The 104,773-nt window shown below is 44.4% G+C and overlaps 19 non-coding genes and 4 pseudogenes across 19 annotated transcripts; all 23 read left to right on the top strand.

Annotated features, from left to right (window-relative positions):
• Positions 1 to 3,010: 3,010 nt before the first annotated feature.
• On the top strand, positions 3,011 to 3,228 carry LOC138286055 (small nucleolar RNA U3). The gene has a single exon (XR_011201751.1). It is a non-coding gene; the product is annotated as a small nucleolar RNA U3 (small nucleolar RNA).
• A 4,121-nt stretch (positions 3,229 to 7,349) lies between these two features.
• LOC138286123 (small nucleolar RNA U3) lies at positions 7,350 to 7,567 on the top strand. The gene has a single exon (XR_011201817.1). It is a non-coding gene; the product is annotated as a small nucleolar RNA U3 (small nucleolar RNA).
• Positions 7,568 to 11,686: 4,119 nt separating this feature from the next.
• On the top strand, positions 11,687 to 11,904 carry LOC138286115 (small nucleolar RNA U3). The gene has a single exon (XR_011201809.1). It is a non-coding gene; the product is annotated as a small nucleolar RNA U3 (small nucleolar RNA).
• Positions 11,905 to 16,025: 4,121 nt separating this feature from the next.
• On the top strand, positions 16,026 to 16,243 carry LOC138286114 (small nucleolar RNA U3). The gene has a single exon (XR_011201808.1). It is a non-coding gene; the product is annotated as a small nucleolar RNA U3 (small nucleolar RNA).
• A 4,121-nt stretch (positions 16,244 to 20,364) lies between these two features.
• On the top strand, positions 20,365 to 20,582 carry LOC138286122 (small nucleolar RNA U3). The gene has a single exon (XR_011201816.1). It is a non-coding gene; the product is annotated as a small nucleolar RNA U3 (small nucleolar RNA).
• A 4,119-nt stretch (positions 20,583 to 24,701) lies between these two features.
• On the top strand, positions 24,702 to 24,919 carry LOC138286113 (small nucleolar RNA U3). The gene has a single exon (XR_011201807.1). It is a non-coding gene; the product is annotated as a small nucleolar RNA U3 (small nucleolar RNA).
• A 4,121-nt stretch (positions 24,920 to 29,040) lies between these two features.
• On the top strand, positions 29,041 to 29,258 carry LOC138286121 (small nucleolar RNA U3). Its single transcript, XR_011201815.1, has one exon. It is a non-coding gene; the product is annotated as a small nucleolar RNA U3 (small nucleolar RNA).
• Positions 29,259 to 33,377: 4,119 nt separating this feature from the next.
• LOC138286112 (small nucleolar RNA U3) lies at positions 33,378 to 33,595 on the top strand. Its single transcript, XR_011201806.1, has one exon. It is a non-coding gene; the product is annotated as a small nucleolar RNA U3 (small nucleolar RNA).
• A 4,121-nt stretch (positions 33,596 to 37,716) lies between these two features.
• On the top strand, positions 37,717 to 37,934 carry LOC138285991 (small nucleolar RNA U3). Its single transcript, XR_011201691.1, has one exon. It is a non-coding gene; the product is annotated as a small nucleolar RNA U3 (small nucleolar RNA).
• Positions 37,935 to 42,960: 5,026 nt separating this feature from the next.
• Positions 42,961 to 43,154, top strand: LOC138286193 (small nucleolar RNA U3; annotated as a pseudogene).
• Positions 43,155 to 48,191: 5,037 nt separating this feature from the next.
• On the top strand, positions 48,192 to 48,409 carry LOC138286120 (small nucleolar RNA U3). Its single transcript, XR_011201814.1, has one exon. It is a non-coding gene; the product is annotated as a small nucleolar RNA U3 (small nucleolar RNA).
• A 4,121-nt stretch (positions 48,410 to 52,530) lies between these two features.
• Positions 52,531 to 52,748, top strand: LOC138286119 (small nucleolar RNA U3). Its single transcript, XR_011201813.1, has one exon. It is a non-coding gene; the product is annotated as a small nucleolar RNA U3 (small nucleolar RNA).
• Positions 52,749 to 56,868: 4,120 nt separating this feature from the next.
• Positions 56,869 to 57,086, top strand: LOC138286111 (small nucleolar RNA U3). The gene has a single exon (XR_011201805.1). It is a non-coding gene; the product is annotated as a small nucleolar RNA U3 (small nucleolar RNA).
• A 4,121-nt stretch (positions 57,087 to 61,207) lies between these two features.
• LOC138286054 (small nucleolar RNA U3) lies at positions 61,208 to 61,425 on the top strand. Its single transcript, XR_011201750.1, has one exon. It is a non-coding gene; the product is annotated as a small nucleolar RNA U3 (small nucleolar RNA).
• Positions 61,426 to 65,546: 4,121 nt separating this feature from the next.
• Positions 65,547 to 65,764, top strand: LOC138286131 (small nucleolar RNA U3). The gene has a single exon (XR_011201825.1). It is a non-coding gene; the product is annotated as a small nucleolar RNA U3 (small nucleolar RNA).
• A 4,119-nt stretch (positions 65,765 to 69,883) lies between these two features.
• LOC138286178 (small nucleolar RNA U3) lies at positions 69,884 to 70,101 on the top strand. Its single transcript, XR_011201868.1, has one exon. It is a non-coding gene; the product is annotated as a small nucleolar RNA U3 (small nucleolar RNA).
• A 4,121-nt stretch (positions 70,102 to 74,222) lies between these two features.
• LOC138285990 (small nucleolar RNA U3) lies at positions 74,223 to 74,440 on the top strand. Its single transcript, XR_011201690.1, has one exon. It is a non-coding gene; the product is annotated as a small nucleolar RNA U3 (small nucleolar RNA).
• Positions 74,441 to 79,447: 5,007 nt separating this feature from the next.
• On the top strand, positions 79,448 to 79,641 carry LOC138286192 (small nucleolar RNA U3; annotated as a pseudogene).
• Positions 79,642 to 84,678: 5,037 nt separating this feature from the next.
• LOC138286118 (small nucleolar RNA U3) lies at positions 84,679 to 84,896 on the top strand. Its single transcript, XR_011201812.1, has one exon. It is a non-coding gene; the product is annotated as a small nucleolar RNA U3 (small nucleolar RNA).
• Positions 84,897 to 89,016: 4,120 nt separating this feature from the next.
• Positions 89,017 to 89,221, top strand: LOC138286184 (small nucleolar RNA U3; annotated as a pseudogene).
• A 4,121-nt stretch (positions 89,222 to 93,342) lies between these two features.
• LOC138285989 (small nucleolar RNA U3) lies at positions 93,343 to 93,560 on the top strand. Its single transcript, XR_011201689.1, has one exon. It is a non-coding gene; the product is annotated as a small nucleolar RNA U3 (small nucleolar RNA).
• A 5,026-nt stretch (positions 93,561 to 98,586) lies between these two features.
• On the top strand, positions 98,587 to 98,780 carry LOC138286191 (small nucleolar RNA U3; annotated as a pseudogene).
• Positions 98,781 to 103,817: 5,037 nt separating this feature from the next.
• LOC138286169 (small nucleolar RNA U3) lies at positions 103,818 to 104,035 on the top strand. The gene has a single exon (XR_011201860.1). It is a non-coding gene; the product is annotated as a small nucleolar RNA U3 (small nucleolar RNA).
• Positions 104,036 to 104,773: the final 738 nt, after the last annotated feature.

Here is a 104,773-nt window from a genome sequence, read left to right as displayed (position 1 = left end):
TCATTGAACGAAATGTTGAGCTGTCAGCATAGGCGTCGTTCCTCTGCTGTCACATTAGTTAAATGCCCTGTCCCCTCGCTTTTGTCAATAACTCTCAACAGAAGACGTTTAATGATCCCTTTGGGCCCCTAATAATGTTCTCGTATGCTATATTAGAACACTGCAAGATTGATAGCCTCATGAAGAAAATCGGAATGCCAGCAGCTTTTAAACAGTAGAATAATCCCTGTACCTTGAAAATGGTAAAGCTGCAATGTGTGGAACCCCGGAGGCCGCCATTTTGGAGTTCAAACATGCCCCAATGCCGGGGAAACGAGGTGGGTGGGTTGGCGGCAGAGCGTGAATTGGAGAAGGTTCCGCTCTGGCGGCAGGCCAGTTGAGTGCTTCAAAACTTTGCCTAATCTTGGCTTTATAGGAGCCAGGAGCGTAGCCCGACTGCCTTCCCAGCAATGTCCTTTTTTAAAATAATGAAATAAATAGATAAGTAAATATAAAAACAAAAAACAAAGTAAGACTAAATTGTGGTACCCTCTAGCCTGCTGGAAGAGGGGATGTGGACTGTTTTTCGCCTTCAACTTGAGCCTGTCGTGCTGAAGCAATACTTTAGTTAGCGGCATAGACCACAGCAGCAGTTTTTAAAGTCTGTATCACTTACCATCTGAGAGCTAAGCCAGATGGCAGCAAAAATGCTGTTGTGACATCTTCCTGTGCCACTGGAACAGAGTGGCATAGCGTTATAAAAAGTTTCTGAAGAAAGAAACTGGAACTAGTGGGGCATATTTAAGAGAGGCTTGCACTGCAGTTGCGTGACTTCTAGTGACGCAACAGCGGTCAGACCTTTTAACCATATCTAGGAGATCACGCAAAGCCACTTGGCGTGGCTTTGAATAGTCCCGTAGATAGCGATTAAGGCAAGGCATTGTAAAGCGGTGCGCTGGCTTACTCTGCATTAGGGAGGCGATCCAAGGGCTTTGCAGTGTGTGTTCCAACGCAACACCCATATTGTTAGACGCATCCCCAAATTTACAGAGCCATGTAAATCTGGGAATGCACCAACACCTTACCCCTCCCCAGGGGAGGGTCAGTGAGGAGAAATATCTTTATTTCTCTTTGTTGTTTCCCCTTTCTATGTGTGCTGCGTTTTGCAGCACGCATAGGAAAAGGGAAAAGCCTCCCAAGATTGTTTTTGTGTAGGAAGGTGCCTCTTCCTTCACAAAAACAATTTTGCCTACAACGCAGACAACCTTGCACCATGGTGCAAGGTTGCCGGCGCTGGCTCTAGGCAGTCAAAATGGCTCCAGCGCAGTGGAAAAGGACAGTATTGCATACATATAACACATTATTGCCCGTTTTCTTTGACACAGGGCACAGCAATGTGACTTGCTGTGCTGCCCTGCGCCAAATATCGTAAATCTGCCCCAGTGTTTGTAAGTGTCAGAGAGTTGTTGCAGAAAAGCCCTGATCTGGAAAGGAAGGGCAGAGTTGTATTTATGAAACAACTGTCTTTTGTTGATGGCTGTTCCTTTCTTCATTTGAGGAAGGGCTGGATGACGGATACATTCACTGAAATGTTCGGTTCCTATTCTGAAGAATACTAGGATCAAAATTGTCCCGACAAGGATTCACTCCCCGGTGAACGGAATCTTCTGTACAAGAAAAATAAACCGTGTTTTGGATACTTCTATAATACAGAGATGCCTAAAAGTCATGGGGCCTGGAAAAGCTGCATATGTTCAAAGCGGCTGGTAGGACAAGGTGTTGCTGATGTGAAGGCTTTCTTTGATGTCAGGTATTCAGAGCTCATCTGAAAGTGGTAGGTTCCGTTGTAACCCGTGGTTCCTGCGGAATGCCATCGCCTTGTAAGGGTCTTACACGTGAACTGGGGGAGAGTTACTTTGTTTGGGGAGACTGATTGAAGACATTGCCATACATTTGATCTGTGGTGCAACTTTTCAAAATGTAAAGGTAGGTTGCTTGCTACACCTTTTGTTTCCATACTTGCAAACCTACCAGGTCGTTTCTCATTCACTAGCAATCAGTATCACGCTTTCGGCACATTGAAAGGTCATAATCTGAACCAAATATTCTGATTGAAAACTGTCTTCCTGCAAAATCCTGTGGAACCTGCCGTTTTGTTTCAAGTTTTCCCCATTTTCCCTTGTGTAAGGCATTGCAGTAGTCCAAATGAGTGCTAATTAATGCTCTGCCTCTTAACATGTAAATCGATTTGCGTCAGGAAGTTGAACATCTCACCAAGATATCTGAGGATGAAACTACCAGAGAAATCCATGTCTTGGCTTGAGCTTCAAAATGAAGGCTGTGAACAAGAATAATTCCCAGTGTTTTCACCACCTACACTTTCAGCACAGTATGATGTGAACTCAGAGGGCAAGTGTGTGCTGCTTTACTTGAACAGAGTAAGCGCTCTGGTGATTCTGTCCGATCTCCAGTAAAATTCACCCACTTCGTGCAGTCTGATAATGCGTAGCCATCTTGAAATGGTAATAATTGTCATTTAGTGCAGTGCCGAAAGCTCTGGAAGTAACGGTAGACTGTCTTTTTTGTGAGTTTACCAACTGTTTCTCTTACTTTTTAAACAAGTTAAAATGTGTTTGTTGCGGTAAACGAGAGCAGGAAAGGAAAGTATGGCTGCCGTTTCTTTACCTGTTTGAACTTTAACTTTCATACTGTAGTCCTCTGTCTGTTTCAGGAGCAGCCAACAGGTAACCTGTGTGTGTGTGTGTGTCTGTGTGTGAGACAGGGCCGGGAAAAGGCAGGCTGAATTTGATTGGTGGCTGATTTCTGATATGCAAATTTTTAAAGCATTGTGTCACCCGAGTTCTAGGGAGAACTCTTTCTTGCACAGAAATGCACGCGCATCTGCTGAATGCTATTTTGTGGTCTTATCTATATATTTATATGTTTTTTGACTTGATGCTCAACAGGTGCTTACTGTAGGTAAGAAGGGTTTCCACTTTTTCTGCCTGTGTGAGCTGGAAGTGGTTCAGGCAAGACTATACTTTCAGGGATCATTTCTATAGTTTTTAACTGAGGAAATGTGTTCGAAAGTGTCTGGTCTTCGCTAACCACGAGGAAGAGTTGTAGTGTTTTCTTCTGAGCGCGAAGCCAGTGGACAGTGTTGCATTTGTGCAGCTGCTGTCTGCTATTGATGAACGTTCCTCTCTTCTTTTACGAAGAACTGGAGGAAGGAAACACAAACTGAGTGGTTAGCTTCTTGTTTCAGTTTAAGAGAGTACAGCATTTTAAACTTCTTTTCTTGGATATTTGATGGTTGCCAGATTCTCACTTGACTTGTATTTGCAATCACCTCTTTTGAGCTTTTTGGGGGCTTTCTTTTATAAACTGAGCTTTTCAAACGGTCTTTCTAATCGTAATTTGGTACATTTAAGTAAAGAGGGTCTTTTCAAATGGACCCGGGGAAGGGGAAGATTTACTCACCTTTTACGCAACTCAGCAGGACAACTTGAGGATAAAACGTAGAGAAACAAAGATATTTCTCCTTGTTGCTCCTCAGTTGGGAAGGCGTACGCGTTCCCAGGTTTACTACTCTTAGTAAATCTGGGAATGCATGAAAGAGCATGGGTGGATGCCTAAGATCACCCACTCCCTACCCATGGAACGCCTTCCCGGCAAACAGTAACGCAAGGCAGCGACTTGCGCTGCCATGGGTTACTCTAGATTTATTAAGACATGCAATGCCACGCAAGGTGGCCTTGCGTGGTTTAGTAAACCTCACTGATGCCCTGGTGTTGCCTTACGCTGTGATAACGCAAGCGTTTCATAAATCTGGGCCTCTATGTTTGATCTATTTTTAGAGTTTAGACATCTTCCACACAATTAGTGCCGCTCAGTGGCTTATCGCCCTGTCGAATTGACGTGGGAAAAAGGGGCTTTCTAATGCTAGTTAGTCTTTTTAGACTAAAACCAAGAGTAACACCCTGGTCACAGGTCCTAAAATGTATAAGGCTGTTGAGGATCTTAGACCGATGAGGACAAAGAACGCCGTCTTGGGCATTTGCTAAGGTGTTGCACGGGGACTCGCATAGCACAAAGTAACGTAAGCGTAAAGGATTGCATCTGATTACTTACCATAAAAGCCTGTAGGCGCAGCAGAAAATCATTCAGCTTCCCAGGAACGCTCGCACAACCTCTAGTACATCAAGGGCTAGATGTCTTAGGACATTGGAATTTTTTAAGATTCATTGGGGACAGTGAAGTTGCAACAATCAAATAATGGTTGGAATAAGCCATCTGGTCTAATATTCTAGCAAATGTCGTTTTTTTGGCTTTCCTGTTTAATTTAAAGCATTCTTACCTCATTGAACGAAATGTTGAGCTGTCAGCATAGGCGTCGTTCCTCTGCTGTCACATTAGTTAAATGCCCTGTCCCCTCGCTTTTGTCAATAACTCTCAACAGAAGACGTTTAATGATCCCTTTGGGCCCCTAATAATGTTCTCGTATGCTATATTAGAACACTGCAAGATTGATAGCCTCATGAAGAAAATCGGAATGCCAGCAGCTTTTAAACAGTAGAATAATCCCTGTACCTTGAAAATGGTAAAGCTGCAATGTGTGGAACCCCGGAGGCCGCCATTTTGGAGTTCAAACATGCCCCAATGCCGGGGAAACGAGGTGGGTGGGTTGGCGGCAGAGCGTGAATTGGAGAAGGTTCCGCTCTGGCGGCAGGCCAGTTGAGTGCTTCAAAACTTTGCCTAATCTTGGCTTTATAGGAGCCAGGAGCGTAGCCCGACTGCCTTCCCAGCAATGTCCTTTTTTAAAATAATGAAATAAATAGATAAGTAAATATAAAAACAAAAAACAAAGTAAGACTAAATTGTGGTACCCTCTAGCCTGCTGGAAGAGGGGATGTGGACTGTTTTTCGCCTTCAACTTGAGCCTGTCGTGCTGAAGCAATACTTTAGTTAGCGGCATAGACCACAGCAGCAGTTTTTAAAGTCTGTATCACTTACCATCTGAGAGCTAAGCCAGATGGCAGCAAAAATGCTGTTGTGACATCTTCCTGTGCCACTGGAACAGAGTGGCATAGCGTTATAAAAAGTTTCTGAAGAAAGAAACTGGAACTAGTGGGGCATATTTAAGAGAGGCTTGCACTGCAGTTGCGTGACTTCTAGTGACGCAACAGCGGTCAGACCTTTTAACCATATCTAGGAGATCACGCAAAGCCACTTGGCGTGGCTTTGAATAGTCCCGTAGATAGTGATTAAGGCAAGGCATTGTAAAGCGGTGCGCTGGCTTACTCTGCATTAGGGAGGCGATCCAAGGGCTTTGCAGTGTGTGTTCCAACGCAACACCCATGTTGTTAGACGCATCCCCAAATTTACAGAGCCATGTAAATCTGGGAATGCACCAACACCTTACCCCTCCCCAGGGGAGGGTCAGTGAGGAGAAATATCTTTATTTCTCTTTGTTGTTTCCCCTTTCTATGTGTGCTGCGTTTTGCAGCACGCATAGGAAAAGGGAAAAGCCTCCCAAGATTGTTTTTGTGTAGGAAGGTGCCTCTTCCTTCACAAAAACAATTTTGCCTACAACGCAGACAACCTTGCACCATGGTGCAAGGTTGCCGGCGCTGGCTCTAGGCAGTCAAAATGGCTCCAGCGCAGTGGAAAAGGACAGTATTGCATACATATAACACATTATTGCCCGTTTTCTTTGACACAGGGCACAGCAATGTGACTTGCTGTGCTGCCCTGCGCCAAAATGTCGTAAATCTGCCCCAGTGTTTGTAAGTGTCAGAGAGTTGTTGCAGAAAAGCCCTGATCTGGAAAGGAAGGGCAGAGTTGTATTTATGAAACAACTGTCTTTTGTTGATGGCTGTTCCTTTCTTCATTTGAGGAAGGGCTGGATGACGGATACATTCACTGAAATGTTCGGTTCCTATTCTGAAGAATACTAGGATCAAAATTGTCCCGACAAGGATTCACTCCCCGGTGAACGGAATCTTCTGTACAAGAAAAATAAACCGTGTTTTGGATACTTCTATAATACAGAGATGCCTAAAAGTCATGGGGCCTGGAAAAGCTGCATATGTTCAAAGCGGCTGGTAGGACAAGGTGTTGCTGATGTGAAGGCTTTCTTTGATGTCCAGGTATTCAGAGCTCATCTGAAAGTGGTAGGTTCCGTTGTAACCCGTGGTTCCTGCGGAATGCCATCGCCTTGTAAGGGTCTTACACGTGAACTGGGGGAGAGTTACTTTGTTTGGGGAGACTGATTGAAGACATTGCCATACATTTGATCTGTGGTGCAACTTTTCAAAATGTAAAGGTAGGTTGCTTGCTACACCTTTTGTTTCCATACTTGCAAACCTACCAGGTCGTTTCTCATTCACTAGCAATCAGTATCACGCTTTCGGCACATTGAAAGGTCATAATCTGAACCAAATATTCTGATTGAAAACTGTCTTCCTGCAAAATCCTGTGGAACCTGCCGTTTTGTTTCAAGTTTTCCCCATTTTCCCTTGTGTAAGGCATTGCAGTAGTCCAAATGAGTGCTAATTAATGCTCTGCCTCTTAACATGTAAATCGATTTGCGTCAGGAAGTTGAACATCTCACCAAGATATCTGAGGATGACACTACCAGAGAAATCCATGTCTTGGCTTGAGCTTCAAAATGAAGGCTGTGAACAAGAATAATTCCCAGTGTTTTCACCACCTACACTTTCAGCACAGTATGATGTGAACTCAGAGGGCAAGTGTGTGCTGCTTTACTTGAACAGAGTAAGCGCTCTGGTGATTCTGTCCGATCTCCAGTAAAATTCACCCACTTCGTGCAGTCTGATAATGCGTAGCCATCTTGAAATGGTAATAATTGTCATTTAGTGCAGTGCCGAAAGCTCTGGAAGTAACGGTAGACTGTCTTTTTTGTGAGTTTACCAACTGTTTCTCTTACTTTTTAAACAAGTTAAAATGTGTTTGTTGCGGTAAACGAGAGCAGGAAAGGAAAGTATGGCTGCCGTTTCTTTACCTGTTTGAACTTTAACTTTCATACTGTAGTCCTCTGTCTGTTTCAGGAGCAGCCAACAGGTAACCTGTGTGTGTGTGTGTGTCTGTGTGTGAGACAGGGCCGGGAAAAGGCAGGCTGAATTTGATTGGTGGCTGATTTCTGATATGCAAATTTTTAAAGCATTGTGTCACCCGAGTTCTAGGGAGAACTCTTTCTTGCACAGAAATGCACGCGCATCTGCTGAATGCTATTTTGTGGTCTTATCTATATATTTATATGTTTTTTGACTTGATGCCCAACAGGTGCTTACTGTAGGTAAGAAGGGTTTCCACTTTTTCTGTCTGTGTGAGCTGGAAGTGGTTCAGGCAAGACTATACTTTCAGGGATCATTTCTATAGTTTTTAACTGAGGAAATGTGTTCGAAAGTGTCTGGTCTTCGCTAACCACGAGGAAGAGTTGTAGTGTTTTCTTCTGAGCGCGAAGCCAGTGGGCAGTGTTGCATTTGTGCAGCTGCTGTCTGCTATTGATGAACGTTCCTCTCTTCTTTTACGAAGAACTGGAGGAAGGAAACACAAACTGAGTGGTTAGCTTCTTGTTTCAGTTTAAGAGAATACAGCATTTTAAACTTCTTTTCTTGGATATTTGATGGTTGCCAGATTCTCACTTGACTTGTATTTGCAATCACCTCTTTTGAGCTTTTTGGGGGCTTTCTTTTATAAACTGAGCTTTTCAAACGGTCTTTCTAATCGTAATTTGGTACATTTAAGTAAAGAGGGTCTTTTCAAATGGACCCGGGGAAGGGGAAGATTTACTCACCTTTTACGCAACTCAGCAGGACAACTTGAGGATAAAACGTAGAGAAACAAAGATATTTCTCCTTGTTGCTCCTCAGTTGGGAAGGCGTACGCGTTCCCAGGTTTACTACTCTTAGTAAATCTGGGAATGCATGAAAGAGCATGGGTGGATGCCTAAGATCACCCACTCCCTACCCATGGAACGCCTTCCCGGCAAACAGTAACGCAAGGCAGCGACTTGCGCTGCCATGGGTTACTCTAGATTTATTAAGACATGCAATGCCACGCAAGGTGGCCTTGCGTGGTTTAGTAAACCTCACTGATGCCCTGGTGTTGCCTTACGCTGTGATAACGCAAGCGTTTCATAAATCTGGGCCTCTATGTTTGATCTATTTTTAGAGTTTAGACATCTTCCACACAATTAGTGCCGCTCAGTGGCTTATCGCCCTGTCGAATTGACGTGGGAAAAAGGGGCTTTCTAATGCTAGTTAGTCTTTTTAGACTAAAACCAAGAGTAACACCCTGGTCACAGGTCCTAAAATGTATAAGGCTGTTGAGGATCTTAGACCGATGAGGACAAAGAACGCCGTCTTGGGCATTTGCTAAGGTGTTGCACGGGGACTCGCATAGCACAAAGTAACGTAAGCGTAAAGGATTGCATCTGATTACTTACCATAAAAGCCTGTAGGCGCAGCAGAAAATCATTCAGCTTCCCAGGAACGCTCGCACAACCTCTAGTACATCAAGGGCTAGATGTCTTAGGACATTGGAATTTTTTAAGATTCATTGGGGACAGTGAAGTTGCAACAATCAAATAATGGTTGGAATAAGCCATCTGGTCTAATATTCTAGCAAATGTCGTTTTTTTGGCTTTCCTGTTTAATTTAAAGCATTCTTACCTCATTGAACGAAATGTTGAGCTGTCAGCATAGGCGTCGTTCCTCTGCTGTCACATTAGTTAAATGCCCTGTCCCCTCGCTTTTGTCAATAACTCTCAACAGAAGACGTTTAATGATCCCTTTGGGCCCCTAATAATGTTCTCGTATGCTATATTAGAACACTGCAAGATTGATAGCCTCATGAAGAAAATCGGAATGCCAGCAGCTTTTAAACAGTAGAATAATCCCTGTACCTTGAAAATGGTAAAGCTGCAATGTGTGGAACCCCGGAGGCCGCCATTTTGGAGTTCAAACATGCCCCAATGCCGGGGAAACGAGGTGGGTGGGTTGGCGGCAGAGCGTGAATTGGAGAAGGTTCCGCTCTGGCGGCAGGCCAGTTGAGTGCTTCAAAACTTTGCCTAATCTTGGCTTTATAGGAGCCAGGAGCGTAGCCCGACTGCCTTCCCAGCAATGTCCTTTTTTAAAATAATGAAATAAATAGATAAGTAAATATAAAAACAAAAAACAAAGTAAGACTAAATTGTGGTACCCTCTAGCCTGCTGGAAGAGGGGATGTGGACTGTTTTTCGCCTTCAACTTGAGCCTGTCGTGCTGAAGCAATACTTTAGTTAGCGGCATAGACCACAGCAGCAGTTTTTAAAGTCTGTATCACTTACCATCTGAGAGCTAAGCCAGATGGCAGCAAAAATGCTGTTGTGACATCTTCCTGTGCCACTGGAACAGAGTGGCATAGCGTTATAAAAAGTTTCTGAAGAAAGAAACTGGAACTAGTGGGGCATATTTAAGAGAGGCTTGCACTGCAGTTGCGTGACTTCTAGTGACGCAACAGCGGTCAGACCTTTTAACCATATCTAGGAGATCACGCAAAGCCACTTGGCGTGGCTTTGAATAGTCCCGTAGATAGTGATTAAGGCAAGGCATTGTAAAGCGGTGCGCTGGCTTACTCTGCATTAGGGAGGCGATCCAAGGGCTTTGCAGTGTGTGTTCCAACGCAACACCCATATTGTTAGACGCATCCCCAAATTTACAGAGCCATGTAAATCTGGGAATGCACCAACACCTTACCCCTCCCCAGGGGAGGGTCAGTGAGGAGAAATATCTTTATTTCTCTTTGTTGTTTCCCCTTTCTATGTGTGCTGCGTTTTGCAGCACGCATAGGAAAAGGGAAAAGCCTCCCAAGATTGTTTTTGTGTAGGAAGGTGCCTCTTCCTTCACAAAAACAATTTTGCCTACAACGCAGACAACCTTGCACCATGGTGCAAGGTTGCCGGCGCTGGCTCTAGGCAGTCAAAATGGCTCCAGCGCAGTGGAAAAGGACAGTATTGCATACATATAACACATTATTGCCCGTTTTCTTTGACACAGGGCACAGCAATGTGACTTGCTGTGCTGCCCTGCGCCAAATATCGTAAATCTGCCCCAGTGTTTGTAAGTGTCAGAGAGTTGTTGCAGAAAAGCCCTGATCTGGAAAGGAAGGGCAGAGTTGTATTTATGAAACAACTGTCTTTTGTTGATGGCTGTTCCTTTCTTCATTTGAGGAAGGGCTGGATGACGGATACATTCACTGAAATGTTCGGTTCCTATTCTGAAGAATACTAGGATCAAAATTGTCCCGACAAGGATTCACTCCCCGGTGAACGGAATCTTCTGTACAAGAAAAATAAACCGTGTTTTGGATACTTCTATAATACAGAGATGCCTAAAAGTCATGGGGCCTGGAAAAGCTGCATATGTTCAAAGCGGCTGGTAGGACAAGGTGTTGCTGATGTGAAGGCTTTCTTTGATGTCAGGTATTCAGAGCTCATCTGAAAGTGGTAGGTTCCGTTGTAACCCGTGGTTCCTGCGGAATGCCATCGCCTTGTAAGGGTCTTACACGTGAACTGGGGGAGAGTTACTTTGTTTGGGGAGACTGATTGAAGACATTGCCATACATTTGATCTGTGGTGCAACTTTTCAAAATGTAAAGGTAGGTTGCTTGCTACACCTTTTGTTTCCATACTTGCAAACCTACCAGGTCGTTTCTCATTCACTAGCAATCAGTATCACGCTTTCGGCACATTGAAAGGTCATAATCTGAACCAAATATTCTGATTGAAAACTGTCTTCCTGCAAAATCCTGTGGAACCTGCCGTTTTGTTTCAAGTTTTCCCCATTTTCCCTTGTGTAAGGCATTGCAGTAGTCCAAATGAGTGCTAATTAATGCTCTGCCTCTTAACATGTAAATCGATTTGCGTCAGGAAGTTGAACATCTCACCAAGATATCTGAGGATGAAACTACCAGAGAAATCCATGTCTTGGCTTGAGCTTCAAAATGAAGGCTGTGAACAAGAATAATTCCCAGTGTTTTCACCACCTACACTTTCAGCACAGTATGATGTGAACTCAGAGGGCAAGTGTGTGCTGCTTTACTTGAACAGAGTAAGCGCTCTGGTGATTCTGTCCGATCTCCAGTAAAATTCACCCACTTCGTGCAGTCTGATAATGCGTAGCCATCTTGAAATGGTAATAATTGTCATTTAGTGCAGTGCCGAAAGCTCTGGAAGTAACGGTAGACTGTCTTTTTTGTGAGTTTACCAACTGTTTCTCTTACTTTTTAAACAAGTTAAAATGTGTTTGTTGCGGTAAACGAGAGCAGGAAAGGAAAGTATGGCTGCCGTTTCTTTACCTGTTTGAACTTTAACTTTCATACTGTAGTCCTCTGTCTGTTTCAGGAGCAGCCAACAGGTAACCTGTGTGTGTGTGTGTGTCTGTGTGTGAGACAGGGCCGGGAAAAGGCAGGCTGAATTTGATTGGTGGCTGATTTCTGATATGCAAATTTTTAAAGCATTGTGTCACCCGAGTTCTAGGGAGAACTCTTTCTTGCACAGAAATGCACGCGCATCTGCTGAATGCTATTTTGTGGTCTTATCTATATATTTATATGTTTTTTGACTTGATGCCCAACAGGTGCTTACTGTAGGTAAGAAGGGTTTCCACTTTTTCTGCCTGTGTGAGCTGGAAGTGGTTCAGGCAAGACTATACTTTCAGGGATCATTTCTATAGTTTTTAACTGAGGAAATGTGTTCGAAAGTGTCTGGTCTTCGCTAACCACGAGGAAGAGTTGTAGTGTTTTCTTCTGAGCGGGAAGCCAGTGGACAGTGTTGCATTTGTGCAGCTGCTGTCTGCTATTGATGAACGTTCCTCTCTTCTTTTACGAAGAACTGGAGGAAGGAAACACAAACTGAGTGGTTAGCTTCTTGTTTCAGTTTAAGAGAGTACAGCATTTTAAACTTCTTTTCTTGGATATTTGATGGTTGCCAGATTCTCACTTGACTTGTATTTGCAATCACCTCTTTTGAGCTTTTTGGGGGCTTTCTTTTATAAACTGAGCTTTTCAAACGGTCTTTCTAATCGTAATTTGGTACATTTAAGTAAAGAGGGTCTTTTCAAATGGACCCGGGGAAGGGGAAGATTTACTCACCTTTTACGCAACTCAGCAGGACAACTTGAGGATAAAACGTAGAGAAACAAAGATATTTCTCCTTGTTGCTCCTCAGTTGGGAAGGCGTACGCGTTCCCAGGTTTACTACTCTTAGTAAATCTGGGAATGCATGAAAGAGCATGGGTGGATGCCTAAGATCACCCACTCCCTACCCATGGAACGCCTTCCCGGCAAACAGTAACGCAAGGCAGCGACTTGCGCTGCCATGGGTTACTCTAGATTTATTAAGACATGCAATGCCACGCAAGGTGGCCTTGCGTGGTTTAGTAAACCTCACTGATGCCCTGGTGTTGCCTTACGCTGTGATAACGCAAGCGTTTCATAAATCTGGGCCTCTATGTTTGATCTATTTTTAGAGTTTAGACATCTTCCACACAATTAGTGCCGCTCAGTGGCTTATCGCCCTGTCGAATTGACGTGGGAAAAAGGGGCTTTCTAATGCTAGTTAGTCTTTTTAGACTAAAACCAAGAGTAACACCCTGGTCACAGGTCCTAAAATGTATAAGGCTGTTGAGGATCTTAGACCGATGAGGACAAAGAACGCCGTCTTGGGCATTTGCTAAGGTGTTGCACGGGGACTCGCATAGCACAAAGTAACGTAAGCATAAAGGATTGCATCTGATTACTTACCATAAAAGCCTGTAGGCGCAGCAGAAAATCATTCAGCTTCCCAGGAACGCTCGCACAACCTCTAGTACATCAAGGGCTAGATGTCTTAGGACATTGGAATTTTTTAAGATTCATTGGGGACAGTGAAGTTGCAACAATCAAATAATGGTTGGAATAAGCCATCTGGTCTAATATTCTAGCAAATGTCGTTTTTTTGGCTTTCCTGTTTAATTTAAAGCATTCTTACCTCATTGAACGAAATGTTGAGCTGTCAGCATAGGCGTCGTTCCTCTGCTGTCACATTAGTTAAATGCCCTGTCCCCTCGCTTTTGTCAATAACTCTCAACAGAAGACGTTTAATGATCCCTTTGGGCCCCTAATAATGTTCTCGTATGCTATATTAGAACACTGCAAGATTGATAGCCTCATGAAGAAAATCGGAATGCCAGCAGCTTTTAAACAGTAGAATAATCCCTGTACCTTGAAAATGGTAAAGCTGCAATGTGTGGAACCCCGGAGGCCGCCATTTTGGAGTTCAAACATGCCCCAATGCCGGGGAAACGAGGTGGGTGGGTTGGCGGCAGAGCGTGAATTGGAGAAGGTTCCGCTCTGGCGGCAGGCCAGTTGAGTGCTTCAAAACTTTGCCTAATCTTGGCTTTATAGGAGCCAGGAGCGTAGCCCGACTGCCTTCCCAGCAATGTCCTTTTTTAAAATAATGAAATAAATAGATAAGTAAATATAAAAACAAAAAACAAAGTAAGACTAAATTGTGGTACCCTCTAGCCTGCTGGAAGAGGGGATGTGGACTGTTTTTCGCCTTCAACTTGAGCCTGTCGTGCTGAAGCAATACTTTAGTTAGCGGCATAGACCACAGCAGCAGTTTTTAAAGTCTGTATCACTTACCATCTGAGAGCTAAGCCAGATGGCAGCAAAAATGCTGTTGTGACATCTTCCTGTGCCACTGGAACAGAGTGGCATAGCGTTATAAAAAGTTTCTGAAGAAAGAAACTGGAACTAGTGGGGCATATTTAAGAGAGGCTTGCACTGCAGTTGCGTGACTTCTAGTGACGCAACAGCGGTCAGACCTTTTAACCATATCTAGGAGATCACGCAAAGCCACTTGGCGTGGCTTTGAATAGTCCCGTAGATAGTGATTAAGGCAAGGCATTGTAAAGCGGTGCGCTGGCTTACTCTGCATTAGGGAGGCGATCCAAGGGCTTTGCAGTGTGTGTTCCAACGCAACACCCATGTTGTTAGACGCATCCCCAAATTTACAGAGCCATGTAAATCTGGGAATGCACCAACACCTTACCCCTCCCCAGGGGAGGGTCAGTGAGGAGAAATATCTTTATTTCTCTTTGTTGTTTCCCCTTTCTATGTGTGCTGCGTTTTGCAGCACGCATAGGAAAAGGGAAAAGCCTCCCAAGATTGTTTTTGTGTAGGAAGGTGCCTCTTCCTTCACAAAAACAATTTTGCCTACAACGCAGACAACCTTGCACCATGGTGCAAGGTTGCCGGCGCTGGCTCTAGGCAGTCAAAATGGCTCCAGCGCAGTGGAAAAGGACAGTATTGCATACATATAACACATTATTGCCCGTTTTCTTTGACACAGGGCACAGCAATGTGACTTGCTGTGCTGCCCTGCGCCAAAATGTCGTAAATCTGCCCCAGTGTTTGTAAGTGTCAGAGAGTTGTTGCAGAAAAGCCCTGATCTGGAAAGGAAGGGCAGAGTTGTATTTATGAAACAACTGTCTTTTGTTGATGGCTGTTCCTTTCTTCATTTGAGGAAGGGCTGGATGACGGATACATTCACTGAAATGTTCGGTTCCTATTCTGAAGAATACTAGGATCAAAATTGTCCCGACAAGGATTCACTCCCCGGTGAACGGAATCTTCTGTACAAGAAAAATAAACCGTGTTTTGGATACTTCTATAATACAGAGATGCCTAAAAGTCATGGGGCCTGGAAAAGCTGCATATGTTCAAAGCGGCTGGTAGGACAAGGTGTTGCTGATGTGAAGGCTTTCTTTGATGTCCAGGTATTCAGAGCTCATCTGAAAGTGGTAGGTTCCGTTGTAACCCGTGGTTCCTGCGGAATGCCATCGCCTTGTAAGGGTCTTACACGTGAACTGGGGGAGAGTTACTTTGTTTGGGGAGACTGATTGAAGACATTGCCATACATTTGATCTGTGGTGCAACTTTTCAAAATGTAAAGGTAGGTTGCTTGCTACACCTTTTGTTTCCATACTTGCAAACCTACCAGGTCGTTTCTCATTCACTAGCAATCAGTATCACGCTTTCGGCACATTGAAAGGTCATAATCTGAACCAAATATTCTGATTGAAAACTGTCTTCCTGCAAAATCCTGTGGAACCTGCCGTTTTGTTTCAAGTTTTCCCCATTTTCCCTTGTGTAAGGCATTGCAGTAGTCCAAATGAGTGCTAATTAATGCTCTGCCTCTTAACATGTAAATCGATTTGCGTCAGGAAGTTGAACATCTCACCAAGATATCTGAGGATGACACTACCAGAGAAATCCATGTCTTGGCTTGAGCTTCAAAATGAAGGCTGTGAACAAGAATAATTCCCAGTGTTTTCACCACCTACACTTTCAGCACAGTATGATGTGAACTCAGAGGGCAAGTGTGTGCTGCTTTACTTGAACAGAGTAAGCGCTCTGGTGATTCTGTCCGATCTCCAGTAAAATTCACCCACTTCGTGCAGTCTGATAATGCGTAGCCATCTTGAAATGGTAATAATTGTCATTTAGTGCAGTGCCGAAAGCTCTGGAAGTAACGGTAGACTGTCTTTTTTGTGAGTTTACCAACTGTTTCTCTTACTTTTTAAACAAGTTAAAATGTGTTTGTTGCGGTAAACGAGAGCAGGAAAGGAAAGTATGGCTGCCGTTTCTTTACCTGTTTGAACTTTAACTTTCATACTGTAGTCCTCTGTCTGTTTCAGGAGCAGCCAACAGGTAACCTGTGTGTGTGTGTGTGTCTGTGTGTGAGACAGGGCCGGGAAAAGGCAGGCTGAATTTGATTGGTGGCTGATTTCTGATATGCAAATTTTTAAAGCATTGTGTCACCCGAGTTCTAGGGAGAACTCTTTCTTGCACAGAAATGCACGCGCATCTGCTGAATGCTATTTTGTGGTCTTATCTATATATTTATATGTTTTTTGACTTGATGCCCAACAGGTGCTTACTGTAGGTAAGAAGGGTTTCCACTTTTTCTGTCTGTGTGAGCTGGAAGTGGTTCAGGCAAGACTATACTTTCAGGGATCATTTCTATAGTTTTTAACTGAGGAAATGTGTTCGAAAGTGTCTGGTCTTCGCTAACCACGAGGAAGAGTTGTAGTGTTTTCTTCTGAGCGGGAAGCCAGTGGACAGTGTTGCATTTGTGCAGCTGCTGTCTGCTATTGATGAACGTTCCTCTCTTCTTTTACGAAGAACTGGAGGAAGGAAACACAAACTGAGTGGTTAGCTTCTTGTTTCAGTTTAAGAGAGTACAGCATTTTAAACTTCTTTTCTTGGATATTTGATGGTTGCCAGATTCTCACTTGACTTGTATTTGCAATCACCTCTTTTGAGCTTTTTGGGGGCTTTCTTTTATAAACTGAGCTTTTCAAACGGTCTTTCTAATCGTAATTTGGTACATTTAAGTAAAGAGGGTCTTTTCAAATGGACCCGGGGAAGGGGAAGATTTACTCACCTTTTACGCAACTCAGCAGGACAACTTGAGGATAAAACGTAGAGAAACAAAGATATTTCTCCTTGTTGCTCCTCAGTTGGGAAGGCGTACGCGTTCCCAGGTTTACTACTCTTAGTAAATCTGGGAATGCATGAAAGAGCATGGGTGGATGCCTAAGATCACCCACTCCCTACCCATGGAACGCCTTCCCGGCAAACAGTAACGCAAGGCAGCGACTTGCGCTGCCATGGGTTACTCTAGATTTATTAAGACATGCAATGCCACGCAAGGTGGCCTTGCGTGGTTTAGTAAACCTCACTGATGCCCTGGTGTTGCCTTACGCTGTGATAACGCAAGCGTTTCATAAATCTGGGCCTCTATGTTTGATCTATTTTTAGAGTTTAGACATCTTCCACACAATTAGTGCCGCTCAGTGGCTTATCGCCCTGTCGAATTGACGTGGGAAAAAGGGGCTTTCTAATGCTAGTTAGTCTTTTTAGACTAAAACCAAGAGTAACACCCTGGTCACAGGTCCTAAAATGTATAAGGCTGTTGAGGATCTTAGACCGATGAGGACAAAGAACGCCGTCTTGGGCATTTGCTAAGGTGTTGCACGGGGACTCGCATAGCACAAAGTAACGTAAGCATAAAGGATTGCATCTGATTACTTACCATAAAAGCCTGTAGGCGCAGCAGAAAATCATTCAGCTTCCCAGGAACGCTCGCACAACCTCTAGTACATCAAGGGCTAGATGTCTTAGGACATTGGAATTTTTTAAGATTCATTGGGGACAGTGAAGTTGCAACAATCAAATAATGGTTGGAATAAGCCATCTGGTCTAATATTCTAGCAAATGTCGTTTTTTTGGCTTTCCTGTTTAATTTAAAGCATTCTTACCTCATTGAACGAAATGTTGAGCTGTCAGCATAGGCGTCGTTCCTCTGCTGTCACATTAGTTAAATGCCCTGTCCCCTCGCTTTTGTCAATAACTCTCAACAGAAGACGTTTAATGATCCCTTTGGGCCCCTAATAATGTTCTCGTATGCTATATTAGAACACTGCAAGATTGATAGCCTCATGAAGAAAATCGGAATGCCAGCAGCTTTTAAACAGTAGAATAATCCCTGTACCTTGAAAATGGTAAAGCTGCAATGTGTGGAACCCCGGAGGCCGCCATTTTGGAGTTCAAACATGCCCCAATGCCGGGGAAACGAGGTGGGTGGGTTGGCGGCAGAGCGTGAATTGGAGAAGGTTCCGCTCTGGCGGCAGGCCAGTTGAGTGCTTCAAAACTTTGCCTAATCTTGGCTTTATAGGAGCCAGGAGCGTAGCCCGACTGCCTTCCCAGCAATGTCCTTTTTTAAAATAATGAAATAAATAGATAAGTAAATATAAAAACAAAAAACAAAGTAAGACTAAATTGTGGTACCCTCTAGCCTGCTGGAAGAGGGGATGTGGACTGTTTTTCGCCTTCAACTTGAGCCTGTCGTGCTGAAGCAATACTTTAGTTAGCGGCATAGACCACAGCAGCAGTTTTTAAAGTCTGTATCACTTACCATCTGAGAGCTAAGCCAGATGGCAGCAAAAATGCTGTTGTGACATCTTCCTGTGCCACTGGAACAGAGTGGCATAGCGTTATAAAAAGTTTCTGAAGAAAGAAACTGGAACTAGTGGGGCATATTTAAGAGAGGCTTGCACTGCAGTTGCGTGACTTCTAGTGACGCAACAGCGGTCAGACCTTTTAACCATATCTAGGAGATCACGCAAAGCCACTTGGCGTGGCTTTGAATAGTCCCGTAGATAGTGATTAAGGCAAGGCATTGTAAAGCGGTGCGCTGGCTTACTCTGCATTAGGGAGGCGATCCAAGGGCTTTGCAGTGTGTGTTCCAACGCAACACCCATGTTGTTAGACGCATCCCCAAATTTACAGAGCCATGTAAATCTGGGAATGCACCAACACCTTACCCCTCCCCAGGGGAGGGTCAGTGAGGAGAAATATCTTTATTTCTCTTTGTTGTTTCCCCTTTCTATGTGTGCTGCGTTTTGCAGCACGCATAGGAAAAGGGAAAAGCCTCCCAAGATTGTTTTTGTGTAGGAAGGTGCCTCTTCCTTCACAAAAACAATTTTGCCTACAACGCAGACAACCTTGCACCATGGTGCAAGGTTGCCGGCGCTGGCTCTAGGCAGTCAAAATGGCTCCAGCGCAGTGGAAAAGGACAGTATTGCATACATATAACACATTATTGCCCGTTTTCTTTGACACAGGGCACAGCAATGTGACTTGCTGTGCTGCCCTGCGCCAAAATGTCGTAAATCTGCCCCAGTGTTTGTAAGTGTCAGAGAGTTGTTGCAGAAAAGCCCTGATCTGGAAAGGAAGGGCAGAGTTGTATTTATGAAACAACTGTCTTTTGTTGATGGCTGTTCCTTTCTTCATTTGAGGAAGGGCTGGATGACGGATACATTCACTGAAATGTTCGGTTCCTATTCTGAAGAATACTAGGATCAAAATTGTCCCGACAAGGATTCACTCCCCGGTGAACGGAATCTTCTGTACAAGAAAAATAAACCGTGTTTTGGATACTTCTATAATACAGAGATGCCTAAAAGTCATGGGGCCTGGAAAAGCTGCATATGTTCAAAGCGGCTGGTAGGACAAGGTGTTGCTGATGTGAAGGCTTTCTTTGATGTCCAGGTATTCAGAGCTCATCTGAAAGTGGTAGGTTCCGTTGTAACCCGTGGTTCCTGCGGAATGCCATCGCCTTGTAAGGGTCTTACACGTGAACTGGGGGAGAGTTACTTTGTTTGGGGAGACTGATTGAAGACATTGCCATACATTTGATCTGTGGTGCAACTTTTCAAAATGTAAAGGTAGGTTGCTTGCTACACCTTTTGTTTCCATACTTGCAAACCTACCAGGTCGTTTCTCATTCACTAGCAATCAGTATCACGCTTTCGGCACATTGAAAGGTCATAATCTGAACCAAATATTCTGATTGAAAACTGTCTTCCTGCAAAATCCTGTGGAACCTGCCGTTTTGTTTCAAGTTTTCCCCATTTTCCCTTGTGTAAGGCATTGCAGTAGTCCAAATGAGTGCTAATTAATGCTCTGCCTCTTAACATGTAAATCGATTTGCGTCAGGAAGTTGAACATCTCACCAAGATATCTGAGGATGACACTACCAGAGAAATCCATGTCTTGGCTTGAGCTTCAAAATGAAGGCTGTGAACAAGAATAATTCCCAGTGTTTTCACCACCTACACTTTCAGCACAGTATGATGTGAACTCAGAGGGCAAGTGTGTGCTGCTTTACTTGAACAGAGTAAGCGCTCTGGTGATTCTGTCCGATCTCCAGTAAAATTCACCCACTTCGTGCAGTCTGATAATGCGTAGCCATCTTGAAATGGTAATAATTGTCATTTAGTGCAGTGCCGAAAGCTCTGGAAGTAACGGTAGACTGTCTTTTTTGTGAGTTTACCAACTGTTTCTCTTACTTTTTAAACAAGTTAAAATGTGTTTGTTGCGGTAAACGAGAGCAGGAAAGGAAAGTATGGCTGCCGTTTCTTTACCTGTTTGAACTTTAACTTTCATACTGTAGTCCTCTGTCTGTTTCAGGAGCAGCCAACAGGTAACCTGTGTGTGTGTGTGTGTCTGTGTGTGAGACAGGGCCGGGAAAAGGCAGGCTGAATTTGATTGGTGGCTGATTTCTGATATGCAAATTTTTAAAGCATTGTGTCACCCGAGTTCTAGGGAGAACTCTTTCTTGCACAGAAATGCACGCGCATCTGCTGAATGCTATTTTGTGGTCTTATCTATATATTTATATGTTTTTTGACTTGATGCCCAACAGGTGCTTACTGTAGGTAAGAAGGGTTTCCACTTTTTCTGTCTGTGTGAGCTGGAAGTGGTTCAGGCAAGACTATACTTTCAGGGATCATTTCTATAGTTTTTAACTGAGGAAATGTGTTCGAAAGTGTCTGGTCTTCGCTAACCACGAGGAAGAGTTGTAGTGTTTTCTTCTGAGCGCGAAGCCAGTGGGCAGTGTTGCATTTGTGCAGCTGCTGTCTGCTATTGATGAACGTTCCTCTCTTCTTTTACGAAGAACTGGAGGAAGGAAACACAAACTGAGTGGTTAGCTTCTTGTTTCAGTTTAAGAGAATACAGCATTTTAAACTTCTTTTCTTGGATATTTGATGGTTGCCAGATTCTCACTTGACTTGTATTTGCAATCACCTCTTTTGAGCTTTTTGGGGGCTTTCTTTTATAAACTGAGCTTTTCAAACGGTCTTTCTAATCGTAATTTGGTACATTTAAGTAAAGAGGGTCTTTTCAAATGGACCCGGGGAAGGGGAAGATTTACTCACCTTTTACGCAACTCAGCAGGACAACTTGAGGATAAAACGTAGAGAAACAAAGATATTTCTCCTTGTTGCTCCTCAGTTGGGAAGGCGTACGCGTTCCCAGGTTTACTACTCTTAGTAAATCTGGGAATGCATGAAAGAGCATGGGTGGATGCCTAAGATCACCCACTCCCTACCCATGGAACGCCTTCCCGGCAAACAGTAACGCAAGGCAGCGACTTGCGCTGCCATGGGTTACTCTAGATTTATTAAGACATGCAATGCCACGCAAGGTGGCCTTGCGTGGTTTAGTAAACCTCACTGATGCCCTGGTGTTGCCTTACGCTGTGATAACGCAAGCGTTTCATAAATCTGGGCCTCTATGTTTGATCTATTTTTAGAGTTTAGACATCTTCCACACAATTAGTGCCGCTCAGTGGCTTATCGCCCTGTCGAATTGACGTGGGAAAAAGGGGCTTTCTAATGCTAGTTAGTCTTTTTAGACTAAAACCAAGAGTAACACCCTGGTCACAGGTCCTAAAATGTATAAGGCTGTTGAGGATCTTAGACCGATGAGGACAAAGAACGCCGTCTTGGGCATTTGCTAAGGTGTTGCACGGGGACTCGCATAGCACAAAGTAACGTAAGCGTAAAGGATTGCATCTGATTACTTACCATAAAAGCCTGTAGGCGCAGCAGAAAATCATTCAGCTTCCCAGGAACGCTCGCACAACCTCTAGTACATCAAGGGCTAGATGTCTTAGGACATTGGAATTTTTTAAGATTCATTGGGGACAGTGAAGTTGCAACAATCAAATAATGGTTGGAATAAGCCATCTGGTCTAATATTCTAGCAAATGTCGTTTTTTTGGCTTTCCTGTTTAATTTAAAGCATTCTTACCTCATTGAACGAAATGTTGAGCTGTCAGCATAGGCGTCGTTCCTCTGCTGTCACATTAGTTAAATGCCCTGTCCCCTCGCTTTTGTCAATAACTCTCAACAGAAGACGTTTAATGATCCCTTTGGGCCCCTAATAATGTTCTCGTATGCTATATTAGAACACTGCAAGATTGATAGCCTCATGAAGAAAATCGGAATGCCAGCAGCTTTTAAACAGTAGAATAATCCCTGTACCTTGAAAATGGTAAAGCTGCAATGTGTGGAACCCCGGAGGCCGCCATTTTGGAGTTCAAACATGCCCCAATGCCGGGGAAACGAGGTGGGTGGGTTGGCGGCAGAGCGTGAATTGGAGAAGGTTCCGCTCTGGCGGCAGGCCAGTTGAGTGCTTCAAAACTTTGCCTAATCTTGGCTTTATAGGAGCCAGGAGCGTAGCCCGACTGCCTTCCCAGCAATGTCCTTTTTTAAAATAATGAAATAAATAGATAAGTAAATATAAAAACAAAAAACAAAGTAAGACTAAATTGTGGTACCCTCTAGCCTGCTGGAAGAGGGGATGTGGACTGTTTTTCGCCTTCAACTTGAGCCTGTCGTGCTGAAGCAATACTTTAGTTAGCGGCATAGACCACAGCAGCAGTTTTTAAAGTCTGTATCACTTACCATCTGAGAGCTAAGCCAGATGGCAGCAAAAATGCTGTTGTGACATCTTCCTGTGCCACTGGAACAGAGTGGCATAGCGTTATAAAAAGTTTCTGAAGAAAGAAACTGGAACTAGTGGGGCATATTTAAGAGAGGCTTGCACTGCAGTTGCGTGACTTCTAGTGACGCAACAGCGGTCAGACCTTTTAACCATATCTAGGAGATCACGCAAAGCCACTTGGCGTGGCTTTGAATAGTCCCGTAGATAGTGATTAAGGCAAGGCATTGTAAAGCGGTGCGCTGGCTTACTCTGCATTAGGGAGGCGATCCAAGGGCTTTGCAGTGTGTGTTCCAACGCAACACCCATATTGTTAGACGCATCCCCAAATTTACAGAGCCATGTAAATCTGGGAATGCACCAACACCTTACCCCTCCCCAGGGGAGGGTCAGTGAGGAGAAATATCTTTATTTCTCTTTGTTGTTTCCCCTTTCTATGTGTGCTGCGTTTTGCAGCACGCATAGGAAAAGGGAAAAGCCTCCCAAGATTGTTTTTGTGTAGGAAGGTGCCTCTTCCTTCACAAAAACAATTTTGCCTACAACGCAGACAACCTTGCACCATGGTGCAAGGTTGCCGGCGCTGGCTCTAGGCAGTCAAAATGGCTCCAGCGCAGTGGAAAAGGACAGTATTGCATACATATAACACATTATTGCCCGTTTTCTTTGACACAGGGCACAGCAATGTGACTTGCTGTGCTGCCCTGCGCCAAATATCGTAAATCTGCCCCAGTGTTTGTAAGTGTCAGAGAGTTGTTGCAGAAAAGCCCTGATCTGGAAAGGAAGGGCAGAGTTGTATTTATGAAACAACTGTCTTTTGTTGATGGCTGTTCCTTTCTTCATTTGAGGAAGGGCTGGATGACGGATACATTCACTGAAATGTTCGGTTCCTATTCTGAAGAATACTAGGATCAAAATTGTCCCGACAAGGATTCACTCCCCGGTGAACGGAATCTTCTGTACAAGAAAAATAAACCGTGTTTTGGATACTTCTATAATACAGAGATGCCTAAAAGTCATGGGGCCTGGAAAAGCTGCATATGTTCAAAGCGGCTGGTAGGACAAGGTGTTGCTGATGTGAAGGCTTTCTTTGATGTCAGGTATTCAGAGCTCATCTGAAAGTGGTAGGTTCCGTTGTAACCCGTGGTTCCTGCGGAATGCCATCGCCTTGTAAGGGTCTTACACGTGAACTGGGGGAGAGTTACTTTGTTTGGGGAGACTGATTGAAGACATTGCCATACATTTGATCTGTGGTGCAACTTTTCAAAATGTAAAGGTAGGTTGCTTGCTACACCTTTTGTTTCCATACTTGCAAACCTACCAGGTCGTTTCTCATTCACTAGCAATCAGTATCACGCTTTCGGCACATTGAAAGGTCATAATCTGAACCAAATATTCTGATTGAAAACTGTCTTCCTGCAAAATCCTGTGGAACCTGCCGTTTTGTTTCAAGTTTTCCCCATTTTCCCTTGTGTAAGGCATTGCAGTAGTCCAAATGAGTGCTAATTAATGCTCTGCCTCTTAACATGTAAATCGATTTGCGTCAGGAAGTTGAACATCTCACCAAGATATCTGAGGATGAAACTACCAGAGAAATCCATGTCTTGGCTTGAGCTTCAAAATGAAGGCTGTGAACAAGAATAATTCCCAGTGTTTTCACCACCTACACTTTCAGCACAGTATGATGTGAACTCAGAGGGCAAGTGTGTGCTGCTTTACTTGAACAGAGTAAGCGCTCTGGTGATTCTGTCCGATCTCCAGTAAAATTCACCCACTTCGTGCAGTCTGATAATGCGTAGCCATCTTGAAATGGTAATAATTGTCATTTAGTGCAGTGCCGAAAGCTCTGGAAGTAACGGTAGACTGTCTTTTTTGTGAGTTTACCAACTGTTTCTCTTACTTTTTAAACAAGTTAAAATGTGTTTGTTGCGGTAAACGAGAGCAGGAAAGGAAAGTATGGCTGCCGTTTCTTTACCTGTTTGAACTTTAACTTTCATACTGTAGTCCTCTGTCTGTTTCAGGAGCAGCCAACAGGTAACCTGTGTGTGTGTGTGTGTCTGTGTGTGAGACAGGGCCGGGAAAAGGCAGGCTGAATTTGATTGGTGGCTGATTTCTGATATGCAAATTTTTAAAGCATTGTGTCACCCGAGTTCTAGGGAGAACTCTTTCTTGCACAGAAATGCACGCGCATCTGCTGAATGCTATTTTGTGGTCTTATCTATATATTTATATGTTTTTTGACTTGATGCCCAACAGGTGCTTACTGTAGGTAAGAAGGGTTTCCACTTTTTCTGCCTGTGTGAGCTGGAAGTGGTTCAGGCAAGACTATACTTTCAGGGATCATTTCTATAGTTTTTAACTGAGGAAATGTGTTCGAAAGTGTCTGGTCTTCGCTAACCACGAGGAAGAGTTGTAGTGTTTTCTTCTGAGCGGGAAGCCAGTGGACAGTGTTGCATTTGTGCAGCTGCTGTCTGCTATTGATGAACGTTCCTCTCTTCTTTTACGAAGAACTGGAGGAAGGAAACACAAACTGAGTGGTTAGCTTCTTGTTTCAGTTTAAGAGAGTACAGCATTTTAAACTTCTTTTCTTGGATATTTGATGGTTGCCAGATTCTCACTTGACTTGTATTTGCAATCACCTCTTTTGAGCTTTTTGGGGGCTTTCTTTTATAAACTGAGCTTTTCAAACGGTCTTTCTAATCGTAATTTGGTACATTTAAGTAAAGAGGGTCTTTTCAAATGGACCCGGGGAAGGGGAAGATTTACTCACCTTTTACGCAACTCAGCAGGACAACTTGAGGATAAAACGTAGAGAAACAAAGATATTTCTCCTTGTTGCTCCTCAGTTGGGAAGGCGTACGCGTTCCCAGGTTTACTACTCTTAGTAAATCTGGGAATGCATGAAAGAGCATGGGTGGATGCCTAAGATCACCCACTCCCTACCCATGGAACGCCTTCCCGGCAAACAGTAACGCAAGGCAGCGACTTGCGCTGCCATGGGTTACTCTAGATTTATTAAGACATGCAATGCCACGCAAGGTGGCCTTGCGTGGTTTAGTAAACCTCACTGATGCCCTGGTGTTGCCTTACGCTGTGATAACGCAAGCGTTTCATAAATCTGGGCCTCTATGTTTGATCTATTTTTAGAGTTTAGACATCTTCCACACAATTAGTGCCGCTCAGTGGCTTATCGCCCTGTCGAATTGACGTGGGAAAAAGGGGCTTTCTAATGCTAGTTAGTCTTTTTAGACTAAAACCAAGAGTAACACCCTGGTCACAGGTCCTAAAATGTATAAGGCTGTTGAGGATCTTAGACCGATGAGGACAAAGAACGCCGTCTTGGGCATTTGCTAAGGTGTTGCACGGGGACTCGCATAGCACAAAGTAACGTAAGCATAAAGGATTGCATCTGATTACTTACCATAAAAGCCTGTAGGCGCAGCAGAAAATCATTCAGCTTCCCAGGAACGCTCGCACAACCTCTAGTACATCAAGGGCTAGATGTCTTAGGACATTGGAATTTTTTAAGATTCATTGGGGACAGTGAAGTTGCAACAATCAAATAATGGTTGGAATAAGCCATCTGGTCTAATATTCTAGCAAATGTCGTTTTTTTGGCTTTCCTGTTTAATTTAAAGCATTCTTACCTCATTGAACGAAATGTTGAGCTGTCAGCATAGGCGTCGTTCCTCTGCTGTCACATTAGTTAAATGCCCTGTCCCCTCGCTTTTGTCAATAACTCTCAACAGAAGACGTTTAATGATCCCTTTGGGCCCCTAATAATGTTCTCGTATGCTATATTAGAACACTGCAAGATTGATAGCCTCATGAAGAAAATCGGAATGCCAGCAGCTTTTAAACAGTAGAATAATCCCTGTACCTTGAAAATGGTAAAGCTGCAATGTGTGGAACCCCGGAGGCCGCCATTTTGGAGTTCAAACATGCCCCAATGCCGGGGAAACGAGGTGGGTGGGTTGGCGGCAGAGCGTGAATTGGAGAAGGTTCCGCTCTGGCGGCAGGCCAGTTGAGTGCTTCAAAACTTTGCCTAATCTTGGCTTTATAGGAGCCAGGAGCGTAGCCCGACTGCCTTCCCAGCAATGTCCTTTTTTAAAATAATGAAATAAATAGATAAGTAAATATAAAAACAAAAAACAAAGTAAGACTAAATTGTGGTACCCTCTAGCCTGCTGGAAGAGGGGATGTGGACTGTTTTTCGCCTTCAACTTGAGCCTGTCGTGCTGAAGCAATACTTTAGTTAGCGGCATAGACCACAGCAGCAGTTTTTAAAGTCTGTATCACTTACCATCTGAGAGCTAAGCCAGATGGCAGCAAAAATGCTGTTGTGACATCTTCCTGTGCCACTGGAACAGAGTGGCATAGCGTTATAAAAAGTTTCTGAAGAAAGAAACTGGAACTAGTGGGGCATATTTAAGAGAGGCTTGCACTGCAGTTGCGTGACTTCTAGTGACGCAACAGCGGTCAGACCTTTTAACCATATCTAGGAGATCACGCAAAGCCACTTGGCGTGGCTTTGAATAGTCCCGTAGATAGTGATTAAGGCAAGGCATTGTAAAGCGGTGCGCTGGCTTACTCTGCATTAGGGAGGCGATCCAAGGGCTTTGCAGTGTGTGTTCCAACGCAACACCCATATTGTTAGACGCATCCCCAAATTTACAGAGCCATGTAAATCTGGGAATGCACCAACACCTTACCCCTCCCCAGGGGAGGGTCAGTGAGGAGAAATATCTTTATTTCTCTTTGTTGTTTCCCCTTTCTATGTGTGCTGCGTTTTGCAGCACGCATAGGAAAAGGGAAAAGCCTCCCAAGATTGTTTTTGTGTAGGAAGGTGCCTCTTCCTTCACAAAAACAATTTTGCCTACAACGCAGACAACCTTGCACCATGGTGCAAGGTTGCCGGCGCTGGCTCTAGGCAGTCAAAATGGCTCCAGCGCAGTGGAAAAGGACAGTATTGCATACATATAACACATTATTGCCCGTTTTCTTTGACACAGGGCACAGCAATGTGACTTGCTGTGCTGCCCTGCGCCAAAATTTCGTAAATCTGCCCCAGTGTTTGTAAGTGTCAGAGAGTTGTTGCAGAAAAGCCCTGATCTGGAAAGGAAGGGCAGAGTTGTATTTATGAAACAACTGTCTTTTGTTGATGGCTGTTCCTTTCTTCATTTGAGGAAGGGCTGGATGACGGATACATTCACTGAAATGTTCGGTTCCTATTCTGAAGAATACTAGGATCAAAATTGTCCCGACAAGGATTCACTCCCCGGTGAACGGAATCTTCTGTACAAGAAAAATAAACCGTGTTTTGGATACTTCTATAATACAGAGATGCCTAAAAGTCATGGGGCCTGGAAAAGCTGCATATGTTCAAAGCGGCTGGTAGGACAAGGTGTTGCTGATGTGAAGGCTTTCTTTGATGTCCAGGTATTCAGAGCTCATCTGAAAGTGGTAGGTTCCGTTGTAACCCGTGGTTCCTGCGGAATGCCATCGCCTTGTAAGGGTCTTACACGTGAACTGGGGGAGAGTTACTTTGTTTGGGGAGACTGATTGAAGACATTGCCATACATTTGATCTGTGGTGCAACTTTTCAAAATGTAAAGGTAGGTTGCTTGCTACACCTTTTGTTTCCATACTTGCAAACCTACCAGGTCGTTTCTCATTCACTAGCAATCAGTATCACGCTTTCGGCACATTGAAAGGTCATAATCTGAACCAAATATTCTGATTGAAAACTGTCTTCCTGCAAAATCCTGTGGAACCTGCCGTTTTGTTTCAAGTTTTCCCCATTTTCCCTTGTGTAAGGCATTGCAGTAGTCCAAATGAGTGCTAATTAATGCTCTGCCTCTTAACATGTAAATCGATTTGCGTCAGGAAGTTGAACATCTCACCAAGATATCTGAGGATGACACTACCAGAGAAATCCATGTCTTGGCTTGAGCTTCAAAATGAAGGCTGTGAACAAGAATAATTCCCAGTGTTTTCACCACCTACACTTTCAGCACAGTATGATGTGAACTCAGAGGGCAAGTGTGTGCTGCTTTACTTGAACAGAGTAAGCGCTCTGGTGATTCTGTCCGATCTCCAGTAAAATTCACCCACTTCGTGCAGTCTGATAATGCGTAGCCATCTTGAAATGGTAATAATTGTCATTTAGTGCAGTGCCGAAAGCTCTGGAAGTAACGGTAGACTGTCTTTTTTGTGAGTTTACCAACTGTTTCTCTTACTTTTTAAACAAGTTAAAATGTGTTTGTTGCGGTAAACGAGAGCAGGAAAGGAAAGTATGGCTGCCGTTTCTTTACCTGTTTGAACTTTAACTTTCATACTGTAGTCCTCTGTCTGTTTCAGGAGCAGCCAACAGGTAACCTGTGTGTGTGTGTGTGTCTGTGTGTGAGACAGGGCCGGGAAAAGGCAGGCTGAATTTGATTGGTGGCTGATTTCTGATATGCAAATTTTTAAAGCATTGTGTCACCCGAGTTCTAGGGAGAACTCTTTCTTGCACAGAAATGCACGCGCATCTGCTGAATGCTATTTTGTGGTCTTATCTATATATTTATATGTTTTTTGACTTGATGCCCAACAGGTGCTTACTGTAGGTAAGAAGGGTTTCCACTTTTTCTGTCTGTGTGAGCTGGAAGTGGTTCAGGCAAGACTATACTTTCAGGGATCATTTCTATAGTTTTTAACTGAGGAAATGTGTTCGAAAGTGTCTGGTCTTCGCTAACCACGAGGAAGAGTTGTAGTGTTTTCTTCTGAGCGCGAAGCCAGTGGGCAGTGTTGCATTTGTGCAGCTGCTGTCTGCTATTGATGAACGTTCCTCTCTTCTTTTACGAAGAACTGGAGGAAGGAAACACAAACTGAGTGGTTAGCTTCTTGTTTCAGTTTAAGAGAGTACAGCATTTTAAACTTCTTTTCTTGGATATTTGATGGTTGCCAGATTCTCACTTGACTTGTATTTGCAATCACCTCTTTTGAGCTTTTTGGGGGCTTTCTTTTATAAACTGAGCTTTTCAAACGGTCTTTCTAATCGTAATTTGGTACATTTAAGTAAAGAGGGTCTTTTCAAATGGACCCGGGGAAGGGGAAGATTTACTCACCTTTTACGCAACTCAGCAGGACAACTTGAGGATAAAACGTAGAGAAACAAAGATATTTCTCCTTGTTGCTCCTCAGTTGGGAAGGCGTACGCGTTCCCAGGTTTACTACTCTTAGTAAATCTGGGAATGCATGAAAGAGCATGGGTGGATGCCTAAGATCACCCACTCCCTACCCATGGAACGCCTTCCCGGCAAACAGTAACGCAAGGCAGCGACTTGCGCTGCCATGGGTTACTCTAGATTTATTAAGACATGCAATGCCACGCAAGGTGGCCTTGCGTGGTTTAGTAAACCTCACTGATGCCCTGGTGTTGCCTTACGCTGTGATAACGCAAGCGTTTCATAAATCTGGGCCTCTATGTTTGATCTATTTTTAGAGTTTAGACATCTTCCACACAATTAGTGCCGCTCAGTGGCTTATCGCCCTGTCGAATTGACGTGGGAAAAAGGGGCTTTCTAATGCTAGTTAGTCTTTTTAGACTAAAACCAAGAGTAACACCCTGGTCACAGGTCCTAAAATGTATAAGGCTGTTGAGGATCTTAGACCGATGAGGACAAAGAACGCCGTCTTGGGCATTTGCTAAGGTGTTGCACGGGGACTCGCATAGCACAAAGTAACGTAAGCGTAAAGGATTGCATCTGATTACTTACCATAAAAGCCTGTAGGCGCAGCAGAAAATCATTCAGCTTCCCAGGAACGCTCGCACAACCTCTAGTACATCAAGGGCTAGATGTCTTAGGACATTGGAATTTTTTAAGATTCATTGGGGACAGTGAAGTTGCAACAATCAAATAATGGTTGGAATAAGCCATCTGGTCTAATATTCTAGCAAATGTCGTTTTTTTGGCTTTCCTGTTTAATTTAAAGCATTCTTACCTCATTGAACGAAATGTTGAGCTGTCAGCATAGGCGTCGTTCCTCTGCTGTCACATTAGTTAAATGCCCTGTCCCCTCGCTTTTGTCAATAACTCTCAACAGAAGACGTTTAATGATCCCTTTGGGCCCCTAATAATGTTCTCGTATGCTATATTAGAACACTGCAAGATTGATAGCCTCATGAAGAAAATCGGAATGCCAGCAGCTTTTAAACAGTAGAATAATCCCTGTACCTTGAAAATGGTAAAGCTGCAATGTGTGGAACCCCGGAGGCCGCCATTTTGGAGTTCAAACATGCCCCAATGCCGGGGAAACGAGGTGGGTGGGTTGGCGGCAGAGCGTGAATTGGAGAAGGTTCCGCTCTGGCGGCAGGCCAGTTGAGTGCTTCAAAACTTTGCCTAATCTTGGCTTTATAGGAGCCAGGAGCGTAGCCCGACTGCCTTCCCAGCAATGTCCTTTTTTAAAATAATGAAATAAATAGATAAGTAAATATAAAAACAAAAAACAAAGTAAGACTAAATTGTGGTACCCTCTAGCCTGCTGGAAGAGGGGATGTGGACTGTTTTTCGCCTTCAACTTGAGCCTGTCGTGCTGAAGCAATACTTTAGTTAGCGGCATAGACCACAGCAGCAGTTTTTAAAGTCTGTATCACTTACCATCTGAGAGCTAAGCCAGATGGCAGCAAAAATGCTGTTGTGACATCTTCCTGTGCCACTGGAACAGAGTGGCATAGCGTTATAAAAAGTTTCTGAAGAAAGAAACTGGAACTAGTGGGGCATATTTAAGAGAGGCTTGCACTGCAGTTGCGTGACTTCTAGTGACGCAACAGCGGTCAGACCTTTTAACCATATCTAGGAGATCACGCAAAGCCACTTGGCGTGGCTTTGAATAGTCCCGTAGATAGTGATTAAGGCAAGGCATTGTAAAGCGGTGCGCTGGCTTACTCTGCATTAGGGAGGCGATCCAAGGGCTTTGCAGTGTGTGTTCCAACGCAACACCCATATTGTTAGACGCATCCCCAAATTTACAGAGCCATGTAAATCTGGGAATGCACCAACACCTTACCCCTCCCCAGGGGAGGGTCAGTGAGGAGAAATATCTTTATTTCTCTTTGTTGTTTCCCCTTTCTATGTGTGCTGCGTTTTGCAGCACGCATAGGAAAAGGGAAAAGCCTCCCAAGATTGTTTTTGTGTAGGAAGGTGCCTCTTCTTTCACAAAAACAATTTTGCCTACAACGCAGACAACCTTGCACCATGGTGCAAGGTTGCCGGCGCTGGCTCTAGGCAGTCAAAATGGCTCCAGCGCAGTGGAAAAGGACAGTATTGCATACATATAACACATTATTGCCCGTTTTCTTTGACACAGGGCACAGCAATGTGACTTGCTGTGCTGCCCTGCGCCAAATATCGTAAATCTGCCCCAGTGTTTGTAAGTGTCAGAGAGTTGTTGCAGAAAAGCCCTGATCTGGAAAGGAAGGGCAGAGTTGTATTTATGAAACAACTGTCTTTTGTTGATGGCTGTTCCTTTCTTCATTTGAGGAAGGGCTGGATGACGGATACATTCACTGAAATGTTCGGTTCCTATTCTGAAGAATACTAGGATCAAAATTGTCCCGACAAGGATTCACTCCCCGGTGAACGGAATCTTCTGTACAAGAAAAATAAACCGTGTTTTGGATACTTCTATAATACAGAGATGCCTAAAAGTCATGGGGCCTGGAAAAGCTGCATATGTTCAAAGCGGCTGGTAGGACAAGGTGTTGCTGATGTGAAGGCTTTCTTTGATGTCAGGTATTCAGAGCTCATCTGAAAGTGGTAGGTTCCGTTGTAACCCGTGGTTCCTGCGGAATGCCATCGCCTTGTAAGGGTCTTACACGTGAACTGGGGGAGAGTTACTTTGTTTGGGGAGACTGATTGAAGACATTGCCATACATTTGATCTGTGGTGCAACTTTTCAAAATGTAAAGGTAGGTTGCTTGCTACACCTTTTGTTTCCATACTTGCAAACCTACCAGGTCGTTTCTCATTCACTAGCAATCAGTATCACGCTTTCGGCACATTGAAAGGTCATAATCTGAACCAAATATTCTGATTGAAAACTGTCTTCCTGCAAAATCCTGTGGAACCTGCCGTTTTGTTTCAAGTTTTCCCCATTTTCCCTTGTGTAAGGCATTGCAGTAGTCCAAATGAGTGCTAATTAATGCTCTGCCTCTTAACATGTAAATCGATTTGCGTCAGGAAGTTGAACATCTCACCAAGATATCTGAGGATGAAACTACCAGAGAAATCCATGTCTTGGCTTGAGCTTCAAAATGAAGGCTGTGAACAAGAATAATTCCCAGTGTTTTCACCACCTACACTTTCAGCACAGTATGATGTGAACTCAGAGGGCAAGTGTGTGCTGCTTTACTTGAACAGAGTAAGCGCTCTGGTGATTCTGTCCGATCTCCAGTAAAATTCACCCACTTCGTGCAGTCTGATAATGCGTAGCCATCTTGAAATGGTAATAATTGTCATTTAGTGCAGTGCCGAAAGCTCTGGAAGTAACGGTAGACTGTCTTTTTTGTGAGTTTACCAACTGTTTCTCTTACTTTTTAAACAAGTTAAAATGTGTTTGTTGCGGTAAACGAGAGCAGGAAAGGAAAGTATGGCTGCCGTTTCTTTACCTGTTTGAACTTTAACTTTCATACTGTAGTCCTCTGTCTGTTTCAGGAGCAGCCAACAGGTAACCTGTGTGTGTGTGTGTGTCTGTGTGTGAGACAGGGCCGGGAAAAGGCAGGCTGAATTTGATTGGTGGCTGATTTCTGATATGCAAATTTTTAAAGCATTGTGTCACCCGAGTTCTAGGGAGAACTCTTTCTTGCACAGAAATGCACGCGCATCTGCTGAATGCTATTTTGTGGTCTTATCTATATATTTATATGTTTTTTGACTTGATGCCCAACAGGTGCTTACTGTAGGTAAGAAGGGTTTCCACTTTTTCTGCCTGTGTGAGCTGGAAGTGGTTCAGGCAAGACTATACTTTCAGGGATCATTTCTATAGTTTTTAACTGAGGAAATGTGTTCGAAAGTGTCTGGTCTTCGCTAACCACGAGGAAGAGTTGTAGTGTTTTCTTCTGAGCGGGAAGCCAGTGGACAGTGTTGCATTTGTGCAGCTGCTGTCTGCTATTGATGAACGTTCCTCTCTTCTTTTACGAAGAACTGGAGGAAGGAAACACAAACTGAGTGGTTAGCTTCTTGTTTCAGTTTAAGAGAGTACAGCATTTTAAACTTCTTTTCTTGGATATTTGATGGTTGCCAGATTCTCACTTGACTTGTATTTGCAATCACCTCTTTTGAGCTTTTTGGGGGCTTTCTTTTATAAACTGAGCTTTTCAAACGGTCTTTCTAATCGTAATTTGGTACATTTAAGTAAAGAGGGTCTTTTCAAATGGACCCGGGGAAGGGGAAGATTTACTCACCTTTTACGCAACTCAGCAGGACAACTTGAGGATAAAACGTAGAGAAACAAAGATATTTCTCCTTGTTGCTCCTCAGTTGGGAAGGCGTACGCGTTCCCAGGTTTACTACTCTTAGTAAATCTGGGAATGCATGAAAGAGCATGGGTGGATGCCTAAGATCACCCACTCCCTACCCATGGAACGCCTTCCCGGCAAACAGTAACGCAAGGCAGCGACTTGCGCTGCCATGGGTTACTCTAGATTTATTAAGACATGCAATGCCACGCAAGGTGGCCTTGCGTGGTTTAGTAAACCTCACTGATGCCCTGGTGTTGCCTTACGCTGTGATAACGCAAGCGTTTCATAAATCTGGGCCTCTATGTTTGATCTATTTTTAGAGTTTAGACATCTTCCACACAATTAGTGCCGCTCAGTGGCTTATCGCCCTGTCGAATTGACGTGGGAAAAAGGGGCTTTCTAATGCTAGTTAGTCTTTTTAGACTAAAACCAAGAGTAACACCCTGGTCACAGGTCCTAAAATGTATAAGGCTGTTGAGGATCTTAGACCGATGAGGACAAAGAACGCCGTCTTGGGCATTTGCTAAGGTGTTGCACGGGGACTCGCATAGCACAAAGTAACGTAAGCATAAAGGATTGCATCTGATTACTTACCATAAAAGCCTGTAGGCGCAGCAGAAAATCATTCAGCTTCCCAGGAACGCTCGCACAACCTCTAGTACATCAAGGGCTAGATGTCTTAGGACATTGGAATTTTTTAAGATTCATTGGGGACAGTGAAGTTGCAACAATCAAATAATGGTTGGAATAAGCCATCTGGTCTAATATTCTAGCAAATGTCGTTTTTTTGGCTTTCCTGTTTAATTTAAAGCATTCTTACCTCATTGAACGAAATGTTGAGCTGTCAGCATAGGCGTCGTTCCTCTGCTGTCACATTAGTTAAATGCCCTGTCCCCTCGCTTTTGTCAATAACTCTCAACAGAAGACGTTTAATGATCCCTTTGGGCCCCTAATAATGTTCTCGTATGCTATATTAGAACACTGCAAGATTGATAGCCTCATGAAGAAAATCGGAATGCCAGCAGCTTTTAAACAGTAGAATAATCCCTGTACCTTGAAAATGGTAAAGCTGCAATGTGTGGAACCCCGGAGGCCGCCATTTTGGAGTTCAAACATGCCCCAATGCCGGGGAAACGAGGTGGGTGGGTTGGCGGCAGAGCGTGAATTGGAGAAGGTTCCGCTCTGGCGGCAGGCCAGTTGAGTGCTTCAAAACTTTGCCTAATCTTGGCTTTATAGGAGCCAGGAGCGTAGCCCGACTGCCTTCCCAGCAATGTCCTTTTTTAAAATAATGAAATAAATAGATAAGTAAATATAAAAACAAAAAACAAAGTAAGACTAAATTGTGGTACCCTCTAGCCTGCTGGAAGAGGGGATGTGGACTGTTTTTCGCCTTCAACTTGAGCCTGTCGTGCTGAAGCAATACTTTAGTTAGCGGCATAGACCACAGCAGCAGTTTTTAAAGTCTGTATCACTTACCATCTGAGAGCTAAGCCAGATGGCAGCAAAAATGCTGTTGTGACATCTTCCTGTGCCACTGGAACAGAGTGGCATAGCGTTATAAAAAGTTTCTGAAGAAAGAAACTGGAACTAGTGGGGCATATTTAAGAGAGGCTTGCACTGCAGTTGCGTGACTTCTAGTGACGCAACAGCGGTCAGACCTTTTAACCATATCTAGGAGATCACGCAAAGCCACTTGGCGTGGCTTTGAATAGTCCCGTAGATAGTGATTAAGGCAAGGCATTGTAAAGCGGTGCGCTGGCTTACTCTGCATTAGGGAGGCGATCCAAGGGCTTTGCAGTGTGTGTTCCAACGCAACACCCATATTGTTAGACGCATCCCCAAATTTACAGAGCCATGTAAATCTGGGAATGCACCAACACCTTACCCCTCCCCAGGGGAGGGTCAGTGAGGAGAAATATCTTTATTTCTCTTTGTTGTTTCCCCTTTCTATGTGTGCTGCGTTTTGCAGCACGCATAGGAAAAGGGAAAAGCCTCCCAAGATTGTTTTTGTGTAGGAAGGTGCCTCTTCCTTCACAAAAACAATTTTGCCTACAACGCAGACAACCTTGCACCATGGTGCAAGGTTGCCGGCGCTGGCTCTAGGCAGTCAAAATGGCTCCAGCGCAGTGGAAAAGGACAGTATTGCATACATATAACACATTATTGCCCGTTTTCTTTGACACAGGGCACAGCAATGTGACTTGCTGTGCTGCCCTGCGCCAAAATTTCGTAAATCTGCCCCAGTGTTTGTAAGTGTCAGAGAGTTGTTGCAGAAAAGCCCTGATCTGGAAAGGAAGGGCAGAGTTGTATTTATGAAACAACTGTCTTTTGTTGATGGCTGTTCCTTTCTTCATTTGAGGAAGGGCTGGATGACGGATACATTCACTGAAATGTTCGGTTCCTATTCTGAAGAATACTAGGATCAAAATTGTCCCGACAAGGATTCACTCCCCGGTGAACGGAATCTTCTGTACAAGAAAAATAAACCGTGTTTTGGATACTTCTATAATACAGAGATGCCTAAAAGTCATGGGGCCTGGAAAAGCTGCATATGTTCAAAGCGGCTGGTAGGACAAGGTGTTGCTGATGTGAAGGCTTTCTTTGATGTCCAGGTATTCAGAGCTCATCTGAAAGTGGTAGGTTCCGTTGTAACCCGTGGTTCCTGCGGAATGCCATCGCCTTGTAAGGGTCTTACACGTGAACTGGGGGAGAGTTACTTTGTTTGGGGAGACTGATTGAAGACATTGCCATACATTTGATCTGTGGTGCAACTTTTCAAAATGTAAAGGTAGGTTGCTTGCTACACCTTTTGTTTCCATACTTGCAAACCTACCAGGTCGTTTCTCATTCACTAGCAATCAGTATCACGCTTTCGGCACATTGAAAGGTCATAATCTGAACCAAATATTCTGATTGAAAACTGTCTTCCTGCAAAATCCTGTGGAACCTGCCGTTTTGTTTCAAGTTTTCCCCATTTTCCCTTGTGTAAGGCATTGCAGTAGTCCAAATGAGTGCTAATTAATGCTCTGCCTCTTAACATGTAAATCGATTTGCGTCAGGAAGTTGAACATCTCACCAAGATATCTGAGGATGAAACTACCAGAGAAATCCATGTCTTGGCTTGAGCTTCAAAATGAAGGCTGTGAACAAGAATAATTCCCAGTGTTTTCACCACCTACACTTTCAGCACAGTATGATGTGAACTCAGGGGGCAAGTGTGTGCTGCTTTACTTGAACAGAGTAAGCGCTCTGGTGATTCTGTCCGATCTCCAGTAAAATTCACCCACTTCGTGCAGTCTGACAATGCGTAGCCATCTTGAAATGGTAATAATTGTCATTTAGTGCAGTGCCGAAAGCTCTGGAAGTAACGGTAGACTGTCTTTTTTGTGAGTTTACCAACTGTTTCTCTTACTTTTTAAACAAGTTAAAATGTGTTTGTTGCGGTAAACGAGAGCAGGAAAGGAAAGTATGGCTGCCGTTTCTTTACCTGTTTGAACTTTAACTTTCATACTGTAGTCCTCTGTCTGTTTCAGGAGCAGCCAACAGGTAACCTGTGTGTGTGTGTGTGTCTGTGTGTGAGACCGGGCCGGGAAAAGGCAGGCTGAATTTGATTGGTGGCTGATTTCTGATATGCAAATTTTTAAAGCATTGTGTCACCCGAGTTCTAGGGAGAACTCTTTCTTGCACAGAAATGCACGCGCATCTGCTGAATGCTATTTTGTGGTCTTATCTATATATTTATATGTTTTTTGACTTGATGCCCAACAGGTGCTTACTGTAGGTAAGAAGGGTTTCCACTTTTTCTGTCTGTGTGAGCTGGAAGTGGTTCAGGCAAGACTATACTTTCAGGGATCATTTCTATAGTTTTTAACTGAGGAAATGTGTTCGAAAGTGTCTGGTCTTCGCTAACCACGAGGAAGAGTTGTAGTGTTTTCTTCTGAGCGTGAAGCCAGTGGACAGTGTTGCATTTGTGCAGCTGCTGTCTGCTATTGATGAACGTTCCTCTCTTCTTTTACGAAGAACTGGAGGAAGGAAACACAAACTGAGTGGTTAGCTTCTTGTTTCAGTTTAAGAGAGTACAGCATTTTAAACTTCTTTTCTTGGATGTTTGGGGCCGTATTTATACTCCATTTGCGCCGAATTTGCGTCGTTTTTTCGACGCAAATTCGACGCTAAACTAACGCCAACTAACGCCATATTTATACTATGGCGTTAGAGGCGTCTAGCGCCAAAGTGCGTCATTTTTTAGCGTGAACCCCTTCCTTGCGTTAATGATATGCAAGGGAGGCGTTCCCGTCTAAAAAATGACTCCCAGGCCTTTACGTGGTATTTATACTCCCGGGCAAAAGAGACGCCCGGGAGTGGGCGTGGCTAAAAACGGCGCATTTGCGCCGCTTTTTAACGCCTGGGTCAGGCATGGCGTTAAGGGACAAGTGGGCTCAAAATGAGCCCAGAGTGCCCTCCCCTGCCCCCAGGGACCCCCCCTGCCACCCTTGCCCACCCCAGGAGGACACCCAAGGACGGAGGGACCCATCCCATGGACGTTCAGGTAAGTATTTTTTTTTTAATTTTTTGTGGCATAGGGGGGCCTGATTTGTGCCCCCCTACATGCCACTATGCCCAATGACCATGCCCAGGGGACAGAAGTCCCCTGGGCATGGCCATTGGGCAAGGGGGCATGACTCCTATCTTTACAATGATAGGAGTCATGTTGATGGGGGATGGGCGTCGAAAAAAAATGGCGCAAGTCGGGTTACGACGATTTTTTCGACGTAACCTGACTTGCCCCATTTTAAGACGCCCATACGCCATTTTCCCCCTACGCCGGCGCTGTCTGGTCTACGTGGTTTTTTCCCACGCAAACCAGGCAGCGCCGGTCTGATTGCGCCGTCTAACGCCATTCCATAAATACGGCGCCCGCATGGCGCTTCAGAATGGCGTTAGACGGCGCAAAATTTTTTGACGCTAAACTGCGTTAGCGCAGTTTAGCGTCAAAAAGTATAAATATGGGCCTTGATGGTTGCCAGATTCTCACTTGACTTGTATTTGCAATCACCTCTTTTGGGCTTTTTTGGGGCTTTCTTTTATAAACTGAGCTTTTCAAACGGTCTTTCTAATCGTAATTTGGTACATTTAAGTAAGGAGGGTCTTTTCAAATGGACCCGGGGAAGGGGAAGATTTACTCACCTCTTACGCAACTCAGCAGGACAACTTGAGGATAAAACGTAGAGAAACAAAGATATTTCTCCTTGTTGCTCCTCAGTTGGGAAGGCGTACGCGTTCCCAGGTTTACTACTCTTAGTAAATCTGGGAATGCATGAAAGAGCATGGGTGGATGCCTAAGATCACCCACTCCCTACCCATGGAACGCCTTCCCGGCAAACAGTAACGCAAGGCAGCGACTTGCGCTGCCATGGGTTACTCTAGATTTATTAAGACATGCAATGCCACGCAAGGTGGCCTTGCGTGGTTTAGTAAACCTCACTGATGCCCTGGTGTTGCCTTACGCTGTGATAACGCAAGCGTTTCATAAATCTGGGCCTCTATGTTTGATCTATTTTTAGAGTTTAGACATCTTCCACACAATTAGTGCCGCTCAGTGGCTTATCGCCCTGTCGAATTGACGTGGGGAAAAGGGGCTTTCTAATGCTAGTTAGTCTTTTTAGACTAAAACCAAGAGTAACACCCTGGTCACAGGTCCTAAAATGTATAAGGCTGTTGAGGATCTTAGACCGATGAGGACAAAGAACGCCGTCTTGGGCATTTGCTAAGGTGTTGCACGGGGACTCGCATAGCACAAAGTAACGTAAGCGTAAAGGATTGCATCTGATTACTTACCATAAAAGCCTGTAGGCGCAGCAGAAAATCATTCAGCTTCCCAGGAACGCTCGCACAACCTCTAGTACATCAAGGGCTAGATGTCTTAGGACATTGGAATTTTTTAAGATTCATTGGGGACAGTGAAGTTGCAACAATCAAATAATGGTTGGAATAAGCCATCTGGTCTAATATTCTAGCAAATGTCGTTTTTTTGGCTTTCCTGTTTAATTTAAAGCATTCTTACCTCATTGAACGAAATGTTGAGCTGTCAGCATAGGCGTCGTTCCTCTGCTGTCACATTAGTTAAATGCCCTGTCCCCTCGCTTTTGTCAATAACTCTCAACAGAAGACGTTTAATGATCCCTTTGGGCCCCTAATAATGTTCTCGTATGCTATATTAGAACACTGCAAGATTGATAGCCTCATGAAGAAAATCGGAATGCCAGCAGCTTTTAAACAGTAGAATAATCCCTGTACCTTGAAAATGGTAAAGCTGCAATGTGTGGAACCCCGGAGGCCGCCATTTTGGAGTTCAAACATGCCCCAATGCCGGGGAAACGAGGTGGGTGGGTTGGCGGCAGAGCGTGAATTGGAGAAGGTTCCGCTCTGGCGGCAGGCCAGTTGAGTGCTTCAAAACTTTGCCTAATCTTGGCTTTATAGGAGCCAGGAGCGTAGCCCGACTGCCTTCCCAGCAATGTCCTTTTTTAAAATAATGAAATAAATAGATAAGTAAATATAAAAACAAAAAACAAAGTAAGACTAAATTGTGGTACCCTCTAGCCTGCTGGAAGAGGGGATGTGGACTGTTTTTCGCCTTCAACTTGAGCCTGTCGTGCTGAAGCAATACTTTAGTTAGCGGCATAGACCACAGCAGCAGTTTTTAAAGTCTGTATCACTTACCATCTGAGAGCTAAGCCAGATGGCAGCAAAAATGCTGTTGTGACATCTTCCTGTGCCACTGGAACAGAGTGGCATAGCGTTATAAAAAAGTTCTGAAGAAAGAAACTGGAACTAGTGGGGCATATTTAAGAGAGGCTTGCACTGCAGTTGCGTGACTTCTAGTGACGCAACAGCGGTCAGACCTTTTAACCATATCTAGGAGATCACGCAAAGCCACTTGGCGTGGCTTTGAATAGTCCCGTAGATAGTGATTAAGGCAAGGCATTGTAAAGCGGTGCGCTGGCTTACTCTGCATTAGGGAGGCGATCCAAGGGCTTTGCAGTGTGTGTTCCAACGCAACACCCATATTGTTAGACGCATCCCCAAATTTACAGAGCCATGTAAATCTGGGAATGCACCAACACCTTACCCCTCCCCAGGGGAGGGTCAGTGAGGAGAAATATCTTTATTTCTCTTTGTTGTTTCCCCTTTCTATGTGTGCTGCGTTTTGCAGCACGCATAGGAAAAGGGAAAAGCCTCCCAAGATTGTTTTTGTGTAGGAAGGTGCCTCTTCCTTCACAAAAACAATTTTGCCTACAACGCAGACAACCTTGCACCATGGTGCAAGGTTGCCGGCGCTGGCTCTAGGCAGTCAAAATGGCTCCAGCGCAGTGGAAAAGGACAGTATTGCATACATATAACACATTATTGCCCGTTTTCTTTGACACAGGGCACAGCAATGTGACTTGCTGTGCTGCCCTGCGCCAAAATTTCGTAAATCTGCCCCAGTGTTTGTAAGTGTCAGAGAGTTGTTGCAGAAAAGCCCTGATCTGGAAAGGAAGGGCAGAGTTGTATTTATGAAACAACTGTCTTTTGTTGATGGCTGTTCCTTTCTTCATTTGAGGAAGGGCTGGATGACGGATACATTCACTGAAATGTTCGGTTCCTATTCTGAAGAATACTAGGATCAAAATTGGCCCGACAAGGATTCACTCCCCGGTGAACGGAATCTTCTGTACAAGAAAAATAAACCGTGTTTTGGATACTTCTATAATACAGAGATGCCTAAAAGTCATGGGGCCTGGAAAAGCTGCATATGTTCAAAGCGGCTGGTAGGACAAGGTGTTGCTGATGTGAAGGCTTTCTTTGATGTCCAGGTATTCAGAGCTCATCTGAAAGTGGTAGGTTCCGTTGTAACCCGTGGTTCCTGCGGAATGCCATCGCCTTGTAAGGGTCTTACACGTGAACTGGGGGAGAGTTACTTTGTTTGGGGAGACTGATTGAAGACATTGCCATACATTTGATCTGTGGTGCAACTTTTCAAAATGTAAAGGTAGGTTGCTTGCTACACCTTTTGTTTCCATACTTGCAAACCTACCAGGTCGTTTCTCATTCACTAGCAATCAGTATCACGCTTTCGGCACATTGAAAGGTCATAATCTGAACCAAATATTCTGATTGAAAACTGTCTTCCTGCAAAATCCTGTGGAACCTGCCGTTTTGTTTCAAGTTTTCCCCATTTTCCCTTGTGTAAGGCATTGCAGTAGTCCAAATGAGTGCTAATTAATGCTCTGCCTCTTAACATGTAAATCGATTTGCGTCAGGAAGTTGAACATCTCACCAAGATATCTGAGGATGAAACTACCAGAGAAATCCATGTCTTGGCTTGAGCTTCAAAATGAAGGCTGTGAACAAGAATAATTCCCAGTGTTTTCACCACCTACACTTTCAGCACAGTATGATGTGAACTCAGAGGGCAAGTGTGTGCTGCTTTACTTGAACAGAGTAAGCGCTCTGGTGATTCTGTCCGATCTCCAGTAAAATGCACCCACTTCGTGCAGTCTGATAATGCGTAGCCATCTTGAAATGGTAATAATTGTCATTTAGTGCAGTGCCGAAAGCTCTGGAAGTAACGGTAGACTGTCTTTTTTGTGAGTTTACCAACTGTTTCTCTTACTTTTTAAACAAGTTAAAATGTGTTTGTTGCGGTAAACGAGAGCAGGAAAGGAAAGTATGGCTGCCGTTTCTTTACCTGTTTGAACTTTAACTTTCATACTGTAGTCCTCTGTCTGTTTCAGGAGCAGCCAACAGGTAACCTGTGTGTGTGTGTGTGTCTGTGTGTGAGACAGGGCCGGGAAAAGGCAGGCTGAATTTGATTGGTGGCTGATTTCTGATATGCAAATTTTTAAAGCATTGTGTCACCCGAGTTCTAGGGAGAACTCTTTCTTACACAGAAATGCACGCGCATCTGCTGAATGCTATTTTGTGGTCTTATCTATATATTTATATGTTTTTTGACTTGATGCCCAACAGGTGCTTACTGTAGGTAAGAAGGGTTTCCACTTTTTCTGTCTGTGTGAGCTGGAAGTGGTTCAGGCAAGACTATACTTTCAGGGATCATTTCTATAGTTTTTAACTGAGGAAATGTGTTCGAAAGTGTCTGGTCTTCGCTAACCACGAGAGCGCGAAGCCAGTGGACAGTGTTGCATTTGTGCAGCTGCTGTCTGCTATTGATGAACGTTCCTCTCTTCTTTTACGAAGAACTGGAGGAAGGAAACACAAACTGAGTGGTTAGCTTCTTGTTTCAGTTTAAGAGAGTACAGCATTTTAAACTTCTTTTCTTGGATATTTGGGGCCGTATTTATACTCAGTTTGCGCCGAATTTGCGTCGTTTTTTTCGACGCTAAACTAACGCCAACTAACGCCATATTTATACTATGGCGTTAGAGGCGTCTAGCGCCAAAGTTCCCGGAATGTGCGTCATTTTTTAGCGTGAACCCCTTCCTTGCGTTAATGATATGCAAGGGAGGCGTTCCCGTCTAAAAAATGACTCCCAGGCCTTTACGTGGTATTTATACTCCCGGGCAAAAGAGACGCCCGGGAGTGGGCGTGGCTAAAAACGGCGCATTTGCGCCGCTTTTTAACGCCTGGGTCAGGCATGGCGTTAAGGGACAAGTGGGCTCAAAATGAGCCCAGAGTGCCCTCCCCTGCCCCCAGGGACCCCCCCTGCCACCCTTGCCCACCCCAGGAGGACACCCAAGGACGGAGGGACCCATCCCATGGACATTAAGGTAAGTTCAGGTAAGTATTTTTTTTTTAATTTTTTGTGGCATAGGGGGGCCTGATTTGTGCCCCCCTACATGCCACTATGCCCAATGACCATGCCCAGGGGACAGAAGTCCCCTGGGCATGGCCATTGGGCAAGGGGGCATGACTCCTATCTTTACAATGATAGGAGTCATGTTGATGGGGGATGGGCGTCGAAAAAAAATGGCGCAAGTCGGGTTACGACGATTTTTTCGACGTAACCTGACTTGCCCCATTTTAAGACGCCCATACGCCATTTTCCCCCTACGCCGGCGCTGTCTGGTCTACGTGGTTTTTTCCCACGCAAACCAGGCAGCGCCGGTCTGATTGCGCCGTCTAACGCCATTCCATAAATACGGCGCCCGCATGGCGCTTCAGAATGGCGTTAGACGGCGCAAAATTTTTTGACGCTAAACTGCGTTAGCGCAGTTTAGCGTCAAAAAGTATAAATATGGGCCTTGATGGTTGCCAGATTCTCACTTGACTTGTATTTGCAATCACCTCTTTTGGGCTTTTTTGGGGCTTTCTTTTATAAACTGAGCTTTTCAAACGGTCTTTCTAATCGTAATTTGGTACATTTAAGTAAGGAGGGTCTTTTCAAATGGACCCGGGGAAGGGGAAGATTTACTCACCTCTTACGCAACTCAGCAGGACAACTTGAGGATAAAACGTAGAGAAACAAAGATATTTCTCCTTGTTGCTCCTCAGTTGGGAAGGCGTACGCGTTCCCAGGTTTACTACTCTTAGTAAATCTGGGAATGCATGAAAGAGCATGGGTGGATGCCTAAGATCACCCACTCCCTACCCATGGAACGCCTTCCCGGCAAACAGTAACGCAAGGCAGCGACTTGCGCTGCCATGGGTTACTCTAGATTTATTAAGACATGCAATGCCACGCAAGGTGGCCTTGCGTGGTTTAGTAAACCTCACTGATGCCCTGGTGTTGCCTTACGCTGTGATAACGCAAGCGTTTCATAAATCTGGGCCTCTATGTTTGATCTATTTTTAGAGTTTAGACATCTTCCACACAATTAGTGCCGCTCAGTGGCTTATCGCCCTGTCGAATTGACGTGGGGAAAAGGGGCTTTCTAATGCTAGTTAGTCTTTTTAGACTAAAACCAAGAGTAACACCCTGGTCACAGGTCCTAAAATGTATAAGGCTGTTGAGGATCTTAGACCGATGAGGACAAAGAACGCCGTCTTGGGCATTTGCTAAGGTGTTGCACGGGGACTCGCATAGCACAAAGTAACGTAAGCGTAAAGGATTGCATCTGATTACTTACCATAAAAGCCTGTAGGCGCAGCAGAAAATCATTCAGCTTCCCAGGAACGCTCGCACAACCTCTAGTACATCAAGGGCTAGATGTCTTAGGACATTGGAATTTTTTAAGATTCATTGGGGACAGTGAAGTTGCAACAATCAAATAATGGTTGGAATAAGCCATCTGGTCTAATATTCTAGCAAATGTCGTTTTTTTGGCTTTCCTGTTTAATTTAAAGCATTCTTACCTCATTGAACGAAATGTTGAGCTGTCAGCATAGGCGTCGTTCCTCTGCTGTCACATTAGTTAAATGCCCTGTCCCCTCGCTTTTGTCAATAACTCTCAACAGAAGACGTTTAATGATCCCTTTGGGCCCCTAATAATGTTCTCGTATGCTATATTAGAACACTGCAAGATTGATAGCCTCATGAAGAAAATCGGAATGCCAGCAGCTTTTAAACAGTAGAATAATCCCTGTACCTTGAAAATGGTAAAGCTGCAATGTGTGGAACCCCGGAGGCCGCCATTTTGGAGTTCAAACATGCCCCAATGCCGGGGAAACGAGGTGGGTGGGTTGGCGGCAGAGCGTGAATTGGAGAAGGTTCCGCTCTGGCGGCAGGCCAGTTGAGTGCTTCAAAACTTTGCCTAATCTTGGCTTTATAGGAGCCAGGAGCGTAGCCCGACTGCCTTCCCAGCAATGTCCTTTTTTAAAATAATGAAATAAATAGATAAGTAAATATAAAAACAAAAAACAAAGTAAGACTAAATTGTGGTACCCTCTAGCCTGCTGGAAGAGGGGATGTGGACTGTTTTTCGCCTTCAACTTGAGCCTGTCGTGCTGAAGCAATACTTTAGTTAGCGGCATAGACCACAGCAGCAGTTTTTAAAGTCTGTATCACTTACCATCTGAGAGCTAAGCCAGATGGCAGCAAAAATGCTGTTGTGACATCTTCCTGTGCCACTGGAACAGAGTGGCATAGCGTTATAAAAAGTTTCTGAAGAAAGAAACTGGAACTAGTGGGGCATATTTAAGAGAGGCTTGCACTGCAGTTGCGTGACTTCTAGTGACGCAACAGCGGTCAGACCTTTTAACCATATCTAGGAGATCACGCAAAGCCACTTGGCGTGGCTTTGAATAGTCCCGTAGATAGTGATTAAGGCAAGGCATTGTAAAGCGGTGCGCTGGCTTACTCTGCATTAGGGAGGCGATCCAAGGGCTTTGCAGTGTGTGTTCCAACGCAACACCCATATTGTTAGACGCATCCCCAAATTTACAGAGCCATGTAAATCTGGGAATGCACCAACACCTTACCCCTCCCCAGGGGAGGGTCAGTGAGGAGAAATATCTTTATTTCTCTTTGTTGTTTCCCCTTTCTATGTGTGCTGCGTTTTGCAGCACGCATAGGAAAAGGGAAAAGCCTCCCAAGATTGTTTTTGTGTAGGAAGGTGCCTCTTCCTTCACAAAAACAATTTTGCCTACAACGCAGACAACCTTGCACCATGGTGCAAGGTTGCCGGCGCTGGCTCTAGGCAGTCAAAATGGCTCCAGCGCAGTGGAAAAGGACAGTATTGCATACATATAACACATTATTGCCCGTTTTCTTTGACACAGGGCACAGCAATGTGACTTGCTGTGCTGCCCTGCGCCAAAATTTCGTAAATCTGCCCCAGTGTTTGTAAGTGTCAGAGAGTTGTTGCAGAAAAGCCCTGATCTGGAAAGGAAGGGCAGAGTTGTATTTATGAAACAACTGTCTTTTGTTGATGGCTGTTCCTTTCTTCATTTGAGGAAGGGCTGGATGACGGATACATTCACTGAAATGTTCGGTTCCTATTCTGAAGAATACTAGGATCAAAATTGGCCCGACAAGGATTCACTCCCCGGTGAACGGAATCTTCTGTACAAGAAAAATAAACCGTGTTTTGGATACTTCTATAATACAGAGATGCCTAAAAGTCATGGGGCCTGGAAAAGCTGCATATGTTCAAAGCGGCTGGTAGGACAAGGTGTTGCTGATGTGAAGGCTTTCTTTGATGTCCAGGTATTCAGAGCTCATCTGAAAGTGGTAGGTTCCGTTGTAACCCGTGGTTCCTGCGGAATGCCATCGCCTTGTAAGGGTCTTACACGTGAACTGGGGGAGAGTTACTTTGTTTGGGGAGACTGATTGAAGACATTGCCATACATTTGATCTGTGGTGCAACTTTTCAAAATGTAAAGGTAGGTTGCTTGCTACACCTTTTGTTTCCATACTTGCAAACCTACCAGGTCGTTTCTCATTCACTAGCAATCAGTATCACGCTTTCGGCACATTGAAAGGTCATAATCTGAACCAAATATTCTGATTGAAAACTGTCTTCCTGCAAAATCCTGTGGAACCTGCCGTTTTGTTTCAAGTTTTCCCCATTTTCCCTTGTGTAAGGCATTGCAGTAGTCCAAATGAGTGCTAATTAATGCTCTGCCTCTTAACATGTAAATCGATTTGCGTCAGGAAGTTGAACATCTCACCAAGATATCTGAGGATGACACTACCAGAGAAATCCATGTCTTGGCTTGAGCTTCAAAATGAAGGCTGTGAACAAGAATAATTCCCAGTGTTTTCACCACCTACACTTTCAGCACAGTATGATGTGAACTCAGAGGGCAAGTGTGTGCTGCTTTACTTGAACAGAGTAAGCGCTCTGGTGATTCTGTCCGATCTCCAGTAAAATTCACCCACTTCGTGCAGTCTGATAATGCGTAGCCATCTTGAAATGGTAATAATTGTCATTTAGTGCAGTGCCGAAAGCTCTGGAAGTAACGGTAGACTGTCTTTTTTGTGAGTTTACCAACTGTTTCTCTTACTTTTTAAACAAGTTAAAATGTGTTTGTTGCGGTAAACGAGAGCAGGAAAGGAAAGTATGGCTGCCGTTTCTTTACCTGTTTGAACTTTAACTTTCATACTGTAGTCCTCTGTCTGTTTCAGGAGCAGCCAACAGGTAACCTGTGTGTGTGTGTGTGTCTGTGTGTGAGACAGGGCCGGGAAAAGGCAGGCTGAATTTGATTGGTGGCTGATTTCTGATATGCAAATTTTTAAAGCATTGTGTCACCCGAGTTCTAGGGAGAACTCTTTCTTGCACAGAAATGCACGCGCATCTGCTGAATGCTATTTTGTGGTCTTATCTATATATTTATATGTTTTTTGACTTGATGCCCAACAGGTGCTTACTGTAGGTAAGAAGGGTTTCCACTTTTTCTGTCTGTGTGAGCTGGAAGTGGTTCAGGCAAGACTATACTTTCAGGGATCATTTCTATAGTTTTTAACTGAGGAAATGTGTTCGAAAGTGTCTGGTCTTCGCTAACCACGAGGAAGAGTTGTAGTGTTTTCTTCTGAGCGCGAAGCCAGTGGGCAGTGTTGCATTTGTGCAGCTGCTGTCTGCTATTGATGAACGTTCCTCTCTTCTTTTACGAAGAACTGGAGGAAGGAAACACAAACTGAGTGGTTAGCTTCTTGTTTCAGTTTAAGAGAGTACAGCATTTTAAACTTCTTTTCTTGGATATTTGATGGTTGCCAGATTCTCACTTGACTTGTATTTGCAATCACCTCTTTTGAGCTTTTTGGGGGCTTTCTTTTATAAACTGAGCTTTTCAAACGGTCTTTCTAATCGTAATTTGGTACATTTAAGTAAAGAGGGTCTTTTCAAATGGACCCGGGGAAGGGGAAGATTTACTCACCTTTTACGCAACTCAGCAGGACAACTTGAGGATAAAACGTAGAGAAACAAAGATATTTCTCCTTGTTGCTCCTCAGTTGGGAAGGCGTACGCGTTCCCAGGTTTACTACTCTTAGTAAATCTGGGAATGCATGAAAGAGCATGGGTGGATGCCTAAGATCACCCACTCCCTACCCATGGAACGCCTTCCCGGCAAACAGTAACGCAAGGCAGCGACTTGCGCTGCCATGGGTTACTCTAGATTTATTAAGACATGCAATGCCACGCAAGGTGGCCTTGCGTGGTTTAGTAAACCTCACTGATGCCCTGGTGTTGCCTTACGCTGTGATAACGCAAGCGTTTCATAAATCTGGGCCTCTATGTTTGATCTATTTTTAGAGTTTAGACATCTTCCACACAATTAGTGCCGCTCAGTGGCTTATCGCCCTGTCGAATTGACGTGGGAAAAAGGGGCTTTCTAATGCTAGTTAGTCTTTTTAGACTAAAACCAAGAGTAACACCCTGGTCACAGGTCCTAAAATGTATAAGGCTGTTGAGGATCTTAGACCGATGAGGACAAAGAACGCCGTCTTGGGCATTTGCTAAGGTGTTGCACGGGGACTCGCATAGCACAAAGTAACGTAAGCGTAAAGGATTGCATCTGATTACTTACCATAAAAGCCTGTAGGCGCAGCAGAAAATCATTCAGCTTCCCAGGAACGCTCGCACAACCTCTAGTACATCAAGGGCTAGATGTCTTAGGACATTGGAATTTTTTAAGATTCATTGGGGACAGTGAAGTTGCAACAATCAAATAATGGTTGGAATAAGCCATCTGGTCTAATATTCTAGCAAATGTCGTTTTTTTGGCTTTCCTGTTTAATTTAAAGCATTCTTACCTCATTGAACGAAATGTTGAGCTGTCAGCATAGGCGTCGTTCCTCTGCTGTCACATTAGTTAAATGCCCTGTCCCCTCGCTTTTGTCAATAACTCTCAACAGAAGACGTTTAATGATCCCTTTGGGCCCCTAATAATGTTCTCGTATGCTATATTAGAACACTGCAAGATTGATAGCCTCATGAAGAAAATCGGAATGCCAGCAGCTTTTAAACAGTAGAATAATCCCTGTACCTTGAAAATGGTAAAGCTGCAATGTGTGGAACCCCGGAGGCCGCCATTTTGGAGTTCAAACATGCCCCAATGCCGGGGAAACGAGGTGGGTGGGTTGGCGGCAGAGCGTGAATTGGAGAAGGTTCCGCTCTGGCGGCAGGCCAGTTGAGTGCTTCAAAACTTTGCCTAATCTTGGCTTTATAGGAGCCAGGAGCGTAGCCCGACTGCCTTCCCAGCAATGTCCTTTTTTAAAATAATGAAATAAATAGATAAGTAAATATAAAAACAAAAAACAAAGTAAGACTAAATTGTGGTACCCTCTAGCCTGCTGGAAGAGGGGATGTGGACTGTTTTTCGCCTTCAACTTGAGCCTGTCGTGCTGAAGCAATACTTTAGTTAGCGGCATAGACCACAGCAGCAGTTTTTAAAGTCTGTATCACTTACCATCTGAGAGCTAAGCCAGATGGCAGCAAAAATGCTGTTGTGACATCTTCCTGTGCCACTGGAACAGAGTGGCATAGCGTTATAAAAAGTTTCTGAAGAAAGAAACTGGAACTAGTGGGGCATATTTAAGAGAGGCTTGCACTGCAGTTGCGTGACTTCTAGTGACGCAACAGCGGTCAGACCTTTTAACCATATCTAGGAGATCACGCAAAGCCACTTGGCGTGGCTTTGAATAGTCCCGTAGATAGTGATTAAGGCAAGGCATTGTAAAGCGGTGCGCTGGCTTACTCTGCATTAGGGAGGCGATCCAAGGGCTTTGCAGTGTGTGTTCCAACGCAACACCCATGTTGTTAGACGCATCCCCAAATTTACAGAGCCATGTAAATCTGGGAATGCACCAACACCTTACCCCTCCCCAGGGGAGGGTCAGTGAGGAGAAATATCTTTATTTCTCTTTGTTGTTTCCCCTTTCTATGTGTGCTGCGTTTTGCAGCACGCATAGGAAAAGGGAAAAGCCTCCCAAGATTGTTTTTGTGTAGGAAGGTGCCTCTTCCTTCACAAAAACAATTTTGCCTACAACGCAGACAACCTTGCACTATGGTGCAAGGTTGCCGGCGCTGGCTCTAGGCAGTCAAAATGGCTCCAGCGCAGTGGAAAAGGACAGTATTGCATACATATAACACATTATTGCCCGTTTTCTTTGACACAGGGCACAGCAATGTGACTTGCTGTGCTGCCCTGCGCCAAAATGTCGTAAATCTGCCCCAGTGTTTGTAAGTGTCAGAGAGTTGTTGCAGAAAAGCCCTGATCTGGAAAGGAAGGGCAGAGTTGTATTTATGAAACAACTGTCTTTTGTTGATGGCTGTTCCTTTCTTCATTTGAGGAAGGGCTGGATGACGGATACATTCACTGAAATGTTCGGTTCCTATTCTGAAGAATACTAGGATCAAAATTGTCCCGACAAGGATTCACTCCCCGGTGAACGGAATCTTCTGTACAAGAAAAATAAACCGTGTTTTGGATACTTCTATAATACAGAGATGCCTAAAAGTCATGGGGCCTGGAAAAGCTGCATATGTTCAAAGCGGCTGGTAGGACAAGGTGTTGCTGATGTGAAGGCTTTCTTTGATGTCCAGGTATTCAGAGCTCATCTGAAAGTGGTAGGTTCCGTTGTAACCCGTGGTTCCTGCGGAATGCCATCGCCTTGTAAGGGTCTTACACGTGAACTGGGGGAGAGTTACTTTGTTTGGGGAGACTGATTGAAGACATTGCCATACATTTGATCTGTGGTGCAACTTTTCAAAATGTAAAGGTAGGTTGCTTGCTACACCTTTTGTTTCCATACTTGCAAACCTACCAGGTCGTTTCTCATTCACTAGCAATCAGTATCACGCTTTCGGCACATTGAAAGGTCATAATCTGAACCAAATATTCTGATTGAAAACTGTCTTCCTGCAAAATCCTGTGGAACCTGCCGTTTTGTTTCAAGTTTTCCCCATTTTCCCTTGTGTAAGGCATTGCAGTAGTCCAAATGAGTGCTAATTAATGCTCTGCCTCTTAACATGTAAATCGATTTGCGTCAGGAAGTTGAACATCTCACCAAGATATCTGAGGATGACACTACCAGAGAAATCCATGTCTTGGCTTGAGCTTCAAAATGAAGGCTGTGAACAAGAATAATTCCCAGTGTTTTCACCACCTACACTTTCAGCACAGTATGATGTGAACTCAGAGGGCAAGTGTGTGCTGCTTTACTTGAACAGAGTAAGCGCTCTGGTGATTCTGTCCGATCTCCAGTAAAATTCACCCACTTCGTGCAGTCTGATAATGCGTAGCCATCTTGAAATGGTAATAATTGTCATTTAGTGCAGTGCCGAAAGCTCTGGAAGTAACGGTAGACTGTCTTTTTTGTGAGTTTACCAACTGTTTCTCTTACTTTTTAAACAAGTTAAAATGTGTTTGTTGCGGTAAACGAGAGCAGGAAAGGAAAGTATGGCTGCCGTTTCTTTACCTGTTTGAACTTTAACTTTCATACTGTAGTCCTCTGTCTGTTTCAGGAGCAGCCAACAGGTAACCTGTGTGTGTGTGTGTGTCTGTGTGTGAGACAGGGCCGGGAAAAGGCAGGCTGAATTTGATTGGTGGCTGATTTCTGATATGCAAATTTTTAAAGCATTGTGTCACCCGAGTTCTAGGGAGAACTCTTTCTTGCACAGAAATGCACGCGCATCTGCTGAATGCTATTTTGTGGTCTTATCTATATATTTATATGTTTTTTGACTTGATGCCCAACAGGTGCTTACTGTAGGTAAGAAGGGTTTCCACTTTTTCTGTCTGTGTGAGCTGGAAGTGGTTCAGGCAAGACTATACTTTCAGGGATCATTTCTATAGTTTTTAACTGAGGAAATGTGTTCGAAAGTGTCTGGTCTTCGCTAACCACGAGGAAGAGTTGTAGTGTTTTCTTCTGAGCGCGAAGCCAGTGGGCAGTGTTGCATTTGTGCAGCTGCTGTCTGCTATTGATGAACGTTCCTCTCTTCTTTTACGAAGAACTGGAGGAAGGAAACACAAACTGAGTGGTTAGCTTCTTGTTTCAGTTTAAGAGAGTACAGCATTTTAAACTTCTTTTCTTGGATATTTGATGGTTGCCAGATTCTCACTTGACTTGTATTTGCAATCACCTCTTTTGAGCTTTTTGGGGGCTTTCTTTTATAAACTGAGCTTTTCAAACGGTCTTTCTAATCGTAATTTGGTACATTTAAGTAAAGAGGGTCTTTTCAAATGGACCCGGGGAAGGGGAAGATTTACTCACCTTTTACGCAACTCAGCAGGACAACTTGAGGATAAAACGTAGAGAAACAAAGATATTTCTCCTTGTTGCTCCTCAGTTGGGAAGGCGTACGCGTTCCCAGGTTTACTACTCTTAGTAAATCTGGGAATGCATGAAAGAGCATGGGTGGATGCCTAAGATCACCCACTCCCTACCCATGGAACGCCTTCCCGGCAAACAGTAACGCAAGGCAGCGACTTGCGCTGCCATGGGTTACTCTAGATTTATTAAGACATGCAATGCCACGCAAGGTGGCCTTGCGTGGTTTAGTAAACCTCACTGATGCCCTGGTGTTGCCTTACGCTGTGATAACGCAAGCGTTTCATAAATCTGGGCCTCTATGTTTGATCTATTTTTAGAGTTTAGACATCTTCCACACAATTAGTGCCGCTCAGTGGCTTATCGCCCTGTCGAATTGACGTGGGGAAAAGGGGCTTTCTAATGCTAGTTAGTCTTTTTAGACTAAAACCAAGAGTAACACCCTGGTCACAGGTCCTAAAATGTATAAGGCTGTTGAGGATCTTAGACCGATGAGGACAAAGAACGCCGTCTTGGGCATTTGCTAAGGTGTTGCACGGGGACTCGCATAGCACAAAGTAACGTAAGCGTAAAGGATTGCATCTGATTACTTACCATAAAAGCCTGTAGGCGCAGCAGAAAATCATTCAGCTTCCCAGGAACGCTCGCACAACCTCTAGTACATCAAGGGCTAGATGTCTTAGGACATTGGAATTTTTTAAGATTCATTGGGGACAGTGAAGTTGCAACAATCAAATAATGGTTGGAATAAGCCATCTGGTCTAATATTCTAGCAAATGTCGTTTTTTTGGCTTTCCTGTTTAATTTAAAGCATTCTTACCTCATTGAACGAAATGTTGAGCTGTCAGCATAGGCGTCGTTCCTCTGCTGTCACATTAGTTAAATGCCCTGTCCCCTCGCTTTTGTCAATAACTCTCAACAGAAGACGTTTAATGATCCCTTTGGGCCCCTAATAATGTTCTCGTATGCTATATTAGAACACTGCAAGATTGATAGCCTCATGAAGAAAATCGGAATGCCAGCAGCTTTTAAACAGTAGAATAATCCCTGTACCTTGAAAATGGTAAAGCTGCAATGTGTGGAACCCCGGAGGCCGCCATTTTGGAGTTCAAACATGCCCCAATGCCGGGGAAACGAGGTGGGTGGGTTGGCGGCAGAGCGTGAATTGGAGAAGGTTCCGCTCTGGCGGCAGGCCAGTTGAGTGCTTCAAAACTTTGCCTAATCTTGGCTTTATAGGAGCCAGGAGCGTAGCCCGACTGCCTTCCCAGCAATGTCCTTTTTTAAAATAATGAAATAAATAGATAAGTAAATATAAAAACAAAAAACAAAGTAAGACTAAATTGTGGTACCCTCTAGCCTGCTGGAAGAGGGGATGTGGACTGTTTTTCGCCTTCAACTTGAGCCTGTCGTGCTGAAGCAATACTTTAGTTAGCGGCATAGACCACAGCAGCAGTTTTTAAAGTCTGTATCACTTACCATCTGAGAGCTAAGCCAGATGGCAGCAAAAATGCTGTTGTGACATCTTCCTGTGCCACTGGAACAGAGTGGCATAGCGTTATAAAAAGTTTCTGAAGAAAGAAACTGGAACTAGTGGGGCATATTTAAGAGAGGCTTGCACTGCAGTTGCGTGACTTCTAGTGACGCAACAGCGGTCAGACCTTTTAACCATATCTAGGAGATCACGCAAAGCCACTTGGCGTGGCTTTGAATAGTCCCGTAGATAGTGATTAAGGCAAGGCATTGTAAAGCGGTGCGCTGGCTTACTCTGCATTAGGGAGGCGATCCAAGGGCTTTGCAGTGTGTGTTCCAACGCAACACCCATGTTGTTAGACGCATCCCCAAATTTACAGAGCCATGTAAATCTGGGAATGCACCAACACCTTACCCCTCCCCAGGGGAGGGTCAGTGAGGAGAAATATCTTTATTTCTCTTTGTTGTTTCCCCTTTCTATGTGTGCTGCGTTTTGCAGCACGCATAGGAAAAGGGAAAAGCCTCCCAAGATTGTTTTTGTGTAGGAAGGTGCCTCTTCCTTCACAAAAACAATTTTGCCTACAACGCAGACAACCTTGCACCATGGTGCAAGGTTGCCGGCGCTGGCTCTAGGCAGTCAAAATGGCTCCAGCGCAGTGGAAAAGGACAGTATTGCATACATATAACACATTATTGCCCGTTTTCTTTGACACAGGGCACAGCAATGTGACTTGCTGTGCTGCCCTGCGCCAAAATGTCGTAAATCTGCCCCAGTGTTTGTAAGTGTCAGAGAGTTGTTGCAGAAAAGCCCTGATCTGGAAAGGAAGGGCAGAGTTGTATTTATGAAACAACTGTCTTTTGTTGATGGCTGTTCCTTTCTTCATTTGAGGAAGGGCTGGATGACGGATACATTCACTGAAATGTTCGGTTCCTATTCTGAAGAATACTAGGATCAAAATTGTCCCGACAAGGATTCACTCCCCGGTGAACGGAATCTTCTGTACAAGAAAAATAAACCGTGTTTTGGATACTTCTATAATACAGAGATGCCTAAAAGTCATGGGGCCTGGAAAAGCTGCATATGTTCAAAGCGGCTGGTAGGACAAGGTGTTGCTGATGTGAAGGCTTTCTTTGATGTCAGGTATTCAGAGCTCATCTGAAAGTGGTAGGTTCCGTTGTAACCCGTGGTTCCTGCGGAATGCCATCGCCTTGTAAGGGTCTTACACGTGAACTGGGGGAGAGTTACTTTGTTTGGGGAGACTGATTGAAGACATTGCCATACATTTGATCTGTGGTGCAACTTTTCAAAATGTAAAGGTAGGTTGCTTGCTACACCTTTTGTTTCCATACTTGCAAACCTACCAGGTCGTTTCTCATTCACTAGCAATCAGTATCACGCTTTCGGCACATTGAAAGGTCATAATCTGAACCAAATATTCTGATTGAAAACTGTCTTCCTGCAAAATCCTGTGGAACCTGCCGTTTTGTTTCAAGTTTTCCCCATTTTCCCTTGTGTAAGGCATTGCAGTAGTCCAAATGAGTGCTAATTAATGCTCTGCCTCTTAACATGTAAATCGATTTGCGTCAGGAAGTTGAACATCTCACCAAGATATCTGAGGATGACACTACCAGAGAAATCCATGTCTTGGCTTGAGCTTCAAAATGAAGGCTGTGAACAAGAATAATTCCCAGTGTTTTCACCACCTACACTTTCAGCACAGTATGATGTGAACTCAGAGGGCAAGTGTGTGCTGCTTTACTTGAACAGAGTAAGCGCTCTGGTGATTCTGTCCGATCTCCAGTAAAATTCACCCACTTCGTGCAGTCTGATAATGCGTAGCCATCTTGAAATGGTAATAATTGTCATTTAGTGCAGTGCCGAAAGCTCTGGAAGTAACGGTAGACTGTCTTTTTTGTGAGTTTACCAACTGTTTCTCTTACTTTTTAAACAAGTTAAAATGTGTTTGTTGCGGTAAACGAGAGCAGGAAAGGAAAGTATGGCTGCCGTTTCTTTACCTGTTTGAACTTTAACTTTCATACTGTAGTCCTCTGTCTGTTTCAGGAGCAGCCAACAGGTAACCTGTGTGTGTGTGTGTGTCTGTGTGTGAGACAGGGCCGGGAAAAGGCAGGCTGAATTTGATTGGTGGCTGATTTCTGATATGCAAATTTTTAAAGCATTGTGTCACCCGAGTTCTAGGGAGAACTCTTTCTTGCACAGAAATGCACGCGCATCTGCTGAATGCTATTTTGTGGTCTTATCTATATATTTATATGTTTTTTGACTTGATGCCCAACAGGTGCTTACTGTAGGTAAGAAGGGTTTCCACTTTTTCTGCCTGTGTGAGCTGGAAGTGGTTCAGGCAAGACTATACTTTCAGGGATCATTTCTATAGTTTTTAACTGAGGAAATGTGTTCGAAAGTGTCTGGTCTTCGCTAACCACGAGGAAGAGTTGTAGTGTTTTCTTCTGAGCGGGAAGCCAGTGGACAGTGTTGCATTTGTGCAGCTGCTGTCTGCTATTGATGAACGTTCCTCTCTTCTTTTACGAAGAACTGGAGGAAGGAAACACAAACTGAGTGGTTAGCTTCTTGTTTCAGTTTAAGAGAGTACAGCATTTTAAACTTCTTTTCTTGGATATTTGATGGTTGCCAGATTCTCACTTGACTTGTATTTGCAATCACCTCTTTTGAGCTTTTTGGGGGCTTTCTTTTATAAACTGAGCTTTTCAAACGGTCTTTCTAATCGTAATTTGGTACATTTAAGTAAAGAGGGTCTTTTCAAATGGACCCGGGGAAGGGGAAGATTTACTCACCTTTTACGCAACTCAGCAGGACAACTTGAGGATAAAACGTAGAGAAACAAAGATATTTCTCCTTGTTGCTCCTCAGTTGGGAAGGCGTACGCGTTCCCAGGTTTACTACTCTTAGTAAATCTGGGAATGCATGAAAGAGCATGGGTGGATGCCTAAGATCACCCACTCCCTACCCATGGAACGCCTTCCCGGCAAACAGTAACGCAAGGCAGCGACTTGCGCTGCCATGGGTTACTCTAGATTTATTAAGACATGCAATGCCACGCAAGGTGGCCTTGCGTGGTTTAGTAAACCTCACTGATGCCCTGGTGTTGCCTTACGCTGTGATAACGCAAGCGTTTCATAAATCTGGGCCTCTATGTTTGATCTATTTTTAGAGTTTAGACATCTTCCACACAATTAGTGCCGCTCAGTGGCTTATCGCCCTGTCGAATTGACGTGGGAAAAAGGGGCTTTCTAATGCTAGTTAGTCTTTTTAGACTAAAACCAAGAGTAACACCCTGGTCACAGGTCCTAAAATGTATAAGGCTGTTGAGGATCTTAGACCGATGAGGACAAAGAACGCCGTCTTGGGCATTTGCTAAGGTGTTGCACGGGGACTCGCATAGCACAAAGTAACGTAAGCATAAAGGATTGCATCTGATTACTTACCATAAAAGCCTGTAGGCGCAGCAGAAAATCATTCAGCTTCCCAGGAACGCTCGCACAACCTCTAGTACATCAAGGGCTAGATGTCTTAGGACATTGGAATTTTTTAAGATTCATTGGGGACAGTGAAGTTGCAACAATCAAATAATGGTTGGAATAAGCCATCTGGTCTAATATTCTAGCAAATGTCGTTTTTTTGGCTTTCCTGTTTAATTTAAAGCATTCTTACCTCATTGAACGAAATGTTGAGCTGTCAGCATAGGCGTCGTTCCTCTGCTGTCACATTAGTTAAATGCCCTGTCCCCTCGCTTTTGTCAATAACTCTCAACAGAAGACGTTTAATGATCCCTTTGGGCCCCTAATAATGTTCTCGTATGCTATATTAGAACACTGCAAGATTGATAGCCTCATGAAGAAAATCGGAATGCCAGCAGCTTTTAAACAGTAGAATAATCCCTGTACCTTGAAAATGGTAAAGCTGCAATGTGTGGAACCCCGGAGGCCGCCATTTTGGAGTTCAAACATGCCCCAATGCCGGGGAAACGAGGTGGGTGGGTTGGCGGCAGAGCGTGAATTGGAGAAGGTTCCGCTCTGGCGGCAGGCCAGTTGAGTGCTTCAAAACTTTGCCTAATCTTGGCTTTATAGGAGCCAGGAGCGTAGCCCGACTGCCTTCCCAGCAATGTCCTTTTTTAAAATAATGAAATAAATAGATAAGTAAATATAAAAACAAAAAACAAAGTAAGACTAAATTGTGGTACCCTCTAGCCTGCTGGAAGAGGGGATGTGGACTGTTTTTCGCCTTCAACTTGAGCCTGTCGTGCTGAAGCAATACTTTAGTTAGCGGCATAGACCACAGCAGCAGTTTTTAAAGTCTGTATCACTTACCATCTGAGAGCTAAGCCAGATGGCAGCAAAAATGCTGTTGTGACATCTTCCTGTGCCACTGGAACAGAGTGGCATAGCGTTATAAAAAGTTTCTGAAGAAAGAAACTGGAACTAGTGGGGCATATTTAAGAGAGGCTTGCACTGCAGTTGCGTGACTTCTAGTGACGCAACAGCGGTCAGACCTTTTAACCATATCTAGGAGATCACGCAAAGCCACTTGGCGTGGCTTTGAATAGTCCCGTAGATAGTGATTAAGGCAAGGCATTGTAAAGCGGTGCGCTGGCTTACTCTGCATTAGGGAGGCGATCCAAGGGCTTTGCAGTGTGTGTTCCAACGCAACACCCATATTGTTAGACGCATCCCCAAATTTACAGAGCCATGTAAATCTGGGAATGCACCAACACCTTACCCCTCCCCAGGGGAGGGTCAGTGAGGAGAAATATCTTTATTTCTCTTTGTTGTTTCCCCTTTCTATGTGTGCTGCGTTTTGCAGCACGCATAGGAAAAGGGAAAAGCCTCCCAAGATTGTTTTTGTGTAGGAAGGTGCCTCTTCCTTCACAAAAACAATTTTGCCTACAACGCAGACAACCTTGCACCATGGTGCAAGGTTGCCGGCGCTGGCTCTAGGCAGTCAAAATGGCTCCAGCGCAGTGGAAAAGGACAGTATTGCATACATATAACACATTATTGCCCGTTTTCTTTGACACAGGGCACAGCAATGTGACTTGCTGTGCTGCCCTGCGCCAAAATTTCGTAAATCTGCCCCAGTGTTTGTAAGTGTCAGAGAGTTGTTGCAGAAAAGCCCTGATCTGGAAAGGAAGGGCAGAGTTGTATTTATGAAACAACTGTCTTTTGTTGATGGCTGTTCCTTTCTTCATTTGAGGAAGGGCTGGATGACGGATACATTCACTGAAATGTTCGGTTCCTATTCTGAAGAATACTAGGATCAAAATTGTCCCGACAAGGATTCACTCCCCGGTGAACGGAATCTTCTGTACAAGAAAAATAAACCGTGTTTTGGATACTTCTATAATACAGAGATGCCTAAAAGTCATGGGGCCTGGAAAAGCTGCATATGTTCAAAGCGGCTGGTAGGACAAGGTGTTGCTGATGTGAAGGCTTTCTTTGATGTCCAGGTATTCAGAGCTCATCTGAAAGTGGTAGGTTCCGTTGTAACCCGTGGTTCCTGCGGAATGCCATCGCCTTGTAAGGGTCTTACACGTGAACTGGGGGAGAGTTACTTTGTTTGGGGAGACTGATTGAAGACATTGCCATACATTTGATCTGTGGTGCAACTTTTCAAAATGTAAAGGTAGGTTGCTTGCTACACCTTTTGTTTCCATACTTGCAAACCTACCAGGTCGTTTCTCATTCACTAGCAATCAGTATCACGCTTTCGGCACATTGAAAGGTCATAATCTGAACCAAATATTCTGATTGAAAACTGTCTTCCTGCAAAATCCTGTGGAACCTGCCGTTTTGTTTCAAGTTTTCCCCATTTTCCCTTGTGTAAGGCATTGCAGTAGTCCAAATGAGTGCTAATTAATGCTCTGCCTCTTAACATGTAAATCGATTTGCGTCAGGAAGTTGAACATCTCACCAAGATATCTGAGGATGAAACTACCAGAGAAATCCATGTCTTGGCTTGAGCTTCAAAATGAAGGCTGTGAACAAGAATAATTCCCAGTGTTTTCACCACCTACACTTTCAGCACAGTATGATGTGAACTCAGAGGGCAAGTGTGTGCTGCTTTACTTGAACAGAGTAAGCGCTCTGGTGATTCTGTCCGATCTCCAGTAAAATTCACCCACTTCGTGCAGTCTGATAATGCGTAGCCATCTTGAAATGGTAATAATTGTCATTTAGTGCAGTGCCGAAAGCTCTGGAAGTAACGGTAGACTGTCTTTTTTGTGAGTTTACCAACTGTTTCTCTTACTTTTTAAACAAGTTAAAATGTGTTTGTTGCGGTAAACGAGAGCAGGAAAGGAAAGTATGGCTGCCGTTTCTTTACCTGTTTGAACTTTAACTTTCATACTGTAGTCCTCTGTCTGTTTCAGGAGCAGCCAACAGGTAACCTGTGTGTGTGTGTGTGTCTGTGTGTGAGACAGGGCCGGGAAAAGGCAGGCTGAATTTGATTGGTGGCTGATTTCTGATATGCAAATTTTTAAAGCATTGTGTCACCCGAGTTCTAGGGAGAACTCTTTCTTGCACAGAAATGCACGCGCATCTGCTGAATGCTATTTTGTGGTCTTATCTATATATTTATATGTTTTTTGACTTGATGCTCAACAGGTGCTTACTGTAGGTAAGAAGGGTTTCCACTTTTTCTGCCTGTGTGAGCTGGAAGTGGTTCAGGCAAGACTATACTTTCAGGGATCATTTCTATAGTTTTTAACTGAGGAAATGTGTTCGAAAGTGTCTGGTCTTCGCTAACCACGAGGAAGAGTTGTAGTGTTTTCTTCTGAGCGCGAAGCCAGTGGACAGTGTTGCATTTGTGCAGCTGCTGTCTGCTATTGATGAACGTTCCTCTCTTCTTTTACGAAGAACTGGAGGAAGGAAACACAAACTGAGTGGTTAGCTTCTTGTTTCAGTTTAAGAGAGTACAGCATTTTAAACTTCTTTTCTTGGATATTTGATGGTTGCCAGATTCTCACTTGACTTGTATTTGCAATCACCTCTTTTGAGCTTTTTGGGGGCTTTCTTTTATAAACTGAGCTTTTCAAACGGTCTTTCTAATCGTAATTTGGTACATTTAAGTAAAGAGGGTCTTTTCAAATGGACCCGGGGAAGGGGAAGATTTACTCACCTTTTACGCAACTCAGCAGGACAACTTGAGGATAAAACGTAGAGAAACAAAGATATTTCTCCTTGTTGCTCCTCAGTTGGGAAGGCGTACGCGTTCCCAGGTTTACTACTCTTAGTAAATCTGGGAATGCATGAAAGAGCATGGGTGGATGCCTAAGATCACCCACTCCCTACCCATGGAACGCCTTCCCGGCAAACAGTAACGCAAGGCAGCGACTTGCGCTGCCATGGGTTACTCTAGATTTATTAAGACATGCAATGCCACGCAAGGTGGCCTTGCGTGGTTTAGTAAACCTCACTGATGCCCTGGTGTTGCCTTACGCTGTGATAACGCAAGCGTTTCATAAATCTGGGCCTCTATGTTTGATCTATTTTTAGAGTTTAGACATCTTCCACACAATTAGTGCCGCTCAGTGGCTTATCGCCCTGTCGAATTGACGTGGGAAAAAGGGGCTTTCTAATGCTAGTTAGTCTTTTTAGACTAAAACCAAGAGTAACACCCTGGTCACAGGTCCTAAAATGTATAAGGCTGTTGAGGATCTTAGACCGATGAGGACAAAGAACGCCGTCTTGGGCATTTGCTAAGGTGTTGCACGGGGACTCGCATAGCACAAAGTAACGTAAGCGTAAAGGATTGCATCTGATTACTTACCATAAAAGCCTGTAGGCGCAGCAGAAAATCATTCAGCTTCCCAGGAACGCTCGCACAACCTCTAGTACATCAAGGGCTAGATGTCTTAGGACATTGGAATTTTTTAAGATTCATTGGGGACAGTGAAGTTGCAACAATCAAATAATGGTTGGAATAAGCCATCTGGTCTAATATTCTAGCAAATGTCGTTTTTTTGGCTTTCCTGTTTAATTTAAAGCATTCTTACCTCATTGAACGAAATGTTGAGCTGTCAGCATAGGCGTCGTTCCTCTGCTGTCACATTAGTTAAATGCCCTGTCCCCTCGCTTTTGTCAATAACTCTCAACAGAAGACGTTTAATGATCCCTTTGGGCCCCTAATAATGTTCTCGTATGCTATATTAGAACACTGCAAGATTGATAGCCTCATGAAGAAAATCGGAATGCCAGCAGCTTTTAAACAGTAGAATAATCCCTGTACCTTGAAAATGGTAAAGCTGCAATGTGTGGAACCCCGGAGGCCGCCATTTTGGAGTTCAAACATGCCCCAATGCCGGGGAAACGAGGTGGGTGGGTTGGCGGCAGAGCGTGAATTGGAGAAGGTTCCGCTCTGGCGGCAGGCCAGTTGAGTGCTTCAAAACTTTGCCTAATCTTGGCTTTATAGGAGCCAGGAGCGTAGCCCGACTGCCTTCCCAGCAATGTCCTTTTTTAAAATAATGAAATAAATAGATAAGTAAATATAAAAACAAAAAACAAAGTAAGACTAAATTGTGGTACCCTCTAGCCTGCTGGAAGAGGGGATGTGGACTGTTTTTCGCCTTCAACTTGAGCCTGTCGTGCTGAAGCAATACTTTAGTTAGCGGCATAGACCACAGCAGCAGTTTTTAAAGTCTGTATCACTTACCATCTGAGAGCTAAGCCAGATGGCAGCAAAAATGCTGTTGTGACATCTTCCTGTGCCACTGGAACAGAGTGGCATAGCGTTATAAAAAGTTTCTGAAGAAAGAAACTGGAACTAGTGGGGCATATTTAAGAGAGGCTTGCACTGCAGTTGCGTGACTTCTAGTGACGCAACAGCGGTCAGACCTTTTAACCATATCTAGGAGATCACGCAAAGCCACTTGGCGTGGCTTTGAATAGTCCCGTAGATAGTGATTAAGGCAAGGCATTGTAAAGCGGTGCGCTGGCTTACTCTGCATTAGGGAGGCGATCCAAGGGCTTTGCAGTGTGTGTTCCAACGCAACACCCATGTTGTTAGACGCATCCCCAAATTTACAGAGCCATGTAAATCTGGGAATGCACCAACACCTTACCCCTCCCCAGGGGAGGGTCAGTGAGGAGAAATATCTTTATTTCTCTTTGTTGTTTCCCCTTTCTATGTGTGCTGCGTTTTGCAGCACGCATAGGAAAAGGGAAAAGCCTCCCAAGATTGTTTTTGTGTAGGAAGGTGCCTCTTCCTTCACAAAAACAATTTTGCCTACAACGCAGACAACCTTGCACCATGGTGCAAGGTTGCCGGCGCTGGCTCTAGGCAGTCAAAATGGCTCCAGCGCAGTGGAAAAGGACAGTATTGCATACATATAACACATTATTGCCCGTTTTCTTTGACACAGGGCACAGCAATGTGACTTGCTGTGCTGCCCTGCGCCAAAATGTCGTAAATCTGCCCCAGTGTTTGTAAGTGTCAGAGAGTTGTTGCAGAAAAGCCCTGATCTGGAAAGGAAGGGCAGAGTTGTATTTATGAAACAACTGTCTTTTGTTGATGGCTGTTCCTTTCTTCATTTGAGGAAGGGCTGGATGACGGATACATTCACTGAAATGTTCGGTTCCTATTCTGAAGAATACTAGGATCAAAATTGTCCCGACAAGGATTCACTCCCCGGTGAACGGAATCTTCTGTACAAGAAAAATAAACCGTGTTTTGGATACTTCTATAATACAGAGATGCCTAAAAGTCATGGGGCCTGGAAAAGCTGCATATGTTCAAAGCGGCTGGTAGGACAAGGTGTTGCTGATGTGAAGGCTTTCTTTGATGTCCAGGTATTCAGAGCTCATCTGAAAGTGGTAGGTTCCGTTGTAACCCGTGGTTCCTGCGGAATGCCATCGCCTTGTAAGGGTCTTACACGTGAACTGGGGGAGAGTTACTTTGTTTGGGGAGACTGATTGAAGACATTGCCATACATTTGATCTGTGGTGCAACTTTTCAAAATGTAAAGGTAGGTTGCTTGCTACACCTTTTGTTTCCATACTTGCAAACCTACCAGGTCGTTTCTCATTCACTAGCAATCAGTATCACGCTTTCGGCACATTGAAAGGTCATAATCTGAACCAAATATTCTGATTGAAAACTGTCTTCCTGCAAAATCCTGTGGAACCTGCCGTTTTGTTTCAAGTTTTCCCCATTTTCCCTTGTGTAAGGCATTGCAGTAGTCCAAATGAGTGCTAATTAATGCTCTGCCTCTTAACATGTAAATCGATTTGCGTCAGGAAGTTGAACATCTCACCAAGATATCTGAGGATGACACTACCAGAGAAATCCATGTCTTGGCTTGAGCTTCAAAATGAAGGCTGTGAACAAGAATAATTCCCAGTGTTTTCACCACCTACACTTTCAGCACAGTATGATGTGAACTCAGAGGGCAAGTGTGTGCTGCTTTACTTGAACAGAGTAAGCGCTCTGGTGATTCTGTCCGATCTCCAGTAAAATTCACCCACTTCGTGCAGTCTGATAATGCGTAGCCATCTTGAAATGGTAATAATTGTCATTTAGTGCAGTGCCGAAAGCTCTGGAAGTAACGGTAGACTGTCTTTTTTGTGAGTTTACCAACTGTTTCTCTTACTTTTTAAACAAGTTAAAATGTGTTTGTTGCGGTAAACGAGAGCAGGAAAGGAAAGTATGGCTGCCGTTTCTTTACCTGTTTGAACTTTAACTTTCATACTGTAGTCCTCTGTCTGTTTCAGGAGCAGCCAACAGGTAACCTGTGTGTGTGTGTGTGTCTGTGTGTGAGACAGGGCCGGGAAAAGGCAGGCTGAATTTGATTGGTGGCTGATTTCTGATATGCAAATTTTTAAAGCATTGTGTCACCCGAGTTCTAGGGAGAACTCTTTCTTGCACAGAAATGCACGCGCATCTGCTGAATGCTATTTTGTGGTCTTATCTATATATTTATATGTTTTTTGACTTGATGCCCAACAGGTGCTTACTGTAGGTAAGAAGGGTTTCCACTTTTTCTGTCTGTGTGAGCTGGAAGTGGTTCAGGCAAGACTATACTTTCAGGGATCATTTCTATAGTTTTTAACTGAGGAAATGTGTTCGAAAGTGTCTGGTCTTCGCTAACCACGAGGAAGAGTTGTAGTGTTTTCTTCTGAGCGCGAAGCCAGTGGGCAGTGTTGCATTTGTGCAGCAGCTGTCTGCTATTGATGAACGTTCCTCTCTTCTTTTACGAAGAACTGGAGGAAGGAAACACAAACTGAGTGGTTAGCTTCTTGTTTCAGTTTAAGAGAGTACAGCATTTTAAACTTCTTTTCTTGGATATTTGATGGTTGCCAGATTCTCACTTGACTTGTATTTGCAATCACCTCTTTTGAGCTTTTTGGGGGCTTTCTTTTATAAACTGAGCTTTTCAAACGGTCTTTCTAATCGTAATTTGGTACATTTAAGTAAAGAGGGTCTTTTCAAATGGACCCGGGGAAGGGGAAGATTTACTCACCTTTTACGCAACTCAGCAGGACAACTTGAGGATAAAACGTAGAGAAACAAAGATATTTCTCCTTGTTGCTCCTCAGTTGGGAAGGCGTACGCGTTCCCAGGTTTACTACTCTTAGTAAATCTGGGAATGCATGAAAGAGCATGGGTGGATGCCTAAGATCACCCACTCCCTACCCATGGAACGCCTTCCCGGCAAACAGTAACGCAAGGCAGCGACTTGCGCTGCCATGGGTTACTCTAGATTTATTAAGACATGCAATGCCACGCAAGGTGGCCTTGCGTGGTTTAGTAAACCTCACTGATGCCCTGGTGTTGCCTTACGCTGTGATAACGCAAGCGTTTCATAAATCTGGGCCTCTATGTTTGATCTATTTTTAGAGTTTAGACATCTTCCACACAATTAGTGCCGCTCAGTGGCTTATCGCCCTGTCGAATTGACGTGGGAAAAAGGGGCTTTCTAATGCTAGTTAGTCTTTTTAGACTAAAACCAAGAGTAACACCCTGGTCACAGGTCCTAAAATGTATAAGGCTGTTGAGGATCTTAGACCGATGAGGACAAAGAACGCCGTCTTGGGCATTTGCTAAGGTGTTGCACGGGGACTCGCATAGCACAAAGTAACGTAAGCGTAAAGGATTGCATCTGATTACTTACCATAAAAGCCTGTAGGCGCAGCAGAAAATCATTCAGCTTCCCAGGAACGCTCGCACAACCTCTAGTACATCAAGGGCTAGATGTCTTAGGACATTGGAATTTTTTAAGATTCATTGGGGACAGTGAAGTTGCAACAATCAAATAATGGTTGGAATAAGCCATCTGGTCTAATATTCTAGCAAATGTCGTTTTTTTGGCTTTCCTGTTTAATTTAAAGCATTCTTACCTCATTGAACGAAATGTTGAGCTGTCAGCATAGGCGTCGTTCCTCTGCTGTCACATTAGTTAAATGCCCTGTCCCCTCGCTTTTGTCAATAACTCTCAACAGAAGACGTTTAATGATCCCTTTGGGCCCCTAATAATGTTCTCGTATGCTATATTAGAACACTGCAAGATTGATAGCCTCATGAAGAAAATCGGAATGCCAGCAGCTTTTAAACAGTAGAATAATCCCTGTACCTTGAAAATGGTAAAGCTGCAATGTGTGGAACCCCGGAGGCCGCCATTTTGGAGTTCAAACATGCCCCAATGCCGGGGAAACGAGGTGGGTGGGTTGGCGGCAGAGCGTGAATTGGAGAAGGTTCCGCTCTGGCGGCAGGCCAGTTGAGTGCTTCAAAACTTTGCCTAATCTTGGCTTTATAGGAGCCAGGAGCGTAGCCCGACTGCCTTCCCAGCAATGTCCTTTTTTAAAATAATGAAATAAATAGATAAGTAAATATAAAAACAAAAAACAAAGTAAGACTAAATTGTGGTACCCTCTAGCCTGCTGGAAGAGGGGATGTGGACTGTTTTTCGCCTTCAACTTGAGCCTGTCGTGCTGAAGCAATACTTTAGTTAGCGGCATAGACCACAGCAGCAGTTTTTAAAGTCTGTATCACTTACCATCTGAGAGCTAAGCCAGATGGCAGCAAAAATGCTGTTGTGACATCTTCCTGTGCCACTGGAACAGAGTGGCATAGCGTTATAAAAAGTTTCTGAAGAAAGAAACTGGAACTAGTGGGGCATATTTAAGAGAGGCTTGCACTGCAGTTGCGTGACTTCTAGTGACGCAACAGCGGTCAGACCTTTTAACCATATCTAGGAGATCACGCAAAGCCACTTGGCGTGGCTTTGAATAGTCCCGTAGATAGTGATTAAGGCAAGGCATTGTAAAGCGGTGCGCTGGCTTACTCTGCATTAGGGAGGCGATCCAAGGGCTTTGCAGTGTGTGTTCCAACGCAACACCCATATTGTTAGACGCATCCCCAAATTTACAGAGCCATGTAAATCTGGGAATGCACCAACACCTTACCCCTCCCCAGGGGAGGGTCAGTGAGGAGAAATATCTTTATTTCTCTTTGTTGTTTCCCCTTTCTATGTGTGCTGCGTTTTGCAGCACGCATAGGAAAAGGGAAAAGCCTCCCAAGATTGTTTTTGTGTAGGAAGGTGCCTCTTCTTTCACAAAAACAATTTTGCCTACAACGCAGACAACCTTGCACCATGGTGCAAGGTTGCCGGCGCTGGCTCTAGGCAGTCAAAATGGCTCCAGCGCAGTGGAAAAGGACAGTATTGCATACATATAACACATTATTGCCCGTTTTCTTTGACACAGGGCACAGCAATGTGACTTGCTGTGCTGCCCTGCGCCAAATATCGTAAATCTGCCCCAGTGTTTGTAAGTGTCAGAGAGTTGTTGCAGAAAAGCCCTGATCTGGAAAGGAAGGGCAGAGTTGTATTTATGAAACAACTGTCTTTTGTTGATGGCTGTTCCTTTCTTCATTTGAGGAAGGGCTGGATGACGGATACATTCACTGAAATGTTCGGTTCCTATTCTGAAGAATACTAGGATCAAAATTGTCCCGACAAGGATTCACTCCCCGGTGAACGGAATCTTCTGTACAAGAAAAATAAACCGTGTTTTGGATACTTCTATAATACAGAGATGCCTAAAAGTCATGGGGCCTGGAAAAGCTGCATATGTTCAAAGCGGCTGGTAGGACAAGGTGTTGCTGATGTGAAGGCTTTCTTTGATGTCAGGTATTCAGAGCTCATCTGAAAGTGGTAGGTTCCGTTGTAACCCGTGGTTCCTGCGGAATGCCATCGCCTTGTAAGGGTCTTACACGTGAACTGGGGGAGAGTTACTTTGTTTGGGGAGACTGATTGAAGACATTGCCATACATTTGATCTGTGGTGCAACTTTTCAAAATGTAAAGGTAGGTTGCTTGCTACACCTTTTGTTTCCATACTTGCAAACCTACCAGGTCGTTTCTCATTCACTAGCAATCAGTATCACGCTTTCGGCACATTGAAAGGTCATAATCTGAACCAAATATTCTGATTGAAAACTGTCTTCCTGCAAAATCCTGTGGAACCTGCCGTTTTGTTTCAAGTTTTCCCCATTTTCCCTTGTGTAAGGCATTGCAGTAGTCCAAATGAGTGCTAATTAATGCTCTGCCTCTTAACATGTAAATCGATTTGCGTCAGGAAGTTGAACATCTCACCAAGATATCTGAGGATGAAACTACCAGAGAAATCCATGTCTTGGCTTGAGCTTCAAAATGAAGGCTGTGAACAAGAATAATTCCCAGTGTTTTCACCACCTACACTTTCAGCACAGTATGATGTGAACTCAGAGGGCAAGTGTGTGCTGCTTTACTTGAACAGAGTAAGCGCTCTGGTGATTCTGTCCGATCTCCAGTAAAATTCACCCACTTCGTGCAGTCTGATAATGCGTAGCCATCTTGAAATGGTAATAATTGTCATTTAGTGCAGTGCCGAAAGCTCTGGAAGTAACGGTAGACTGTCTTTTTTGTGAGTTTACCAACTGTTTCTCTTACTTTTTAAACAAGTTAAAATGTGTTTGTTGCGGTAAACGAGAGCAGGAAAGGAAAGTATGGCTGCCGTTTCTTTACCTGTTTGAACTTTAACTTTCATACTGTAGTCCTCTGTCTGTTTCAGGAGCAGCCAACAGGTAACCTGTGTGTGTGTGTGTGTCTGTGTGTGAGACAGGGCCGGGAAAAGGCAGGCTGAATTTGATTGGTGGCTGATTTCTGATATGCAAATTTTTAAAGCATTGTGTCACCCGAGTTCTAGGGAGAACTCTTTCTTGCACAGAAATGCACGCGCATCTGCTGAATGCTATTTTGTGGTCTTATCTATATATTTATATGTTTTTTGACTTGATGCCCAACAGGTGCTTACTGTAGGTAAGAAGGGTTTCCACTTTTTCTGCCTGTGTGAGCTGGAAGTGGTTCAGGCAAGACTATACTTTCAGGGATCATTTCTATAGTTTTTAACTGAGGAAATGTGTTCGAAAGTGTCTGGTCTTCGCTAACCAAGAGGAAGAGTTGTAGTGTTTTCTTCTGAGCGGGAAGCCAGTGGACAGTGTTGCATTTGTGCAGCTGCTGTCTGCTATTGATGAACGTTCCTCTCTTCTTTTACGAAGAACTGGAGGAAGGAAACACAAACTGAGTGGTTAGCTTCTTGTTTCAGTTTAAGAGAGTACAGCATTTTAAACTTCTTTTCTTGGATATTTGATGGTTGCCAGATTCTCACTTGACTTGTATTTGCAATCACCTCTTTTGAGCTTTTTGGGGGCTTTCTTTTATAAACTGAGCTTTTCAAACGGTCTTTCTAATCGTAATTTGGTACATTTAAGTAAAGAGGGTCTTTTCAAATGGACCCGGGGAAGGGGAAGATTTACTCACCTTTTACGCAACTCAGCAGGACAACTTGAGGATAAAACGTAGAGAAACAAAGATATTTCTCCTTGTTGCTCCTCAGTTGGGAAGGCGTACGCGTTCCCAGGTTTACTACTCTTAGTAAATCTGGGAATGCATGAAAGAGCATGGGTGGATGCCTAAGATCACCCACTCCCTACCCATGGAACGCCTTCCCGGCAAACAGTAACGCAAGGCAGCGACTTGCGCTGCCATGGGTTACTCTAGATTTATTAAGACATGCAATGCCACGCAAGGTGGCCTTGCGTGGTTTAGTAAACCTCACTGATGCCCTGGTGTTGCCTTACGCTGTGATAACGCAAGCGTTTCATAAATCTGGGCCTCTATGTTTGATCTATTTTTAGAGTTTAGACATCTTCCACACAATTAGTGCCGCTCAGTGGCTTATCGCCCTGTCGAATTGACGTGGGAAAAAGGGGCTTTCTAATGCTAGTTAGTCTTTTTAGACTAAAACCAAGAGTAACACCCTGGTCACAGGTCCTAAAATGTATAAGGCTGTTGAGGATCTTAGACCGATGAGGACAAAGAACGCCGTCTTGGGCATTTGCTAAGGTGTTGCACGGGGACTCGCATAGCACAAAGTAACGTAAGCATAAAGGATTGCATCTGATTACTTACCATAAAAGCCTGTAGGCGCAGCAGAAAATCATTCAGCTTCCCAGGAACGCTCGCACAACCTCTAGTACATCAAGGGCTAGATGTCTTAGGACATTGGAATTTTTTAAGATTCATTGGGGACAGTGAAGTTGCAACAATCAAATAATGGTTGGAATAAGCCATCTGGTCTAATATTCTAGCAAATGTCGTTTTTTTGGCTTTCCTGTTTAATTTAAAGCATTCTTACCTCATTGAACGAAATGTTGAGCTGTCAGCATAGGCGTCGTTCCTCTGCTGTCACATTAGTTAAATGCCCTGTCCCCTCGCTTTTGTCAATAACTCTCAACAGAAGACGTTTAATGATCCCTTTGGGCCCCTAATAATGTTCTCGTATGCTATATTAGAACACTGCAAGATTGATAGCCTCATGAAGAAAATCGGAATGCCAGCAGCTTTTAAACAGTAGAATAATCCCTGTACCTTGAAAATGGTAAAGCTGCAATGTGTGGAACCCCGGAGGCCGCCATTTTGGAGTTCAAACATGCCCCAATGCCGGGGAAACGAGGTGGGTGGGTTGGCGGCAGAGCGTGAATTGGAGAAGGTTCCGCTCTGGCGGCAGGCCAGTTGAGTGCTTCAAAACTTTGCCTAATCTTGGCTTTATAGGAGCCAGGAGCGTAGCCCGACTGCCTTCCCAGCAATGTCCTTTTTTAAAATAATGAAATAAATAGATAAGTAAATATAAAAACAAAAAACAAAGTAAGACTAAATTGTGGTACCCTCTAGCCTGCTGGAAGAGGGGATGTGGACTGTTTTTCGCCTTCAACTTGAGCCTGTCGTGCTGAAGCAATACTTTAGTTAGCGGCATAGACCACAGCAGCAGTTTTTAAAGTCTGTATCACTTACCATCTGAGAGCTAAGCCAGATGGCAGCAAAAATGCTGTTGTGACATCTTCCTGTGCCACTGGAACAGAGTGGCATAGCGTTATAAAAAGTTTCTGAAGAAAGAAACTGGAACTAGTGGGGCATATTTAAGAGAGGCTTGCACTGCAGTTGCGTGACTTCTAGTGACGCAACAGCGGTCAGACCTTTTAACCATATCTAGGAGATCACGCAAAGCCACTTGGCGTGGCTTTGAATAGTCCCGTAGATAGTGATTAAGGCAAGGCATTGTAAAGCGGTGCGCTGGCTTACTCTGCATTAGGGAGGCGATCCAAGGGCTTTGCAGTGTGTGTTCCAACGCAACACCCATATTGTTAGACGCATCCCCAAATTTACAGAGCCATGTAAATCTGGGAATGCACCAACACCTTACCCCTCCCCAGGGGAGGGTCAGTGAGGAGAAATATCTTTATTTCTCTTTGTTGTTTCCCCTTTCTATGTGTGCTGCGTTTTGCAGCACGCATAGGAAAAGGGAAAAGCCTCCCAAGATTGTTTTTGTGTAGGAAGGTGCCTCTTCCTTCACAAAAACAATTTTGCCTACAACGCAGACAACCTTGCACCATGGTGCAAGGTTGCCGGCGCTGGCTCTAGGCAGTCAAAATGGCTCCAGCGCAGTGGAAAAGGACAGTATTGCATACATATAACACATTATTGCCCGTTTTCTTTGACACAGGGCACAGCAATGTGACTTGCTGTGCTGCCCTGCGCCAAAATTTCGTAAATCTGCCCCAGTGTTTGTAAGTGTCAGAGAGTTGTTGCAGAAAAGCCCTGATCTGGAAAGGAAGGGCAGAGTTGTATTTATGAAACAACTGTCTTTTGTTGATGGCTGTTCCTTTCTTCATTTGAGGAAGGGCTGGATGACGGATACATTCACTGAAATGTTCGGTTCCTATTCTGAAGAATACTAGGATCAAAATTGTCCCGACAAGGATTCACTCCCCGGTGAACGGAATCTTCTGTACAAGAAAAATAAACCGTGTTTTGGATACTTCTATAATACAGAGATGCCTAAAAGTCATGGGGCCTGGAAAAGCTGCATATGTTCAAAGCGGCTGGTAGGACAAGGTGTTGCTGATGTGAAGGCTTTCTTTGATGTCCAGGTATTCAGAGCTCATCTGAAAGTGGTAGGTTCCGTTGTAACCCGTGGTTCCTGCGGAATGCCATCGCCTTGTAAGGGTCTTACACGTGAACTGGGGGAGAGTTACTTTGTTTGGGGAGACTGATTGAAGACATTGCCATACATTTGATCTGTGGTGCAACTTTTCAAAATGTAAAGGTAGGTTGCTTGCTACACCTTTTGTTTCCATACTTGCAAACCTACCAGGTCGTTTCTCATTCACTAGCAATCAGTATCACGCTTTCGGCACATTGAAAGGTCATAATCTGAACCAAATATTCTGATTGAAAACTGTCTTCCTGCAAAATCCTGTGGAACCTGCCGTTTTGTTTCAAGTTTTCCCCATTTTCCCTTGTGTAAGGCATTGCAGTAGTCCAAATGAGTGCTAATTAATGCTCTGCCTCTTAACATGTAAATCGATTTGCGTCAGGAAGTTGAACATCTCACCAAGATATCTGAGGATGAAACTACCAGAGAAATCCATGTCTTGGCTTGAGCTTCAAAATGAAGGCTGTGAACAAGAATAATTCCCAGTGTTTTCACCACCTACACTTTCAGCACAGTATGATGTGAACTCAGGGGGCAAGTGTGTGCTGCTTTACTTGAACAGAGTAAGCGCTCTGGTGATTCTGTCCGATCTCCAGTAAAATTCACCCACTTCGTGCAGTCTGACAATGCGTAGCCATCTTGAAATGGTAATAATTGTCATTTAGTGCAGTGCCGAAAGCTCTGGAAGTAACGGTAGACTGTCTTTTTTGTGAGTTTACCAACTGTTTCTCTTACTTTTTAAACAAGTTAAAATGTGTTTGTTGCGGTAAACGAGAGCAGGAAAGGAAAGTATGGCTGCCGTTTCTTTACCTGTTTGAACTTTAACTTTCATACTGTAGTCCTCTGTCTGTTTCAGGAGCAGCCAACAGGTAACCTGTGTGTGTGTGTGTGTCTGTGTGTGAGACCGGGCCGGGAAAAGGCAGGCTGAATTTGATTGGTGGCTGATTTCTGATATGCAAATTTTTAAAGCATTGTGTCACCCGAGTTCTAGGGAGAACTCTTTCTTGCACAGAAATGCACGCGCATCTGCTGAATGCTATTTTGTGGTCTTATCTATATATTTATATGTTTTTTGACTTGATGCCCAACAGGTGCTTACTGTAGGTAAGAAGGGTTTCCACTTTTTCTGTCTGTGTGAGCTGGAAGTGGTTCAGGCAAGACTATACTTTCAGGGATCATTTCTATAGTTTTTAACTGAGGAAATGTGTTCGAAAGTGTCTGGTCTTCGCTAACCACGAGGAAGAGTTGTAGTGTTTTCTTCTGAGCGTGAAGCCAGTGGACAGTGTTGCATTTGTGCAGCTGCTGTCTGCTATTGATGAACGTTCCTCTCTTCTTTTACGAAGAACTGGAGGAAGGAAACACAAACTGAGTGGTTAGCTTCTTGTTTCAGTTTAAGAGAGTACAGCATTTTAAACTTCTTTTCTTGGATGTTTGGGGCCGTATTTATACTCCATTTGCGCCGAATTTGCGTCGTTTTTTCGACGCAAATTCGACGCTAAACTAACGCCAACTAACGCCATATTTATACTATGGCGTAGTGCGTCATTTTTTAGCGTGAACCCCTTCCTTGCGTTAATGATATGCAAGGGAGGCGTTCCCGTCTAAAAAATGACTCCCAGGCCTTTACGTGGTATTTATACTCCCGGGCAAAAGAGACGCCCGGGAGTGGGCGTGGCTAAAAACGGCGCATTTGCGCCGCTTTTTAACGCCTGGGTCAGGCATGGCGTTAAGGGACAAGTGGGCTCAAAATGAGCCCAGAGTGCCCTCCCCTGCCCCCAGGGACCCCCCCTGCCACCCTTGCCCACCCCAGGAGGACACCCAAGGACGGAGGGACCCATCCCATGGACGTTCAGGTAAGTATTTTTTTTTTAATTTTTTGTGGCATAGGGGGGCCTGATTTGTGCCCCCCTACATGCCACTATGCCCAATGACCATGCCCAGGGGACAGAAGTCCCCTGGGCATGGCCATTGGGCAAGGGGGCATGACTCCTATCTTTACAATGATAGGAGTCATGTTGATGGGGGATGGGCGTCGAAAAAAAATGGCGCAAGTCGGGTTACGACGATTTTTTCGACGTAACCTGACTTGCCCCATTTTAAGACGCCCATACGCCATTTTCCCCCTACGCCGGCGCTGTCTGGTCTACGTGGTTTTTTCCCACGCAAACCAGGCAGCGCCGGTCTGATTGCGCCGTCTAACGCCATTCCATAAATACGGCGCCCGCATGGCGCTTCAGAATGGCGTTAGACGGCGCAAAATTTTTTGACGCTAAACTGCGTTAGCGCAGTTTAGCGTCAAAAAGTATAAATATGGGCCTTGATGGTTGCCAGATTCTCACTTGACTTGTATTTGCAATCACCTCTTTTGGGCTTTTTTGGGGCTTTCTTTTATAAACTGAGCTTTTCAAACGGTCTTTCTAATCGTAATTTGGTACATTTAAGTAAGGAGGGTCTTTTCAAATGGACCCGGGGAAGGGGAAGATTTACTCACCTCTTACGCAACTCAGCAGGACAACTTGAGGATAAAACGTAGAGAAACAAAGATATTTCTCCTTGTTGCTCCTCAGTTGGGAAGGCGTACGCGTTCCCAGGTTTACTACTCTTAGTAAATCTGGGAATGCATGAAAGAGCATGGGTGGATGCCTAAGATCACCCACTCCCTACCCATGGAACGCCTTCCCGGCAAACAGTAACGCAAGGCAGCGACTTGCGCTGCCATGGGTTACTCTAGATTTATTAAGACATGCAATGCCACGCAAGGTGGCCTTGCGTGGTTTAGTAAACCTCACTGATGCCCTGGTGTTGCCTTACGCTGTGATAACGCAAGCGTTTCATAAATCTGGGCCTCTATGTTTGATCTATTTTTAGAGTTTAGACATCTTCCACACAATTAGTGCCGCTCAGTGGCTTATCGCCCTGTCGAATTGACGTGGGGAAAAGGGGCTTTCTAATGCTAGTTAGTCTTTTTAGACTAAAACCAAGAGTAACACCCTGGTCACAGGTCCTAAAATGTATAAGGCTGTTGAGGATCTTAGACCGATGAGGACAAAGAACGCCGTCTTGGGCATTTGCTAAGGTGTTGCACGGGGACTCGCATAGCACAAAGTAACGTAAGCGTAAAGGATTGCATCTGATTACTTACCATAAAAGCCTGTAGGCGCAGCAGAAAATCATTCAGCTTCCCAGGAACGCTCGCACAACCTCTAGTACATCAAGGGCTAGATGTCTTAGGACATTGGAATTTTTTAAGATTCATTGGGGACAGTGAAGTTGCAACAATCAAATAATGGTTGGAATAAGCCATCTGGTCTAATATTCTAGCAAATGTCGTTTTTTTGGCTTTCCTGTTTAATTTAAAGCATTCTTACCTCATTGAACGAAATGTTGAGCTGTCAGCATAGGCGTCGTTCCTCTGCTGTCACATTAGTTAAATGCCCTGTCCCCTCGCTTTTGTCAATAACTCTCAACAGAAGACGTTTAATGATCCCTTTGGGCCCCTAATAATGTTCTCGTATGCTATATTAGAACACTGCAAGATTGATAGCCTCATGAAGAAAATCGGAATGCCAGCAGCTTTTAAACAGTAGAATAATCCCTGTACCTTGAAAATGGTAAAGCTGCAATGTGTGGAACCCCGGAGGCCGCCATTTTGGAGTTCAAACATGCCCCAATGCCGGGGAAACGAGGTGGGTGGGTTGGCGGCAGAGCGTGAATTGGAGAAGGTTCCGCTCTGGCGGCAGGCCAGTTGAGTGCTTCAAAACTTTGCCTAATCTTGGCTTTATAGGAGCCAGGAGCGTAGCCCGACTGCCTTCCCAGCAATGTCCTTTTTTAAAATAATGAAATAAATAGATAAGTAAATATAAAAACAAAAAACAAAGTAAGACTAAATTGTGGTACCCTCTAGCCTGCTGGAAGAGGGGATGTGGACTGTTTTTCGCCTTCAACTTGAGCCTGTCGTGCTGAAGCAATACTTTAGTTAGCGGCATAGACCACAGCAGCAGTTTTTAAAGTCTGTATCACTTACCATCTGAGAGCTAAGCCAGATGGCAGCAAAAATGCTGTTGTGACATCTTCCTGTGCCACTGGAACAGAGTGGCATAGCGTTATAAAAAAGTTCTGAAGAAAGAAACTGGAACTAGTGGGGCATATTTAAGAGAGGCTTGCACTGCAGTTGCGTGACTTCTAGTGACGCAACAGCGGTCAGACCTTTTAACCATATCTAGGAGATCACGCAAAGCCACTTGGCGTGGCTTTGAATAGTCCCGTAGATAGTGATTAAGGCAAGGCATTGTAAAGCGGTGCGCTGGCTTACTCTGCATTAGGGAGGCGATCCAAGGGCTTTGCAGTGTGTGTTCCAACGCAACACCCATATTGTTAGACGCATCCCCAAATTTACAGAGCCATGTAAATCTGGGAATGCACCAACACCTTACCCCTCCCCAGGGGAGGGTCAGTGAGGAGAAATATCTTTATTTCTCTTTGTTGTTTCCCCTTTCTATGTGTGCTGCGTTTTGCAGCACGCATAGGAAAAGGGAAAAGCCTCCCAAGATTGTTTTTGTGTAGGAAGGTGCCTCTTCCTTCACAAAAACAATTTTGCCTACAACGCAGACAACCTTGCACCATGGTGCAAGGTTGCCGGCGCTGGCTCTAGGCAGTCAAAATGGCTCCAGCGCAGTGGAAAAGGACAGTATTGCATACATATAACACATTATTGCCCGTTTTCTTTGACACAGGGCACAGCAATGTGACTTGCTGTGCTGCCCTGCGCCAAAATTTCGTAAATCTGCCCCAGTGTTTGTAAGTGTCAGAGAGTTGTTGCAGAAAAGCCCTGATCTGGAAAGGAAGGGCAGAGTTGTATTTATGAAACAACTGTCTTTTGTTGATGGCTGTTCCTTTCTTCATTTGAGGAAGGGCTGGATGACGGATACATTCACTGAAATGTTCGGTTCCTATTCTGAAGAATACTAGGATCAAAATTGGCCCGACAAGGATTCACTCCCCGGTGAACGGAATCTTCTGTACAAGAAAAATAAACCGTGTTTTGGATACTTCTATAATACAGAGATGCCTAAAAGTCATGGGGCCTGGAAAAGCTGCATATGTTCAAAGCGGCTGGTAGGACAAGGTGTTGCTGATGTGAAGGCTTTCTTTGATGTCCAGGTATTCAGAGCTCATCTGAAAGTGGTAGGTTCCGTTGTAACCCGTGGTTCCTGCGGAATGCCATCGCCTTGTAAGGGTCTTACACGTGAACTGGGGGAGAGTTACTTTGTTTGGGGAGACTGATTGAAGACATTGCCATACATTTGATCTGTGGTGCAACTTTTCAAAATGTAAAGGTAGGTTGCTTGCTACACCTTTTGTTTCCATACTTGCAAACCTACCAGGTCGTTTCTCATTCACTAGCAATCAGTATCACGCTTTCGGCACATTGAAAGGTCATAATCTGAACCAAATATTCTGATTGAAAACTGTCTTCCTGCAAAATCCTGTGGAACCTGCCGTTTTGTTTCAAGTTTTCCCCATTTTCCCTTGTGTAAGGCATTGCAGTAGTCCAAATGAGTGCTAATTAATGCTCTGCCTCTTAACATGTAAATCGATTTGCGTCAGGAAGTTGAACATCTCACCAAGATATCTGAGGATGAAACTACCAGAGAAATCCATGTCTTGGCTTGAGCTTCAAAATGAAGGCTGTGAACAAGAATAATTCCCAGTGTTTTCACCACCTACACTTTCAGCACAGTATGATGTGAACTCAGAGGGCAAGTGTGTGCTGCTTTACTTGAACAGAGTAAGCGCTCTGGTGATTCTGTCCGATCTCCAGTAAAATGCACCCACTTCGTGCAGTCTGATAATGCGTAGCCATCTTGAAATGGTAATAATTGTCATTTAGTGCAGTGCCGAAAGCTCTGGAAGTAACGGTAGACTGTCTTTTTTGTGAGTTTACCAACTGTTTCTCTTACTTTTTAAACAAGTTAAAATGTGTTTGTTGCGGTAAACGAGAGCAGGAAAGGAAAGTATGGCTGCCGTTTCTTTACCTGTTTGAACTTTAACTTTCATACTGTAGTCCTCTGTCTGTTTCAGGAGCAGCCAACAGGTAACCTGTGTGTGTGTGTGTGTCTGTGTGTGAGACAGGGCCGGGAAAAGGCAGGCTGAATTTGATTGGTGGCTGATTTCTGATATGCAAATTTTTAAAGCATTGTGTCACCCGAGTTCTAGGGAGAACTCTTTCTTACACAGAAATGCACGCGCATCTGCTGAATGCTATTTTGTGGTCTTATCTATATATTTATATGTTTTTTGACTTGATGCCCAACAGGTGCTTACTGTAGGTAAGAAGGGTTTCCACTTTTTCTGTCTGTGTGAGCTGGAAGTGGTTCAGGCAAGACTATACTTTCAGGGATCATTTCTATAGTTTTTAACTGAGGAAATGTGTTCGAAAGTGTCTGGTCTTCGCTAACCACGAGAGCGCGAAGCCAGTGGACAGTGTTGCATTTGTGCAGCTGCTGTCTGCTATTGATGAACGTTCCTCTCTTCTTTTACGAAGAACTGGAGGAAGGAAACACAAACTGAGTGGTTAGCTTCTTGTTTCAGTTTAAGAGAGTACAGCATTTTAAACTTCTTTTCTTGGATATTTGGGGCCGTATTTATACTCAGTTTGCGCCGAATTTGCGTCGTTTTTTTCGACGCTAAACTAACGCCAACTAACGCCATATTTATACTATGGCGTTAGAGGCGTCTAGCGCCAAAGTTCCCGGAATGTGCGTCATTTTTTAGCGTGAACCCCTTCCTTGCGTTAATGATATGCAAGGGAGGCGTTCCCGTCTAAAAAATGACTCCCAGGCCTTTACGTGGTATTTATACTCCCGGGCAAAAGAGACGCCCGGGAGTGGGCGTGGCTAAAAACGGCGCATTTGCGCCGCTTTTTAACGCCTGGGTCAGGCATGGCGTTAAGGGACAAGTGGGCTCAAAATGAGCCCAGAGTGCCCTCCCCTGCCCCCAGGGACCCCCCCTGCCACCCTTGCCCACCCCAGGAGGACACCCAAGGACGGAGGGACCCATCCCATGGACATTAAGGTAAGTTCAGGTAAGTATTTTTTTTTTAATTTTTTGTGGCATAGGGGGGCCTGATTTGTGCCCCCCTACATGCCACTATGCCCAATGACCATGCCCAGGGGACAGAAGTCCCCTGGGCATGGCCATTGGGCAAGGGGGCATGACTCCTATCTTTACAATGATAGGAGTCATGTTGATGGGGGATGGGCGTCGAAAAAAAATGGCGCAAGTCGGGTTACGACGATTTTTTCGACGTAACCTGACTTGCCCCATTTTAAGACGCCCATACGCCATTTTCCCCCTACGCCGGCGCTGTCTGGTCTACGTGGTTTTTTCCCACGCAAACCAGGCAGCGCCGGTCTGATTGCGCCGTCTAACGCCATTCCATAAATACGGCGCCCGCATGGCGCTTCAGAATGGCGTTAGACGGCGCAAAATTTTTTGACGCTAAACTGCGTTAGCGCAGTTTAGCGTCAAAAAGTATAAATATGGGCCTTGATGGTTGCCAGATTCTCACTTGACTTGTATTTGCAATCACCTCTTTTGGGCTTTTTTGGGGCTTTCTTTTATAAACTGAGCTTTTCAAACGGTCTTTCTAATCGTAATTTGGTACATTTAAGTAAGGAGGGTCTTTTCAAATGGACCCGGGGAAGGGGAAGATTTACTCACCTCTTACGCAACTCAGCAGGACAACTTGAGGATAAAACGTAGAGAAACAAAGATATTTCTCCTTGTTGCTCCTCAGTTGGGAAGGCGTACGCGTTCCCAGGTTTACTACTCTTAGTAAATCTGGGAATGCATGAAAGAGCATGGGTGGATGCCTAAGATCACCCACTCCCTACCCATGGAACGCCTTCCCGGCAAACAGTAACGCAAGGCAGCGACTTGCGCTGCCATGGGTTACTCTAGATTTATTAAGACATGCAATGCCACGCAAGGTGGCCTTGCGTGGTTTAGTAAACCTCACTGATGCCCTGGTGTTGCCTTACGCTGTGATAACGCAAGCGTTTCATAAATCTGGGCCTCTATGTTTGATCTATTTTTAGAGTTTAGACATCTTCCACACAATTAGTGCCGCTCAGTGGCTTATCGCCCTGTCGAATTGACGTGGGGAAAAGGGGCTTTCTAATGCTAGTTAGTCTTTTTAGACTAAAACCAAGAGTAACACCCTGGTCACAGGTCCTAAAATGTATAAGGCTGTTGAGGATCTTAGACCGATGAGGACAAAGAACGCCGTCTTGGGCATTTGCTAAGGTGTTGCACGGGGACTCGCATAGCACAAAGTAACGTAAGCGTAAAGGATTGCATCTGATTACTTACCATAAAAGCCTGTAGGCGCAGCAGAAAATCATTCAGCTTCCCAGGAACGCTCGCACAACCTCTAGTACATCAAGGGCTAGATGTCTTAGGACATTGGAATTTTTTAAGATTCATTGGGGACAGTGAAGTTGCAACAATCAAATAATGGTTGGAATAAGCCATCTGGTCTAATATTCTAGCAAATGTCGTTTTTTTGGCTTTCCTGTTTAATTTAAAGCATTCTTACCTCATTGAACGAAATGTTGAGCTGTCAGCATAGGCGTCGTTCCTCTGCTGTCACATTAGTTAAATGCCCTGTCCCCTCGCTTTTGTCAATAACTCTCAACAGAAGACGTTTAATGATCCCTTTGGGCCCCTAATAATGTTCTCGTATGCTATATTAGAACACTGCAAGATTGATAGCCTCATGAAGAAAATCGGAATGCCAGCAGCTTTTAAACAGTAGAATAATCCCTGTACCTTGAAAATGGTAAAGCTGCAATGTGTGGAACCCCGGAGGCCGCCATTTTGGAGTTCAAACATGCCCCAATGCCGGGGAAACGAGGTGGGTGGGTTGGCGGCAGAGCGTGAATTGGAGAAGGTTCCGCTCTGGCGGCAGGCCAGTTGAGTGCTTCAAAACTTTGCCTAATCTTGGCTTTATAGGAGCCAGGAGCGTAGCCCGACTGCCTTCCCAGCAATGTCCTTTTTTAAAATAATGAAATAAATAGATAAGTAAATATAAAAACAAAAAACAAAGTAAGACTAAATTGTGGTACCCTCTAGCCTGCTGGAAGAGGGGATGTGGACTGTTTTTCGCCTTCAACTTGAGCCTGTCGTGCTGAAGCAATACTTTAGTTAGCGGCATAGACCACAGCAGCAGTTTTTAAAGTCTGTATCACTTACCATCTGAGAGCTAAGCCAGATGGCAGCAAAAATGCTGTTGTGACATCTTCCTGTGCCACTGGAACAGAGTGGCATAGCGTTATAAAAAGTTTCTGAAGAAAGAAACTGGAACTAGTGGGGCATATTTAAGAGAGGCTTGCACTGCAGTTGCGTGACTTCTAGTGACGCAACAGCGGTCAGACCTTTTAACCATATCTAGGAGATCACGCAAAGCCACTTGGCGTGGCTTTGAATAGTCCCGTAGATAGTGATTAAGGCAAGGCATTGTAAAGCGGTGCGCTGGCTTACTCTGCATTAGGGAGGCGATCCAAGGGCTTTGCAGTGTGTGTTCCAACGCAACACCCATATTGTTAGACGCATCCCCAAATTTACAGAGCCATGTAAATCTGGGAATGCACCAACACCTTACCCCTCCCCAGGGGAGGGTCAGTGAGGAGAAATATCTTTATTTCTCTTTGTTGTTTCCCCTTTCTATGTGTGCTGCGTTTTGCAGCACGCATAGGAAAAGGGAAAAGCCTCCCAAGATTGTTTTTGTGTAGGAAGGTGCCTCTTCCTTCACAAAAACAATTTTGCCTACAACGCAGACAACCTTGCACCATGGTGCAAGGTTGCCGGCGCTGGCTCTAGGCAGTCAAAATGGCTCCAGCGCAGTGGAAAAGGACAGTATTGCATACATATAACACATTATTGCCCGTTTTCTTTGACACAGGGCACAGCAATGTGACTTGCTGTGCTGCCCTGCGCCAAAATTTCGTAAATCTGCCCCAGTGTTTGTAAGTGTCAGAGAGTTGTTGCAGAAAAGCCCTGATCTGGAAAGGAAGGGCAGAGTTGTATTTATGAAACAACTGTCTTTTGTTGATGGCTGTTCCTTTCTTCATTTGAGGAAGGGCTGGATGACGGATACATTCACTGAAATGTTCGGTTCCTATTCTGAAGAATACTAGGATCAAAATTGGCCCGACAAGGATTCACTCCCCGGTGAACGGAATCTTCTGTACAAGAAAAATAAACCGTGTTTTGGATACTTCTATAATACAGAGATGCCTAAAAGTCATGGGGCCTGGAAAAGCTGCATATGTTCAAAGCGGCTGGTAGGACAAGGTGTTGCTGATGTGAAGGCTTTCTTTGATGTCCAGGTATTCAGAGCTCATCTGAAAGTGGTAGGTTCCGTTGTAACCCGTGGTTCCTGCGGAATGCCATCGCCTTGTAAGGGTCTTACACGTGAACTGGGGGAGAGTTACTTTGTTTGGGGAGACTGATTGAAGACATTGCCATACATTTGATCTGTGGTGCAACTTTTCAAAATGTAAAGGTAGGTTGCTTGCTACACCTTTTGTTTCCATACTTGCAAACCTACCAGGTCGTTTCTCATTCACTAGCAATCAGTATCACGCTTTCGGCACATTGAAAGGTCATAATCTGAACCAAATATTCTGATTGAAAACTGTCTTCCTGCAAAATCCTGTGGAACCTGCCGTTTTGTTTCAAGTTTTCCCCATTTTCCCTTGTGTAAGGCATTGCAGTAGTCCAAATGAGTGCTAATTAATGCTCTGCCTCTTAACATGTAAATCGATTTGCGTCAGGAAGTTGAACATCTCACCAAGATATCTGAGGATGACACTACCAGAGAAATCCATGTCTTGGCTTGAGCTTCAAAATGAAGGCTGTGAACAAGAATAATTCCCAGTGTTTTCACCACCTACACTTTCAGCACAGTATGATGTGAACTCAGAGGGCAAGTGTGTGCTGCTTTACTTGAACAGAGTAAGCGCTCTGGTGATTCTGTCCGATCTCCAGTAAAATGCACCCACTTCGTGCAGTCTGATAATGCGTAGCCATCTTGAAATGGTAATAATTGTCATTTAGTGCAGTGCCGAAAGCTCTGGAAGTAACGGTAGACTGTCTTTTTTGTGAGTTTACCAACTGTTTCTCTTACTTTTTAAACAAGTTAAAATGTGTTTGTTGCGGTAAACGAGAGCAGGAAAGGAAAGTATGGCTGCCGTTTCTTTACCTGTTTGAACTTTAACTTTCATACTGTAGTCCTCTGTCTGTTTCAGGAGCAGCCAACAGGTAACCTGTGTGTGTGTGTGTGTCTGTGTGTGAGACAGGGCCGGGAAAAGGCAGGCTGAATTTGATTGGTGGCTGATTTCTGATATGCAAATTTTTAAAGCATTGTGTCACCCGAGTTCTAGGGAGAACTCTTTCTTGCACAGAAATGCACGCGCATCTGCTGAATGCTATTTTGTGGTCTTATCTATATATTTATATGTTTTTTGACTTGATGCCCAACAGGTGCTTACTGTAGGTAAGAAGGGTTTCCACTTTTTCTGTCTGTGTGAGCTGGAAGTGGTTCAGGCAAGACTATACTTTCAGGGATCATTTCTATAGTTTTTAACTGAGGAAATGTGTTCGAAAGTGTCTGGTCTTCGCTAACCACGAGGAAGAGTTGTAGTGTTTTCTTCTGAGCGCGAAGCCAGTGGGCAGTGTTGCATTTGTGCAGCTGCTGTCTGCTATTGATGAACGTTCCTCTCTTCTTTTACGAAGAACTGGAGGAAGGAAACACAAACTGAGTGGTTAGCTTCTTGTTTCAGTTTAAGAGAGTACAGCATTTTAAACTTCTTTTCTTGGATATTTGATGGTTGCCAGATTCTCACTTGACTTGTATTTGCAATCACCTCTTTTGAGCTTTTTGGGGGCTTTCTTTTATAAACTGAGCTTTTCAAACGGTCTTTCTAATCGTAATTTGGTACATTTAAGTAAAGAGGGTCTTTTCAAATGGACCCGGGGAAGGGGAAGATTTACTCACCTTTTACGCAACTCAGCAGGACAACTTGAGGATAAAACGTAGAGAAACAAAGATATTTCTCCTTGTTGCTCCTCAGTTGGGAAGGCGTACGCGTTCCCAGGTTTACTACTCTTAGTAAATCTGGGAATGCATGAAAGAGCATGGGTGGATGCCTAAGATCACCCACTCCCTACCCATGGAACGCCTTCCCGGCAAACAGTAACGCAAGGCAGCGACTTGCGCTGCCATGGGTTACTCTAGATTTATTAAGACATGCAATGCCACGCAAGGTGGCCTTGCGTGGTTTAGTAAACCTCACTGATGCCCTGGTGTTGCCTTACGCTGTGATAACGCAAGCGTTTCATAAATCTGGGCCTCTATGTTTGATCTATTTTTAGAGTTTAGACATCTTCCACACAATTAGTGCCGCTCAGTGGCTTATCGCCCTGTCGAATTGACGTGGGAAAAAGGGGCTTTCTAATGCTAGTTAGTCTTTTTAGACTAAAACCAAGAGTAACACCCTGGTCACAGGTCCTAAAATGTATAAGGCTGTTGAGGATCTTAGACCGATGAGGACAAAGAACGCCGTCTTGGGCATTTGCTAAGGTGTTGCACGGGGACTCGCATAGCACAAAGTAACGTAAGCATAAAGGATTGCATCTGATTACTTACCATAAAAGCCTGTAGGCGCAGCAGAAAATCATTCAGCTTCCCAGGAACGCTCGCACAACCTCTAGTACATCAAGGGCTAGATGTCTTAGGACATTGGAATTTTTTAAGATTCATTGGGGACAGTGAAGTTGCAACAATCAAATAATGGTTGGAATAAGCCATCTGGTCTAATATTCTAGCAAATGTCGTTTTTTTGGCTTTCCTGTTTAATTTAAAGCATTCTTACCTCATTGAACGAAATGTTGAGCTGTCAGCATAGGCGTCGTTCCTCTGCTGTCACATTAGTTAAATGCCCTGTCCCCTCGCTTTTGTCAATAACTCTCAACAGAAGACGTTTAATGATCCCTTTGGGCCCCTAATAATGTTCTCGTATGCTATATTAGAACACTGCAAGATTGATAGCCTCATGAAGAAAATCGGAATGCCAGCAGCTTTTAAACAGTAGAATAATCCCTGTACCTTGAAAATGGTAAAGCTGCAATGTGTGGAACCCCGGAGGCCGCCATTTTGGAGTTCAAACATGCCCCAATGCCGGGGAAACGAGGTGGGTGGGTTGGCGGCAGAGCGTGAATTGGAGAAGGTTCCGCTCTGGCGGCAGGCCAGTTGAGTGCTTCAAAACTTTGCCTAATCTTGGCTTTATAGGAGCCAGGAGCGTAGCCCGACTGCCTTCCCAGCAATGTCCTTTTTTAAAATAATGAAATAAATAGATAAGTAAATATAAAAACAAAAAACAAAGTAAGACTAAATTGTGGTACCCTCTAGCCTGCTGGAAGAGGGGATGTGGACTGTTTTTCGCCTTCAACTTGAGCCTGTCGTGCTGAAGCAATACTTTAGTTAGCGGCATAGACCACAGCAGCAGTTTTTAAAGTCTGTATCACTTACCATCTGAGAGCTAAGCCAGATGGCAGCAAAAATGCTGTTGTGACATCTTCCTGTGCCACTGGAACAGAGTGGCATAGCGTTATAAAAAGTTTCTGAAGAAAGAAACTGGAACTAGTGGGGCATATTTAAGAGAGGCTTGCACTGCAGTTGCGTGACTTCTAGTGACGCAACAGCGGTCAGACCTTTTAACCATATCTAGGAGATCACGCAAAGCCACTTGGCGTGGCTTTGAATAGTCCCGTAGATAGTGATTAAGGCAAGGCATTGTAAAGCGGTGCGCTGGCTTACTCTGCATTAGGGAGGCGATCCAAGGGCTTTGCAGTGTGTGTTCCAACGCAACACCCATATTGTTAGACGCATCCCCAAATTTACAGAGCCATGTAAATCTGGGAATGCACCAACACCTTACCCCTCCCCAGGGGAGGGTCAGTGAGGAGAAATATCTTTATTTCTCTTTGTTGTTTCCCCTTTCTATGTGTGCTGCGTTTTGCAGCACGCATAGGAAAAGGGAAAAGCCTCCCAAGATTGTTTTTGTGTAGGAAGGTGCCTCTTCCTTCACAAAAACAATTTTGCCTACAACGCAGACAACCTTGCACCATGGTGCAAGGTTGCCGGCGCTGGCTCTAGGCAGTCAAAATGGCTCCAGCGCAGTGGAAAAGGACAGTATTGCATACATATAACACATTATTGCCCGTTTTCTTTGACACAGGGCACAGCAATGTGACTTGCTGTGCTGCCCTGCGCCAAAATTTCGTAAATCTGCCCCAGTGTTTGTAAGTGTCAGAGAGTTGTTGCAGAAAAGCCCTGATCTGGAAAGGAAGGGCAGAGTTGTATTTATGAAACAACTGTCTTTTGTTGATGGCTGTTCCTTTCTTCATTTGAGGAAGGGCTGGATGACGGATACATTCACTGAAATGTTCGGTTCCTATTCTGAAGAATACTAGGATCAAAATTGTCCCGACAAGGATTCACTCCCCGGTGAACGGAATCTTCTGTACAAGAAAAATAAACCGTGTTTTGGATACTTCTATAATACAGAGATGCCTAAAAGTCATGGGGCCTGGAAAAGCTGCATATGTTCAAAGCGGCTGGTAGGACAAGGTGTTGCTGATGTGAAGGCTTTCTTTGATGTCAGGTATTCAGAGCTCATCTGAAAGTGGTAGGTTCCGTTGTAACCCGTGGTTCCTGCGGAATGCCATCGCCTTGTAAGGGTCTTACACGTGAACTGGGGGAGAGTTACTTTGTTTGGGGAGACTGATTGAAGACATTGCCATACATTTGATCTGTGGTGCAACTTTTCAAAATGTAAAGGTAGGTTGCTTGCTACACCTTTTGTTTCCATACTTGCAAACCTACCAGGTCGTTTCTCATTCACTAGCAATCAGTATCACGCTTTCGGCACATTGAAAGGTCATAATCTGAACCAAATATTCTGATTGAAAACTGTCTTCCTGCAAAATCCTGTGGAACCTGCCGTTTTGTTTCAAGTTTTCCCCATTTTCCCTTGTGTAAGGCATTGCAGTAGTCCAAATGAGTGCTAATTAATGCTCTGCCTCTTAACATGTAAATCGATTTGCGTCAGGAAGTTGAACATCTCACCAAGATATCTGAGGATGAAACTACCAGAGAAATCCATGTCTTGGCTTGAGCTTCAAAATGAAGGCTGTGAACAAGAATAATTCCCAGTGTTTTCACCACCTACACTTTCAGCACAGTATGATGTGAACTCAGAGGGCAAGTGTGTGCTGCTTTACTTGAACAGAGTAAGCGCTCTGGTGATTCTGTCCGATCTCCAGTAAAATTCACCCACTTCGTGCAGTCTGATAATGCGTAGCCATCTTGAAATGGTAATAATTGTCATTTAGTGCAGTGCCGAAAGCTCTGGAAGTAACGGTAGACTGTCTTTTTTGTGAGTTTACCAACTGTTTCTCTTACTTTTTAAACAAGTTAAAATGTGTTTGTTGCGGTAAACGAGAGCAGGAAAGGAAAGTATGGCTGCCGTTTCTTTACCTGTTTGAACTTTAACTTTCATACTGTAGTCCTCTGTCTGTTTCAGGAGCAGCCAACAGGTAACCTGTGTGTGTGTGTGTGTCTGTGTGTGAGACAGGGCCGGGAAAAGGCAGGCTGAATTTGATTGGTGGCTGATTTCTGATATGCAAATTTTTAAAGCATTGTGTCACCCGAGTTCTAGGGAGAACTCTTTCTTGCACAGAAATGCACGCGCATCTGCTGAATGCTATTTTGTGGTCTTATCTATATATTTATATGTTTTTTGACTTGATGCCCAACAGGTGCTTACTGTAGGTAAGAAGGGTTTCCACTTTTTCTGCCTGTGTGAGCTGGAAGTGGTTCAGGCAAGACTATACTTTCAGGGATCATTTCTATAGTTTTTAACTGAGGAAATGTGTTCGAAAGTGTCTGGTCTTCGCTAACCACGAGGAAGAGTTGTGAGCGCGAAGCCAGTGGACAGTGTTGCATTTGTGCAGCTGCTGTCTGCTATTGATGAACGTTCCTCTCTTCTTTTACGAAGAACTGGAGGAAGGAAACACAAACTGAGTGGTTAGCTTCTTGTTTCAGTTTAAGAGAGTACAGCATTTTAAACTTCTTTTCTTGGATATTTGATGGTTGCCAGATTCTCACTTGACTTGTATTTGCAATCACCTCTTTTGAGCTTTTTGGGGGCTTTCTTTTATAAACTGAGCTTTTCAAACGGTCTTTCTAATCGTAATTTGGTACATTTAAGTAAAGAGGGTCTTTTCAAATGGACCCGGGGAAGGGGAAGATTTACTCACCTTTTACGCAACTCAGCAGGACAACTTGAGGATAAAACGTAGAGAAACAAAGATATTTCTCCTTGTTGCTCCTCAGTTGGGAAGGCGTACGCGTTCCCAGGTTTACTACTCTTAGTAAATCTGGGAATGCATGAAAGAGCATGGGTGGATGCCTAAGATCACCCACTCCCTACCCATGGAACGCCTTCCCGGCAAACAGTAACGCAAGGCAGCGACTTGCGCTGCCATGGGTTACTCTAGATTTATTAAGACATGCAATGCCACGCAAGGTGGCCTTGCGTGGTTTAGTAAACCTCACTGATGCCCTGGTGTTGCCTTACGCTGTGATAACGCAAGCGTTTCATAAATCTGGGCCTCTATGTTTGATCTATTTTTAGAGTTTAGACATCTTCCACACAATTAGTGCCGCTCAGTGGCTTATCGCCCTGTCGAATTGACGTGGGAAAAAGGGGCTTTCTAATGCTAGTTAGTCTTTTTAGACTAAAACCAAGAGTAACACCCTGGTCACAGGTCCTAAAATGTATAAGGCTGTTGAGGATCTTAGACCGATGAGGACAAAGAACGCCGTCTTGGGCATTTGCTAAGGTGTTGCACGGGGACTCGCATAGCACAAAGTAACGTAAGCATAAAGGATTGCATCTGATTACTTACCATAAAAGCCTGTAGGCGCAGCAGAAAATCATTCAGCTTCCCAGGAACGCTCGCACAACCTCTAGTACATCAAGGGCTAGATGTCTTAGGACATTGGAATTTTTTAAGATTCATTGGGGACAGTGAAGTTGCAACAATCAAATAATGGTTGGAATAAGCCATCTGGTCTAATATTCTAGCAAATGTCGTTTTTTTGGCTTTCCTGTTTAATTTAAAGCATTCTTACCTCATTGAACGAAATGTTGAGCTGTCAGCATAGGCGTCGTTCCTCTGCTGTCACATTAGTTAAATGCCCTGTCCCCTCGCTTTTGTCAATAACTCTCAACAGAAGACGTTTAATGATCCCTTTGGGCCCCTAATAATGTTCTCGTATGCTATATTAGAACACTGCAAGATTGATAGCCTCATGAAGAAAATCGGAATGCCAGCAGCTTTTAAACAGTAGAATAATCCCTGTACCTTGAAAATGGTAAAGCTGCAATGTGTGGAACCCCGGAGGCCGCCATTTTGGAGTTCAAACATGCCCCAATGCCGGGGAAACGAGGTGGGTGGGTTGGCGGCAGAGCGTGAATTGGAGAAGGTTCCGCTCTGGCGGCAGGCCAGTTGAGTGCTTCAAAACTTTGCCTAATCTTGGCTTTATAGGAGCCAGGAGCGTAGCCCGACTGCCTTCCCAGCAATGTCCTTTTTTAAAATAATGAAATAAATAGATAAGTAAATATAAAAACAAAAAACAAAGTAAGACTAAATTGTGGTACCCTCTAGCCTGCTGGAAGAGGGGATGTGGACTGTTTTTCGCCTTCAACTTGAGCCTGTCGTGCTGAAGCAATACTTTAGTTAGCGGCATAGACCACAGCAGCAGTTTTTAAAGTCTGTATCACTTACCATCTGAGAGCTAAGCCAGATGGCAGCAAAAATGCTGTTGTGACATCTTCCTGTGCCACTGGAACAGAGTGGCATAGCGTTATAAAAAGTTTCTGAAGAAAGAAACTGGAACTAGTGGGGCATATTTAAGAGAGGCTTGCACTGCAGTTGCGTGACTTCTAGTGACGCAACAGCGGTCAGACCTTTTAACCATATCTAGGAGATCACGCAAAGCCACTTGGCGTGGCTTTGAATAGTCCCGTAGATAGTGATTAAGGCAAGGCATTGTAAAGCGGTGCGCTGGCTTACTCTGCATTAGGGAGGCGATCCAAGGGCTTTGCAGTGTGTGTTCCAACGCAACACCCATATTGTTAGACGCATCCCCAAATTTACAGAGCCATGTAAATCTGGGAATGCACCAACACCTTACCCCTCCCCAGGGGAGGGTCAGTGAGGAGAAATATCTTTATTTCTCTTTGTTGTTTCCCCTTTCTATGTGTGCTGCGTTTTGCAGCACGCATAGGAAAAGGGAAAAGCCTCCCAAGATTGTTTTTGTGTAGGAAGGTGCCTCTTCCTTCACAAAAACAATTTTGCCTACAACGCAGACAACCTTGCACCATGGTGCAAGGTTGCCGGCGCTGGCTCTAGGCAGTCAAAATGGCTCCAGCGCAGTGGAAAAGGACAGTATTGCATACATATAACACATTATTGCCCGTTTTCTTTGACACAGGGCACAGCAATGTGACTTGCTGTGCTGCCCTGCGCCAAAATTTCGTAAATCTGCCCCAGTGTTTGTAAGTGTCAGAGAGTTGTTGCAGAAAAGCCCTGATCTGGAAAGGAAGGGCAGAGTTGTATTTATGAAACAACTGTCTTTTGTTGATGGCTGTTCCTTTCTTCATTTGAGGAAGGGCTGGATGACGGATACATTCACTGAAATGTTCGGTTCCTATTCTGAAGAATACTAGGATCAAAATTGTCCCGACAAGGATTCACTCCCCGGTGAACGGAATCTTCTGTACAAGAAAAATAAACCGTGTTTTGGATACTTCTATAATACAGAGATGCCTAAAAGTCATGGGGCCTGGAAAAGCTGCATATGTTCAAAGCGGCTGGTAGGACAAGGTGTTGCTGATGTGAAGGCTTTCTTTGATGTCCAGGTATTCAGAGCTCATCTGAAAGTGGTAGGTTCCGTTGTAACCCGTGGTTCCTGCGGAATGCCATCGCCTTGTAAGGGTCTTACACGTGAACTGGGGGAGAGTTACTTTGTTTGGGGAGACTGATTGAAGACATTGCCATACATTTGATCTGTGGTGCAACTTTTCAAAATGTAAAGGTAGGTTGCTTGCTACACCTTTTGTTTCCATACTTGCAAACCTACCAGGTCGTTTCTCATTCACTAGCAATCAGTATCACGCTTTCGGCACATTGAAAGGTCATAATCTGAACCAAATATTCTGATTGAAAACTGTCTTCCTGCAAAATCCTGTGGAACCTGCCGTTTTGTTTCAAGTTTTCCCCATTTTCCCTTGTGTAAGGCATTGCAGTAGTCCAAATGAGTGCTAATTAATGCTCTGCCTCTTAACATGTAAATCGATTTGCGTCAGGAAGTTGAACATCTCACCAAGATATCTGAGGATGAAACTACCAGAGAAATCCATGTCTTGGCTTGAGCTTCAAAATGAAGGCTGTGAACAAGAATAATTCCCAGTGTTTTCACCACCTACACTTTCAGCACAGTATGATGTGAACTCAGGGGGCAAGTGTGTGCTGCTTTACTTGAACAGAGTAAGCGCTCTGGTGATTCTGTCCGATCTCCAGTAAAATTCACCCACTTCGTGCAGTCTGACAATGCGTAGCCATCTTGAAATGGTAATAATTGTCATTTAGTGCAGTGCCGAAAGCTCTGGAAGTAACGGTAGACTGTCTTTTTTGTGAGTTTACCAACTGTTTCTCTTACTTTTTAAACAAGTTAAAATGTGTTTGTTGCGGTAAACGAGAGCAGGAAAGGAAAGTATGGCTGCCGTTTCTTTACCTGTTTGAACTTTAACTTTCATACTGTAGTCCTCTGTCTGTTTCAGGAGCAGCCAACAGGTAACCTGTGTGTGTGTGTGTGTCTGTGTGTGAGACCGGGCCGGGAAAAGGCAGGCTGAATTTGATTGGTGGCTGATTTCTGATATGCAAATTTTTAAAGCATTGTGTCACCCGAGTTCTAGGGAGAACTCTTTCTTGCACAGAAATGCACGCGCATCTGCTGAATGCTATTTTGTGGTCTTATCTATATATTTATATGTTTTTTGACTTGATGCCCAACAGGTGCTTACTGTAGGTAAGAAGGGTTTCCACTTTTTCTGTCTGTGTGAGCTGGAAGTGGTTCAGGCAAGACTATACTTTCAGGGATCATTTCTATAGTTTTTAACTGAGGAAATGTGTTCGAAAGTGTCTGGTCTTCGCTAACCACGAGGAAGAGTTGTAGTGTTTTCTTCTGAGCGTGAAGCCAGTGGACAGTGTTGCATTTGTGCAGCTGCTGTCTGCTATTGATGAACGTTCCTCTCTTCTTTTACGAAGAACTGGAGGAAGGAAACACAAACTGAGTGGTTAGCTTCTTGTTTCAGTTTAAGAGAGTACAGCATTTTAAACTTCTTTTCTTGGATATTTGGGGCCGTATTTATACTCCATTTGCGCCGAATTTGCGTCGTTTTTTCGACGCAAATTCGACGCTAAACTAACGCCAACTAACGCCATATTTATACTATGGCGTTAGAGGCGTCTAGCGCCAAAGTGCGTCATTTTTTAGCGTGAACCCCTTCCTTGCGTTAATGATATGCAAGGGAGGCGTTCCCGTCTAAAAAATGACTCCCAGGCCTTTACGTGGTATTTATACTCCCGGGCAAAAGAGACGCCCGGGAGTGGGCGTGGCTAAAAACGGCGCATTTGCGCCGCTTTTTAACGCCTGGGTCAGGCATGGCGTTAAGGGACAAGTGGGCTCAAAATGAGCCCAGAGTGCCCTCCCCTGCCCCCAGGGACCCCCCCTGCCACCCTTGCCCACCCCAGGAGGACACCCAAGGACGGAGGGACCCATCCCATGGACGTTCAGGTAAGTATTTTTTTTTTAATTTTTTGTGGCATAGGGGGGCCTGATTTGTGCCCCCCTACATGCCACTATGCCCAATGACCATGCCCAGGGGACAGAAGTCCCCTGGGCATGGCCATTGGGCAAGGGGGCATGACTCCTATCTTTACAATGATAGGAGTCATGTTGATGGGGGATGGGCGTCGAAAAAAAATGGCGCAAGTCGGGTTACGACGATTTTTTCGACGTAACCTGACTTGCCCCATTTTAAGACGCCCATACGCCATTTTCCCCCTACGCCGGCGCTGTCTGGTCTACGTGGTTTTTTCCCACGCAAACCAGGCAGCGCCGGTCTGATTGCGCCGTCTAACGCCATTCCATAAATACGGCGCCCGCATGGCGCTTCAGAATGGCGTTAGACGGCGCAAAATTTTTTGACGCTAAACTGCGTTAGCGCAGTTTAGCGTCAAAAAGTATAAATATGGGCCTTGATGGTTGCCAGATTCTCACTTGACTTGTATTTGCAATCACCTCTTTTGGGCTTTTTTGGGGCTTTCTTTTATAAACTGAGCTTTTCAAACGGTCTTTCTAATCGTAATTTGGTACATTTAAGTAAGGAGGGTCTTTTCAAATGGACCCGGGGAAGGGGAAGATTTACTCACCTCTTACGCAACTCAGCAGGACAACTTGAGGATAAAACGTAGAGAAACAAAGATATTTCTCCTTGTTGCTCCTCAGTTGGGAAGGCGTACGCGTTCCCAGGTTTACTACTCTTAGTAAATCTGGGAATGCATGAAAGAGCATGGGTGGATGCCTAAGATCACCCACTCCCTACCCATGGAACGCCTTCCCGGCAAACAGTAACGCAAGGCAGCGACTTGCGCTGCCATGGGTTACTCTAGATTTATTAAGACATGCAATGCCACGCAAGGTGGCCTTGCGTGGTTTAGTAAACCTCACTGATGCCCTGGTGTTGCCTTACGCTGTGATAACGCAAGCGTTTCATAAATCTGGGCCTCTATGTTTGATCTATTTTTAGAGTTTAGACATCTTCCACACAATTAGTGCCGCTCAGTGGCTTATCGCCCTGTCGAATTGACGTGGGGAAAAGGGGCTTTCTAATGCTAGTTAGTCTTTTTAGACTAAAACCAAGAGTAACACCCTGGTCACAGGTCCTAAAATGTATAAGGCTGTTGAGGATCTTAGACCGATGAGGACAAAGAACGCCGTCTTGGGCATTTGCTAAGGTGTTGCACGGGGACTCGCATAGCACAAAGTAACGTAAGCGTAAAGGATTGCATCTGATTACTTACCATAAAAGCCTGTAGGCGCAGCAGAAAATCATTCAGCTTCCCAGGAACGCTCGCACAACCTCTAGTACATCAAGGGCTAGATGTCTTAGGACATTGGAATTTTTTAAGATTCATTGGGGACAGTGAAGTTGCAACAATCAAATAATGGTTGGAATAAGCCATCTGGTCTAATATTCTAGCAAATGTCGTTTTTTTGGCTTTCCTGTTTAATTTAAAGCATTCTTACCTCATTGAACGAAATGTTGAGCTGTCAGCATAGGCGTCGTTCCTCTGCTGTCACATTAGTTAAATGCCCTGTCCCCTCGCTTTTGTCAATAACTCTCAACAGAAGACGTTTAATGATCCCTTTGGGCCCCTAATAATGTTCTCGTATGCTATATTAGAACACTGCAAGATTGATAGCCTCATGAAGAAAATCGGAATGCCAGCAGCTTTTAAACAGTAGAATAATCCCTGTACCTTGAAAATGGTAAAGCTGCAATGTGTGGAACCCCGGAGGCCGCCATTTTGGAGTTCAAACATGCCCCAATGCCGGGGAAACGAGGTGGGTGGGTTGGCGGCAGAGCGTGAATTGGAGAAGGTTCCGCTCTGGCGGCAGGCCAGTTGAGTGCTTCAAAACTTTGCCTAATCTTGGCTTTATAGGAGCCAGGAGCGTAGCCCGACTGCCTTCCCAGCAATGTCCTTTTTTAAAATAATGAAATAAATAGATAAGTAAATATAAAAACAAAAAACAAAGTAAGACTAAATTGTGGTACCCTCTAGCCTGCTGGAAGAGGGGATGTGGACTGTTTTTCGCCTTCAACTTGAGCCTGTCGTGCTGAAGCAATACTTTAGTTAGCGGCATAGACCACAGCAGCAGTTTTTAAAGTCTGTATCACTTACCATCTGAGAGCTAAGCCAGATGGCAGCAAAAATGCTGTTGTGACATCTTCCTGTGCCACTGGAACAGAGTGGCATAGCGTTATAAAAAAGTTCTGAAGAAAGAAACTGGAACTAGTGGGGCATATTTAAGAGAGGCTTGCACTGCAGTTGCGTGACTTCTAGTGACGCAACAGCGGTCAGACCTTTTAACCATATCTAGGAGATCACGCAAAGCCACTTGGCGTGGCTTTGAATAGTCCCGTAGATAGTGATTAAGGCAAGGCATTGTAAAGCGGTGCGCTGGCTTACTCTGCATTAGGGAGGCGATCCAAGGGCTTTGCAGTGTGTGTTCCAACGCAACACCCATATTGTTAGACGCATCCCCAAATTTACAGAGCCATGTAAATCTGGGAATGCACCAACACCTTACCCCTCCCCAGGGGAGGGTCAGTGAGGAGAAATATCTTTATTTCTCTTTGTTGTTTCCCCTTTCTATGTGTGCTGCGTTTTGCAGCACGCATAGGAAAAGGGAAAAGCCTCCCAAGATTGTTTTTGTGTAGGAAGGTGCCTCTTCCTTCACAAAAACAATTTTGCCTACAACGCAGACAACCTTGCACCATGGTGCAAGGTTGCCGGCGCTGGCTCTAGGCAGTCAAAATGGCTCCAGCGCAGTGGAAAAGGACAGTATTGCATACATATAACACATTATTGCCCGTTTTCTTTGACACAGGGCACAGCAATGTGACTTGCTGTGCTGCCCTGCGCCAAAATTTCGTAAATCTGCCCCAGTGTTTGTAAGTGTCAGAGAGTTGTTGCAGAAAAGCCCTGATCTGGAAAGGAAGGGCAGAGTTGTATTTATGAAACAACTGTCTTTTGTTGATGGCTGTTCCTTTCTTCATTTGAGGAAGGGCTGGATGACGGATACATTCACTGAAATGTTCGGTTCCTATTCTGAAGAATACTAGGATCAAAATTGTCCCGACAAGGATTCACTCCCCGGTGAACGGAATCTTCTGTACAAGAAAAATAAACCGTGTTTTGGATACTTCTATAATACAGAGATGCCTAAAAGTCATGGGGCCTGGAAAAGCTGCATATGTTCAAAGCGGCTGGTAGGACAAGGTGTTGCTGATGTGAAGGCTTTCTTTGATGTCCAGGTATTCAGAGCTCATCTGAAAGTGGTAGGTTCCGTTGTAACCCGTGGTTCCTGCGGAATGCCATCGCCTTGTAAGGGTCTTACACGTGAACTGGGGGAGAGTTACTTTGTTTGGGGAGACTGATTGAAGACATTGCCATACATTTGATCTGTGGTGCAACTTTTCAAAATGTAAAGGTAGGTTGCTTGCTACACCTTTTGTTTCCATACTTGCAAACCTACCAGGTCGTTTCTCATTCACTAGCAATCAGTATCACGCTTTCGGCACATTGAAAGGTCATAATCTGAACCAAATATTCTGATTGAAAACTGTCTTCCTGCAAAATCCTGTGGAACCTGCCGTTTTGTTTCAAGTTTTCCCCATTTTCCCTTGTGTAAGGCATTGCAGTAGTCCAAATGAGTGCTAATTAATGCTCTGCCTCTTAACATGTAAATCGATTTGCGTCAGGAAGTTGAACATCTCACCAAGATATCTGAGGATGAAACTACCAGAGAAATCCATGTCTTGGCTTGAGCTTCAAAATGAAGGCTGTGAACAAGAATAATTCCCAGTGTTTTCACCACCTACACTTTCAGCACAGTATGATGTGAACTCAGAGGGCAAGTGTGTGCTGCTTTACTTGAACAGAGTAAGCGCTCTGGTGATTCTGTCCGATCTCCAGTAAAATGCACCCACTTCGTGCAGTCTGATAATGCGTAGCCATCTTGAAATGGTAATAATTGTCATTTAGTGCAGTGCCGAAAGCTCTGGAAGTAACGGTAGACTGTCTTTTTTGTGAGTTTACCAACTGTTTCTCTTACTTTTTAAACAAGTTAAAATGTGTTTGTTGCGGTAAACGAGAGCAGGAAAGGAAAGTATGGCTGCCGTTTCTTTACCTGTTTGAACTTTAACTTTCATACTGTAGTCCTCTGTCTGTTTCAGGAGCAGCCAACAGGTAACCTGTGTGTGTGTGTGTGTCTGTGTGTGAGACAGGGCCGGGAAAAGGCAGGCTGAATTTGATTGGTGGCTGATTTCTGATATGCAAATTTTTAAAGCATTGTGTCACCCGAGTTCTAGGGAGAACTCTTTCTTACACAGAAATGCACGCGCATCTGCTGAATGCTATTTTGTGGTCTTATCTATATATTTATATGTTTTTTGACTTGATGCCCAACAGGTGCTTACTGTAGGTAAGAAGGGTTTCCACTTTTTCTGTCTGTGTGAGCTGGAAGTGGTTCAGGCAAGACTATACTTTCAGGGATCATTTCTATAGTTTTTAACTGAGGAAATGTGTTCGAAAGTGTCTGGTCTTCGCTAACCACGAGAGCGCGAAGCCAGTGGACAGTGTTGCATTTGTGCAGCTGCTGTCTGCTATTGATGAACGTTCCTCTCTTCTTTTACGAAGAACTGGAGGAAGGAAACACAAACTGAGTGGTTAGCTTCTTGTTTCAGTTTAAGAGAGTACAGCATTTTAAACTTCTTTTCTTGGATATTTGGGGCCGTATTTATACTCAGTTTGCGCCGAATTTGCGTCGTTTTTTTCGACGCTAAACTAACGCCAACTAACGCCATATTTATACTATGGCGTTAGAGGCGTCTAGCGCCAAAGTTCCCGGAATGTGCGTCATTTTTTAGCGTGAACCCCTTCCTTGCGTTAATGATATGCAAGGGAGGCGTTCCCGTCTAAAAAATGACTCCCAGGCCTTTACGTGGTATTTATACTCCCGGGCAAAAGAGACGCCCGGGAGTGGGCGTGGCTAAAAACGGCGCATTTGCGCCGCTTTTTAACGCCTGGGTCAGGCATGGCGTTAAGGGACAAGTGGGCTCAAAATGAGCCCAGAGTGCCCTCCCCTGCCCCCAGGGACCCCCCCTGCCACCCTTGCCCACCCCAGGAGGACACCCAAGGACGGAGGGACCCATCCCATGGACATTAAGGTAAGTTCAGGTAAGTATTTTTTTTTTAATTTTTTGTGGCATAGGGGGGCCTGATTTGTGCCCCCCTACATGCCACTATGCCCAATGACCATGCCCAGGGGACAGAAGTCCCCTGGGCATGGCCATTGGGCAAGGGGGCATGACTCCTATCTTTACAATGATAGGAGTCATGTTGATGGGGGATGGGCGTCGAAAAAAAATGGCGCAAGTCGGGTTACGACGATTTTTTCGACGTAACCTGACTTGCCCCATTTTAAGACGCCCATACGCCATTTTCCCCCTACGCCGGCGCTGTCTGGTCTACGTGGTTTTTTCCCACGCAAACCAGGCAGCGCCGGTCTGATTGCGCCGTCTAACGCCATTCCATAAATACGGCGCCCGCATGGCGCTTCAGAATGGCGTTAGACGGCGCAAAATTTTTTGACGCTAAACTGCGTTAGCGCAGTTTAGCGTCAAAAAGTATAAATATGGGCCTTGATGGTTGCCAGATTCTCACTTGACTTGTATTTGCAATCACCTCTTTTGGGCTTTTTTGGGGCTTTCTTTTATAAACTGAGCTTTTCAAACGGTCTTTCTAATCGTAATTTGGTACATTTAAGTAAGGAGGGTCTTTTCAAATGGACCCGGGGAAGGGGAAGATTTACTCACCTCTTACGCAACTCAGCAGGACAACTTGAGGATAAAACGTAGAGAAACAAAGATATTTCTCCTTGTTGCTCCTCAGTTGGGAAGGCGTACGCGTTCCCAGGTTTACTACTCTTAGTAAATCTGGGAATGCATGAAAGAGCATGGGTGGATGCCTAAGATCACCCACTCCCTACCCATGGAACGCCTTCCCGGCAAACAGTAACGCAAGGCAGCGACTTGCGCTGCCATGGGTTACTCTAGATTTATTAAGACATGCAATGCCACACAAGGTGGCCTTGCGTGGTTTAGTAAACCTCACTGATGCCCTGGTGTTGCCTTACGCTGTGATAACGCAAGCGTTTCATAAATCTGGGCCTCTATGTTTGATCTATTTTTAGAGTTTAGACATCTTCCACACAATTAGTGCCGCTCAGTGGCTTATCGCCCTGTCGAATTGACGTGGGGAAAAGGGGCTTTCTAATGCTAGTTAGTCTTTTTAGACTAAAACCAAGAGTAACACCCTGGTCACAGGTCCTAAAATGTATAAGGCTGTTGAGGATCTTAGACCGATGAGGACAAAGAACGCCGTCTTGGGCATTTGCTAAGGTGTTGCACGGGGACTCGCATAGCACAAAGTAACGTAAGCGTAAAGGATTGCATCTGATTACTTACCATAAAAGCCTGTAGGCGCAGCAGAAAATCATTCAGCTTCCCAGGAACGCTCGCACAACCTCTAGTACATCAAGGGCTAGATGTCTTAGGACATTGGAATTTTTTAAGATTCATTGGGGACAGTGAAGTTGCAACAATCAAATAATGGTTGGAATAAGCCATCTGGTCTAATATTCTAGCAAATGTCGTTTTTTTGGCTTTCCTGTTTAATTTAAAGCATTCTTACCTCATTGAACGAAATGTTGAGCTGTCAGCATAGGCGTCGTTCCTCTGCTGTCACATTAGTTAAATGCCCTGTCCCCTCGCTTTTGTCAATAACTCTCAACAGAAGACGTTTAATGATCCCTTTGGGCCCCTAATAATGTTCTCGTATGCTATATTAGAACACTGCAAGATTGATAGCCTCATGAAGAAAATCGGAATGCCAGCAGCTTTTAAACAGTAGAATAATCCCTGTACCTTGAAAATGGTAAAGCTGCAATGTGTGGAACCCCGGAGGCCGCCATTTTGGAGTTCAAACATGCCCCAATGCCGGGGAAACGAGGTGGGTGGGTTGGCGGCAGAGCGTGAATTGGAGAAGGTTCCGCTCTGGCGGCAGGCCAGTTGAGTGCTTCAAAACTTTGCCTAATCTTGGCTTTATAGGAGCCAGGAGCGTAGCCCGACTGCCTTCCCAGCAATGTCCTTTTTTAAAATAATGAAATAAATAGATAAGTAAATATAAAAACAAAAAACAAAGTAAGACTAAATTGTGGTACCCTCTAGCCTGCTGGAAGAGGGGATGTGGACTGTTTTTCGCCTTCAACTTGAGCCTGTCGTGCTGAAGCAATACTTTAGTTAGCGGCATAGACCACAGCAGCAGTTTTTAAAGTCTGTATCACTTACCATCTGAGAGCTAAGCCAGATGGCAGCAAAAATGCTGTTGTGACATCTTCCTGTGCCACTGGAACAGAGTGGCATAGCGTTATAAAAAGTTTCTGAAGAAAGAAACTGGAACTAGTGGGGCATATTTAAGAGAGGCTTGCACTGCAGTTGCGTGACTTCTAGTGACGCAACAGCGGTCAGACCTTTTAACCATATCTAGGAGATCACGCAAAGCCACTTGGCGTGGCTTTGAATAGTCCCGTAGATAGTGATTAAGGCAAGGCATTGTAAAGCGGTGCGCTGGCTTACTCTGCATTAGGGAGGCGATCCAAGGGCTTTGCAGTGTGTGTTCCAACGCAACACCCATATTGTTAGACGCATCCCCAAATTTACAGAGCCATGTAAATCTGGGAATGCACCAACACCTTACCCCTCCCCAGGGGAGGGTCAGTGAGGAGAAATATCTTTATTTCTCTTTGTTGTTTCCCCTTTCTATGTGTGCTGCGTTTTGCAGCACGCATAGGAAAAGGGAAAAGCCTCCCAAGATTGTTTTTGTGTAGGAAGGTGCCTCTTCCTTCACAAAAACAATTTTGCCTACAACGCAGACAACCTTGCACCATGGTGCAAGGTTGCCGGCGCTGGCTCTAGGCAGTCAAAATGGCTCCAGCGCAGTGGAAAAGGACAGTATTGCATACATATAACACATTATTGCCCGTTTTCTTTGACACAGGGCACAGCAATGTGACTTGCTGTGCTGCCCTGCGCCAAAATTTCGTAAATCTGCCCCAGTGTTTGTAAGTGTCAGAGAGTTGTTGCAGAAAAGCCCTGATCTGGAAAGGAAGGGCAGAGTTGTATTTATGAAACAACTGTCTTTTGTTGATGGCTGTTCCTTTCTTCATTTGAGGAAGGGCTGGATGACGGATACATTCACTGAAATGTTCGGTTCCTATTCTGAAGAATACTAGGATCAAAATTGGCCCGACAAGGATTCACTCCCCGGTGAACGGAATCTTCTGTACAAGAAAAATAAACCGTGTTTTGGATACTTCTATAATACAGAGATGCCTAAAAGTCATGGGGCCTGGAAAAGCTGCATATGTTCAAAGCGGCTGGTAGGACAAGGTGTTGCTGATGTGAAGGCTTTCTTTGATGTCCAGGTATTCAGAGCTCATCTGAAAGTGGTAGGTTCCGTTGTAACCCGTGGTTCCTGCGGAATGCCATCGCCTTGTAAGGGTCTTACACGTGAACTGGGGGAGAGTTACTTTGTTTGGGGAGACTGATTGAAGACATTGCCATACATTTGATCTGTGGTGCAACTTTTCAAAATGTAAAGGTAGGTTGCTTGCTACACCTTTTGTTTCCATACTTGCAAACCTACCAGGTCGTTTCTCATTCACTAGCAATCAGTATCACGCTTTCGGCACATTGAAAGGTCATAATCTGAACCAAATATTCTGATTGAAAACTGTCTTCCTGCAAAATCCTGTGGAACCTGCCGTTTTGTTTCAAGTTTTCCCCATTTTCCCTTGTGTAAGGCATTGCAGTAGTCCAAATGAGTGCTAATTAATGCTCTGCCTCTTAACATGTAAATCGATTTGCGTCAGGAAGTTGAACATCTCACCAAGATATCTGAGGATGACACTACCAGAGAAATCCATGTCTTGGCTTGAGCTTCAAAATGAAGGCTGTGAACAAGAATAATTCCCAGTGTTTTCACCACCTACACTTTCAGCACAGTATGATGTGAACTCAGAGGGCAAGTGTGTGCTGCTTTACTTGAACAGAGTAAGCGCTCTGGTGATTCTGTCCGATCTCCAGTAAAATTCACCCACTTCGTGCAGTCTGATAATGCGTAGCCATCTTGAAATGGTAATAATTGTCATTTAGTGCAGTGCCGAAAGCTCTGGAAGTAACGGTAGACTGTCTTTTTTGTGAGTTTACCAACTGTTTCTCTTACTTTTTAAACAAGTTAAAATGTGTTTGTTGCGGTAAACGAGAGCAGGAAAGGAAAGTATGGCTGCCGTTTCTTTACCTGTTTGAACTTTAACTTTCATACTGTAGTCCTCTGTCTGTTTCAGGAGCAGCCAACAGGTAACCTGTGTGTGTGTGTGTGTCTGTGTGTGAGACAGGGCCGGGAAAAGGCAGGCTGAATTTGATTGGTGGCTGATTTCTGATATGCAAATTTTTAAAGCATTGTGTCACCCGAGTTCTAGGGAGAACTCTTTCTTGCACAGAAATGCACGCGCATCTGCTGAATGCTATTTTGTGGTCTTATCTATATATTTATATGTTTTTTGACTTGATGCCCAACAGGTGCTTACTGTAGGTAAGAAGGGTTTCCACTTTTTCTGTCTGTGTGAGCTGGAAGTGGTTCAGGCAAGACTATACTTTCAGGGATCATTTCTATAGTTTTTAACTGAGGAAATGTGTTCGAAAGTGTCTGGTCTTCGCTAACCACGAGGAAGAGTTGTAGTGTTTTCTTCTGAGCGCGAAGCCAGTGGGCAGTGTTGCATTTGTGCAGCTGCTGTCTGCTATTGATGAACGTTCCTCTCTTCTTTTACGAAGAACTGGAGGAAGGAAACCCAAACTGAGTGGTTAGCTTCTTGTTTCAGTTTAAGAGAGTACAGCATTTTAAACTTCTTTTCTTGGATATTTGATGGTTGCCAGATTCTCACTTGGCTTGTATTTGCAATCACCTCTTTTGAGCTTTTTGGGGGCTTTCTTTTATAAACTGAGCTTTTCAAACGGTCTTTCTAATCGTAATTTGGTACATTTAAGTAAAGAGGGTCTTTTCAAATGGACCCGGGGATGGGGAAGATTTACTCACCTTTTACGCAACTCAGCAGGACAACTTGAGGATAAAACGTAGAGAAACAAAGATATTTCTCCTTGTTGCTCCTCAGTTGGGAAGGCGTACGCGTTCCCAGGTTTACTACTCTTAGTAAATCTGGGAATGCATGAAAGAGCATGGGTGGATGCCTAAGATCACCCACTCCCTACCCATGGAACGCCTTCCCGGCAAACAGTAACGCAAGGCAGCGACTTGCGCTGCCATGGGTTACTCTAGATTTATTAAGACATGCAATGCCACGCAAGGTGGCCTTGCGTGGTTTAGTAAACCTCACTGATGCCCTGGTGTTGCCTTACGCTGTGATAACGCAAGCGTTTCATAAATCTGGGCCTCTATGTTTGATCTATTTTTAGAGTTTAGACATCTTCCACACAATTAGTGCCGCTCAGTGGCTTATCGCCCTGTCGAATTGACGTGGGAAAAAGGGGCTTTCTAATGCTAGTTAGTCTTTTTAGACTAAAACCAAGAGTAACACCCTGGTCA

The sequence above is a fragment of the Pleurodeles waltl genome, chromosome 3_1, assembly GCF_031143425.1.
Source record: "Pleurodeles waltl isolate 20211129_DDA chromosome 3_1, aPleWal1.hap1.20221129, whole genome shotgun sequence".
Classification (NCBI taxonomy): Eukaryota; Metazoa; Chordata; class Amphibia; order Caudata; family Salamandridae; genus Pleurodeles; species Pleurodeles waltl.
Note: the sequence above shows the minus strand (reverse complement) of the source record. Positions and strands in the feature narration are given on the sequence as shown.